This window comes from Pseudophryne corroboree, chromosome 1 (assembly GCF_028390025.1).
Source record: "Pseudophryne corroboree isolate aPseCor3 chromosome 1, aPseCor3.hap2, whole genome shotgun sequence".
Classification (NCBI taxonomy): Eukaryota; Metazoa; Chordata; class Amphibia; order Anura; family Myobatrachidae; genus Pseudophryne; species Pseudophryne corroboree.
The window spans coordinates 1,009,906,637-1,010,050,815 of record NC_086444.1 but is presented as its reverse complement, the minus strand read 5'-3'; positions in this window follow the sequence as shown (position 1 = coordinate 1,010,050,815).

Below are 144,179 nucleotides of genomic sequence, written 5' to 3'. Positions count from 1 at the left end.
GTGCAAAACATGGGACGTGCTGGAATTTGCCCAGATGTAATGCACGCACAATATTGCTGGCGTTGTCCGATGTCACAAATCCCCAGGAGAGTCCAATTGGGGTAAGCCATTCTGCGATGATCTTCCTCAGTTGCCGTAAGAGGTTTTCAGCTGTGTGCGTATTCTGGAAAGCGGTGATACAAAGCGTAGCCTGCCTAGGAACGAGTTGGCGTTTGCGAGATGCTGCTACTGGTGCCGCCGCTGCTGTTCTTGCAGCGGGAGGCAATACATCTACCCAGTGGACTGTCACAGTCATGTAGTCCTGAGTCTGCCCTGCTCCACTTGTCCACATGTCCGTGGTTAAGTGGACATTGGGTACAACTGCATTTTTTAGGACACTGGTGAGTCTTTTTCTGACGTCCGTGTACATTCTCGGTATCGCCTGCCTAGAGAAGTGGAACCTATATGGTTTTTGGTAACGGGGGCACACTACCTCAAGAAATTGTCTGTTTCCCTGTGAACTAACGGCGAATACCGGATGCACGTCTAACACCAACATAGTTGTCAAGGCCTCAGTTATCCGCTTTGCAACAGGATGACTGCTGTGATATTTCATCTTCCTCGCAAAGGACTGTTGGACAGTCAATTGCTTACTGGAAGTAGTACAAGTTGTCTTCCGACTTCCCCTCTGGGATGACGATCGACTCCCAGCAGCAACAACAGCAGCGCCAGCAGCAGTAGGCATTACACTCAAGGATGCATCGGAGGAATCCCAGGCAGGAGAGGACTCATCAGACTTGCCAGTGACATGGCCTGCAGGACTATTGGCTTTCCTGGGTAAGGAGGAAATTGACACTGAGGGAGTTGGTGGTGTGGTTTGCGCGAGTTTGGTTACAAGAGGAAGGGATTTACTGGTCAGTGGACTGCTTCCGCTGTCGCCCAAAGTTTTTGAACTTGTCACTGACTTATTATGAATGCGCTGCAGGTGACGTATAAGGGAGGATGTTCCGAGGTGGTTAACGTCGTTACCCCTACTTATTACAGCTTGACAAAGGCAACACACGGCTTGACACCTGTTGTCCGCATTTCTGTTGAAATACTTCCACACTGAAGAGCTGATTTTTTTTGGTATTTTCACTAGGCATGTCAATGGCCATATTCCTCCCACGGACAACAGGTGTCTCCCCGGGTGCCTGACTTAAACAAACCACCTCACCATCAGAATCCTCCTTGTCAATTTCCTCCCCAGCGCCAGCAACACCCATATCCTCATCCTGGTGTACTTCAACACTGACATCTTCAATTTGACTATCAGGAACTGGACTGCGGGTGCTCCTTCCTGCACTTGCAGGGGGCGTGCAAATGGTGGAAGGCGCAAGCTCTTCCCGTCCAGTGTTGGGAAGGTCAGGCATCGCAACCGACACAATTGGACTCTCCTTTGGGATTTGTGATTTCGAAGAACGCACAGTTCTTTGCTGTGCTTTTGCCGCAAGTCTTTTCTTTTTTCTAGCGAGAGGATGAGTGCTTCCATCCTCATGTGAAGCTGAACCACTAGCCATGAACATAGGCCAGGCCTCAGCCGTTTCTTGCCACTCCGTGTCGTAAATGGCATATTGGCAAGTTTAAGCTTCTCCTCAGACGCTTTTAATTTTGATTTTTGGGTCATTTATTTACTGATCTTTTGTGTTTTGGATTTTACATGCTCTGTACTATGACATTGGACATCGGCCTTGGCAGACGACGTTGATGGCATTTCATTGTCTCGGCCATGACTAGTGGCAGCTGCTTCAGCACGAGGTGGAAGTGGATCTTGATCTTTCCCTATTTTTTTAACCTCCACATTTTTGTTCTCCATATTTTGCGCACAACTAAAAGCCACCACAGGTATACAATGTAGATGGGTGGATAGTATAGTATTATATTACTTACGGACGACGAGTGATGACACAGAGGTAGGTACAGCCGTGGCCTACCGTACTGCTGCTTATATATATAATATACTGTATAACGGACCTGGTGGACACTGTCAGCAGACTGCTAAACTAGTATGAAGAAAAAAAAAATACCACAGGTATACAATGTAGATGGATGGATAGTATAGTATTATATTACTTATGGACGACGAGTGACGACACAGAGGTAGGTACAGCCGTGGCCTACCGTACTGCTGCTTATATATATAATATACTGTATAACGGACCTGGTGGACACTGTCAGCAGACTGCTAAACTAGTATGAAGAAAAAAACAACAACACAGGTATACAATGTAGATGGATGGATAGTATAGTATTATACTACTTATGGACGACGAGTGCACTGACGACACAGAGGTAGGTACAGCCGTGGCCTACCGTACTGCTGCTTATATATATAATATACTGTATAACGGACCTGGTGGACACTGTCAGCAGACTGCTAAACTAGTATGAAGAAAAAAACAACAACACAGGTATACAATGTAGATGGATGGATAGTATAGTATTATATTACTTATGGACGACGAGTGACGACACAGAGGTAGGTACAGCCGTGGCCTACCATACTGCTGCTTATATATATAATATACTGTATAACGGACCTGGTGGACACTGTCAGCAGACTGCTAAACTAGTATGAAGAAAAAAAAAACACCACAGGTATACAATGTAGATGGATGGATAGTATAGTATTATATTACTTATGGACGACGAGTGACGACACAGAGGTAGGTACAGCCGTGGCCTACCGTACTGCTGCTTATATATATAATATACTGTATAACGGACCTGGTGGACACTGTCAGCAGACTGCTAAACTAGGATGAAGAAAAAAAAAACACCACAGGTATACAATGTAGATGGATGGATAGTATAGTATTATATTACTTATGGACGACGAGTGACGACACAGAGGTAGGTACAGCCGTGGCCTACCGTACTGCTGCTTATATATATAATATACTGTATAACGGACCTGGTGGACACTGTCAGCAGACTGCTAAACTAGTATGAAGAAAAAAACAACAACACAGGTATACAATGTAGATGGATGGATAGTATAGTATTATACTACTTATGGACGACGAGTGCACTGACGACACAGAGGTAGGTACAGCCGTGGCCTACCGTACTGCTGCTTATATATATAATATACTGTATAACGGACCTGGTGGACACTGTCAGCAGACTGCTAAACTAGTATGAAGAAAAAAACAACAACACAGGTATACAATGTAGATGGATGGATAGTATAGTATTATATTACTTATGGACGACGAGTGACGACACAGAGGTAGGTACAGCCGTGGCCTACCATACTGCTGCTTATATATATAATATACTGTATAACGGACCTGGTGGACACTGTCAGCAGACTGCTAAACTAGTATGAAGAAAAAAAAAACACCACAGGTATACAATGTAGATGGATGGATAGTATAGTATTATATTACTTATGGACGACGAGTGACGACACAGAGGTAGGTACAGCCGTGGCCTACCGTACTGCTGCTTATATATATAATATACTGTATAACGGACCTGGTGGACACTGTCAGCAGACTGCTAAACTAGGATGAAGAAAAAAAAAACACCACAGGTATACAATGTAGATGGATGGATAGTATAGTATTATATTACTTATGGACGACGAGTGACAACACAGAGGTAGGTACAGCCATGGCCTACCGTACTGCTGCTTATATATATAATATACTGTATAACGGACCTGGTGGACACTGTCAGCAGACTGCTAAACTAGTATGAAGAAAAAAACAACAACACAGGTATACAATGCAGATGGATGGATAGTATAGTATTATATTACTTATGGACGACGAGTGCACTGACGACACAGAGGTAGGTACAGCCGTGGCCTACCGTACTGCTGCTTATATATATAATATACTGTATAACGGACCTGGTGGACACTGTCAGCAGACTGCTAAACTAGTATGAAGAAAAAAACAACAACACAGGTATACAATGTAGATGGATGGATAGTATAGTATTATATTACTTATGGACGACGAGTGCACTGACGACACAGAGGTAGGTACAGCCGTGGCCTACCGTACTGCTGCTTATATATATAATATACTGTATAACAGACCTGGTGGACACTGTCAGCAGACTGCTAAACTAGTATGAAAAAAAAAAACACCACAGGTATACAATGTAGATGGATGGATAGTATAGTATTATATTACTTATGGACGAGGAGTGCACTGATGACACAGAGGTAGGTACAGCCGTGGCCTACCGTACTGCTGCTTATATATATAATATACTGTATAACGGACCTGGTGGACACTGTCAGCAGACTGCTAAACTAGTATGAAGAAAAAAAAAAAACCACAGGAGTGTTTTTCAGGCAGACAGACGTATACTGGACTGGTGGTCACTGTCAGCAAAACTGTGCACTGTACTCCTGCTTTAACTGCTCCCCAGTCCCCACAATTAGGCAGTGTGAGCAGAGCAGTGCACTCAGCACAGATATATCATGCAGCAGTGCAGCACACTGAGTGAGCACAGATATGGTGGTCGGAGCGTTTTTTTCAGGCAGAGAAACAAAGGATTAAACTCACTGGTGGTATAATCAAAACCCTGCACTGTACTCCCTAACAGCTGCTCCCCGTCCCCAATCCTCCCCACAATTATAACTAACTAAGTCACTCTGTGTTCTACTATAACGGAGAGGACGCCAGCCACGTCCTCTCCCTATCAATCTCAATGCACGTGTGAAAATGGCGGCGACGCGCGGCTCCTTATATAGAATCCGAGTCTCGCGAGAATCCGACAGCGGGATGATGACGTTCGGGCGCGCTCGGGTTAACCGAGCAAGGCGGGAGGATCCGAGTCGCTCGGACCCGTGTAAAAAAAAAGGTGAAGTTCGGGCGGGTCGGATTCCGAGGATCCGAACCCGCTCATCACTAGTTACCACCCACCAACGGCTTCCTCCTGTCAATCACCTTGCGAACGCCCGCTCAATCGGATTTTTTGCACCATCCCATTGCTGACCGGCGATGCCCTTTGTTGCTGTCCGACGCGTTTGCGCATTGCGGTGCATACGCATGCGCAGTTAGTACCTGTTTGCCCGCTGTGTGAAAACGCACAGCAGTGATCAGGCCTGAATCAACCCCAATGTGTGTTTCATTATCTCAGGGTCTGTTCCATTTTGTGAGTCTTTCTAATACTTCTTATACTTGGCATTCTGCATAAAGGGAAAATTTCCTTTCTTGAAATTTTAATGGATTTAAAATGTACTACAGTACTTTAAGTATGTGGTTTCAAACTATTCCTTTTGATTCTTTGGATCTAATTCTCTGCTGGAAACATTAGATTAAAACTCTATAAAAAAAATTCTATGACTAATTTTCCCTTTTTAAATAATTGAGCAAGTGTATCCTGTTTCTGTCTAACCAACAAAATCCATATCATTGCAGAAACTCAGTTTTTTTTTCTCTTGATGCTGCAGGAGATGTTTCAAATATTCTTTTCACACAAGACATTGACTTTTGTAACTTCAACCAGAGTAAACTAACTAAATCCATGGGAACCTCCTGAAAGTCTGTCAGACAAAATGGCTTACTGTATAGTGGGGGTCATTCCGAGATGATCGTAGCTGTGCTAAATTTAGCACAGCTATGATCAGGCACTCAGATATGCGGGGGGGACGCCCAGCACAGGGTTAGTCCGCCCCACATGTCAGTGCCGCCCCCCCCCCCCTGCAGAAATGCAAAAGCATTGTACAGTGGCGATGCTTTTGCATTTCAGGAGTAACTCCTAGCCAGCGCAGCTCCTGTGGCTAGCCGGGTGAACCTCTTCGCTGCCCGGGTCGCTGCGGCTGCGTGTGTTATCTCGCAACTACCGCAGCCCGCCCCCAATGGTCCGTCCGCGCCTGCGTTGACCGGACCGCGCCCCCTAAATGTCGGCTTAACGCCGCCCTCCAGCCCCCTCTCGCCCAGCGACCACCTCTGCCTGTCAATCAGGCAGAGGCGATCGCTACAGTACAACGGCCTTTGGTGCCGGCGCATGCGTAGATCCGACCCAATCGCTGCGCTGCGATAAACTGCAGCGATCGATCGGGTCGTAATGACCCTCATTGTCTCCAGCAACCTTGACTTCTGCATGGTATTGCAAAGGAGAGAAAGGCCCATGAGTCCATGAAGCATTATGCAGTATGTCTTGACTCCGTCCTTCTCTTCTCATGATTTGCCCAGTGGATCTGCACAGTAGTGGAGTCCCCACTAGACATGTGAGGCTGGCCACGCGCTACATAAGAGCAGCTGGGCTGGCCCTTTTTTTACACAGAGATGAGAGGGAGGGTGACATGTGAGCAGGTGGGCAGAGCTATACAGGACCCAGCAGAACTGCTGTCAGAGGGAGAAGTGGAGCTGCTGTAGATCTGCCTGCTGCTTGTGACGTAGGCTTGTGTGTGTTGGTAGTGTGTTTGTGGATTAGGGGGCAGTGTGTGGAGGGATAGGGAGGCAGGGGAGAGCAGAGAGGCGTGATGAGGCAGTGAGCTGTGATGGGAGTAATGTGAGCAGTAGGGGGCAGTGAGTGGTAGGGCTGGGATAGAAGGGAAGTGTGACGTGGGCAATGAGGTGTGAGGGTGTAGTGAGCTGGGGGGGCAGTAAGGTAAGGGGGAAGTTAGAGCTCTGGGTGGCAGTGAGTGTGGAGGTGCAGTGTGAGTTATGGAAGAGAGGAGGGCAGTGAGATATGGAGGGATCTGACATTGAGAGCTATGAAAGGGGTAATGAGAGCTATAGAGGGGCCATTCGGGGGGGGGGGGCATGACCCCTACTTCTGCCTCTGCATATGCAATAATAATTACCTCACACATGAAAAACCTACTCTGTGCCATAGAGCCCAAAGCATACTATTCTTGTAGAGGACACTTACTGAAGGACCACATTAATAACAACTCCTAGGTCCTATTGGCACCTGAGGTCTGTTGACTGCAATGAGCTATATTGCCTTTATTTGATACATTTTACATTTTTTTACCCATACTGGGTCTTAACTAGTGATGTGCACCGGACATTTTTCGGGTTTTGTGTTTTGGTTTTGGATTCGGTTCCGCGGCCGTGTTTTGGATTCGGACGCGTTTTGGCAAAACCTCACCGGAAATTTTTTGTCGGATTCGGGTGTTTTTTTCAAAAAAAACCTAAAAAACAGCTTAAATCATAGAATTTGGGGGTCATTTTGATCCCATAGTATTATTAACCTCAATTACCATAATTTCCACTCATTTCCAGTCTATTCTGAACACCTCACACCTCACAATATTATTTTTAGTCCTACAATTTGCACCGAGGTCGCTGGATGGCTAAGCTAAGCAACACAAGTGGCCGACACAAACACCTTGCCCATCTAGGAGTGGCACTGCAGTGTCAGGCAGGATGGCACTTCAAAAAAATTGTCCCCAAACAGCACATGATGCAAAGAAAAAAAGAGGTGCACCAAGGTCGCTGTGTGACTAAGCTAAGCGACACAAGTGGCCGACACAAACACCTGGCCCATTTAGGAGTGGCACTGCAGTGTCAGGCAGGATGGCACTTCAAAAAAATAGTCCCCAAACAGCACATGATGCAAAGAAAAAAAGAGGCGCATCAAGGTCGCTGGATGGCTAAGCTAAGCGACACAAGTGGCCGACACAAACACCTGGCCCATCTAGGAGTGGCACTGCAGTGTCAGGCAGGATGGCCCTTCAAAAAAATTGTCCCCAAACAGCACATGATGCAGAGAAAAAAAGAGGCGCACCAAGGTCGCTGTGTGACTAAGCTAAGCGACACAAGTGGCCGACACAAACACCTGGCCCATCTAGGAGTGGCACTGCAGTGTCAGACAGGATGGCACTTCAAAAAAATTGTCCGCAAACAGCACATGATGCAAAGAAAAATGAAAGAAAAAAGAGGTGCAAGATGGAATTGTCCTTGGGCCCTCCCACCCACCCTTATGTTGTATAAACAGGACATGCACACTTTAACGAACCCATCATTTTAGTGACAGGGTCTGCCACACGACTGTGACTGAAATGACTGGTTGGTTTGGGCCCCCACCAAAAAAGAAGCAATCAATCTCTCCTTGCACAAACTGGCTCTACAGAGGCAAGATGTCCACCTCATCATCATCTTCCGATTCCTCACCCCTTTCACTGTGTACATCCCCCTCCTCACAGATTATTAATTCGTCCCCACTGGAATCCACCATCTCAGGTCCCCGTGTACTTTCTGGAGGCAATTGCTGCTGGTGAATGTCTCCACGGAGGAATTGATTATAATTCATTTTGATGAACATCATCTTCTCCACATTTTCTGGAAGTAACCTCGAGGGTACGCCGATTGCTGACAAGGTGAGCGGCTGCACTAAACACTCTTTCGGAGTACACACTGGAGGGAGGGCAACTTAGGTAGAATAAAGCCAGTTTGTGCAAGGGCCTCCAAATTGCCTCTTTTTCCTGCCAGTATACGTACGGACTGTCTGACGTGCCTACTTGGATGCGGTCACTCATATAATCCTCCACCATTCTTTCAATGGTGAGAGAATCATATGCAGTGACAGTAGACGACATGTCAGTAATCGTTGGCAGGTCCTTCAGTCCGGATCAGATGTCAACACTCGCTCCAGACTGCCCTGCATCACCGCCAGCGGGTGGGCTCGGAATTCTTAGCCTTTTCCTCGCACCCCCAGTTGCGGGAGAATGTGAAGGAGGAGATGTTGACGGGTCACGTTCCGCTTGACTTGACAATTTTCTCACCAGCAGGTCTTTGAACCTCTGCAGACTTGTGTCTGCCGGAAAGAGAGATACAACGTAGGTTTTAAATCTAGGATCGAGCACGGTGGCCAAAATTTAGTGCTCTGATTTCAACAGATTGACCACCCGTGTATCCTGGTTAAGCGAATTAAGGGCTCCATCCACAAGTCCCACATGCCTAGCGGAATCGCTCTGTTTTAGCTCCTCCTTCAATGTCTCCAGCTTCTTCTGCAAAAGCCTGATGAGGGGAATGACCTGACTCAGGCTGGCAATGTCTGAACTGACTTCACGTGTGGCAAGTTCAAAGGGTTGCAGAACCTTGCACAACGTTGAAATCATTCTCCACTGCGCTTGAGTCAGGTGCATTCCCCCTCCTTTGCCTATATCGTGGGCAGATGTATAGGCTTGAATGGCCTTTTGCTGCTCCTCCATCCTCTGAAGCATATAGAGGGTTGAATTCCACCTCGTTACCACCTCTTGCTTCAGATGATGGCAGGGCAGGTTCAGGAATGTTTGGTGGTGCTCCAGTCTTCTGTACACGGTGCCTGAATGCCGAAAGTGGCCCGCAATTCTTCTGGCCACCGACAGCATCTCTTGCATGCCCCTGTCGTTTTTTAAATAATTCTGCACCACCAAATTCAATGTATGTGCAAAACATGGGACGTGCTGGAATTTGCCCAGATGTAATGCACGCACAATATTGTTGGCGTTGTCCGATGTCACAAATCCCCAGGAGAGTCCAATTGGGGTAAGCCATTCTGCGATGATCTTCCTCAGTTCCCGTAAGAGGTTGTCAGCTGTGTGCCTCTTATGGAAAGCGGTGATACAAAGCGTAGCCTGCCTAGGAACGAGTTTGCGTTTGCGAGATGCTGCTACTGGTGCCGCCGCTGCTGTTCTTGCTGCGGGAGGCAATACATCTACCCAGTGGGCTGTCACAGTCATATAGTCCTGAGTCTGCCCTGCTCCACTTGTCCACATGTCCGTGGTTAAGTGGACATTGGGTACAACTGCATTTTTTAGGACACTGGTGACTCTTTTTCTGAGGTCTGTGTACATTTTCGGTATCGCCTGCCTAGAGAAATGGAACCTAGATGGTATTTGGTACCGGGGACACAGTACCTCAATCAAGTCTATAGTTGCCTCTGAATTAACGATGGATACCGGAACCACGTTTCTCACCACCCAGGCTGCCAAGGCCTGAGTTATCTGCTTTGTAGCAGGATGACTGCTGTGATATTTCATCTTCCTCGCAAAGGACTGTTGGACAGTCAATTGCTTACTAGAAGTAGTACAAGTGGTCTTCCGACTTCCCCTCTGGGATGACGATCGACTCCCAGCAGCAACAACAGCAGCGCCAGCAGCAGTAGGCGCTACACTCAAGGATGCATCGGAGGAATCCCATGCAGGAGAGGACTCGTCAGACTTGACAGTGACATGGACTGCAGGACTATTGGCTTTCCTGGGTAAGGAGGAAATTGACACTGAGGGAGTTGGTGGTGTGGTTTACAGGAGCTTGGTTACAAGAGGAAGGGATTTAGTGGTCAGTGGACTGCTTCCGCTGTCATCCAAAGTTTTTGAACTTGTCACTGACTTATGATGAATACGCTGCAGGTGACGTATAAGGGAGGATGTTCCGAGGTGGTTAACATCCTTACCCCTACTTATTACAGCTTGACAAAGGCAACACACTGCTTGACACCTGTTGTCCGCATTTGTGTTGAAATAATTCCACACCGAAGAGGTGATTTTTTTTTGTATTTTGACCAGGCATGTCAATGGCCATATTCGTCCCACGGACAACAGGTGTCTCCCCGGGTGCCTGACTTAAACAAACCACCTCACCATCAGAATCCTCCTTGTCAATTTCCTCCCCAGCGCCAGCAACACCCATATCCTCATCCTGGTGTACTTCAACACTGACATCTTCAATTTGACTATCAGGAACTGGACTGCGGGTGCTCCTTCCTGCACTTGCAGGGGGCGTGCAAATGGTGGAAGGCGCAAGCTCTTCCCGTCCAGTGTTGGGAAGGTCAGGCATCGCAACCGACACAATTGGACCCTCCTTGGGGATTTGGGATTTAGAAGAACGCACAGTTCTTTGCTGTGCTTTTGCCAGCTTAAGTCTTTTCATTTTTCTAGCGAGAGGATGAGTGCTTCCATCCTCATGTGAAGCTGAACCACTAGCCATGAACATAGGCCAGGGCCTCAGCCGTTCCTTGCCACTCCGTGTCGTAAATGGCATATTGGCAAGTTTACGCTTCTCCTCAGACGCTTTCAATTTAGATTTTTGGGTCATTTTACTGAACTTTTGTTTTTTGGATTTTGCATGCTCTCTACTATGACATTGGGCATCGGCCTTGGCAGACGACGTTGATGGCATTTCATCGTCTCGGCCATGACTAGTGGCAGCAGCTTCAGCACGAGGTGGAAGTGGATCTTGATCTTTCCCTATTTTACCCTCCACATTTTTGTTCTCCATTTTTTAATGTGTGGAATTATATGCCAGTATCAATAGCAATGGCCTACTACTATATATACTGCGCACAACTAAAATGCACCACAGGTATAGAATGTAGATGGATAGTATACTTAATGACGACACAGAGGTAGGCACAGCAGTGGCCTTCCGTATCGTACTGCTATATATAGTATACTGGTGGTCACTGTGTCAGCAAACTGCAAAACTAAAATGCACCACAGGTATAGAATGTAGATGGATAGTATACTTAATGACGACACAGAGGTAGGCACAGCAGTGGCCTTCCGTATCGTACTGCTATATATAGTATACTGGTGGTCACTGTGTCAGCAAACTGCAAAACTAAAATGCACCACAGGTATAGAATGTAGATGGATAGTATACTTAATGACGACACAGAGGTAGGCACAGCAGTGGCCTTCCGTATCGTACTGCTATATATAGTATACTGGTGGTCACTGTGTCAGCAAACTGCAAAACTAAAATGCACCACAGGTATAGAATGTAGATGGATAGTATACTTAATGATGACACAGAGGTAGGCACAGCAGTGGCCTTCCGTATCGTACTGCTATATATAGTATACTGGTGGTCACTGTGTCAGCAAACTTGAAAACTAAAATGCACCACAGGTATAGAATGTAGATGGATAGTATACTTAATGACGACACAGAGGTAGGCACAGCAGTGGCCTTCCGTATCGTACTGCTATATATAGTATACTGGTGGTCACTGTGTCAGCAAACTGCAAAACTAAAATGCACCACAGGTATAGAATGTAGATGGATAGTATACTTAATGACGACACAGAGGTAGGCACAGCAGTGGCCTTCCGTATCGTACTGCTATATATAGTATACTGGTGGTCACTGTGTCAGCAAACTGCAAAACTAAAATGCACCACAGGTGTAGAATGTAGATGGATAGTATACTTAATGATGACACAGAGGTAGGCACAGCAGTGGCCTTCCGTATCGTACTGCTATATATAGTATACTGGTGGTCACTGTGTCAGCAAACTGCAAAACTAAAATGCACCACAGGTATAGAATGTAGATGGATAGTATACTTAATGACGACACAGAGGTAGGCACAGCAATGGCCTTCCGTATCGTACTGCTATATATAGTATACTGGTGGTCACTGTGTCAGCAAACTGCAAAACTAAAATGCATCACAGGTATAGAATGTAGATGGATAGTATACTTAATGATGACACAGAGGTAGGCACCGCAGTGGCCTTCCGTATCGTACTGCTATATATAGTATACTGGTGGTCACTGTGTCAGCAAACTGCAAAACTAAAATGCATCACAGGTATAGAATGTAGATGGATAGTATACTTAATGATGACACAGAGGTAGGCACAGCAGTGGCCTTCCGTATCGTACTGCTATATATAGTATACTGGTGGTCACTGTGTCAGCAAACTGCAAAACTAAAATGCACCACAGGTATAGAATGTAGATGGATAGTATACTTAATGACGACACAGAGGTAGGCCCAGCAGTGGCCTTCCGTATCGTACTGCTATATATAGTGGTATCCGGACTCCAGGTCGACAGCACAAAGGTCGACACTCCTTAGGTCGACGCCAATTGGTCGACACACCTTAGGTCGACATGGACAAAAGGTCGACATGGACAAAAGGTCGACAGGAACAGGGTCGACATGGAAAAAGGTCAACATGAGTTTTTCACTATTTTTTTCTTTTTTTGAACCTTTTCATACTTAACGATCCACGTGGCTACGATTGGAATGGTAAAGTGTGCCGAGCGAAGCGGTAGCGGAGTGAAGGCACCATGCCCAAAGCATGGCGAGCGAAGCAAGCCATGCGAGGGGACGCAGTGCACTAATTGGGGTTCCCGGTCACTCTACGAATAAAACGACACAAAAAAAACATAAAAAACTCACGTCGACCTTTTTCCACGTCGACCTTGTTCCTGTCGACCTTTTGTCCACGTCGACCTTTTGTCCATGTCGACCTAAGGTGTGTCGACCAATTGGTGTCGACATAAGGTGTGTCGACCTTTGTGCTGTCGACCCTGAGTCCCATACCCATATATAGTATACTGGTGGTTACTGTGTCAGCAAACTGCAAAACTAAAATGCACCACAGGTATAGAATGTAGATGGATAGTATACTTAATGACGACACAGAGGTAGGCACAGCAGTGGCCTTCCGTATCGTACTGCTATATATAGTATACTGGTGGTCACTGTGTCAGCAAACTGCAAAACTAAAATGCACCACAGGTATAGAATGTAGATGGATAGTATACTTAATGACGACACAGAGGTAGGCACAGCAGTGGCCTTCAGTATCGTACTGCTATATATAGTATACTGGTAGTCACTGGTTAGCAAAACTCTGCACTGTACTCCTCCTATATAATATTAATTATACTGGTGGTCCCGACTCCCCAGTCCCCACAATAAAGCAGCACACTGAGCACAGATATGGAGTGTTTTTCAGGCAGACAACGTATACTGGTGGTCACTGTCAGCAAAACTCTGCACTGTACTCCTGCTATATAATACAGCTGCTCCCCAGTCCCCACAATTAAGCAGTGTGATCACAGATATATTATGCAGCACACTGAGCACAGATATGGAGCGTTTTTTTCAGGTAGAGAACGGATAAAACTGGTGGTCACTGATCAGCAAAACTCTGCACTGTACTCCTCCTAACAGCTGCTCCCCAGTCCTCCCCACAATTAAGCAATAAAGCAATCAAGTTCAACAATAAACGGAGAGGACGCCAGCCACGTCCTCTCCCTATCATCTCCAATGCACGAGTGAAAATGGCGGTGACGCGCGGCTGCTTATATAGAATCCGAATCTCGCGAGAATCCGACAGCGGGATGATGACGTTCGGGCGCGCTCGGGTTAGCCGAGCAAGGCGGGAAGGTTCGAACCTGCCTCGGACCCGTGTAAAATGGGTGAAGTTCGGGGGGGGTTCGGTTTCCGAGAAACCGAACCCGCTCATCACTAGTCTTAACACTGCTAACAGTGCTCTGACCATGCTCTGAAGCTGCTCTGTATTGACAATAGCAGACCTTTAATTGAACATATGTATTTCCTTATTTTTAACCCTTTGGATTGCAAGTCTACTACAGTAGCAATGAGCACCAGATTTAGATCAGAAGCAAAGTAGAGAATGAGGGTGTGTTGTCAAGTTTTTATTATTATTGTTTTATAGTTTTCCTGCAGGTGCAAGCATGCTCTATCAGTCATAGGTATACTCAGGGCCAGACTGGCCATCTGGCACTTCTGGCAATGCCTGAAGGGCCAATGGCCAGATGGGCCAATCCAGCAACACAGAGAGTAGGCCTGGTCGAGCAGCGCAGCCTTCTGGCTCTATGCTTGGCTGGCCGCCCTTCCTCCATCCCACTCACAGTACAGTGCGCACTGTGAGGCCAGGCCCCCTGACTCGTGGCACTCCCCAGTGAGCCATATCATGCACACAATGATGTGCCAGGGCTCCTTCACAGCCCCAGTCCATCCCTAGGTTTGCTGGTATTTGTAGTTCTACAGGTGCCAGCATACAGTTGTAACAGGGCTTGAAGGGGCTTTCACCTATTTCTCCTCAATGAACAAAACAAAGTGAGAACACATTTGGCCCTACCCTAAAATAATCTCTTACATGAACAAAGGAATGCTTACACATGGACACCGATGGCTATACGATAAAACCCTTCTGAACAATGGGTTTATGTCCCATATAGTTCTAAAAACTGAAGCAGATAAAAATAGTGCAACACCAAATGATAAATGGCCTTTATAGATCCTTATATTGGTTCCACTCACATAGATGCATATATAATGCCCATCAGTGGTGCAACTAGAAATTTTTCTCCCCCAAGGCAAAACATTCTCTACCCCCCCTCCCAAAATTGCCACTAGCAAAGTGATGTATCTGCACACGCCAAAGGTGCGCGCTGCAAAAAGAGGTGTAACCTTTATTAAATGGGTGTGGCTTTGCTTAAAGGGGCGTGACATTGCAGGAAAAGATTACATTATACCCCAGTTTTGCAACCTGCACGCCCAGACGTTGGCCTCCACAGAAAAAAAAGTAATTCTGATTCATGCCCCATACATTATTTGTCATTTTTCCTCCTTATAGTAATGCCCAGTATACATTATGTCACATACTGCAATGGCCTTTAGACATTATGCCACAAACAATAATGTCATTACACAATATGCCACACACCGCAATGCCCCTGACACATTATGACACACACCGCAATGCCCGTTATACATTATGCCACATACATTATGCCCGTTATACATTATGCCCTGAGACAATTAACCACATATCACAATGCCTGTGATATAGTATACCACACACTGTAATGCAGGCATGTACAAACTGCGGCCCTCTGACTGTTGAGAAACTACACATCCCAGCATGCCCTGACATAGCTTTAGCATTCTCTGACAGCAAAACTGTGTCAGGGCATGCTTGGATATATAGTTTCACAACAGCTGGAGGGCCGCAGTTTGGACATGCCTGCTGTAATGCTTGTGACACATACTACAATGCCCGTTTTACCTTATGCCACACACTGCAAGGCCCCTGAGACATTATACCACATACCAAATTGCCCATAATATAGTATAACACACACCATAATGCCTGTGACACATTATGCCACACACCGCAATGTCCGTGATACATTATGCTACACACTGCAATGTCCGTGATACATTATGCCACACACCGCAATGCCCATTACACATTAAGCCCTACAGTAAGGCTTCTAATTACTTTTAAATTATCTGCTCATTGCCAGGGGTTTCATGCTCTTTGTTCCATGCACGGTGCCAAGGGTTTTCATGCTCAGGGTGTCATGCTCATTGCCAGGGGTTCCATGCACTAGGTGTTATGCTTGTTGCCAGGGGTTTCATGCACTGGGTGTCATGCTCGTTGCTAGGGGGTAATGCTTGTTGCCAGGGATTTCATGAGCTTGGGATTTCATGAGTGCTTGTTACCAGGGGGTAATGCTTGTTGCTAGTGCTGTGCTCCCAGTGATCCATATGCCCCCCCAGTGCCAGCTACACATATTCCCCCAGTGCCAAACATGCCCCCCAGTGCCAGGTACACACCCTCCCCCGCTGCTGTGAGTACGGGAAGGAGCCTGAGGGCACAGCGCGCGCCTCTCCTGGCTATGTCCATCCTGTGTCTCCAGCGGCATGTCTGTCAAATGAAGTGCCGGTTCGTGAGCCAATCAGAGCTCGTGGACCGGCAACTGTGGCTCCTGATTGGCTGCTGGTCCGCAAGCTCTGATTGGCTCACAAACCGGCACTTCATGTAACAGACAGGCCGCCGCCGCCACCAGAGACCAAGGAGGGACACACAGGAGAGGCGCGCGCTGTGCCCTCCAGCTCCTTCCCGAACACACATAGCAATCAGTGGCGGCACCCCCGCAGCCCTGTGCCTCCAAGCCTCCGCAGTGGCTGTGGGGGCGGGAGTTACGCCACTGACTGCACATATCATCCTCATAGATCGTGGTTCCACACTTCAACAATACTTCAATGGAGAACTGGAGGCTCAGAAGAACAAATATATAGTGCAATACTGCTTTATATAAAACAGAAATTTTATAGAAAATTGCACTCACATTAAAAACAATTGATAAAAGTATATATCACCAAATGTCTGGTACTGCCAGCTAGATAGCCCAGAGTCCCAGTTGCCTGCTGTTGCTTGGAGTGCCTCAGTCCTAGGTACTGTAGGTTAGATTCCCCCCAGCGGCTGATGGTCCACGGCACCCTGGATACCTAATCCAGCAGTTAAAGTCCCTTTGCTCAAATGCGTTTTCAGTCATACTGACCTTCGTCAGAAGCATGGGACCTGTTTGCTAGCTTCCTCTTAAATACTGTGGCAGGAGAGGTACTTTGCCACCTGTAAGCTACACACAGGGTCCTGGGGGTGGATAAGAAGTGTGGATGGACTGGGTTCCCATCCATTTGGCCCAGACCAGGTCTTATAGGCTTCTTAGCCCAAGAAGCTGCTTCATCAGCCAGCACCTGGGTGCTGGGTTTAAAGCAGAATCTCTGCCATGAGTCAGGGCTCCTGAAGGCAGTTAGTGTCCAGGTGATAGGCCTGCTAGGGACAGTGGGATCTGGAAGACTGGGGCACTAGTGTCAGGATGCCGGGACCTGAAGGGTACCATATTAAGTTAGAGGGAGTGAGCAGGGCCTAACCTCCCTGGTTATTTATACTAAAGACAGTCATCTTTGTTTTATGTGTATCTTTGTTTTTGAGCAACCTGAATAAAAGGTATTTGTTGTTTTTGCACAAGTCTGGAGTCGGTCGCTGGTGGAATTTTTGTAGCAGAGCACATTCTAGCAAGACTCCTGTTACAAATGTAACCTGAATAGGAACCCTTCTACCCTTCTGCTAGTCATGTCACACGTGGAAGAGGACCCAACAGCCGTAAAATAGCAGCACACACACCAGCGAACTCCAGACCACGCTGAACTCATGGGCATCAGTACCAGACCAAGGGTATTGTGAGTAGTGGTTAAAACCAACCCCACGGGGCAGCAAAGAGGTTAAACAGTTTGCCTGGACTGTTCTGTTTTTCCTGCTTTGCACCATTCATTGAAAGTAGCTATGTTGATTTGCTCTAAGGGGTTGCAAGCATCTGATAATTTATGACTGAATTTCTTTTCCAAGCTTATTTTTACCTGTGCCTTCAAAATCTAGTAGAGGGAGTCTGGTGTCCTTGTTAATTAGCTCATTAAGACCAATCAAGCAAAGTTGAAACCTTTTATAAATCTGGTTCTATTTAAATAGAGACATTTTGTGGCACTATGTGTCCCAGCAATCCCTGAGTTCTAGTTTTAAGAGCCTGAAGGGAGAAGTTGTTTATTTGCACTACCAGTGTAAGGTATTTGTGACCACTATGTACATGCTACCTTTCAGTGCTTTGCTAAAAGCTTAATCTGTGCTAAAAAAAACAACAACTAAAAAAAAGGAATTTTTATTTTCCCTTTAGACTTACAGTTTTCAAAGGTAACAGGGTGAATAAAGATTTTCAGATATTCAGCCTACTCTAAAGTGTCTCTTCAAATGGGTAACTAAAAGAGAATTCATGCTAAAAAAACAAAAGGGGTGACAGCTCTAACACCTCAGGTCAGGAACTTATGTGACTCTATTAAAGCTCCACAGTTGGAGAGTGAAGTGGAGAGTTTACTGAGGAGTAATCCAGATCTTGGGGAAGATTTTAGCATGGAACCTTTTTTTTGGTGTCACACGATAAGTGACCTTGAAAGCAAAGTCCAATTAAAGGACCAGGAGCTAGAAGAGCTTAAGGAAAAATGTGATTTCCTTCAAGAGCAGGTGAACACCTTAACGCAAAAGCTGGAGGAGAAGGAATCTCTTTTGTCTGACTCTGACCAAATTGGGAATGAGTAAAGAAGAGATTGCCAAGCTCTCAGGCCAGGTGTCAGAGTTGCAGAAAACCTTGGCAAAGGCTAAACCCAGATCTGAAAACTTTGTAGTACATAGCCATGGACTATTAGAGAAAATCTCCTGTGACCAGACATGAGATGGAAGTCTGTTGCTGGCCAATGAGGCTCTGTCGCAAGACTGGGTGGAGCTTAAGGAGGAGGTTTCTAAGCTAAAACCGTTGGCTATGCCTAGTTTCAGTTCAGAGACAGGTGTAGCTACACCAATTGCTGAAGACGTTATGCCGAATGTTGGGTCAAAGATATTATCAGCCGAAATGGAGATGACATCTTCGGGGGAATTGACGCCGATGGTGGTGCAGGCTGTGGAGGAATGGTACCATACTGTAGTGGAACCCGGCTATACTGGATTCCCTGTTCCATCCAGAAGGAACAGGAAAGTGGAGCCAGAGCTGCCAGTGCCTAAGGCCCGGAAGGCTCCCTGCTATGCCACTAGTAAAGCCATCTGCCTGGAAAGTGGAAATGAGGGCCCTTCCTTAGAGGTAGAGCATTTACAGGCACTAATGTCCATTCAGTTGGTATTGCCATTCCAGAGCATGGAGGAAGCTGCAGCCAGAATTGTTCAAGCAGGAAGAGAGAGCCACATCAGATGGCAGTGTTTTGTTGTTAACCCGTAGGACGGCAGTGAGAAGTTCCCCCGAAGCAGGACCACCTCATTCTCCGGAAAAAGAATGTTGTAGTAGCTTGGGTGAAAAGTGGAACAAAGCCCTGAGTTCAGTGGAACCTGTTCAAGATGGAGCATGGCAGCCACCAGGTCTCACAGAAGATATGTTTATGGAGACACGAGATGAGAATGTGGAATTCCTGGCTGCTCCTCAGTTGACAGGGAGTGAGGAGGAAGTGGTAATGGAGCTGGGAGAGGTTTACTTGATGTCAAGTGATTATCCACCTCCAAAACAAGAATCCTCTAATCTGTTGGATCTGTGGCAGAATGATGAACCCCAGGAATCTACCTTGACAGATGCCAATTTGATGGCTACTCAAGAGCCCATCCTAGAACAGGAAGTCTTATCTGAGCTGGAGATTGCTTCTGTTGAGGTCTTGGAAACCCAGGATCCTTCTCCTGTTGATGCGATGTATGTTCAGAAGTTAATCCCTGATGAGACATCACAGGTTCAGAAGCCCCGGTTCTGGATATCCAGTGCACATGTGAGACTTTCTCTGATGAATGACAGACAAAGACTGTACCTTTGGAGGTGTCTCGCCTACGTGAGCTAATCATGGCTAAGCTAGTTGCAATACAGGAGTCCACTTTCAAAGTCATCCAGGAACCTGCTTCTGAAGGGGTTTCCCTTGTGTATGAGGAGGATAAGGTGCAAGATTTCGGTCTTGGGGTTGTTGCACCCCGGCATGATCCATCACGAGAGGCTCAAGATCCAAGTGCTGAACTGGGACAGTTCATAAAGGAATAGAAGGAGCTTAAATGCACAGCGTATGCCTCTCCTGGCTGTGTCCGTCCTGTGTCTCCAGCGGCATGTCTGTCAAATATAGTGCCGGTTCGTAAGCCAATCAGAGCTCGCGGACCAGCAGCTGCAGCTCCTGATTGGCTGCTGGTCCGCAATCTCTGATTGGCTAATGAACCGGCACTTTATGTAACAGACATGCTGCCGGAGACCCAGGAGTGACACACAGGAGAGGCACGCGCTGTGCCCTCCGGCTCCTTCCCGAACACACATAGCAATCAGTAGCGGCGCCTCCACAGTGGCTGCGGGGGCGGGAGTTACGCCACTGACTGCGCATATCATCCTCATAGATTGTGGTTCCACACTTCAACAATACTTTAATAGAGAACTGGAGGCTCAGAAGAACAAATATATAGTGCAATACTGCTTTATATAAAACAGAAATATAATAGAAAATTGCACTCACATTAAAAACAATTGCTAAAAGCATATATCACCAAATGTCTGGTACTGCCAGCTAGATAGCTAGACATAAAAAACCTAAATACAATGATATATATTAACAAAGCAGCATTATTACATTCGTAATACAAATAATTTAATAATAGAATTTATATATAATATAGAGAGCACAAAAGAACCACCAGAAAGGAATAGAATGAGCTTAAATGTATATCATCAAGACTGTAAAAACCACTTCAGCTCAAAATCGCTGTTTAGGCCTTGAGGTATTAGAGTCCCAAGTGTATCACATCTTGGATTTCGCTAATCTTACATTGATATCTTTGTTGTGCCAATTTGAGGATACCTGTTGAATTCACCAGAAGGCTTTAATACCACTAGGACTACATCCATGTATTTGTTTGAAATGAGCTGATAAAGAGTGGGTTTCAACACCTTTCTTAATATTATAAAGGTGTTCTGATAACCTTGTTTTGAGGCACCGTGTGTTCTTACCGTTATATACTAGTCCACAGTGACATTCAATTGCATATATCACATTCTTTGAATTGCATGTAATGAACTCTTTAATGTTGTATTTGGTGTCCTTTACCTCAAATTCTTTTATTTTACTATTGCCCGTGGTTGCTCTACACGTGTTACACATTGCACATCGATGGAAACCTTGTGTGCGTACACTGCTCCTTTTTGGTGCTTCTATAGAGCTATGTATGAGCCTATCTTTCAAGTTACCTTTTATTTTAGGGTAGCGCCAAGTGTTTTCAATTTGTTTTGTTCATTTATCAAGTTTGTAGAGTCGTGGTGAAGGCTTTTCTGATTACACAGGCAGCTGCTATATTGGTTGAGCGCGGTTTGGGATACTTCTTTGTCTGTCTTTATTTCTCCTCAATGTTATTGCCTCGCAATCACAGCACCAGGGGTGTAGGACGCACAATATGGCAGGAGGACCGCATTTTTTTTGGCAATATGGCAAGAGGACCGCATGCTGCAGGTTTCCCTTCTACAGTGTTGCCAGACCAGCAATTATGCACTTGTCCGTCTGTTAAGTTGAGTTTCTTTGGCACCTGCTCCATGCTGATGATAAAGATTGTCATAAACTAAGTACATATGCTGCCTATAAGGAGGCATATGTATCTCGATTATGCATATGCTCTACTGTATGTGAGTAAATATGCAATGATTTTCATTCACTTTTTTATTTCTTTTAAGTAATTTACCCCCATTTTAATACCAACTCTGCATTGTTCCCTATGTGATTACCTTTTATCATGTCTTATACAGACAGCAAAACATTAGTACAGTATACTGTATGTACAAGAATAATTCACTGCAATTCCTTCCATTACCCGTTTTTATTTAATTTCATACATTTGTTTTCCAGAAGCTTTGCTTATCACAGCAGTCTGAATAACACTAGAAACATTTTTGGCTGTGCTCAATGCTAACAGTTTCGCTGTAACTATCTCACAGGAAAATATGTGGGAACTTTAAAAGGGATATTTCAAAGATGATAATAGATTATATTATGACACAGTATTTATTCTTTTCACATTAAGCAACATATAGCCAGGCAGGTTATTAAGGCAATCTTTCAGGTTCCATAGAAAACCTGCTTTGTTTGGCATTAATTGAGTTATTGCGGCTTTCAGAGAACCAGCAGTGCTAAAAGACTACTTGGTAGTAATAATCGTGTGAAAGTTGCAATCACAATCTACAGGAGTGTCTCTTAACCAGCTTTGCCATAGTCCACCCATTAAACTATGAAACACAACACAAAGCACATTTGCCATTATCTTTTGTACTTTAATGTAATCAAGAGATACATTATATGTTTTTAATAATCTATTTTTTTCCAGCTGAATATTTGAAAGAACAGCTTGCATTTATAATCGGTACAATTTATCACCTATCCCCAAAGTACTCTGCCGTTGAAATGCCTGACATATATATTAGGTGTTGTGGATTTAGCAAAAATTGAATTATAAATTGCCTTGCCAGCTTTTGCCTCTGGAAATAATGAAAAAGTGAGTCTAAAGAACATTGCCTTGAAGGATTTATTTTTAAGTGGCTTTTGAGAAAAACACAACTAACACGGATTGATCAGACTGAATCTCAATAAGTTAATGTATACTTGGCCTCAACAACATAAAACGTTCTAAGATTTGTAGATGAAAGGCCAAACTGGTTGCATGGGAATTTCCATAAAAATAAGCCTATTGAATAAAGGATCAACAGACCCAGCAGTGTGCTTGTATTCCAGGGAACGGATCCCAGTAACATGTGCAATAGTGTTGCTGGGGATTTTTTTTTCTTTTTTGAAAACTTAAAATAAATGTCATCCTAATGTTCTTTTTTCCTACCTCCATGAAATATCAAGTCCCAATAAATAATAAAAAAAAGAGTTTCCTCTGACTTTTTACAGTTACAGATCCTAATGGCACGTCATAAAAGGACTTTTATTAACAATGGTAATGGCTTGGTAAAAGATTATTTTGCTCAAGCATAAAAAAGGTCAAAATACAGCTTGGTGGGTAACACTCAATCATTAGCCAAGACCCTAACCAAGAAAAGGCTAAAGCATTATGTTCTTAATGGCTAGTTTAAACAAAATGCATCTATACATAATAACAAAATATAGAGAAACAACGTCTTTTTTTTGCACAAAATAATTTGGCCAAGATGTTAGGGAAGTGTGTTGTGTGCCATGTGCTCAGTCAGACAAAGAATATTGTTATACTGTATATGTGAAAACAACCTACAGTATTTATTAACATTGATTTATATTGGAATTTGAACTGGAAACTAATGTAAGAACATTTGTCTAAAATGAAGCCAGTATTTATATTTACTATAGTACCATCTTGTAATATTTCAGAAAGTCTTAAGAAGCATACTGTAGGATATAATTATTAGGTTTGTGATACAGTAATCTCACATTTTCTACATTTATGTCAGTGAAATTATAAACTATAAAGCACTTTAGTAGTGCAAATTCTAAGGATTGTAGTACAGTGCAGTAAGTAAGTATAAAGTCATTCGTAGGCAGGAGGCATTATGCATCACATATTGCATGCTAAACATCCCACGATTTATCGTATGCATAGTGGCATTTTGAACAGAAAACTTTTAAAAGTGCTTACTAGTCATTCGATTCTTATTGGAACATGTGTATCTAATTGCTGGACACATCATTACAAGATTTTTCTATATACCTGTAATAACAGTGCCAAATGTGTTACATTGTGTATTATTCTTATTCTTATTCTTATTATATACACCAGTTACCAGCCCTTCAAAATGACAGAACAACATATTAGTAATGTCAAAACACTTGAATTCCCCCTATAGAGGTGAGGTGCGGTATTATCATTTTATTATATAGGAATTTAAACAGCTATATTTATACTGTATATATTTAAAATTTTCTTGCTATCAACTAGATAAACAGAACACTCACTGGGGTAAATTTACTAAGGTCCCGATTTTGAGCGAGATGCCGTTTTTTCATCAAAGTGTCATCTCGGTAATTTACTAAACGCAAATCACGGCAGTGATGAGGGCATTCGTATTTTTTTGGAAGTCCAAGAAAAAAATTACGAATGAATACACCATCGGTCAAAACGCGGCTGTTTAAGTATGAATCTCGGTCATTTACTAAGAAGTGCAAAGCAAAAAAAATAAAACACTGCCGTGAAAAATTACAACTCGTAAAAAAGTGCAATAAAAAAACAGACCTGCTTTTTTTTACCGTGATTGGATAGGCATGCACGGATCCATGAGATCCGTGCATGTATATCAGTGGGAAGGGGTGGGAAAGTGGTTATTTTCCAAAAAAAAATGCGTGGGGTCCCCCCTCCTAGCCATAACCAGCCTCGGGCTCTTTGAGCCGACCCTGGTTGCAGAAATATGGGGAAAAAAATTACAGGGGTTCCCCCATATTTAAGCAACCAGCATCGGGCTCTGCGCCTGGTCCTGGTTCCAAAAATACGGGGGACAAAAAGAGTAGGGGTCCCCCGTATTTTTAAAACCAGCACCGGGCTCCACTAGCTGGACAGATAATGCCACAGCCGGGGGTCACTTTTATATAGTGCCCTGCGGCCGTGGCATCAAAAATCCAACTAGTCACCCCTGGCCGGGGTACCCTGGGGGAGTGGGGACCCCTTCAATCAAGGGGTACCCCCCCCCCAGCCACCCAAGGGCCAGGGGTGAAGCCCGAGGCTGTCCCCCCATCCAATTGGCTGCGGATGGGGGGCTGATAGCCTATTGTGAAAATGAAAAGATATTGTTTTTAGTAGCAGTACTACAAGGCCCAGCAAGCCTCCCCCGCATGCTGGTACTTGGAGAACCACAAGTACCAGCATGCGACGGAAAAACGGGCCCGCTGGTACCTGTAGTACTACTACTAAAAAAATACCCAAAAAAAGACAAGACACACACACCTTGAAAGTAAAGTTTTATTACATACATCCACACAAACATACATACATACTTACCTTATGTTCACACGAGGGTCGGTCCTCTTCTCCAGTAGAATCCATGGGGTACCTGTTGAATAAATTCTACTCACCAGACCCAGGGTCCCAGGCTCCTCGTAGCATCCATTTGTAATCCACGTACTTGAATAAAATTAAAAAATGGAGAGCCGAGCCACGCACTGAAAGGGGACCCATGTTTGCACATGGGCCCCCTTTCCCCGAATGCCAGAAACCCACTCTGACTGATGTCTAAGTGGGTTTCTTCAGCCAATCAGGGAGCGCCACGTTGTAGCACCCTCCTGATCGGCTGTGTGCTCCTGTACTGTCTGACAGGCGGCACACGGCAGTGTTACAATGTAGCGCCTATGCGCTCCATTGTAACCAATGGTGGGAACTTTCTGCTCAGCGGTGAGGTCACTTTCGGTCAACCGCAGGGCAGAAAGTTCCCACCATTGGTTACAATGGAGCGCATAGGCGCTACATTGTAACACTGCCGTGTGCCGCTTGTCAGACAGTACAGGAGCACACAGCCGATCAGGAGGGTGCTACAACGTGGCGCTCCCTGATTGGCTAAGGAAACCCACTTAGACATCAGTCAGAGTGGGTTTCTGGCATTCGGGGAAAGGGGGCCCATGTGCAAACATGGGTCCCCTTTCAGTGCGTGGCTCGGCTCTCCGTTTTTTTATTTTATTCAAGTACGTGGATTACAAATGGATGCTACGAGGAGCCTGGGACCCTGGATCTGGTGAGTAGAATTTATTCAACAGGTACCCCATGGATTCTACTGGAGAAGAGGACCGACCCTCGTGTGAACATAAGGTAAGTATGTATGTATGTTTGTGTGGATGTATGTAATAAAACTTTACTTTCAAGGTGTGTGTGTCTTGTCTTTTTTTTGGTATTTTTTTAGTAGTAGTACTACAGGTACCAGCGGGCCCGTTTTTCCGTCGCATGCTGGTACTTGTGGTTCTCCAAGTACCAGCATGCGGGGGAGGCTTGCTGGGCCTTGTAGTACTGCTACTAAAAACAATATCTTTTCATTTTCACAAAAGGCTATCAGCCCCCCATCCGCAGCCAATTGGATGGGGGGGACAGCCTCGGGCTTCACCCCTGGCCCTTGGGTGGCTGGGGGGGGGGGTACCCCTTGATTGAAGGGGTCCCCACTCCCCCAGGGTACCCCGGCCAGGGGTGACTAGTTGGATTTTTGATGCCACGGCCGCAGGGCACTATATAAAAGTGACCCCCGGCTGTGGCATTATCTGTCCAGCTAGTGGAGCCCGGTGCTGGTTGTAAAAATACGGGGGACCCCTACTCTTTTTGTCCCCCGTATTTTTGGAACCAGGCGCAGAGCCCGATGCTGGTTGCTTAAATATGGGGGAACCCCTGTCATTTTTTCCCCCATATTTCTGCAACCAGGGTCGGCTCAAAGAGCCCGAGGCTGGTTATGGTTAGGAGGGGGGACCCCACGCATTTTTTTTCTCCGTTTTACCGTGTTTATTTAAAAAAAAAAAAATGAACCCCAGCACGGATCACACAGATCCGGCCGAGATTCATTGTGATAAAGTCGGCAGTGTTTTGCTAATCACTGCCGTAAAAAAAGGGAAAAAAACACGAATGACATCGACATCGGAACAAATGAAAAATCCGAATACGACAGCTTAGTAAATTAGGCGTAATAAATTCAAAAAGTTGCAGTTTTACACTTTCGATGTCATTCGTGATTGAACTTTGACCTTTTTCCGAAAATTCCAAATGTTAGTAAATTTACCCCACTGTCTTTGTTCCCATGTTTAATTACCACTTTTTAAGTAACTGGGCTGTTCATAGTTTGAGTCATATGCTGGTATGTGCTTATATAACAACCAGAGGCATTTTTTACGTATGGACTGAAGGACTGCAGTGGGGACAAGGCGGCGGAGACCCAGGAGCATCACCAGCAGCAGCCCTCCTCCACCAAGGTAGGAACCACTGCTGATAACAACACCTGTGCACAGGGCCACCGAAAGGAGAGGAGAGGGGAGCTTACACAGTACTAATTTTTAGAGTCAGCCCTATGCATAGGAAAATGCCCATGGACATTTAGAATGCCTAGGGGCATTCCAAGCCTAGGGCAGCTCAGCATGCAGAGGAGAGCAAACAGTGGGCAGCAGCAGGTCGGCCCTAGGATTGACGGGTGGTTTGGGGCAACTGGACAGTGGCTCTGGCTATTCCGATCAGGCAACTCAGCATGCAGTCTTGAGCAGAGAGCTACTGGAGGGCTGTAGTACATGCCCAGCAGCAGCAGCTCCTCCTACCATGGGACTTTGCACAGTCCAGCAGGCTGTACTGAATGCCTGCAGCCTGCCAGCCACCAGGGGCAGCAGAACAGCAGCTCACCTTCACAGGCAGGCAGGCAGCCAGCTTTAAAAAGTAAGTTTAGTAAAAATATTTTGAATAATGTCAGCACAGCATGTATGAGTGAGTGATGCTGAGGTGACTGCTGTGAGGGATGCTGGTGCTGCGTTGCTGGTCGGGTTAGGGGTGATGGGTATTGCTGGCTGCTGCACCTGCTATGATCTGTGCTGCTGGGTGAGAGGTGCTGTACTAGTAGAGGGCAGAGACAGGGGTTTCTGTATGAGGGGTGCTGTGCTTTGTGATGGATGCTGTGCTTATCTATCATCTTCTATAAGCCTACCCCTTGACTCCCATTGGCTCACAGGAGCCAGGGGACGAGCTTATAGAAAATGGTAGACAAGCAGAGTGATGTCTCCTGTGTAGCAGCGCAGCTTAGTGATACACACAGTGGCAGCTGCTGATCCCTGTGTGATGCAAGCCAGCACATGTATTGCATACAACATAACATGTATGTTTATATGGGCCGACCTGCTCCCCCCTTGCAATGTGTGGTCGGAGCTGCAGCCCCGGAACAGCAGCCGCCACTGGCGTTATCCCATACAATCCAGGATATGTTCCCAGAACTATGTATTAACATTGTTGCAGAGACCGAAAACAAGCTATTTATCAGGGATTTATTTTCGGGTCTGAACAGATATCCCTGTTAAGTACAACCTGTGGGCTACCTTCAGGGACTAACTGATAAGCCCCTGTGGATCATGGTAACTTACCACAGCTTTTTGAATTCCTCCCTCAGAAGCGCATTGATTTGTACTTTATCTCCCTCTACTTTATCTCTCTTCAGGATTTGATACATTTCTCCCACATAATATTGAAAGGATAAGGTACAACGCTGCTATTTTAGGAGAATTGGGTCTAGAGTAGAGATGAGCGGGTTCGGTTCCTCGGAATCCGAACCCGCCCAAACTTCAGCTTTTTTCTCACGGGTCCGAGCGACTGGGATCCTCCCGCCTTGCTCGGTTAACCCGAGCGCGCCCGAACGTCATCATCCCGCTGTCGGATTCTCGCGAGACTCGGATTCTATATAAGGAGCCACGCGTCGCCGCCATTTTCACACGTGCATTGAAATTGATAGGGAGAGGACGTGGCTGGCGTCCTCTCCGTTTATAGAGAAGAGACTAGAGTAGAGAGAGACACAGTATTTAGTAATTTTGGGGAGCATTAGGAGTACTACTACTTGCTGAAGTGATAGTGTGACTGTGTATATCTGACTTGTGGGGGAGACAGTGGGGAGCAGTTAGAGTCTGAGAGCAGGAGTACATATTTTAACGTACAGTGCACACTTTTGCTGCCAGAGTGCCACACTGCCATTGTGACCACACTGACCACCAGTATATTGTGATTGTCTGCTTAGGAGTACTACTTGCAAGTTGCTGATAGTGTGACCAGTGACCTGACCACCAGTTTAATTAATCACCACCAGTTTAATATATATATATAATTGTATACTTCCTCATGAACAAACAGCGGCACTCTGGAGACTTCTTTAAAGATGGTAAAGTGTAAAATTTAATCCATTTCAAACATCAGGTGACCAACGTTTCGGGGCCGTACACGCCCCTTCGTCAAGGTGATATAAGTGTAAAACAAAAAGTGACATACCTTATATAGTGAGGGAAGACCCGCGAACGGGACACACGCCGCGGGAGGGAGAAAGGAACTGCATCCGTCCCTCATCCATCGCGCTGTGCACACAGTCCGCGTCACTGAGCCGCCGCATTCGTCACTTCCTGGAAGCCGGAGTTTACTTGGTAACCTTGGTGACAAGCGCTCCTTAGCAACCAGGACTCGGCTCGGTGTCAGGGCTGCGGTGAAAAAAAAATGAAAAATAAAAATAAACTAAGCAGTGCTGTGCCGTTCCAAAGTACAAGGAATTGGTGTGCAGATTAATGCAAGGGACATAACAAGCAATCACAATAAAAAATTATGGTTAGTAGAAACACAGCCGTCTAGCAATCAGAGACATTTGTAGTTTAAAATCCGGACTGTACAGCATTATGTGTACATAGCGCCGTCATGCACCTAGGTGCCCGTCATATAATTGTATATATATATAATTGTAATATACCACCTACCCGTGTTTTTTTTTTTTCTTTCTTCTTGATACATACTATAGTAGCTTACTGTAGCAGTCTGCGGTGCTGAGCTGACAGTGTCCAGCAGGTCCGTCATCAGTCATTACATAATAAATATATATACCTGTCTGGCTGCAGTACTAGTGATATTATATATATATATATTAATTTCATCTCATTATCATCCAGTCTATATTAGCAGCAGACACAGTACGGTAGTCCACGGCTGTAGCTACCTCTGTGTCGGCAGTCGCTCGTCCATCCATAATTGTATACCACCTACCCGTGGTTTTTTTTTTCTTTCTTCTTGATACATACTACTATAGTAGCTTACTGTAGCAGTCTGCGGTGCTGAGCTGACAGTGTCTAGCAGGTCCGTCATCAGTCATTACATAATAAATATATATACCTGTCCGGCTGCAGTACTAGTGATATTATATATATATATATATATATATATATATATTAATTTCATCTCATTATCATCCAGTCTATATTAGCAGCAGACACAGTACGGTAGTCCACGGCTGTAGCTACCTCTGTGTCGGCAGTCGCTCGTCCATCCATAATTGTATACCACCTACCCGTGGTTTTTTTTTTCTTTCTTCTTGATACATACTACTATAGTAGCTTACTGTAGCAGTCTGCGGTGCTGAGCTGACAGTGTCCAGCAGGTCCGTCATCAGTCATTACATAATAAATATATATACCTGTCCGGCTGCAGTACTAGTGATATTATATATATATATATATATATATTAATTTCATCTCATTATCATCCAGTCTATATTAGCAGCAGACACAGTACGGTAGTCCACGGCTGTAGCTACCTCTGTGTCGGCAGTCGCTCGTCCATCCATAATTGTATACCACCTACCCGTGGTTTTTTTTTTTTCTTTCTTCTTGATACATACTACTATAGTAGCTTACTGTAGCAGTCTGCGGTGCTGAGCTGACAGTGTCCAGCAGGTCCGTCATCAGTCATTACATAATAAATATATATACCTGTCCGGCTGCAGTACTAGTGATATTATATATATATATATATTAATTTCATCTCATTATCATCCAGTCTATATTAACAGCAGACACAGTACGGTAGTCCACGGCTGTAGCTACCTCTGTGTCGGCAGTCGCTCGTCCATTCATAAGTATACTAGTATCCATCCATCTCCATTGTTTACCTGAGGTGCCTTTTAGTTGTGCCTATTAAAATATGGAGAACAAAAATGTTGAGGTTCCAAAAATAGGGAAAGATCAAGATCCACTTCCACCTCGTGCTGAACCTGCTGCCACTAGTCATGGCCGAGACGATGAAATGCCATCAACGTCGTCTGCCAAGGCCGATGCCCAATGTCTTAGTACAGAGCATGTAAAATCCAAAACACCAAATATCAGTAAAAAAAGGACTCCAAAATCTAAAATAAAATTGTCGGAGGAGAAGCGTAAACTTGCCAATATGCCATTTACCACACGGAGTGGCAAGGAACGGCTGAGGCCCTGGCCTATGTTCATGGCTAGTGGTTCAGCTTCACATGAGGATGGAAGCACTCAGCCTCTCGCTAGAAAAATGAAACGACTCAAGCTGGCAAAAGCACAGCAAAGAACTGTGCGTTCTTCGAAATCCCAAATCCACAAGGAGAGTCCAATTGTGTCGTTTGCGATGCCTGACCTTCCCAACACTGGACGTGAAGAGCATGCGCCTTCCACCATTTGCACGCCCCCTGCAAGTGCTGGAAGGAGCACCCGCAGTCCAGTTCCTGATAGTCAGATTGAAGATGTCAGTGTTGAAGTACACCAGGATGAGGAGGATATGGGTGTTGCTGGCGCTGGGGAGGAAATTGACCAGGAGGATTCTGATGGTGAGGTGGTTTGTTTAAGTCATGCACCCGGGGAGACACCTGTTGTCCGTGGGAGGAATATGGCCATTGACATGCCTGGTGAAAATACCAAAAAAATCAGCTCTTCGGTGTGGAAGTATTTCAACAGAAATGCGGACAACAGGTAGCCGTGTGTTGCCTTTGTCAAGCTGTAATAAGTAGGGGTAAGGACGTTAACCACCTCGGAACATCCTCCCTTATACGTCACCTGCAGCGCATTCATCATAAGTCAGTGACAAGTTCAAAAACTTTGGGCGACAGCGGAAGCAGTCCACTGACCAGTAAATCCCTTCCTCTTGTAACCAAGCTCACGCAAACCACCCCACCAACTCCCTCAGTGTCAATTTCCTCCTTCCCCAGGAATGCCAATAGTCCTGCAGGCCATGTCACTGGCAATTCTGACGAGTCCTCTCCTGCCTGGGATTCCTCCGATGCATCCTTGCGTGTAACGCCTACTGCTGCTGGCGCTGCTGTTGTTGCTGCTGGGAGTCGATGGTCATCCCAGAGGGGAAGTCGTAAGCCCACTTTTACTACTTCCACCAAGCAATTGACTGTCCAACAGTCCTTTGCGAGGAAGATGAAATATCACAGCAGTCATCCTGTTGCAAAGCGGATAACTGAGGCCTTGACAACTATGTTGGTGTTAGACGTGCGTCCGGTATCCGCCGTTAGTTCACAGGGAACTAGACAATTTCTTGAGGTAGTGTGCCCCCGTTACCAAATACCATCTAGGTTCCACTTCTCTAGGCAGGCGATACCGAGAATGTACACGGACGTCAGAAAAAGACTCACCAGTGTCCTAAAAAATGCAGTTGTACCCAATGTCCACTTAACCACGGACATGTGGACAAGTGGAGCAGGGCAGGGTCAGCCCACTGGGTAGATGTATGGCTACGCTTTGTATCACCGGTTTCCAGAATACGCACACAGCTGAAAACCTCTTACGGCAACTGAGGAAGATCATCGCGGAATGGCTTACCCCAATTGGACTCTCCTGTGGATTTGTGGCATCGGACAACGCCAGCAATATTGTGTGTGCATTAAATATGGGCAAATTCCAGCACGTCCCATGTTTTGCACATACCTTGAATTTGGTGGTGCAGAATTTTTTAAAAAACGACAGGGGCGTGCAAGAGATGCTGTCGGTGGCCAGAAGAATTGCGGGACACTTTCGGCGTACAGGCACCACGTACAGAAGACTGGAGCAACACCAAAAACTCCTGAACCTGCCCTGCCATCATCTGAAGCAAGAAGTGGTAACGAGGTGGAATTCAACCCTATATATGCTTCAGAGGTTGGAGGAGCAGCAAAAGGCCATTCAAGCCTATACAATTCAGCACGATATAGGAGGTGGAATGCACCTGTCTCAAGCGCAGTGGAGAATGATTTCAACGTTGTGCAAGGTTCTGCTGCCCTTTGAACTTGCCACACGTGAAGTCAGTTCAGACACTGCCAGCCTGAGTCAGGTCATTCCCCTCATCAGGCTTTTGCAGAAGAAGCTGGAGACATTGAAGGAGGAGCTAACACGGAGCGATTCCGCTAGGCATGTGGGACTTGTGGATGGAGCCCTTAATTCGCTTAACAAGGATTCACGGGTGGTCAATCTGTTGAAATCAGAGCACTACATTTTGGCCACCGTGCTCGATCCTAGATTTAAAACCTACCTTGGATCTCTCTTTCCGGCACACACAAGTCTGCTGGGGTTCAAAGACCTGCTGGGGAGAAAATTGTCAAGTCAAGCGGAACGCGACCTGTCAACATCTCCTCCTTCACATTCTCCCGCAACTGGGGGTGCGAGGAAAAGGCTCAGAATTCCGAGCCCACCCGCTGGCGGTGATGCAGGGCAGTCTGGAGCGACTGCTGATGCTGACATCTGGTCCGGACTGAAGGACCTGACAACGATTACGGATACGGACATGTCGTCTACTGGCACTGCATATGATTCTCTCCCCATTGAAAGAATGGTGGAGGATTATATGAGTGACCGCATCCAAGTAGGCACGTCAGACAGTCCGTACTTATACTGGCAGGAAAAAGAGGCAATTTGGAGGCCCTTGCACAAACTGGCTTTATTCTACCTAAGTTGCCCTCCCACAAGTGTGTACTCCGAAAGAGTGTTTAGAGCCGCCGCTCACCTTGTCAGCAATCGGCGTACGAGGTTACTTCCAGAAAATGTGGAGAAGATGATGTTCATTAAAATGAATTATAATCAATTCCTCCGTGGAGACATTGACCAGCAGCAATTGCCTCCACAAAGTACACAGGGAGCTGAGATGGTGGATTCCAGTGGGGACGAATTGATAATCTGTGAGGAGGGGGATGTACACGGTGATATATCGGAGGATGATGATGAGGTGGACATCTTGCCTCTGTAGAGCCAGTTTGTGCAAGGAGAGATTAATTGCTTCTTTTTTGGTGGGGGTCCAAACCAACCCGTCATTTCAGTCACAGTCGTGTGGCAGACCCTGTCACTGAAATGATGGGTTGGTTAAAGTGTGCATGTCCTGTTTATACAACATAAGGGTGGGTGGGAGGGCCCAAGGACAATTCCATCTTGCACCTCTTTTTTCTTTAATTTTTCTTTGCGTCATGTGCTGTTTGGGGAGTATTTTTTGGAAGGGCCATCCTGCGTGACACTGCAGTGCCACTCCTAGATGGGCCAGGTGTTTGTGTCGGCCACTAGGGTCGCTTATCTTACTCACACAACTACCTCATTGCGCCTCTTTTTTTTTTTGCGTCATGTGCTGTTTGGGGAGTGTTTTTTGGAAGGGCCATCCTGCGTGACACTGCAGTGCCACTCCTAGATGGGCCAGGTGTTTGTGTCGGCCACTAGGGTCGCTTATCTTACTCACACAGCTACCTCATTGCGCCTCTTTTTTTCTTTGCGTCATGTGCTGTTTGGGGAGTGTTTTTTGGAAGGGCCATCCTGCGTGACACTGCAGTGCCACTCCTAGATGGGCCAGGTGTTTGTGTCGGCCACTAGGGTCGCTTATCTTACTCACACAGCTACCTCATTGCGCCTCTTTTTTTCTTTGCGTCATGTGCTGTTTGGGGAGTGTTTTTTGGAAGGGCCATCCTGCGTGACACTGCAGTGCCACTCCTAGATGGGCCAGGTGTTTGTGTCGGCCACTAGGGTCGCTTATCTTACTCACACAGCTACCTCATTGCGCCTCTTTTTTTCTTTGCGTCATGTGCTGTTTGGGGAGTGTTTTTTGGAAGGGCCATCCTGCGTGACACTGCAGTGCCACTCCTAGATGGGCCAGGTGTTTGTGTCGGCCACTAGGGTCGCTTAGCTTACTCACACAGCTACCTCATTGCGCCTCTTTTTTTCTTTGCGTCATGTGCTGTTTGGGGAGTGTTTTTTGGAAGGGCCATCCTGCGTGACACTGCAGTGCCACTCCTAGATGGGCCAGGTGTTTGTGTCGGCCACTAGGGTCGCTTATCTTACTCACACAGCTACCTCATTGCGCCTCTTTTTTTCTTTGCGTCATGTGCTGTTTGGGGAGTGTTTTTTGGAAGGGCCATCCTGCGTGACACTGCAGTGCCACTCCTAGATGGGCCAGGTGTTTGTGTCGGCCACTAGGGTCGCTTATCTTACTCACACAGCTACCTCATTGCGCCTCTTTTTTTCTTTGCGTCATGTGCTGTTTGGGGAGTGTTTTTTGGAAGGGCCATCCTGCGTGACACTGCAGTGCCACTCCTAGATGGGCCAGGTGTTTGTGTCGGCCACTAGGGTCGCTTAGCTTACTCACACAGCTACCTCATTGCGCCTCTCTTTTTTCTTTGCGTCATGTGCTGTTTGGGGAGTGTTTTTTGGAAGGGCCATCCTGCGTGACACTGCAGTGCCACTCCTAGATGGGCCAGGTGTTTGTGTCGGCCACTAGGGTCGCTTATCTTACTCACACAGCTACCTCATTGCGCCTCTTTTTTTCTTTGCGTCATGTGCTGTTTGGGGAGTGTTTTTTGGAAGGGCCATCCTGCGTTACACTGCAGTGCCACTCCTAGATGGGCCAGGTGTTTGTGTCGGCCACTAGGGTCGCTTATCTTACTCACACAGCTACCTCATTGCGCCTCTTTTTTTCTTTGCGTCATGTGCTGTTTGGGGAGTGTTTTTTGGAAGGGCCATCCTGCGTGACACTGCAGTGCCACTCCTAGATGGGCCAGGTGTTTGTGTCGGCCACTAGGGTCGCTTAGCTTACTCACACAGCTACCTCATTGCGCCTCTTTTTTTCTTTGCGTCATGTGCTGTTTGGGGAGTGTTTTTTGGAAGGGCCATCCTGCGTGACACTGCAGTGCCACTCCTAGATGGGCCAGGTGTTTGTGTCGGCCACTAGGGTCGCTTAGCTTACTCACACAGCTACCTCATTGCGCCTCTTTTTTTCTTTGCGTCATGTGCTGTTTGGGGAGTGTTTTTTGGAAGGGCCATCCTGCGTGACACTGCAGTGCCACTCCTAGATGGGCCAGGTGTTTGTGTCGGCCACTAGGGTCGCTTAGCTTACTCACACAGCTACCTCATTGCGCCTCTTTTTTTCTTTGCGTCATGTGCTGTTTGGGGAGTGTTTTTTGGAAGGGCCATCCTGCGTGACACTGCAGTGCCACTCCTAGATGGGCCAGGTGTTTGTGTCGGCCACTAGGGTCGCTTATCTTACTCACACAGCTACCTCATTGCGCCTCTTTTTTTCTTTGTGTCATGTGCTGTTTGGGGAGTGTTTTTTGGAAGGGCCATCCTGCGTGACACTGCAGTGCCACTCCTAGATGGGCCAGGTGTTTGTGTCGGCCACTAGGGTCGCTTAGCTTACTCACACAGCTACCTCATTGCGCCTCTTTTTTTCTTTGCGTCATGTGCTGTTTGGGGAGTGTTTTTTGGAAGGGCCATCCTGCGTGACACTGCAGTGCCACTCCTAGATGGGCCAGGTGTTTGTGTTGGCCACTAGGGTCGCTTAGCTTACTCACACAGCTACCTCATTGCGCCTCTTTTTTTCTTTGCGTCATGTGCTGTTTGGGGAGTGTTTTTTGGAAGGGCCATCCTGCGTGACACTGCTGTGCCACTCCTAGATGGGCCAGGTGTTTGTGTCGGCCACTAGGGTCGCTTATCTTACTCACACAGCTACCTCATTGCGCCTCTTTTTTTCTTTGCGTCATGTGCTGTTTGGGGAGTGTTTTTTGGAAGGGCCATCCTGCGTGACACTGCAGTGCCACTCCTAGATGGGCCAGGTGTTTGTGTCGGCCACTAGGGTCGCTTAGCTTAGTCATCCAGCGACCTCGGTGCAAATTTTAGGACTAAAAATAATATTGTGAGGTGTGAGGTATTCAGAATAGACTGAAAATGAGTGGAAATTATGGTTTTTGAGGTTAATAATACTTTGGGATCAAAATGACCCCCAAATTCTATGATTTAAGCTGTTTTTTAGTGTTTTTTTAAAAAAACACCCGAATCCAAAACACACCCGAATACGACAAAAAAAATTCGGTGAGGTTTTGCCAAAACGCGGTCGAACCCAAAACACGGCCGCTGAACCGAACCCAAAACCAAAACACAAAACCCGAAAAATTTCAAGTGCACATCTCTAGTCTAGAGTGATCATAGACCAGGGACTCTCACCTGATATAAAGTAATCTCCTTAATATGGCCCCTGCTTTAGTATCATGCTCGCTGTTGGCAACAGAGCTAGGATTTAAGTACCCCTTGAGTGATGGCAGCCACTATCACCAAGAAAACAGCAGAGATTATCAGATGAGAAAATTATCATTGACAGGAATGACAGAGCTGAACAGAGGTGTAATTCAGAGCCAGCCCTAACAATTTCATGCCTTAGGCAAGATTTTGGCTGGTGCCCCCTAGCACCACTGCTAGTTCTGCCTCCATATCACTCCTAAGGGACATTACACCATACCGTACCACTCACACTGTATCGCTCCTTATTCACATTACACCACTCAGTAGTGCCCTGTATACAAGTTCCACCACACAGTAAAAGCACCCTTTATACACATAGCACCTTATTCAGAGATGGACGCAGATCACTGCATACACAGCTAGATCTGCGCCCACCTCCTCACATGCTGGGGTCCACCCTGCACAGAGCAAGGCTGCCCAGCATGTGTGATGGGCCACCTTCTGATGCGGATTCATCAAATTAAGGTTGACCCGTGGCAGTGCAGCCTGGCTGTGCTGTCAGGCAGCCCGCCCCCATTTTTTTAATCATGACATCACATGCAGCCGCCCTGAAAATGCTTCTGGGCCACGCCTCCCCAACGCCACTTCACCGCCCCGCAAACACCTGCCGTTGTCAATCACACTGCTGTAGCATCCTTCCATGATGTGGCTGCAATGTGTAAGGTCACGCACACGCACTGCGGCCAATTCAAGTGCATAGACCACTCGAATGCAGTCGCTGCATAGAGACGTGTGGCTGCAGGCTGCATTCGGTTCTGAATGACCACCACAATGCCACACATTAATGTTCCTTACACATTATGCCCCTCATTAGTAATGCCGTTATGCACATAATGCCCCACATTAGTAATGCCCTCAAACACATGTCACACAGTACTGCCCCCAAAACATTTTGCCACACCTTAGTAATGCCCTCATACACATAATTCCAAACAGTATTGCCCCTTACACATATGCTCCACATTAGTAATGCCCTCATATACATAATGTCACACAATAATGCTCCTTACACATTATGCCACACATTAGTAATGCCCTCATACACAAAATGCCACACAGTAATGCTCCTTACACTTTATGACACAAATTAGTACTGTATACGGCTGGATAGCCATCGGCTGGATGTGCTTCCATAGAAGTGCTGATATAAAAGTGTTATTATAAAAATAGCGTTATACCTGCGTTAAGTTATATCATCAGCTGTTGTCGATTGTGAACTTGTGAACCAACTCCTCATCACTCTTTGTGCTCAACAGGTATGATTCGTGGAACTACACATCCCAGCAAGTTGTACTGCATTTGCTGATTATGTCAAATTAATTTCATGATTGAATAGCCTAGGTATGATTCGTGGAACTACACTTTCCAGCAAGTTGTACTGCATTTGCTGATTATGTCAAATGAATTTCATGATTGAATAGCCTAGGTATGATTCGTGGAACTACACATCCCAGCAAGTTGTACTGCATTTGCTGATTATGTCAAATGAATTTCATGATTGAATAGCCTAGGTATGATTCGTGGAACTACACATCCCAGCAAGTTGTACTGCATTTGCTGATTATGTCAAATGAATTTCATGATTGAACAGCCTAGGTATGATTTGTGGAACTACACATCCCAGCAAGTTGTACTGCATTTGCTGATTATGTCAAATGAATTTCATGATTGAATAGCCTAGGTATGATTCGTGGAACTACACATCCCAGCAAGTTGTACTGCATTTGCTGATTATGTCAAATGAATTTCATGATTGAATAGCCTAGGTATGATTCATGGAACTACACATCCCAGCTAGTTGTACTGCATTTGCTGATTATGGTCAAATGAATTTCATGATTGAATAGTCTAGGTATGATTCGTGGAACTACACATCCCAGCAAGTTGTACTGCATTTGCTGATTATGTCAAATTAAATTCATGATTGAATAGCCTAGGTATGATTCGTGGAACTACACATCCCAGCAAGTTGTACTGCATTTGCTGATTATGTCAAATGAATTTCATGATTGAATAGCCTAGGTATGATTCGTGGAACTACACATCCCACCAAGTTGTACTGCATTTGCTGATTATGTCAAATGAATTTCATGATTGAATAGCCTAGGTATATTGAAAAAGGGTGTTTTTTTTTTTGTATGTTTTTCTCTTTGTAGAGATATAGTTGGCTGCCTTATTGGTATGTAATGTCTGTTTTTCTAAGCTAATTTATGGCCTTAGTTTAAAGGGGGATGGTTTTGGGTGGAGTTTGCAATCATTGCATTCACATGGATATTGTTCCTATTTGAAGTCTAGTATACGGCTGGATAGCCATCGGCTGGATGTGCTTCCATAGAAGTGCTGATATAAAAGTGTTATTATAAAAATAGCATTATACCTGCGTTAAACCGAAGGAAACCAGAAGAAAAACATCAACACACCAACACTACCACAAAAGGACTGCCTTAATGCCTCAAAAGTATGTAATTCATCTTATGCATATCATCTGTTTTTAAAAAACCTATGAAAAGGCATCCCCAATCTGCTCACTACAGTTCTCTCTTATGCAAACTTATGTATGTTTCTTTATGTAATGATTTCTTGTAAATGTCATTGCATGTGTGGGGAAGTAGCTCAGTGAAACAGTTTATTATTGCATACTGACTGGTGATTACCTCCTTTGAACATTTACCCATTGTGGTCAGGTGTACTATGTCTTTATATTTAGTAAGGTATAGTCATGGTGTAAAGGACAGAGTATGATTACTGATCAGTAAAAGAAAACAAATACTGAGCAACATCCCCAAACAGGTAATTTCAACTTTAAACTTGTCATTTATTTTGTACGCTCTGGACATGGCTACTACTAACAAATGCACAGAAAAAATTCTTAAAGCTATGTCTGCAAATGCTAGGAGCTTAGGAGACAAAATTCCAGAGCTAATTGCGATAATGACAAGGGATAACCTGGATTTTGTGGCAATTACAGAGTCTTGGTGCAATGAGAATCATGACTGGGACTTAGCTATACCAGGATACAATTTATTTAGGAAAGATAGAATAGGAAGAATAGGAGGAGGGGTAGCAATGTATGTGAAAAAAAGCATAAATGCTACTTTAATACAAAATATTGAAGCCAAAACTGAGGCCCTTTGGGTCACCATAGAAACTGGGAAGAAGGACATTATTCGCATTGGGGTGATCTATAGACCACCAGGCCAGGGGCAGGATTTGGACAGGAACCTATTGTTGGACATCTCTAAAATGGCTTTTAAGGGAGAAGTCATAATCATGGGAGACTTTAATTTACCTGATGTAAATTGGGAGAGGTCTTTTGCAAGTTCAGCTACAAGTGGCAAATTTCTACATTCCTTACAGGGAGCATCTCTCAAGCAATTGGTGAGGGAGCCCACTCGCAAAGACTCAATATTAGATCTAATTCTTACAAATGGTGATAGGATATCTGATATATATGTGGGTGAGCACCTGGGATCCAGTGATCATCAAGCAGTATGGTTTAGTATAAAGACAGGATCCACCTCCTCTCACACAAAAACAAAGGTGTTGGATTTTAGAAATGCAGACTTTGCAAAAATGGGGAGATGTTTAAGTGATTCATTGGCAGACTGGAGGAACTTGGAAGGAGTGCAGGAGGGGTGGAAAAAAATGAAAAGTGCATTACTAAGTGCAACAGACCTTTGTATCAAAATGGTTAGGAAAAGCACCAGGAAAAGGAAGCCAGTGTGGTTCACAAAAGTAGTATCAACTACTGTGAAAGCAAAAAAGATGGCTTTTAGGAAATACAAACAGACTCAAAATAATAACGACAAAGAGGTGTATCTGGACAGACGGAAGGATGCTAAGAAAGTGATCAGACGTGCAAAGGCAGAAGCTGAGGAGAAAATGGCCCAGTCAGTAGATAAAGGGGGCAAAACTTTTTTTAAGTATATAAGTGAAAGGAGAAAATCAAATGGAGGAATAATAAGACTTAAGACAGAGAGTGGGCATTTGGTGGAGGGAGACAAGGCAATAGCAGATCACCTAAATAATTATTTTTGCTCAGTATTTACTACAGAAGAAGGGATGGGGCCACAGTTAAATTGCAAGGACATTCATCAAAATAAGGTAGATGAAAATACATTTACAGAGGAGAAGGTCCTAACAGAACTTTCAAAACTAAAAGTGGATAAATCAATGGGACCAGATGGGATACACCCAAGGATACTCAAAGAGCTAAAAGATGTGCTGGTTACACCTTTAACAGATTTATTTAACCAGTCACTAAATACAGGTGCTATTCCAGAGGACTGGAAAAGAGCAAATGTAGTTCCACTGCACAAAAGTGGAAGCAAGGAAGAAGCAAGTAACTACAGACCAGTAAGCCTTACATCAGTAGTAGGGAAAGTAATGGAAAAACTATTAAAAGAAAGAGTAGTGGAATATCTTAAATCAAACAACTTACAGGATCCAAAACAGCATGGATTTACTGGTGGGAGATCATGCCAAACAAATCTTATTGACTTTTTTGACTCTGTGATGAAAATAATAGATCAAGGGGGAGCTGTAGATGTAGCATATCTAGACTTTAGTAAGGCATTTGACACTGTCCCACATCGCAGACTGCTAAATAAACTTGAAAGCCTGGGGGTGGATTATAAATCAGTTAAATGGATAAGAACCTGGTTGCAGGATAGGAAACAGACAGTCGTAGTTAATGGAGTGCAATCTATGGAGGGAAATGTTACCAGTGGAGTACCCCAGGGATCTGTACTTGGTCCAGTTCTCTTTAATATCTTTGTTTGTGACATTGCAGATGGTATTGAAGGGAAGATATGCCTTTTTGCAGATGATACAAAGATATGCAACAGGGTAGACACACCGGGAGGGGTCAAACAAATGATTAATGACCTAGGTAGGCTTGAGAAATGGTCAAGAACGTGGCAACTACAGTTTAATGCTAAAAAATGCAAAATCATGCACTTGGGTCTCAAAAACCCAAAGGCTAAGTATAGTATCAAGGGTACTATAATGGAAACTACTGAGGAGGAAAGAGATTTAGGAGTCACTATTTCAAGTGACTTGAAGGCAGGAAAGCAATGCAACAAAGCAATGAGAAAGGCAAGTCAGATGCTTGGTTGCATAGGAAGAGGAATCAGTAGCAGGAAAAAAGAAGTGATAATGCCACTGTATAGGTCATTGGTACGGCCCCATCTGGAATACTGTGTCCAGTTCTGGAGACCCTATCTCCAGAAGGATATAAATACATTAGAGAGTGTACAAAGAAGGGCAACTAAAATGGTGCATGGCCTACATCACAAAACTTACCCGGAAAGGCTAAAAGATCTTAACATGTATAGTTTGGAGGAGAGAAGGGAAAGGGGAGACATGATAGAAACTTTCAAATATATAAAGGGTCTTAACAAAGTTCAGGAGGGAAACATTATTCAAAGGAAAAGAAGTATTAGAACTCGAGGGCATACATTGAGACTGGAGGGGGGGAGGTTCAGGGGAAATTTAAGGAAAAATTACTTCACATAAAGGGTAGTGGATAAGTGGAATAGCCTCCCATCAGAGGTGGTAGAGGCTAAGACTGTAGGGCAATTTAAACATGCTTGGGACAAGCATATGAATATCCTTACAAAGAATCAAGGTTAAAAAAGGGTTGAGATTGCCTAAAGGATAAAATAAAAAAGGGGCAGACTAGATGGGCCAAGTGGTTCTTATCTGCCGTCAAATTCTATGTTTCTATGTTTCTATGTTACTTTGGCAATGTCCAAATGTAAGTGAGTTTTCATATGATGTAATTTGTTTTATTTTCAAGAATGTTGTCCCTTCTACTCTCACAGGATTGCTATATTTGGTCTGTCTGTAAAGAAAATCATGGATAAATGGATATGGCAATATGTGCTTCACTTAATGCTCTTTAGCTAAAGTATGTATTGCAAGGTCATGGATAGCTAAGGAAAGTCTATGTTTTTAAATGGATTGAACTTGTTAATAAAACCACAAGTCATAAATTACATATATACCTTTCTAGAGACTTGCACTTAAATAAAATCAGATTTGATCCAGGTGGACTGAATCTAACTACATGAAGTTGTCTTCTCTCCCTAAATTCTCTAGGGGAAAGGGGGCAGATGTAAAAATATTTTTTATAAAATATCTTCTTATGTCATAAACAAAAATTTCATAACTGTGTTTTTTACAGTTAGGTGCTCTTAGATTCAATTATTCGACACATTATTGTAATATCATTTACATGTATTTTTTTTATAGATTGTTTTACTGTGAAATGGTAATTGTATAATAGTCCATTTGTATTTCTTTGTTAAAAGAAAATTAATAAATATACTCGAATAAAAAAAGCAGAGGTCCTGGGCCTTCAACCACCTTGCATTCTTTCTGGATAGATAATGCAACATGTCCCTTGCAGGACTCTAGCGAGAGGTCACTCGCAGACACTCTCCATAAGAATGATAAGGGACATGCTGATTGGTCAAAGCATGGAAACTAGTGTGCTCTGACCAATCACTTTAGCTCTGTCCAGTGGTGGCTCCAGAAGAGGGGCTGTAGTTCAGTTTAAATTTCAAATAGGGGAGCCACACCAACTTCCACCAACTGCCATTTCAAACTGACTCACTGGCAGTTGGTGCAGTTCCTGTATTTGAAATTTGAACTGACCTGCAGCCCCACCTCTGGAGACACCCCGGGCTCTATCCCATTCTGGTGCAATTTCACTGAGTTTAGAACTAGCAGACTAAAACATCAGGAGAGTTGTATATTTAACAATAGAAACATCTGAATGGCATGTTCTGTTGCACCAAAAACGGTTGATGGAAGATTCTTGCTAGTTTGCATGTATTCACAGTCTATTACATACAGTATGACAACTGAAAACTCACTGGAAATATGCCCAATTCACACTACTTTCAAAAAAATCACAACCTATCACAACTGACCCCTTGTATCAACTGTGGACACATGCTGCATCATTTACTTTTTTTGTTTTAAGAGTATTGGATATTAAATTAGGGGAATATTCATCGAGCACCTTTTTTATAAAACTATGTAGCACTTACAGTTTCTGCATATTTTTTATGTATCCACCGCTATGTACCAATAGCCTCATGAAGGAGATATCACAGAAATGTCATGCAAAAGGCTCATTAGTGCTTCAGACTGCAGTCCCAATTATTCTCATTAGGGACTGTAGTCTGACCTCTATATCCTCAGATGGCAGTAGCTGCTTTACGTCTATGGAGGCATTTTTGGCTGAGAGGGATCTTGTGAGCCATCTCCTGCAACCTCAATTCTCCCAAGTTTTTCTGAAACGGACACTACACACATGAACCATGTCAGTCATACTTCTCTAATTTGTGAAGAATAAATTAAATTCAAAATAAGTGTTGTCACGCAACAATTAGTAATTCGTTGGCCCTTTAGATCATAGTAAATGTTCCCTTTCACTTATGACCTGTAAGCAAAATCCTACAGAGGTTTTGCCTACTAAACCCTCTTGGGTAATAACAGATGACATTTGTTTCATTTTTTTTATGTGCTCTGTAATATCTGTTCCTCTGAGCATATATGGTATTACTGGTTATGGATCAAAGGGTCGACAGTCAGAAGGTCAAAATGTATTGGTCGAATGTGTTCAAAAGGTCGACATGACAATGGTCGATGCATGAAAAGGTCGACATGAGTTGTTAATGTTAAAATTTCCCTTGCAGCACGTGGACCACCAATCAGTGCACCCCGTACCCTTGCATGGCTCATTTTGATCGCCATGCTTTGGGCAAGGTTGCTATTCCCAATCGCAGTCCACATGGATGGTAAAGTATGAAAAAGTCCTGGAAAAAACACACCTCATGTTGACATTTTTATGTGTCGACCATTGACACGTCAACCCTCAGGCCAAGTTGACCTTTTGACCATGTCGACCATATGCACATTGACCATTCAGTGTCAACCTATTGATTGCTGACTTTATCACTGTCGACCTATCATCCAGATGCTGGTATTACTGTATGTACATTTTAAGTTAAACTTGCATTCACATTTGCTCAGACATCCATTTAACACTGTGTAATCTACCCTTTCCCCTCTGGGTTGGAGATTTGTCCATCAATAATAATCATATGTTGCCCTCATCTTCTCCCCTCTGATTGAATAGCTGTTAGTACAGAGGTGTCCATGAACCCATATTTTGGCACTGTCTTTTCACAAAATTGTTCCCAAGAACTTTCCTGTTGCTGTCGTAGATCTACTCTAGAAAACCTGCCCCAGTTTAAGGGCAGGATAAACAGGTTATTGGCCATGTATTTTTAGCAATAAAACCAAGTTTACACAGGTATGGATGCGCGGCATACTGAAGACCACCCGGTATGGATACCACCTAATCTTTCCTCATTTGAAAAAATTATAGTTAAAGTCCATTTCTGCAACAACATGAAAACTCTTTTGCCACTGTCGGTGAAGCCATAAAGATCTTATGGCTGGAGCACTTTATTTATTTATTTATTAACAGTTTCTTATATAGTGCAGCAAATTTTGTTGCGCTTTACAAGTGGACAGTGATAAGACAAACCTGGGTAATAACAATTAGTCATAGAGGGAGGAGGGCCCTGCCCGCAAGCTTACAATCTATAGGGAAATAGGCATTGATACACAAGGATAGGTGCTATCTATTGCAGAGTTGTCCACCAGATTACAAAGGTTCTTGGTGGGCTGTATGATATCACATCACAGCAGTGATGAACCAGGGTCAGGAGGAAGGGAGAGTGAAGAAAGAAAATATGTGGTGGATATGGGTGGACTGTACTGTGGGAATATATTTGGATAGGAAAGCTTATGAAGGTAATGTGAGCGGTTCTGGAATTTGATAAGCTTGTCTGAATAGCTCTTTCTGGAGGTCCATTCTGTATAGCTGTTCAATATGGTTTGTAAGTGACTATCTGTTTCTAGATTTCTGTAAATAATATGTTTCTGTTAATTTCATTTGGTTATCCTATAGGCAATGTGCAAAACCACATTCTTTATGCTTTTTTTTTAAACCATACCATGATATTAACACAAAAGAAAGAAAAAAAAACTAGTACAGTACTTGCGGAGTTCAAAAAATATTTGTTCAATGCAACAACTATATAATTATAAAGCTTATAAATGGTGTTTTTATGGAAAGAAAAGTATGTAAGTTAAAATGCTTACACTTAAAACTATGTATGTTTTGAGCTACCATTTTAAACCATGTGAATAACATTTGTTATGGTCACAATTGATGAAATACAGAACTAGCTATATAAGCAAAATGTCTTGTTAGATTTGGTAAACAATATTATTTCTGGTCAAACCTGTCATTTGTGTATTGATTATTTAGGAGTTAATGCTTTTCCACACATTCTGTGTATCACCATATGGGATACAGTTGTTAGGTCAACACCACTTAGGTCGACAGTCATTAGGTCGACCACTATAGGTCGACATGCATTAGGTCAACAGGGTCACTAGGTCGACGTGATCATTAGGTCAACATGTACAAGGTGGACAGGTCAAAAGGTCAAAAAGATTTTTCCACATTTTTTCCAATTTTTTGACTTTTTCATACTTTACGATCCATGTGGACTACAATTGGGAATGGTGACCTGCCTGAAGCATGGAAAGTGAAGCGAGCCATGCGAGAGGACACAGTGCACTAATTGGGGTTCCCTGTCACTTTACAAATAAAACGACACCTAAAAAAGTGCAAAAACTCATGTCGACCTTTTGACCTGTCGACCTTGTACATGTCAACCTAATGACCATGTCAACCTAGTGACCCTGCCGACCTAATGCATGTCAACCAATAGTGGTCAACCTAATGACTGTCGACCTAACTTGTGTCGACCCAAAGACCCATACCCCACCATTTGACATATTAATAATGCCTCCCTAATTTGTTGTGTTTTTATTTTGATCTTGTAAGCATTTAGACAGGACCATCTTAACAGCATAGTAGGCCCTGGGCAAAGCAATGCACTGGGGCCCCAACACAACCATTCACAGGAAACAATTAAAAAAAAATCATGTTATGCAGGGGAGTCGTGTTATATAGGGCGGGCATGTTGTTGCGCAGTGGAGAATATGTGAAGGAGGCATGTTGGTAAGCATGTGTTGCATGTTTGTGTGCATGGGGGGCATGCTGAATATGTTTGAGAAAGGTTGTTAACACTAATGTTGCATACACTTGCTCTGGGCACCATGGCCCCACATTAGACCTCTGTATACAATATTTAAATGGTGATTTATTTATTTTAACATTTGCAAAACATTTTTCAGAATTTTCAGCATCTTAGAATACCAAGATATTTTTACAAAAACAGGATTTTGGTACTTACCAGTAAATCCCTTTCTCTGATTCCACACTGGAGTGCTCTTTACAGTGGGGATAGAGTGTGTGCTAACCGGGAGATGGCACTTTAAGAATTTAGAATTGTGACTAGCTCCTCCCCCTCTATACCCCCCCTACAAGCCAGTCTTAATAAACAATGCCCGAGGAGAGCCGGAGGAATAAACTTCAGAGGAGTAAAACAAGTACACACAACAAACACAACACACAACAGGTGTTTAACATAAGGATACAATCAAAAAAGAAACTGAAAATAGTTAAACACATAATGACAATAACCACGGCAGGAAGGAACAGCACGGGGTGGGTGTCTAATGTCCCCTATGAAATTGGAGAAAAGGATTTACCAGTAAGTACCAAAATCCTGTTTTCTCCATCATCCACTAGGGGACACCGAAGTTCTTTTTACAATGGGGATGTCTCAGAGCTCCCATCACGGATGCGGGAGTGCTGACAACCCTGCAAAACAGCACAACCATATTGTGAAACAGAGGCCGCTAACCTGTCGAACCGGTAAAACCGGACAAAATGTATGCTGGCCAGACCCAGTGGCTGCTCAGTAAACTTGATCCATGGAAACCCCACTGGAAGCCACCCATGAGGCACCCACCAAGAGTGTAGAATGCACTGTAATGGGAGCCAGAGGCTCCCTGGATAAAGCCACATAGGCCTGTCTGATGGCCAGATGTATCCATTGTGCAAGCGTCTGCTATGATACCAGTCAATCAGGCCGGGCGGCATTATACAGGACAAACAATGGGGGAGATTCAAATGTTTGAAAAGTTGGTTGGGTGTCTTCTTTTCCTGTCTATTAGATAGGAAAAAACAGACTCCCAACTGACTTTTCAAACATTTGAATCTCCCACAATGAGTCTGATTTCCTCAGAGAAGTGGTCCTGACCATACAGAGCCTGAGAGCCCTGACAATGTCCAGAGATCTGGAAGTAGGAGAGTCTTGTGGAAGAACCGGTACCAAAAGAGGTTGTTAATGTGGAAATCTGAGACCGCTCTTGAAAGGAATGACATAAATGCACCGACACTCGTCTATGTTGTAGGACCAACCGAACCCTATCCTGAATGGTTTTCACCTTGTCCTGAGGGATGAAGATCCGCTGTCTCCCCATGGACCAGATCGTACCCAGAAATTGAAGTCGCTGCGTCAGTTATAGATGGGACTTTGGAAAAGTCAGGATCCACCCATGTCATATGAGAAGCCTGTGAGTCACTCCTATGTTCTGCAATAATTGGTTTCTGGAAGAAGCCTTCCAGGTAGGGAATGATCGTGATCGCCCTTGTCCTTAGGAGTGCCATCATTATTGCCATGACCTTCGTGAACTGTGGCAAAGGGCTGTGGCAAAGGGTAAGGCCTGGAACTGATGATGTGAGTCCTGAATGGCGAGTCGCAGATACATCTCGTGAGGTGGCCATATGGGTTTGTGCAGGTAAGCATCCTTGATGTCCAAGGACACTAAGAACACTTTTTTCACTAATCCTGCAATGACTAAATGAAAGGGTTCTATCCTGAACTTCAGAAAACTCTCAGAAAAAGGATAGAGAACCTTTAAGTTCAGAATAGGTCTGATCGAGCCGTCCGACTTCAAAACTATGAATTAACTGGAGTAGAACCCCTGTTTTAGCTGTTGTGTAGGTACTGGTACCAACATTGTCAAGAGTTTGTCTATAGCCTCCTGTAAAATGACACGCCTGTTGTCTGAAGCTGGCACACCGGTGGCAAAAAACCGAGGAGGCAGCTGGAACCGGAAATCAAACTTGTACCCCTGAGTGATGAGGTCCTGTACCCAGGCATCCAGGATGGATTCTGCCCAGACATCCCGAAGCCCCGCAGATGAGCTCCCACCCTGGGTTCACCCCAAGTGAGAGAGAAACCCGTCATGCACTGGGTTTCATGGTGGACTTTGTGTCCTGGATGGGAGGAGGTGCCGTGGCTCTGCCATGTTCTCTGGAACCCACGGGAAAGCGCTGATCCTCCTCTGGAATCACCTCTGACCCGAAAGGACAGTCCGGAAAAGGAGTATGAGTGACAGCCACAGCTGAGGGGAGAAAAGTAGACTTAACCCCTGTCGCCAGGGAAATCCACTTGTCCAGGTTGGGCCCGAACAGGACGTCACCAGTAAACGGTAACACTTCCAGCTCCTTATTTGATTCTGCATCTGCTTGCAATTGTTGCAGCCATTGAACTCTGCAGCTGACACCACTAAGGCGAAGGACCTAGAAGCGAGATTACATACCAACTTAGATGCCTCAACTAGATAAGCGGCTGACTACTCACTGTGCTCTGCCAAGGGGATAAGATCCTCCTCTGGGGATCCTACTCGCACACCCTCAGCTAGTTGTTTCGCCCATGCTTCACAGGCCCTTTTGACCTGGCTGCTTACCAGTGCAGGACGCAGTGTTAATAGACATTCATTTTCTAATATCCTGTCTGAAGCCTCCTTTTATGGAGGGACTTGCAGCACCGTCTTTTGGACATATGAAACACTGAGGAAGCTTTCAGCAGGGATGTAGTATGGTTTGCCTGCGGTCGGGGTCCCGGCGACCAGCATACCGGTGCCAGAATCCCGACCGCCAGCATATCGACAGCTGGGCGAGCGCAACTGAGCCACTTGCAGGCTAGCTGCGCTCGCCACACTATCTATTCTCCTTCCAGGGGGGTCGTGAACACCCAAGAGGGAGAAAAGATGTCAGTATGCCGGCGGTCAGGATTCCGGCGCCGGTATGGTGGTCGCCGGGAGGCCGGCAACCTGAAGACCATCCTTTCAGGAACTATCTGATTGCCCTTTGTGTGAATTTTTCCTGCACACCTTGTGTAGGTGAATGTCTTCCGTGAAGCCTTATAGCCCTTTTCTGTAAAACACACTGATACACAACACAGTAGCATAGTGATTCAGGTCTGATCGTAGATGTGCTACATTTAGTTACTCACATATGCAGGGGGAAAGTCCAGCACAGGGTTAGTCCACCCCGCATGCCAGGCCCTGCTTTTGTATCCGCCAAGTAGCTCCCTGCCTGCTAAGTACCTGCCTGACTAATCCAGTCTGAATTAGGCCCAGTATGAGAGGAGAGACTGAAAGTTAAGACAGGCAGGAGAGAAGTGTGGAGGAGGATAATCACACTAACCCCAATCAACGCTGTTAGCAATGCTAAAACACTAGGCACAATATATGCAGTGCCTAAAGTGAAAGTGAAACTTAGTTACATGTGCTCAATTACTCTCCAGACAAAATCTCTACACCACTGATAACTTATGATCTTGTTTAAGGTCTCTAAGTCTCAGCACTACCTTAGAGGTTCCGCGCAGTCCTCAGCAGCAATAGCTCTTAATTGGTGTTGTAGGGACCATTGGAGAGAGCATCCTCTGCCTTTAATAATGGCCCAGGCTTCTGCTATGCTGTGATAGCGCCGAGGCAGCTGAGAGCAAGGAGCTGAACTCTGGGAGTTAGCTCCGCCCCTGCTATGGTGCTCCTTTGCACGGATCGCTACTGGGACTTCCTAAATCACAAAGATTTGTTTGTGCCTGGCATCCAGCTAATCAGGAGCCAAGCGTTATACTCACAGTACTGCCGTTTGCTCTCCGGTGGCAGTTGTGGCTAGGAGGACCGAAACAGGGGCCGCATGCAGCGACATCCTGTGCTACCCTATAGATGGTGGTCTATGAGCCGGGGACCCCAGCGTAAACTGCGAGCAGTTGCCGAGGGGCCCTCCTGGCAGATTCATCATCGCAGACAGGCAGGAGCAGTCACTGCCTCTCATCTCCTTTTGCTTGGCTGCAGAATCTCTGGATAACATTAAAACCACTTTTTGCTTTTCAGGTGAAGCCCAGGATATGACCACCTCCATCCGGCACTAAACTAAGACTGGCTTGTAGGAGGGGTATAGAGGCGGAGGAGCTAGTCACACTTCTAAATTCTTAAAGTGCCAGCTCCTTTACCCATTGTAAAGAGCACTCCAGTGCCCCCTAGTGGATGAAGGAGGCAAACATAAAAGAATTCATAGGATCTCCAATCCAAATATATATATAAAAATAACATAGGGAGGCAGAGTCAGAGCTTACTGGATTTTCAGGTCAAGATCCCTCGGTCCAAAAGGTCTTAATGGATCAGTAGATGTCATTTTTTTACTAAACAACCTCATCCTTCTACATGCAATTTAAATAAGGTTTCCTGGGCATAAAACCGCATTGTGGCCAATTAAGCCAGAAATATGCTCCTGTGTGTCAAAATATTTTAACTACAGATCTTTTATATTAAACATCATTTATATTATAGCTCTTTTGCAGAATGTAAATAATGTTTTCTTGTTATTATTCCTACCTTAGTATACAGTACGTGCACTCTAATTACTTAATATTCAGAAGTCAACTTTGACAGTTCTTGTACGGAAAATGATGACTTTAAATCCTCAGACATCAATCACACATATCCCTTCAGGTACACACTGTTTAGCATAGCCAGTAGAGGTAATCCTACAGTGACCACAATTCTCAGTTTTGTGAGTTTATTTTCACTGCAGTAAAAAGTTGGCAGCTCAGAATGTTCTACAGCTGTTTCTCCTGAACTGTGGTTCACCATGGATGTGTCTATTTAGTTAAAAAAATGTTCACCAATAAATCAAAATGTTTCCTGCGACTGAAAAAGCATTGTACTACAGTATAATATAAACTTACTTTCACCTCATTTGTGGAACAATATGACAAAAAACCTAAATTAGGTCAGCAGACAGCTTCTCACTTCTTGCTTAAAATATACAACATCTTAAGGGATTCTGTGTTTTTCTCCTCACCTGTAATGACAATTTGTGCTGTAGTTCCGTCACACCTGCCATGGTAAGAACAAAACATCAATATATCTAAGCTTGCCATTTGTTAGATGACTAGTATATGTCCATGGAACTTTCCCACTTAACATCTGCACTCTCTCTATTCCCCCTTTCCTGCTACTTTTGAAAACATTTGAGGAAAGCCATGTGTATTTTAAGTTATGTACTAAGTATTACAGCAAACAATATGTGTCACATTAAAGAATTTTCAAAGTTTGTGGCAGGAACTGAACAACTTGCATTGTCTCTTTTGTTCCAACGTCTAGGTCCAAAGGGTTTTTCTGTCAGCATTTGAATTTGTAACATCGTCAAAGGATTTTATTCTACTGAAAGATAAAACTTTGTCATAAATAGAATAATAACAATAATAATATTATTATTATTATTATTATTATTATTATTAGGTTTTAGGTACATTGAATTGTTTACTCTCCAAGTGAATTAACAATGGGGGTAATTCTGAGTTGATCGCAGCATCAGCATCAAGTTTGTTAGCAATTGGGCAAAACCATGTGCACTGCGGGGGGGGGCAGATATAACATTTGCAGAGAGAGTTAGATTTGGGTGGGTTATATTGTTTCTGTGCAGGGTAAATACTGGCTGCTTTATTTTTACACTGCAATTTAGATTTCAGTTTGAACACACCCCACCCAAATCTGACTCTCTCTGCCCTTGTTACATCTGTCCCCCTGCAGTGCACATGGTTTTGCCCAATTGCTAACAAACTTGCTGCTGCGATCAACTCAGAATTAGGCCCTATGTTGTTAGTTTAAACTAAACATAAAGCAAAGGGTTCAGCTGCAGTGTATTGATTTGTTTTGGACATTATTGGTCTGGTTCAGAGTTGGCTGCAATTGCACTACTAATCACAAGAGCAATTTGCATTAATTAAAACAGCTGCAATTGAGACCATATCCAAGTTGGCACATACAGATGTAGCTGTGCTCATCTTACTGTGATGCATGATGCAACTATTCGCAGCCGGCGATCACTTCGATAATTCCTTTATGATCGCCGGCTGCAAATAGTCACAGCCTTGCATGCAATGCAGCAAGCCATGTTGCAGCATGCTGCATTGCAGTAAGATAAGCATGGCTACATCTGTATGTGCCGTGGAAATCACTAACATCTGTCAGAAAAATATCAGAAAACAGCCATCATCTAAATACCATCTTTATCAGGCCTTAAATTAAGGATTGTTTAGAATGACACAAATAATGCTGAGCAGCTCATCATCCCACTCTCACCAAATATTACCATGCTTGGAATTTAAGTGTGTTTTTATACTGAAACTTAGAATTGAGCTAGGTTGAAGTGGGACATGTCCATCAGTTCTTCCACTATTTAAATCTGTATTCTCACTAGAAATGTGCATTCCTCTGCAGTTCAACATAGTTTGCCAAGTGGCAAATTTGATCTTTTTTGCTAAACTCCCAACTCTGCATAATGCATAACATATCATAGTGTACATACTAGACTAGTAACATACGACTCTTGTTTATTTACATGAATGCTACCATTGTATTAGTTTAACTCTAATATTGTGTAAAAAGAATGATCATAATGTGTTTGGGTGCAGGGAGAAAAAAAAAAGGATGATCAGAAAATTCTGAAGCCTCAACTGTAGTAAGGGAAACAATAATGCGGTAATGAAAACAACATTAATCCCATTTATATGCATCTGTGGTACTCGGGCTAAGTTAGAACAGCCTTTCCTTCCTCAATTACACCTCAGTAGGCACAGCCTGGCACCCGTGACAGAACCACACATCTGTGCAGGGAGCGGTGCATATATGTTTGCCCACTTTTCAGGGTATTTGCAGACCAAATTGAAATTTTATGGAGTATAATATAGTTTGAAATAAATTATTTTAACTAGACATTTGCTGAATGATTCCAATAGTCACAGTGATGACATAAATAAAAGATGTATTCTTGACACTGGTGGAAAACCGTACAAGAGACAGCTTTACTGAAGCTGAAACCACATGAGCCTTTTCCTGTCATAAAGTAAATATATACTTACCATAGTCACTAAATGTACAGGGGCAAATGGCAAAGTAACAATTTCGATTTGTGCGTGTTACAATGCCCGTTCATATAAGTATCACAGCATTACATTACATTACACTTCCTCAATATTTCAATATTCAGTACATCATGCACATAGTGTACTGTTGCTATGTCAGACAGTAACTCTGACTGTAAGTAGTAATAACTGGAATATTCTGCAATTATTATCTCAGTCAATAAGCACTTGAATGTACAGTTTATAGTAATAAGCAAAACTGAATCTTTCTTCATGAATTGACTTTGTTCTTTAAGGACCAAACTCTGAACAAATGTATACAAGAAAGAACCAATGGCCTTTCCAAGAGTGCTTCATTTAATTTAACTATTCTAGATAAAACTGGTCCAGCTGCTGTAATGCCGATTATCAGTATGACCACAATTAGCTGCTTTAGTTATCTATACTCCGTTCTCTTCACCATTCTATTTTTGGATGTTACATTTACAGTAAATATGGGTAGTGACCCCGTGAAGAACAACTGGAGTGTTATGCTGATTTTTCCCTCCTGTGTATCTCTTACAGATAAGAGGACTTAGTCAACAATTAGGAGCACCCTGCCTCTATTTGTCTTTAAATCCCAGCAGTGGGAAGCTTACATCCCAATGGTAAGGCAATGGAGAACCACAGTGCAACATATTTGCAGTTCTCTTTCCTTTGTATTCAGTTTAATCAATAAGTAACATGGAAGAAAGTCATTTCACATTGGCTAACATGTTGGGTGTTTATACATTACATGACTGACATGAATATTTGAGTTCTCAAATGAAGCTGTTGATTTAGATGTTTAAATTTATATGAAATGCCAGTAAATGCCAATCGGCAGTCCATAACTATAACCCGTATGTCTATCATCAGGCTTTTATAGCTTTTAATTTATCAAAGGAAATAATTAGCACACATTGTGGCAGCTAGTGATGGAATTTATTCATTTGGAAGCCATGAGTTTCCTGTCATTAAAACTACATCATGTCCTTCCTTCTCTATTAAACTTCAAGTCAGGGCAGTAAGAAGTCACTAAAAGGAAATGAAGAGGTTTTTTGGCATGGTGCCCCACAGATGATTTAATGCTACAGAAGATAGCAGGCTTAGAGTGCATGCCAATAAGTCATCTGTTCCACCATCTTCTGGATTCCAGATTGTATTTTCTATCTAAGCGGGTTCTTAAATGGTGGAAGTTATTCTACATGATCTGTCATTTGGGTTCCTGCGAAAATATTGTTATGAACATATAGTTTAGATAAAACAATGCTCCTTGCTGATCAATAACAATACTTGAGCTCTTGAAGATCACCGCGCAATGTTCTTTGTACATAGGCATTGCACTTTACAATTAAGAAAAACATTCTGGAAATAAGTTAAGAAAACATCCTGGTTATCGTTTTATACTCTCATTAAGCTGTGTGTACAGAAGTGATAATATATATGAAGCTAAAGTGAAATCAGTCATGCATAAATATAATATTGACATACAGTAAAGCCAACGCAATTTTCTGAATTACAAAAAGGAGAAGAAACAACAACGCTATTTATGGACTGCATGACACAGATCTTTTTTTTAAATCAATAGACTTGACTTACAAAAATATGTAATTTCCTTCTTTATGCAATATTTTTAAATGGTACAAGTAACTAGGGTATATTAGACTCACATGTTAATTAAAGGGGCTCACTGTAGAGATGAGAATCATTATTTCATTGGATACTGACACAACCACACAATGTTTGTCCACTAAAGATGTTGCATTGTTTGTTTCCGTTAAAGTTTTTTTTGTCTCCAAACGTCACCTGTGTCTTTTCTGTTAGGACTTGTACTGATGGCAGTATAATGTTACTATACCTGTGCTGGAGTGGTGAGGAAGCGCTCAGTGGTTCAGAATTGGTAAATTCACAAAAAGCATTGAGGGAAAAAAAAGAGTCTAAAACAAAGTTGATTAGACAATGTTTAAATAGTAAAAAAGTCCACTGAGGTCATGGCATTCTTGCGAATTTCACCAGTACACAGAAAGGCCAGCCTGATAGTAATAAAAAATATGCAAAATCAGGATGAACAACCTTTTTTGGCACCTTGGGAGACTGTGCTGTACTCAACTGAGGAGCAGCAATCAAATTTAACTTTCTTAAAAATGTAAAGTATGTAGAATGTACTATAGAAAAATAGTCATGACATTACTATGTACCTTGGTAAAAGGCCCCTCTGAGACAGGGTTGGACTATCCCACAGGTGTACAGGGGAAACCCCTGGGCGTCCCCATCTCCTCATCCTGTAAGAATCAGGTTCCAGACTGTGCACTTGAATACATTATACATATATTACCTTATGCCGCACAGGACTATGGTGTATTTTCTGCAGTGCATTGCTGTTATTAACCTAATATATTATCATGCATGCACTAGAAGTATTTACTGTATATATTTGTTAAAAGGGCCCCAGTCTTTGCACTCTCAAATGGTTAGGCAAACCAATGTGGTGGCTGGGCACACCCACTCTGGCAACAGGCCACACACCTAAACATGGGTCCATACCACTGAATTCCCCTGGTGGGCCCTTCATGCCCCAGTCTGACACTGCTCTGAGGATAGAATTGTGTGTACCACTGCTTAATCGCTCTATCAGAGGAGGAATGGCCATACTATTTAGGGGTCAAGGTCACAAAGTTTCATGCCCCTCCTCTGTGACACATTTGGCACCCTGTTTGTTATTTCTCTCTCTCTCCTTGTGTTTCACTGAACTACATTGTAGCAATGTAACTCATTGTGATTAGGGTACAGATACTATGATGGATCTCAACACTACTAACTAAGACAGAATGTCTTTCCCATGCTCTGACCAATCAGTGTGAAGAAGCTGCTCTATATTTGTAGGTTCTTATCATTTATGTTGTGGTTCGTCATAGAAGTACTTATGCCCTTATTTATCAACGAGTGATAAATTTCACTGTGAGTGATAAAATGCACCAGCCAATCAGCTCGTACCTGCCATGTTATAGACTGTCTTTGAAAAATGACAGGAGCGGATAAGCTGGTGCAATATATCACTCACAGTGAAATTTATCACTCGTTGATAAATAAGAGCATTGTTTATTTTCTTAATTTGATTTTAAAGATATAAAAATGAAGAGAATCCATCCCAAGAATTTACGTGAGCAATAAATGAAAAAAAAAAAACCATTGGTGTCATAGTGTGTGTATGGTTGTTATACTGTATTTTCTAAATTGCAATGCAGGCAGTGCTGGCACTTGTTGTTCTATAGCTTATGGCAGTTTAAGGCTGCCAGGATTTACTAGGACCAGTAGCACACTAGCAAAAAAAAAAAAAAAAAAATATCAGTTAAATATCAGTTAACCCTTTATTGCCTCACTCCTACATATTTCAGCACAGGGCTGTTTTCTTCTAGTGGGTGGAGCATTTTTATTTGTATGAGCTTGAACCTCTTAGTGATTTCAGACATGCTATAATGCCACCAAGCCAGTTTCTCCTAGCATAGTACTGGCAGAGGAAAGTTTTGGGAGACTTTGCACAGTTTGACACCCTGATTCTGCAGCTACTGTCCTAGACATTGGAGGTAATTCAGAATTGATCGCAGCAGCAAATTTGTTAGCAGTTGGGCAAAACCATGTGCACTGCAGGGGAGGCAGATATAACATTTGCAGAGAGAGTTAGATTTGGGTGGATTATTTTGTTTCTGTGCAGGGTAAATAATGGCTGCTTTATTTTTACACTGCAATTTAGATTTCAGTTGCAGTGCACATTGTTTTGCCCAACTGCTAACAAATTTGCTGCTGCGATCAACTCTGAATTAGGCCCAAAGAGAGCTAGTGCTGGTAGTAATTTGGAAGGCTGCTGAGTCTTTTTCACCATTGCACCCACAACGGGATCCATTCTGGATACCAGAGTTCAGCATCCCAGCAGTTGGAATGCTGACACCAGAATCCCAACACTGCTCAGAATGCCAGCATTCCTACATGGATCGAAATACCGGCGCCAGGATCCAGAGCGCCAGAATCATGATGGAGGTCTGCTGGGGCTCATCATTGGTAAGTTGCTGTGGGGGGGAGGTTAGGTTTAAGCTGTGGGGGGTGAGTTGGAGTTCAGATGCGGGGGCAGGAGGTTTAGGTTTAGGCTGCAGGAAGGGGGTTTGGGGTTAGGCACCCCTGGGAATGGTTAGGCTGCAGGGGGGGGGGGTGTTTAGGGTTAGGCTGAGGGACTGGTGGGTTAGGGTTAGGGGGGTAGGGTATACATACCTACCCGACCCCTTTCAGGATTCTGTGCATCGGGATGACGGTGTCAGTCATATGACCACCGGAATCCCATACGCCGGGATATCGTGTGTGCCCCCCGCTAAAGGATATGAATCCCAACACGTGTATCTTTGGCTGTCTGGAATTCTTCATGGCTGGCAATACATCCTTAAAGTACTTGACCTAAATTGCAAATGTGCCTTCCCTCTTCCATATAAGCTTTGTATGCGTATAGAGTAGTAGCCGTCAGACATATCTGAATCTGCTTAGGGACTTACAAAGCATTTTTCATGCACATACTGTATACAGTTGTGCTCATAAGTTTTCATACCCTAGCAGAATTTGGGATTTTCTGGCCATTTGTCAGAGAATATGAATGATAACTCACAAACTTTTCTTTCACTCATGGTTAGTGGTTGGGTGAAGCCGTTTATTGTCAAACAACTGTGTTTATTCTTTTTAAATCATAATGACAACAGAAACTACCCAAATGACCCTGATCAAAAGTTGACATACCCTGGAGATTTTGGCCTGATAACATGTACACAAGTTGACACAAACGGGTTTGAATGGCTACTAAAGGTAACCATCCTCACCTGTGATCTGTTTGCTTGTAATCAGTGTGTGTCTATAAACGTCAGTGAATTTCTGGACTCCTGAAAGGCCCTTGCATCTTTCATCCAGTGCTGCACTGACGTGTCTGGATTCTGAGTCATGGGGAAAGCAAAAGAATGGTCAAAGGATCTGCGGGAAAAGGTAATTGAACTGTATAAAACAGGAAAGGGATATAAAAAGATATCCAAGCAATTGAGAATGCCAATCAGCAGTGTTCAAACTCTAATTAAGAAGTGGAAAATGAGGGATTCTGTGGAAACCAAATCACGGTCAGGTAGACCAACAAACATTTCAGCCACAACTGCCAGGAAAATTGTTCGGGATGCAAAGAAAAATACACAAATAACTTCAGCTGAAATACAGGGCTCTCTGAAAAAAAGTGATGTGGTTGTTTCAAGATGCACAATAAGGAGGCATTTGAAGAAAAATGGGCTGCATGGTCGAGTCACCAGAAGAAAGCCATTACTACGCAAATGCCACAAAGCATCCCACTTACAATACTCCAAACAGCACAGAGACAAGACTCAAAACTTCTGGAACAAAGTAATTTGTGATGAGACCAAAATTTAACTTTTTGGCCACAACAATAAACGTTACATTTGGGAGGAGTCAACAAGGCCTGTGATGAAAGGTACACCATTCCTACTGTGAAACACGAAGGTGGATCGCTGATGTTTTGGGGATATGTAAGCTACAAAGGCACTGGAAACTTTGCCAAAATTGATGGCAAGATGAATGCGGCATGTTATCAGAAAATACTGGAGGAAAATTTGCACTCATCAGCCCGGAAGCTGCGCATGGGACGTACTTGGACGTTCCAACATGACAATGATCCAAAACACAAGGCCAAGTCGACCTGTCATTTGCTACAGTAGAATAAAGTGAAGGTTCTGGAGTGGCCATCTCAGTCTCCTGACCTCAATATCATTGAGCCACTCTGGGGCGATCTCAAACATGCAGTTCATGCAAGACAGCCCAAGAATTTACAGGAACTGGGGGCTTTTTGCCAAGAAGATTTGGCAGCTTTACCATCTGATAAAATAAAGAGCCTCATCCACAACTACCACAAAAGACTTCAAGCTGTCATTGATGTTAAAGGGGGCAATACACGGTATTAAGAACTGGGGTATGTAAACTTTTGATCAGGGTCATTTGGGTAGTTTCTGTTGTCATTATGATTTAAAAAGAGCAAACACAGTTGTTTGACAATAAATGGCTTCACCCAACCACTAACCGTGAGTGAAAGAAAAGTTTGTGAGTTATCATTCATATTCTCTGACAAATGGCCAGAAAATCACAAATTTTGCTAGGGTATGTAAACTTATGAGCACAACTGTATATGGCGCTAATTTAGCAACGTGTTTTAGAACTCGTTGCATATGATAAATGGTGCTCCAGCCAATAAGCGCCCAACTGTAATTTTTCAACACATGACAAGAGTTGATTGGCAGGAGTACCATTTACCAAACACAATGAGTTTTAAAATGTATTGCGTATGATAAAACTCATTGAATAATCAGCCCCATAGTACTTTATACATATTTTAGGCAAACAAATGAACTTGCATTTAACTCTCCATGAGGCCTGTATTATAATGTGTGTATAATACTTTGCAATTTTTATATTGATAAAATTCAGTTTATTATACTCTATTGCAGAAATACAAAATAATTATAATTAGGAAAATACTATACAGCCTATAAGGTTAACCGTACAAATATTGGGAGTGATTCAGAGCTTATCATAAATGTGCTAAATTAAGCACATCTACGATCAGACTCTCTGACATGCGGGGGTACGCCCAGCACAAGGCTAGTCCGCTCCGCATGTCTGGCCCTGCCCCCTCCCACATGGCTGTGAAAGCATTGCACGGCAGCAATGCTTTTGCACCCGCCAAGTAGCTAGCTAGCTGCGTTGGCAGGCGCTATCCTCTGCATTCCGGGTCACAGTGGCTGCGTGTGATGTCACACAGCTGCCTCGGCCCGCCACAGCAACGGTCCGGACACACCTGCATTGTCCGTACCGTGCCCCACCAATGGCGTTGTAATGCCATTGGCACATCCCCCTCCGTCCACTTCCTGTCAATCAGGCAGAGGTGATCGCAGGAATACCATACAACAAACAAGATTAGCAGTGCTAAACAATCAATAAGCTTTCAGGCAATAATAAATATAATAAGTAAAATTAATTGATATACATGGAGATGCGTGGACTGAAGGTGGGAAAAAAGGGTTATTTATTAAAAAATATATATAATAATATATTCAATCAACTACACTGGTTAAAAAATGAATAAAATTTCACAGCATTCAAAACACCAAAGGGCTAATAAAGTGGTTTGTCCGTTCCTTATTTCATGTGGACTATAGATGAATAGGTGCAAAAGAGAATTAGGGCTGATGGCACAGTCCTGATGGTGATAATTACCACAGTGATTACCACTGGAGGAGAGGGAACCTCTGGATAGCATCCCTTTTTTGGGGGGAGAGTTAAACTCTGGGATCCTGAGTCCTCACCAGGTTGCGGGGTCCTCAATGCTGAGTAGAAGAGTGGAGTCACCAGTGGGCAGATGCTGTTTGCCCAATCATCTGTAGATGTGTTTCAAAGTCCACTAAAGGTCCAGATAGCCCGTGCAATTTCCGATCGGTGGTGGTGAGCTGGTGGTGAGCTGGAGTAGAAATCTGACGCGTTTCGCTGCAGTACCTGCAGCTTTTTCAAAGGTGATCGCAGCCCTGAGATGCTTTCATATCTCACTGGGATTCACGGGGTGCACCCCAAAGGGCTTCAGACTGAATTAGGCCCATTGTTTATAGGTACATACAGGAAAATAAAATGTAAAATAATGGAGATGGGCTTGGCCCATTGAAATACTTTACAGAATGATGTGATCATGAAAAATAAAGTGTAAAACATGAGGAAAACAAACAAAAAACTACAATGAGGGTTTGACTATACTTATAGCACACATCATATTAAGTCTGTTTTTGTGCTAATTAATTACAATAATTAATGCACCACTACTTGGGATTGCTGTTTATGATGGTTAATTAATAAAACAGAGTTAGTATAGTTAATATTTAACACCTGTTCTGCCTTACCGAAATCATCAGTCACAAACAGGTGAAGCGTATCATCTATCTAGCAAACATATTGAGATATTAAATGTTCCAAATCTGGACTAGTTGCAGCTTTAGCTGACTATGCTAGAAAAAGGAAATCCAGAGATTTATGTCAATTGTTATCTCAATTTCATGTAGCAAACTTTTGCAAAAATAGATCTATGAAGTATTTGTCCTACAGTAAATGCCTGGACATGTGTTTAGTTAGTGATACTCTCCACCATATGATATGAGTCATGTTTGTAATTTTCTTGTTATTTATTTATAGGTACTTCAGGACTGAGTTCATTTTCCAGAATAATGCATTTAGAAAATTGTCAGCAAACTTCAGGCAAACCCATCAACAATTTCAGTTACTAGTGTTTGTGCAATTAAATTGTCTTACTTGCATTCCATTCCTGCTTAGGTCAACCAGCATTCCTTGTGTGCTTATCAGTTTTTATGCACTGCAGGTCAGAAATATGTGATAAATGAGATATTAAATTAAATCTAAAGGAAAAACCCGAGGGACCCTAGTTTTCTGCTAGTGAAATGTATAGCTGCATCTTTACTGCATATATCATATGTTTGCTAAGTGAATTTGGACTACAGTAAAAACAAATCTTGAATCCAATTTGTAACCATTTTGAATTATATTCCTATTTCTCCTGGACTTTTCTGCAATAATGGATGTCTCCTTGCAGGAATGCTGAATAACCCAATATACTATAGAGCAGGTATACTTTCATCCATACTACAGTATTACTACACTTTACTCAAAACGAGCAATTGGGTTAGAAGAGGTTTAATGTCACAATTGGTTTCACACCAGTTGCACCTTCTAATTAGTATTTCACACGTAGGAGCACAAATACTATAGGTGTCATGAGATCTTAAATTGAAAGTCCCCTGCTAATCTTATTGGGAGACTGAATAACAGTGTATGTAGTTTCTTACAAATGGTGGAGTTCTGTACTGGTAGGATACCATGTTAATCTTCTCACCCTGTCAGCTGCTTGTCTGTCTGTAAGTCAGCCTTATGCAGCAAGTTCAGGCAGTTAACCACACTGTAAATGACACTCTCCACACAGCAGTATGTTTGTCCCAAGCTCTTCTACATGTAATCTCCTAAATCCTCCACTTACCTCCACTAACAATATAAAGTATATTTACTTTCCAAAACCACATCTTGTCCTTGCCACAGGATTTAAATGGGCAATAGCATTAGATACAAAACACTCCTGTATTCAGAATGTAATTGCCCATTTATATCATCATTCAGAACCTTGAAAAGCTGCCTTTGAAAAGCTAATCCATAGCACAATATCTTCCCATAAAATAGAAAAGTCTTTACAGGCTGCACTATACACTTGTTTTTGAACCTTTACCACAATGCAACCATTCCAACCAGGGCTTTAACCAAGGGTGTAGCTACCATAGGTGCAGGCGGTGCAGCTGCTATGGGGCCCAGAGCTTAGAGGGGCCCACCTTCCCTATCAAAGTTACATGTGTTATATACATTTTTTTACCACTGGGTGGTACGTAGGGGTCCATTCAAACTTTTTCCATGGGGCCTGTATTATAACTAGTTATGCCCCTGGACCTGCACATTGTAGTGTGATATAAAATGAACTGGAGGGCATTTTAATGTTATATAATATGAAATGGTTCACTGTAATGTGGCACAATATGAATGGGTAGCACTCTATACCATAATGTGAATTGGGGGTACTGTGCGACATAATGTGTACTGGCAGCTCTGAAATGGGACATAGGGTGTACTTAAGCACTACTGTGATTCATAAAAGAAACTAGGGCACTACTATGGGACATAACAATAAATAAGGCTCTACTATGGTTCAGAAAATGGACTAGGGCACTATTATAGGGCATAAAATGAACAACTGCTACAGAAAAGTGTATCTCTAGAAGCATTGGCACGGGGGCCCCTTCAAAATGTTGTTAATGGGCCCACAAAGTTCTGGCTACGCCCCTGGCTTTAAGCCCACGTCAGCACTGTCCAGAAGAGACACCCCTTATGCCCTGTGATAGAGTCAAATATCTACCCTTTAACATAAGCTATATACTAATACAGTGTAGACGTAATGGCCGCTAAACCACGTGCACGTGCTGCGTACTTTATACGCAGTTTGCGTATAAAGAACCGTACGTGGTACGCACGTTGCGTACGCACGTTGCGTACACACGCTGCGCTGAGTGTATGGAATACACGCAGCGAGCGTACACACAGTTGTTAACCTTTAAACCTTTTTCAATGAACACTGTAAGGGTATGCTTATACTGTAAACCTTAGTACTGTAATATTACCACAATGTAACGATGATTAACCTTTGTTATATGAAAGCTGTTTGAGCGATTGAGACGCTCAGAAACCCTCTATAATGACTGGTGAAACACACACTGCTTGCTAAGGTTCCAACAACTTTATAGATGATATTTCGTACGTAAAAAGGGGAAAACAGTTACAGCTCATACACTACAGACCTAACATTAATACCTAAAAACAGAATAACTAAACAGAAATATAAACAATAGCGAACGATTGCAAATACACATAAACAGAAAGAGAATAAATGGCAAACACTTAAAGGATAACAAAAAGAGAACAATTGCATACACACAGAGTAACGAAATGGCCACAGAGAAACTTCCACACATGGGAATGACTCGCAGGCGCTATCTGGAAACCAGCCCTCAGCTTTTCACCATGAAAACCTTTGTAGAGAGAAGTGAGTGCTGGTCTAGCTATGGTGGTCTTTATATACACATCCTACAGTACAATACAATGGTCCCTACAATCTCATTGTTTATTGGACACAGGAATGTGTCTCTGCATTATAACAAAAGGTCATAGGTGGATTTGAACAGGTGGGCTGTGACTATTTCAAACTGCTCAGGTGGGAGGTATCCACAGGATTCCCGCCGCATGGATAAAGAACTGCAAATACAGTAAATGTCCATAAACTTCTTATAGACATAACTATACGCAGGAGCGATTAATCTCTTCCTAACCAACACCGGAATGTTTCTAATAAAATACTCTTCAGTTAGATACTAGACACCACCGTTCAACCTTTGCCTGACCCTTCGTATCATGCAAAGAGGAATCCCTGAGTCCACGAACAATTTACACTAATTATACTCGCAGACATTATTTAGGGGACCATTATCTACAAACCGCACTATATTAGTTAACTATGCTATAAACGAGTCGCCCGCTACAAGCTCATAAACTCTACCGTAAATACGCATATACCGCGTGTTATCGCCGGAGCGAGTGTACGCAATTTGCGGACATGTACACGTACGGCAGACTGAATGCACGAGCAGTGGGCATGTGCATTGGGGTTAGTATAAGGCATTGTGGATTACGATATTTTTCGACTTTGACAGTCCACCCTTTGGCAGTCAACAATAACTGCCACTTTCTAAACAATTCAAATAGAAAAATATATATGTCATCGTGGAATACCTTATTATGATTGGGTAGAGGGAGGAGAGGAGAAGGTGGGAAAGATATGACCTAGTGAGATAGTAAAAGCATGTGTGTATGAAATCCGTGTCTGAGGGGTCATGTATCATCGTGCCGTACGTGTTCTAAATCAAGCTTCGAGGTATTGCGAAGTATACATTTGAATCCTTCTTATCCCATATTAAGGGTCTGTGGATGGGCTGTCAAACTCTACCGAGCTCTTTTCGGCTTTTGGTTACAACAAATGGGGTGCACATTAGTTGATGATACATGAAAGGGGAGAATATGTGAGTGCTAATATGTGAAAATCACCTGTCGACTATGTGGGGTACTACCTGGAGGTTGTAGAGATGAAGATAAGAAACATGCGTTATAAATGCAGTCATGTGATTATGTATGTGTTCGCCGATTGGGGTCTTGTTGATGTCTTGTCTGATGTCTTGTCTGGATCGTCGTATCTTTACTGTAGCTTTGAGGTTTATTGGCAAACAAAAAGCTTCTTCAAGTGTCCATAAAAAGAATTACAGTCTCTAAAAGTTCGTTTCATCAGTGGTCTTGTATAAAAGGTCTTCAAATTCTTCTTCCAGGCGGATCTCTTGGTACCTCGGAGAAAATCAAAGGAGAAACGGGTGACAGAAACGGACCGTGGAATCACATTTTATCACAACATTGTCTCGATTGACGGGTCATAAATTAAATTAGTTGTTGTTACAATGCCCTCACTCCTCAGACTCATCAATTTGGTACTACGCTTGCAATTTGTTAGAATCCGAACACATCTGAATACCAGACCAATCAGTACGATAACTCCCAGAATACATAGGAGGAACTTCCCTACAGTAACGATAACATTTTGAGCCCATTCTCCTAAACCTGAGAACCAATTTCGTGGGTTCAACCATGATACCCAGCCGGTTAGTTCATTACCCACAGAAGCAAGGGTTAGGTTGTGCCTCCTTCGGAACTCCCACTTTAATTGCAAGATATCGTCCATCTTTTGATCTATGACCTCTGTTGGGTCCTCAGTGCTGTTTGTGATATATGTACAACATTTCACACCATACTGAGTTGCTAGGGTGACACAATACCCTCCTGTCACTGCTGTGAGGTAATTTAGAACCATCCTGTGCTGTACCAGTTCCGTTTTGTAAGCTTACAATTCTCTCCCGGTATACCTGAAGGTGTCATCATACATCTCGGTGATATTATCTAACAGGTTCGCTAGCGCAGTTATATACCTATAATTTATAACTCCTCTGGCGGTACGGGTGATATCTAACGCGAGTAGGAATTGAATCCCGGTGGATTCGTGAATCAAATCAGAGGCCGCATGCTCTGTCCTATCTACAAGGTGTCTCTTTACAATGTGTTCATAATGAGTGTGAGTGTAAGGAGCTTGGGCACTGCGGTGAATGTCTTTCATTTTGTTATGGGTAATGGTCATTATTTCTGGCAACACTTTTCCAACGTAACAAAATCCCTCTGAGTTTGGGGCAAGCCACTTATACGCCTTTCTCCCACATATGAAATATAAATCATCGGGGAGAACATATGGGATAGAAAATGACATAACCATATTACAAACCTTCCATGAAAACAGTCCTATCCCTAAATCTCTCATTTGTCTAGTACACGTATCAGGCTGTATGACATGTGCACAGTATCCTGGTGATACTTCTCCAACTCGCATGATCCTACTTCCTAGAGTGTACCTATACCGGAAATATTTTCCACTGTCTGCTATTTGGCGTATAAGCTCTGAATCTATGGGCATTCTGTCGGCTCTGTGTGAAAATGTCATGGTTTGGTTGTTCCATGACACCTCCCAATTTCCCGGCTTTCGGGGATTGGAAATGTTAAAACATATTAGGGACCTATCTACATGGTATTGTTGGAGCTTCAAACTAGGAGGACTAGAAATATTAAATCTCTTGTCCACCAGTTTCCCACCCTTTAACTCAAGTACCTCATCTATCGTTAAAGGATATGGCATTAGTCCTGACTTTCTATGACCTTGAGGTACTTGTGAGCATACCCAACAGTCTGTCTGATTTAACACTTTACCCACCAATGAGTGATAGTCACTCAATGGATGCCGGTCCATGTTGATATTAAAACGGGACTGACATTCCTTGATGCAACCGTCCTCAACTATGTTGTCACAATTTCTACAAATACAATTCTCTTCAGCTAACAATCCTTCACAATGTCTATTAATAACATGGCTACCAGATCGTTTTCTGATACTCGCCTTTGCTCGGTGATTGTGTTGCTCTTGGAATTCTACGCCTCCATCCTGATCATCAGAACCCATTCCAGATCCCTCTTTGGCCTCTCTGGTACTCTCGCCGAAACAGACTGCTCTGGTCAATAACAGGGTCAACAGGAAAATCCGGAACACAGTCTCCTGGGGCAAGTCCATCTTAGAGGAGGGAAAGGAGAAGAATAAGAAGGGGGGAGCAGAATAGGAGGGAGATGGGAACTGGAAAAATAACAAAAGGGAAAAAGAAATCTGGCTCTACAACCGCCTCCGATCTTATTGTTTTCAGCGCTCAGGTGCCGTTTCAACCTTCCTGGAACAGACACTTTAGTGATACAATTTCCTCTACCGTTTGTTCTTTGTCACGGGACCTCTCTGGATCAGCGACCTTCTTACAGTGAGACGAATGAACCCAAGTCTCTCTCTCGGCAACCTTTAACGCTGTCATGCTGGTCAATAAGACTTGATATGGTCCTTCCCATCTGTCAATAAGGCAACCTGAGCGTAAAAAGTTTCGAATCATTACATAATCCCCAGGTTCAATGTCATGACAATTACTGTCTGGCAGATCAGGAATCACTAGCTTTAGATTGTCATTTTGATTCCTTAACTGCTAACTCATCTTAACCAGATATTTTACAGTTACTTCATTGTTACATTTCAAATCATCCTGGGGGTCAATCATTACATGAGGTTGTCGACCAAACAGAATCTCAAAGGGAGACAGATTAAGAGGGGACCTGGGAGTGGTTCTGATGCTATACAATACAAGTGGCAAAGCTTCCGGCCACAACAATCCTGTTTCAGCCATCACTTTGCTCAATTTGTTCTTAATAGTGCTGTTTACTCTTTCCACTTTCGCACTCGCCTGGGGGCGGTACGGAGTATGCAGCTTACTATTAATTCCCATCAATTTACACATTACCTGAAAGACTTCACCTGTAAAATGGGTACCCCTGTCGCTTTCAATTATCCTAGGGATAACATACCTGCACACAAATTCCTGCAAAATTTTCTTTGCAGTAAACGTAGCGGTATTTGTGGCTGCGGGGAATGCTTCAACCCAATTTGAGAACACATCAATACAAACCAATACATACTTTAAATTTCTACAAGGTGGTAATTGTATGAAATCAATTTGTATTACCTGGAAAGGACCATCTGTAGGAGGGATATGGGATGGCTCTGTTGGCATTGCCTTTCCTATATTTTTCCTTAAGCAGGTGAGGCATGTCATCGCTCTTTTACCCGCATGGGAAGAAAATCCTGGTGCGCACCAATATGCTCTTACCAACTTACACATTCTTTCTTTGCCTAGATGAGTCAGCCCATGTGCCGCTTCCGCTAGACTTTGAAGGTATGCTCTGGGTGCCACTGGCTTACCTTGTCCATCTGTCCAGAGTCCTGAGGACTCCTGGCCATATCCTTTTGACCTCCAAACTGCCCTTTCTTGTGGTGAACACAAATTTTGCATTTCATACAATTTCTGTGTGTTTACAGTATTAAATACCATCAGTTGAGTGCTGTCTGTCTGTATGGGGGTACTGGCTGCTGATTTAGCAGCTTCGTCTGCTCGGCTGTTACCAAGTGACACTGGGTCTTGGCTGTATGTGTGGGCTTTACACTTGATAACAGCCACTCTGTCAGGTTCTTGTATTGCTGCTAAAAGTCTTTTGATATGGGTTGCATGTGCCACGGGTGTGCCAGCTGCCGTCATGAAATTTCTGAGGCGCCATAGGGCCCCGAAATCATGAACTACTCCAAAGGCGTACCTAAAATCTGTGTAGATATTGGCTGACTTACCTTTAGCCAATTCACACGCTCTGGTTAGGGCGACCAGTTCAGCAACTTGTGCTGAGTGAGGTGGGCCCAGGGGTTCCACTTCTATGGTACCTTTGTCATCTACGACTGCGTATCCAGTACACAAATCTCCCGAGTCCGTCTGTCTGTGACAACTACCGTCAGTGTAGAAAGTAAAATCTACACCTTCTAGTGGATTGTCACTGATGTCAGGCCTTGCCGTGAAATTTTGGGTCAAATATTCCATACAATCATGTGAGTCAGTGTCTGTACTAAATCCTCCTTCGCCATCATTCTCATCCCCCACTCTTTGTGCCTGTCCAGGCACACCTGGGAGATACGTTGCCGGATTTAGTGCACTGCATCTCTTTATGGTGATGTTTACAGGGGCCATTAGTGCTAAGTCCCACCTTGTAAACCGTGCGGATGAGACATGTCTGGTTTGGGCAGAATTTAATAAGGCTGACACTGCATGAGGTATATGAATTGTGAGGTTGTGTCCTAGCACTACATCTTCGCTTTTATTTACTAGCAATGCTATCGCTGCAACACTTCGCAAGCATGTGGGGAGGGATCGCGCTACTGTGTCTAGCTGAGCGCTGTAGTAGGCTACTGGCCTGCTGGCATCACCGTGCTTCTGGGTTAAGACACCTGCCGCACATCCAGCATTTTCCGTACCGTACAGTTCAAAGGGTTTTCCATAATCTGGCATACCTAATGCTGGTACCTGCGTTAGGCACTGCTTGAGTCTCTCAAATGACAGTTCAGACTCATCTGTGTGCGAGATCCGATCTGGTTTGTTTGATGAGACCATCTCCTGCAAAGGTAGGGCCAGTATGGAAAATCCTGGGATCCAGTTCCGACAGTACCCACACATTCCTAGGAATGTGCGAATCTGTTGCTGAGTCTGTGGCAGGGTCATGTCGTGAATTGCCTGTACTCTATCAGTAGTGAGGTGTCTCAGTCCTTGTGTCAAACAATGCCCCAAATATTTTACCTTGGTTTGGCATAACTGCAACTTGTCCTTTGAAACCTTGTGTCCTGTATCAGAAAGATGAAACAGAAGCTGTTTCGTGTCTCTCAAGGACGATTCGAGTGAATCAGATCACAGCAGTAAGTCGTCTACATACTATATTAATATTGATCCGCTCTCAGGTTGAAAGGATTGTAAACAATCATGCAAAGCCTGCGAGAAAATACTTGGGCTGTCGATGAAACCTTGTGGTAAACGAGTCCAGGTGTACTGTACTCCTCTATATGTAAATGCAAACAAATATTGACTGTCAGGGTGCAGAGGTGCCGAAAAGAAGGCGGAGCAGAGGTCAATTACAGTGAAAAATTTGGCAGTGGGAGGGATTTGCATAAGGATGACAGCTGGATTTGGCACTACGGGGAATTGGCTCTCAACTATTTTGTTGATCCCCCTTAGATCCTGCACTAACCTGTAACCCCTCCCCCCACTCTTTTTCACAGGGAAGATGGGACTATTGGCAGTGCTGGACGTTCTAACCAGAATGCCCTGTTGTAGCAATCGCTCTATTACTGGGTAAACTCCTAACTCCACCTCTGGCTTCAGAGGATACTGTGGTATTTTTGGAGCTATCCTACCATCTTTTACTTGAACTACTACAGGAGCTACATTTGCCATTAATCCAGTGTCTTGTCCATCCTTGGTCCAAAGTGATTCCGGTATCTGGGAAATCATTTCCTCTACCTTGGACGGGCACCTATCTGTAACAGCAGTATGCATCATTAACCTTTGTGGGGAATCTAGCATATCTTGTACTTCCTGAGCATGATTCTCGGGAATATCTAAGAACACACCTCCAGGAGTACAATATATGACACACCCCATCTTGCACAGGAAATCTCTCCCAAGTAGATTAGTCGGAGCCGATGCAGCTAGCAAAAAGGAATGCTTGGTCTGCAAAGGCCCTATCGTAATCTCTGCTGGTTTGCTTAAAGGGTAGTGTTGTACTACTCCTGTTACTCCCATGGCTGGAATTGTCTTACCAGTGGTCTTCATACCCACTGTTGAATTTATCACTGACTTGGCCGCCCCCGTATCTACAAGGAAAGGTAGAGATCTACCAGCTACATCAATTGTGACCTCGGGTTCACTGCCAAGGCTCGCAATTAATTTCACTGGCTGCAGACTACAGGTGTGGCCCCACCCCTATTGTATGTGGTGACCTCCCCGGAGTGCGTTGGCAGCTACAACATGTGAAGGGGGTACCTGGGAATTATCAGAGACTTGCCAGTCTCTTTTTGGTGGGTACCTTTTTGTTTCCCCTGCATGTGGCTCATAACTCCGTCTCTGCGGTCCCTGATCCCAATTGCGTGTGTCTTGTCGTTGTCTAGGGGGTTGATATACCTTGTGTGTGTCTTTAAACATGCAATTCCGTGCAATATGTCCCTCTTTTTGACAGTTGTAACATTTTATTACATTTGACTTACCCACAGGGGTCTGAGGCCTATACTGAGGTGGCTTTGTTGTAAGGGCTTGTATACTCACTGCCATCAGCTTATCGCCCTGTGACTCCCTGTGTCTCATGATGTTCCGATCATGGTCAATAGCGGCCTCTCTCAAAGTAGCCACCGACAAACCTCGCCAACATGGTTGGGTGGTCTGTACCCTTGTCCTCAATACTTCCTTTAAACCATCCATTAACACAGAAACTGCTACTTCTCTATGATACACATTTGTCTTAATGTCTTCTATTCCTGTATACTTAGCCATTTCCTGCAATGCCCGATGGAAGTAATCAGTAGCCATTTCACCCTCTTTTTGTCTTATGGAGAAGATTTTGTTCCACTTGACAACAGCTGGGAAATACACTCCTAATTGCATGTTGATCTGCTTAACATTTTCCTGATTGTATGCATCAGTGAGAGGCATCTCTTCATCTAACCTACAATCAGTGATAAATTTCGCAGAGTCGATATTGGGGGGCAAACATGCCCTCAGTTCTGTCCGCCAATCTTTGTTATTGGGTTCTGCGGAATTACCCAGTTCTCTAACAAACCTTTGGCATGCAACTAGATCTTTTCTAGGATCAGGGAATTCAGACATAATTGCTCTTAATTCTGTCCGGGAAAAGGGGCAATGCATTGCAATGTTCCTGACGGGAGTGACTCCCGAAGTGTCAGTTTTCCCATTTGGGACTGCAATTACCCTGACAGGATTAAGTTCAATAACATCACTCTGGGTTGATTCTACAATATGTGGTGTAATTTTTTCTGCGTAGTGTACAGTGCCGTACTTACCTGCCGACACGACCTCACCTGTCCCTCCACTAGGGGCCTTTGCTACTCCTCTTACTGGTTGGGCCGTGCCCACTGTAGTCTCCGCTATGGTGGCTGCTAGAGAGAGTGCCGATATTGTGGTAGGCTCATCTTCCTGCTCGCAATCCTGGGGGAAGTTTAAGATGGGATACAACTTGCACGGGTTAACGGTATTATCAATACACTTATCCACTTTACTCTTATCACTAACACATTTATTAAGTACATTTTTATCATATACCAGTGTGTTATTATTTGCAGCCATTTTCTCTCCTGTTATGTATGGTGGTGGTGGTGCGGTAGCTATCAGTTTCCTGATAGGATTGGAACCAGCTGCTTGAGCTAATCCTCTTTGAATTTCACCTTCCTGTTGCCATAACTGTAAATAATCATAATGTCTAATTCTTTGCTTCCCGGACTTTATTAGACATATCCTTCTTCTTAAATTGTGCAACACCTCAGGATTAAAACTGCCCACCCTGGGGAACTTTTCCCCATCGTTCACAGTCATTCGTTCCCATTCATTGCATAAAACCTCGGCGTGTGAATCATATTTCTCACACATTATGTACCTGGCCGACCCAGCTGGTCGTGGTACTGAATCAACCTGAACCTTGGTTGATCACCCCTTACTTGAGCAACTGGCCCCCATTATTTTGCAGGTATTTGCTTTTTTTCAGCGAATTTCCTACAAAAACAACCAAGTTCCCAGAGGTAAGGCGACGGTGAAAGTTCAAAGAGTACCTTCACTCACTACTCGTCCACGTCGACCAATACGCCCACACACTGCCTTAGCGCTGGCGTACTCAACCCAGGGCCCCTGCAACCTGAACCTCTATTTACTGGGGCGTGTGGGAGTATGCTACCCTCCCCAGTAAATATCAGTTGCTGGAGAATTCCTGTGTGATCAGCGAACCTCCCTTAAAATAAAAAAAACCTACGCAAATCACGTTAGAATGTACAAATAGCGTTTATGATCCCACAAAACTGAATGGGTATCAAAGTAACCAACTAATGCACACAATTACGTGCGGTACAGTCGCACTGCAGTTAAGTAACTATTACTTATTCGCCTTACGACCAGCGGAATCGGTTGTTTAGGCTGCGAAACCTTCAGCCGGAGCGTATTCTCAACACGGGCCTATATGGGTTTTCTGTCAACCTCTCTGTGGGTTGCGCCCACTGCCTCTGACCTTTCTTAAGTCAGGGTCTTCAACCTTAGCGACCTTCTGGTCTGCTGTAACACTAATTGCTCCTTTTACCTTAAATCACTGTTAACGTGAGATGGCCTTCTCCCACGCCACCACGTGTTCACTTCACGGGTGTACTTCTACGAGATCTCGAATTCTCTCAAGGTTCACCCAATAAAAAAAGAAAAATTCACTTGCATACACACGCTTCTTTTACTTTGATTTTTCTGTACAGAAAATTTCTTTCATTCAGGTAACACAGATTAATCCCAGAGGAGCTGCAGCAAGAGAAGGATCTTTTTTTTTTTTTTAAACTAGTTTTGGGAACTGAAAGAACTTGTGCTATTATGACGTGGCTACTATACCGCCCACACTAAAATAATGCTATTGTGTGATTTGTATCTAGTGGGCGTATCTGTACACACGTTGCGTAAACACGCTACGTGTGTACGCCTTTGCGTCGCATACGCTTGACTCGCACTCGGTGAGAGACACGTGTACACAGGCTGGATACGTCTACAGTAACACAAATAACACGCTTCTATAAATGTAAGCGATATTTCACTATAATCACTTACCGTACACCACACAGTATCTTCTATGCTGTGTGCATGTTTTTACAATTACTCCCTTAAGTATTACTGTTTACTTTTAACTAAAATAGCAGCAAATTTTCTCAGTACGTTATCAAATGCAAATGGCAAACAAGATGGTGAGATATGCGAAAAATACACAAAATGAGAATACAGGTGTGTGCGTGTGTTGCGTATGCAATTTGCACCAATACAGAAATTTAAACCAGAATTTAAAACAATAGCTGTATGTTCTTACCTTTCGGTTCCGGATCCCACCAGCATTCCTGCAAACCGAGCGGAGCAGACACTTATCTAATCAGCACTACTGTATCCCCAACCACAAACACGGATACAAGGGATACTACCTTTCCGCCCTTTGCTGATAGATAAAGTCTGCCTGGTTCCGCCAAGCTGTGGATATGAGGACGGACGAGGCCCCAATTGATAGAGTCAAATATCTACCCTTTAACATAAGCTATATACTAATACAGTGTAGCCGTAATGGCCGCTAAACCACGTGCATGTGCTGCGTACTTTATACGCAGTTTGCGTATAAAGAACCGTACGTGGTACGCACGTTGCGTACACATGCTGCGCTGAGTGTATGGAATACACGCAGCGAGCGTACACACAGTTGTTAACCTTTAAACCTTTTTCAATTGACACTGTAAGGGTATGCTTATACTGTAAACCTTAGTACTGTAATATTACCACAATGTAACGATGATTAACCTTTGTTATATGAAAGCTGTTTGAGCGATTGAGATGCTCAGAAACCCTCTATAATGACTGGTGAAACACACACTGCTTGCTAAGGTTCCAACACCTTTATAGATGATATTTCGTACGTAAAAAGGGGAAAACAGTTACAGCTCATACACTACAGACCTAACATTAATACCTAAAAACAGAATAACTAAACAGAAATATAAACAATAGCGAACAATTGCAAATACACATAAACAGAAAGAGAATAAATGGCAAACACTTAAAGGATAACAAAAAGAGAACAATTGCATACACACAGAGTAACGAAATGGCCACAGAGAAACTTCCACACGTGGGAATGACTCGCAGGCGCTATCTGGAAACCAGCCCTCAGCTTTTCACCATGAAAACCTTTGTAGAGAGAAGTGAGTGCTGGTCTAGCTATGGTGGTCTTTATATACACATCCTACAGTACAATACAATGGTCCCTACAATCTCATTGTTTATTGGACACAGGAATGTGTCTCTGCATTATAACAAAAGGTCATAGGTGGATTTGAACAGGTGGGCTGTGACTATTTCAAACTGCTCAGGTGGGAGGTATCCACAGGATTCCCGCCGCATGGATAATGAACTGCAAATACAGTAAATGTCCATAAACTTCTTATAGACATAACTATACGCAGGAGCGATTAATCTCTTCCTAACCAACACCGGAATGTTTCTAATAAAATACTCTTCAGTTAGATACTAGACACCACCGTTCAACCTTTGCCTGACCCTTCATATCATGCAAAGAGGAATCCCTGAGTCCACGAACAATTTACACTAATTATACTCGCAGACATTATTTAGGGGACCATTATCTACAAAACGCACTATATTAGTTAACTATGCTATAAACGAGTCGCCCGCTACAAGCTCATAAACTCTACCGTAAATACGCATATACCGCGCGTTATCGCCGGAGCGAGTGTACGCAATTTGCGGACACGTGCACGTACGGCAGACTGAATGCACGAGCAGCGGGCATGTGCTTTGCGGTTAGTATAAGGCATTGTGGATTACGATATTTTTCGACTTTGACACCTGCATCTGCATTCCTTTAAACCTATCTCACCTTTTCATTTACCAGGGACTACCCATTGGTGTCATACAGTTTTCATCTCACTTGTAATTACCCTGTGACATGTGGCAACAGCATGTCTGCTAACGGAGGATGCAACTCAGTGTGATGCCTGTTCAGGTCCGGATTAAAGTCCACATGAGCCTGGGGATAAAAATTATCAAGGGCCTATTGTGAAAAGTTGAGGAGGTGTGACTAATGTTGTGTGGGTGTTGCCAATGACATATGGGCATGTACACCCCCTACACTATAAGCCCAAGTGTCTCTAAAATACATAAAGGTACCCATGTGACATGGCAACCATGTGACCAGCTGGGCAGTTAATCATCATCATTCTGTCATTGTGATGGGCCTATTTTTATCTTGTGCCTGGAGCTGGAGCTCTACCCACCCTACAATGACCCTGAGGAACATTAGAGAACACAAATAAAAGTTATGTTTAAGTTCTAGTAAAAGTATGTAACATCACCCCTCTGGAAACATTAAAGAATTATACAATGGACATATACACAAGTAACGATAAGAACACTTTGCATGAGAAAAAGAGTGTCCCACAGGTTAAAACCAAATCTTCAAGGTCCTGGCAGCCCCATATCATCACACTTAGTTCTGAGCATATGAATGAAAGGTTATTCAGTACTCAGAACATTCGTGTGAGCACTTTTTATGGAAAGCATGCTGGGATGTAATATGCTTATGTTTTTAATGTGAAATTAGAGTAGAAATAAATTATTTATTTCCAATAAGTAGCAAGAAACGTAAAGCACGATTTAGACCTGATCGCACAGCGGGGGATTATCGATAGACTGCACATGCGTATGCACCACAATGCGCACGCGCGCCAGCAAACAACAACAGGCATCGCCGAACAGTGAAATGCTGGTGCAAAAATTTTGATCGCACGGGCTTTCGCAGGGTGATTGACAGGAAGAGGCTGTTTGTGGGTGGTAACTGACCATTTTCTGGGAGTGCCGGGGAAAACTCAGGTGTTCCCAAGCGTTTTCAGGGATGGTGTGTGACGTCTGCTCTGGACCCTATCAGCCTGATGTGATCGCACTGGAGGAGTAAGTCCTGGGCTGCGCACAGACTGCACACACTGGAAAAATCATTTAATGGTGAGTGAATTTTTGCAGCTCGGGTACACATGTGATCGCACACTTGCATGGCGAATATACACACCCCTTGGGCGGCGACTATATGAATGCAGTACAACACATTTAGCTGCCCAGCGATCAGGTCTAATTTACCCCCATAGTGTGGTGTGATTGTTACTGAAGCTACTGTTGCATCGAAAAAACTCAAGTAGCAAATTATTCATCTACACTTATACAATGGGTATACACTTATACATAGGGTATATAATGGGGGGATTTCCTGATGCCCAGAACCCCTTTCCCCAGACCTCAGTTAGTGCCTGCATAAAACAAGTAGAATAACTTTTCTGCTGTAAGGGGCTAATTCTGAGTCACATGCTGCTGTAACCACTTTAGTGCCTTTTGCCTTAGTCGCATCTGCGGCTTTATGCTGATGCAAGGAAAAGCCCTACACCTGGTGTACAAATGTGCAAAGGACTGAGATGCCCACTTCTACATCTACAGACACAACCATCGGTCACACCCTCGAAAACTTTCACCAGCCCCATGCCAGGTGCACATTCTATGTCGAAGTATGGCTTCCAATGTAATAAGTTAAGTGTTTGAGTTTGCAACCAGATATGAGACACACCTGCAACACTCCCATCTCTAAGCATCTGAATAGCCACCTCCCAGGAATTGACCAGGTACACCCAATACATTTCAGACACCATGCGTCTGTCTCTATTGGTACTGCGGCTCTATGCATACACACTATAGAACACATGCACTGTGTGAGTTTTCTGGGATTTTCACCCAGACAAACCTACTAACCCCTACAAATCAGGATGAACATCATGATAGCAAAGCGGTTGTATAGACATCTAAAATCAGAACTGTCCCTCCAAACGTGAGACGTGGAGAGCTATGGCTTACACAGAGATAAGCAGAGGTACAACAGAGTGGAAAACCAGCTTTGGACCTGCATACATTTACAGTGTAAGCTGGCAGTGAAGGGAAAGATTAGTGTGACGTGGGGGTAGCGTATTAATAGCAAAACAAAGTATGGAGAAGGCACAGTAGGGGGTGTAAGTTTATGTAGCAGTGCAGAGACAAGGGTAAAGTAAGGGCTTCAATGTGTGTGAATTTTGTGGTTAAAATTATGTGGTACAGTTTTTCGCTCATCTCTACATCCCACTGACAACTTGAATGTCACATCCATATCACACTTTCATATAATTGTTGATATATCTCTGTGTGCCTTTCTATATAGATGAAAATATGCAGACTCTGGACATTATAACCAAATGCAGTTACAGTAAATTAATGCATACTTTCAGTACTAATCTGCATTATTCTCCTCCAAGCATATTTAGTAGTTTATTATCACTTTGATAGTAACTAATATGCCACCAGCATTTAACACAACCAACCTTTTTACTCCGCGGCATCCTCCATTAAGTCACGGGCAGCCTACTGCTACTAAGTAATGAGACATATTCCTTATTATCACCAGGGTGTGTGTGTTCATGCTTCTTGAAAATAAACAATATTAAAAAACATTGCACGCTCCACAGGGGGCACCATTCAAATCCAGGGGGGGAGGCGCAGGGGAGGCAGCCGCTTACTACCTTGCTTGCTCTGGGAAACTGGTCCCCCCTCCTCGGATGGCCCCATCTTCCCAGTCATATTTGGGAAGATGATGCATGTGCACGCTCTCCACAGTCTTTGCTCTCAATGTGCTGTGCCATCTTCCCAAAGAGGTCACTGGGCCCAGGTAATTACTTACCACTTCCCCCTCTCAGCACCAGTGACTATCACAATGATACAAAACCAAATATGCCCCCTTTAACTAGAATCATTAATAGATGGGACCCAGAGAATTTCATCTGGGAAGCGTTCTGCAGCTGTACAAGCTTCTGCTCAGAAACATATGGCCGTAATCCACTATATGCCCTTGATTGGCTGCTTGGCAGAGATGACTTCCCTGATTCCAAACTGGTTAGGGCAATACTACATCCCTTCTCACCAGGTGCATTTTTTTACGTACTGTACTAAACCATCTGATATTCCTTCCCATATCTAACAGAATCCTCTATTTAGTGATGTCTATAGAGCTATAGAGTTTGGCTTGCTTTGAACAAAAAATCCAGGAGGAATCCCTTATCGACATCTCATATTGTCCTATGGGGTAACCCTGCATTTCGCCTGTCTCGTGAAAATTGTAACTTTTACCTTTGGATAGATAAAGGGCTAACTGACACTTCCAAGGATTTTGACCCTGGAAGGAAAATCTACCAATTCTCTGATCTAGAAGAGAGATACAACCTTCCCCAAATGCACTTTTATATGTTCTTACAAATGAGACACTACCTTTCCTCTCTCCAAACATCAATAACCTCCCCAGCTAATGCTGACTTTGATCTCATACAGTCTGTAAACACACGTTGTGTTAGATCAACATATCGCATTAAATATATCTATCAACCTCTTATCGAGATTTCCTCAACACCTAGTGGCGATACGAAAGTCCACAATGGAAGACTGATCTTCCAGCTGTTACTGATCCTGCCACTTGTTTTGGCGTTACACTTCTACCAGAAAACTTCTTAGCTCATGTCTCCAAGAAGTACACATGCGCACTGTATAAAGAGCATACATCTCACCAGCCCAGCATATTCAATTCAACCCTAATGTCACTGGAGAATGTCTTCTACTGTTTCTGGAAGTGTATAAAAATTAAACATTTCTGGAATAAAGTAGTGGCTTATATTAATTCTATCTTCTCAACAAAAGGTTCCCTGAACCCCTGGCCTGCTTGTGTACTAACTTTGAAAGTGGTTAGTGATACCTTCTATAGTTCCGTAATCCCAATTCTTACTATGCTTGTCACAGTATTGGAGAAGATAATATTTACACATAGGATCTCTAGATCCTCCCCATCACTGGCAGAAGTCCAAAGGAAAATGCTTCAGTTCCTTCTCTTCGGCAGGAAATCTACGCTACCGAATATAGAAAAGGGGGTGGTCAATTTTTACAAGAAGTGGGGTTTCTATATAGAGCGATTAGATTGAGATACTCAAACCCACATTTTTAAGATATTAGATACCACAGATTGGTTCTTACACAGGCAGTTATTATCAGAATGCTAATCTATAATCTAACTGGTTTAGATCTTTATGTATTCCTGATAAGCAATCACACAAATTTGCCCATAGAAAGCGGTTGTGTTTAACCCTTTGTTCCTCTGTCCTTACATTTATTATTCAAGTCTAGATTTAGGTATGTGTTTCTGCTGTTTACATGTTTCGGACTAGATTATAGTATAATCTCCTTTGTTTGAGCCTTAATACTCTAACATACTTTGTTCTTTTATATTTTCTAATATTGTTTTAGCCACTAAACAAATATTACATTCAAACTCTTTGCTCTTCAGTGACTACCTTTAGCTCATTGATCCAGATATCTTGTCTACATTGTAATACTTCTGCTGATGTTATTATATGTGATACTATGATGTTTCAATATATGTTTTATATTGAAAAATCTAATAAACAGATTAAAAAAAGAAGTTGATGGTTACATTGAAAGATCTATCATTTTCAGAATCTAAACAAATTCAGAGCAGGAGCGGGACAGAGGGTTAATTATCAAATAGGGACTGATATTGTATCTGATAACCACATCCAGTATTTGGTGGTTTGTAAACCATATACTAAACCCCACTTTAGTATACCTACCCTATAGATCAGGGGTAGGAAATAAGCACCCCTTTAGCTGGAGGGCCACATATAGCCATCCACTGCTTTAGATGTTAAGTAACCATTGGCATATCTATAATGGGTTCAGTGCATACAGTGCGTGCAGTTACCTGGACCCAGGGGGGCACACACCCTTCCATGTTTAATTACTTGCCTCTCCTGACTCCTGTGTCAGCAATTTTCCTGGAGATGTATGCATGCACAGTAGAGATTAGTCACTGTGAACATGGTGGGCATCATGTGTTCGGAGACCTGCACATGTGTAGTAGCATGGCTATTTTTGTGGTGGATCGGTCTGGAATGCCGTTCCTGAAGCTCTTTTGAAAAATGTTGTCATAGGAAACCTCCTGCCAGTGTATTCCTAGCCCCCGCTTCCCCCGCATTGTCTTCATAGTGCCATGGGCTGCAGGGGATCCTGCCTACCCCTGTGTAAAAGGCAATCCAAAAATGGCCGCTGTGTAGTAGGAGGCAGATGCTAGAGGTCATACTTGACCTTTCGCATTTGTCAGTGATGCGGAAGTAACGGGAATGCTGCCACTGGGAAAAGATGCAGAAATGTATCTTCTCCCATGAAACCCCTAGCAACAAGCATGAAACCATTGGCAATGAGCAGAAGACCCCTGGCAATGAGCAGGAAATCCCTGACAACAAGCATGAAACCCTTGGTAATGAGCAGGAGACCCCTGGCAATGAGCAGGAGACCCTTGACAATGAGCATGAAATTGCTGGCACTGTGCATGACATGAGACCCCTGACAATAAACTTGGACCCAGAGCATGAAACCCCTGGCAATGAGTCTAAAACCTTTGACAACAAGCATGAAGCCCCTGACAAAGAACATTGGACCCTTGAAAACAAGCAGGTAATTAAAAAATAATTAGAAGCCTTATTGTGGGGCATAATTTGCAAGGGGCATTATTGTATGTGGGGCATAAAATGGTATCAGGGGAATAATTGTGTGTGGCATAATGTGTAATTGGCATTATGGTGTGTGTCATAATGTGAAATGGGCATTACATTGTGTGGCATATTGTGTAAAGGCCATTACGGTGTGTGGCATAATGTGTAATGGGCATTACGGTGTGCGGCATATTGTGTAAGGTGCGTGAATCAGGATTTTTATTTTCCCTGTGGTGGCCAATGTCTGGGTGTGCAGGTTGAAAAACTGGGTTAAAAGTTAGTCTTTACCTTCAAAGCCACAACCCTTGCATCAAGGCCACACCCCTTTTTTGCATGTACAAACTCTTTATTCTTGCCAAGAATTTTTTTTATTCTCACAAAGGTGCCCTGCCCATTGTAGCTCCTCCCACATTGCACACCGCTCCACCCACCGCTGTCCACCACCGGGAATTCTTGTACCTATGTTTCTACAAAGACAGCACCATGTAGTATACTTTAGCACAATGACAGAGTCTACTGCGCTGCAGAGAGGAGTTTGTTCACAGGCCTCCTCCTCTGTTAAACCTCCCCTGTATGTAATGTTAAGATATTTTCAGTCTGTCCCCCATAGGTTTAAAATCAAAATAGTGATGTCTTAAGTTGACCATATTTCATTTTCAGAATTCTTTTTTTTTTACATTTATTTTGTGGTTTAGAAAAAGTTAGAATGATGATGTATATAGTACATGTGTAATTATCCTTAGCAAATGCTACATAGTGATTTCAGTGGAATTTCGTTAAATTAACTTTTCCTCTCATATAATTAACAACAACTAATCATTTACATCATATATTTTAACTGCTAAAAGTCCAATATTTATTTGAATAGGATACAGTATTTCTTCATCCAATTGTAAAACATCATTTTTAAACAATTAAACCTTAAAATACTAAAAGAAATCAAGTAGGTGTCAGTCTGGTGTAATAAAGGGGAACAAACATGTTTTATTTTTCCTATGCAGGGCCGGCTCCAGGCATGTTCGACTGGAGCGGCCGCGCGGGGCGCCACTCTTTTAGGGCGCCGCACGCTGCGGTCGCCATATTCCTGCCTGGAGCCAGCCTTCAAACTGTGTGTGTGTGCGCGCAGCGCGCTGTGCGGCGCCGGCGTCTGACGTTAGACGCCGGCGCCGCGCAGCGCAGACGGAATCGTTCATCCGTCCAGCCGCCCGCCCGCCTGCCTGCCTGCCTGGGCCCACAGCAGTACTCCCCCTCCCGGCTCCCAGCACCGCAGTCCGCAGTGACAATGCCATGTAAGTTAAAATCTGCACTGTGGGGGCATTATATATCTGGCACTGTGGGGGCATTATGTTTATTCATGTGGGGGCATATCTGCACTGTGGGGGCATTATATATCTGGCACTGTGGGGGCATATCTGCACTGTGGGGGCATTATATATCTGGCACTGTGGGGGCATATCTGCACTGTGGGGGCATTATATATCTGGCACTGTGGGGGCATAGCTGCACTGTGGGGGCATTGATTCTTGCACTGTGGGGGCATATCTGCACTGTGGGGGCATTATATATCTGGCACTGTGGGGGCATATCTGCACTGTGGGGGCATTATATATCTGGCACTGTGGGGGCATAGCTGCACTGTGGGGGCATTGTTTCTTGCACTGTGGGGGCATATCTGCACTGTGGGGGCATTATATATCTGGCACTGTGGGGGCATATCTGCACTGTGGGGGCATTATATATCTGGCACTGTGGGGGCATATCTGCACTGTGGGGGCATTATATATCTGGCACTGTGGGGGCATAGCTGCACTGTGGGGGCATTATGTTTCTTGCACTGTGGGGGCATATCTGCACTGTGGGGGCATTATGTATCTGGCACTGTGGGGGCATATCTGCACTGTGGGGGCATTATATATCTGGCACTGTGGGGGCATAGCTGCACTGTGGGGGCATTATGTTTCTGGCACTGTGGGGGCATATCTGCACTGTGGGGGCATTATGTATCTGGCACTGTGGGGGCATATCTGCACTGTGGGGGCATTATATATCTGGCACTGTGGGGGCATATCTGCACTGTGGGGGCATTATATATCTGGCACTGTGGGGGCATAGCTGCACTGTGGGGGCATTATGTTTCTGGCACTGTGGGGGCATATCTGCACTGTGGGGGCATTATGTATATGGCACTGTGGGGGCATATCTGGCACCGGGGGCATTAATGTATCTGACACTGTGGGGGGCAATAATGCATCTGGCACTGTGTGGGCACTTATGCATCTGGCAATATGTGGGCATTTATGTATCTGGCACTGGGGGGATTTATGTATCTGGCCCTGTGGTGGCATATCTGGCACTGTGCGGGCATTTTTATATATGGCACAGTGGGGACATATCTGGCACTGTGTGGGCATTTTTATATCTGGCACTGTGTGGGCACTTATGTATCTGGCACTGCGGGGGCATCATGTATCTGGCACTGTGGGGGGCATATCTGCACTGTGGAGGCACTTATGTATCTGGCACTTTGGGGGCATTTATGTATCTGAACTGTGGGTGCATATCTGGCACTGTGTGGCCATTTATGTAGCTGGCACTGCTGGGGGGCATGTCACGTGTAGCTGGCACTGCTGGGGGGCATGTCATGTAGTGTTCCCGCTAGGCGTCTGTGGCTAGGCAATGTGTCTCAGTGCTGTGCCTGGCGCAAAGTGTATAGGAGGTTCTACCTGGTGCAGTGTGTATTAGCTGCACTACTGTGTGGTGTAATGCAAATTGCCACTATTATGTGGCCACGTACCTTCCCCACGAAGTAACTCCCATTAATTTTTGCTGCGCGCCTTCGGCGCGCACTGTCCATGCTTTGACATATAGGTGTGGGAACAACAAGCAGTATGTACATCATTTTGCCCTCCTAACTTAAAAATGTGCCCTCCCTGTGATCAGCACCATGCCCTAAAAAGTGAACACTATCCTGTGTAGCTGGCACTACTGGGGGGCATGTCATGTGTAGCTGGCACTGCTGCGGGGCATGTCATGTGTAGCTGGCACTGCTGCGGGGCATGTCATGTGTAGCTGGCACTGCTGGGAGGCATGTCATGTCTATCTGGCACTACTGGGAGGCATGTCATGTCTATCTGGCACTGCACATTATGTGTATCTGGCACTATACTGGAGACATTGTGTGTAAGGAACACTACTGTGGCTATGTGTAAGGCTGCTAATTGTGTGAAAATATTTTTACAGTTTGATGATATGAAGTTACGAGTCCACGCCCACTTTTCCAGAGGCCACACCCACTTTTCCGGGAGCGCGCGCGCCTTCGGCGCGCGCATGGGGGGGGGCGCTTTTACATTTTCTCGCTCAGGGTGCTAGTAGGCCTGGAGCCGGCCCTGTTCCTATGTAATGTAATTTGTTACTAAATTGTTGTTCCAACTGCAGCAACAAGGAAACTTTTGCTAAGGGGGCACATGTTACCACTGAATGATGTTTTTAACATACCTCCCAACATGACCCTCTCCAGGAGGGACAGAGTACTCTGCTCCTGGACTTCCCTCTTAATTTAGGATTGACAGCACCTGTGGTGAAACACCTTTCTTATCCAGTAACCTGTTCAAAACAAGTGCCGGCAATCATACATTAAGAGAAAAGTCCAGAAGCAGAACATTCTGTCCCTCCTAGAGAGGGTCATGTTGGGAGATATTTTTTAATATGGTCATACAATAGATGCAAACCAGAGAGGAAGAAACAAGAGTGTCACATAGAAAATAGAGAAAATGTAGCTGCACACTCTAAGTACTAAGAACACTGCTAATCAGAACAATTATAATAAACTCTGCAATTTAACATGGAGTAAAATTGAGGTTCTTAGCATAAATTTGGCCAAAAACATGGACCCAGCTATCACAATGTTCTTAGTACTACTTAGAGTGTGCACCTGCATTTTCTCTATTTCTTGTGTGAACTACAAGTCACAGCATGGTAGCGCCTCATGTTAAGAATTAGGGTGTGCAATTCAACCCCCCCTCTCCCCCCAAACACCTGAAGAAACAAGAGTGTGCCTGAGATAATTATCCTTTTAATGAATTGTAGCGAATTTTTGCACCTGAATGTTCATACATACAGTATCTTTAACATGTTTAACATGTTCTGATTATTTCTATTTATTAGTACATGATCAGGTATAGAGAAAAACTTTACAACCTAGTGGTTAATTTATGACAGTCATGCAGCACTTTAATTACTGTTTAAACTACTCAAAACATACTCAGTAAAATGTAAAACTGAAATGAAGGTGTGAGCAGAGAGAGAAGTTTGGAAGATAAGAACTGTGATCTGGCAGTAAGCTTTTCAGGGGGGTAATACAGGTGATATGATTAAACACAAGATAATTGCAGAATTGTTCAGCACCTGTTCCTCTCTTGGTTTACCAGGGACTAGCTGCTGGGGTCAGGACAGAAATCCTACAACCTACAGGAGTGATAACAAGCAGCAGCTGAATCATACTTTCAAGCAATGTTTTTTTTTATGCTCAATGGTATGCAGCACCGGTATAATTTTTATATCTAGTTCTGATAAGAGAAATAAATCAGTGAAATCATTTCTAATCATTTCTGTAATGAATAAAATAAAATAAGTGTCTTAAGACTTGTTCAGAGTATAGAGGCTACAATATATATTGTATCAGCTTGTAACTTTAGGTGAGTACCTCACCTTTTTTCTCAGTACACACGCCTTTCATGATAGAAAAAAAGACCTTCTGGCAAGTATCAGGATGTAATTATAATATTTTCCCTCTTGTACTTTAAGGTTTACCTCTGACCTGTGCCTCTGGTAACCACCTCTCAATCTCACCTGTAGGACTTCTCCCGTGTTGCTACTCGCTTATGGAAAGCCTAACCATCCAGATCACACTCTCTCACACACACACACACATGTTAAATCTTTTTACAATCTATTAGAGCTTACACTTCTTCCATCTATACTACCCACACTAATGTACTCTCACAAATGTCCAAAACTCTATTTTGAGGCACACTTGCTCCTTTTTATTTCATCTATGACCTCTCTTGTTTAGACGGTAAGATCTCATGCACAGAAACGTCCCTCACCTTTTCATGTTGGTATTTATTAAGTCTAACTTTGATGTCTCTGTTTCATGTATATTCCCACTGTTCAGCACTGATGAGCTCTATGACACCTTACCAATTTATGATAATAAGTCCTAACCCTGGAGTCCTCCAGTCCCACACCCACACTGGCATAGTGTTAAGCAGTAGCCTTTAAGACTTCATGGCTCCATGTTTAGCATGGGTAATCTGTTCCTCAACACTTATTCTCTGTAATATCCTGGAGAGAGAAGGGAGCAGGTAGAAAGAGCTTATACACTGAAGATCAAGTAATTTGGGTATTAGTTTAGTGAGCCTTTTACTTGGACAACAATAATTAATACTGAATAATAAACTATTATTTGTTAAATTAAGAAACATCTATTATAGTACTTTTATAGCTTTTCAGCAACAAAATACGTATTAAAGAAAATGTCTTACTTTCTATAAATACTTTTATTTAGTACAAAATAGTAAGAATTAAAATTTGTATAACCTAGTTTATGTAACCCTTAGATTGCAAATATTGTATGAAGCACAAATATCTCCAATGTGTCTGTTGGCGCTTGTCTTTAGATAAAGTTGTTCACCATTAATGATCCTACTGTTGTGGTTCTTCAGTAGTGAGGTTCCCTTGTTGATCTTAAAAACTCAAAAAGAGGGTGTTGCCCTCTCCTGTGGATGTGCCATTGTCTATTTTAATTTGTGGACCATTCTCTCTGGTAAGAGACTCTACGTTACATGTGTGTTTTTCCTCATACTATTGCTGGTATACACTATGAGGTCCTTTTTGTTTTTCAGTTAAGGGAACCTCCCTATTGAAGAACCACAACAGGAGGATCATTAATGGTGGACAATTTTATCTAAAGACATACGCCAACAGACTCATTGGTAATATTTGTGATTGTTGTTTATATTAGAGTGTGTGGTGACACTGCTGCACCAGTGTGTTTAATATACTGCTTTTGTGTGTAAAGATGTCTAGTTCACATTTTATTTTTGTTGTGCAAATATGAAGTGCCTATAATTCAGAAATACAACAGTTACATTCCTAATAAAACTGTATTATTCTGGCATATAATATTGTAATTTTTAGAACTTATTTGTAATTGATATGGAAAATGTGAAACAGATTACAATATGAAAAAAATATTAATACACTAAATTTCCAACCTCATTACTGTTCACATTCTCTCCTGCCCTCTCCACTCACCCACTGATCACTGTCTCATCTCAAATATAGGGGCAGATGTACTAAGTCTATGAGAGAGATAAAGTGGAGTGAGATAAACTACCAACCAATCAGCTCCTGACATTTTTCAGTTTCTGGGATTGAAAAAATGGCCTGGGATTGGCCACCGAAGTTATTATGTAGTAGCAGTAACTAGTAGTTAAATATAAAATATCATTTGGGTGTTATTTTCTATATTCCATGATTATATGGATGGACCTGAAAAATCAAAACATTGTTTACCCAATAAAATACTTTGAAATGAAAACCAACATGACACTAAATAGTAGAAAAGCATCCTATTAGGAAGCACTCTCAAAACACAAAACAGATAGGGACATCCATTTATTTTCTAAAGACGATTTTATGAAGAATTAATCCAAACACAGAGTGCACATTGAGCCTCCGGCCTCCAAAAGATAAAAGATACACAGATACATAAATACTAGTTGACAGCAGATTTGGACCATCTGGTCCATCTAATCAGCTTAATTTCCTATATAATGTAATGAAAGAGCCTTACTTAATTTCAGGCTCTACTCACCCTTTTTTTCTCATATATTTTGCAGTTAAACCTCATTTTTTCATGTATTTGTTCTATAAGCAGAACATTGTTATTGATATATGTCACAAAAAATTTTTCAGACCATAAGACTCACTTTTTTACCCCCCAAAATTTGCAAAAATGGGCAAGACTTAGGGAGTTACAGTAAGTAATAGATTCAGAGATTACAGAAACTGCATGATTTTGGCATGTTTGCCGCTAAATATAAAGTGGCAATTAGTTATTAGGCAAAACCAACTTTATAACTGATTGCTTGAAATGAAATGGTGCACTCTCCGAAATCACACTGTTTCTGTAATCTTGGCACCTATTACATAGCCCCTTAGTTATAGATAGAAACTGTAAATCGATACATTAATGGCATCCACAGAATATGTAATCCAACAGGAATAATATTATCTGCTGAATTGTAAATTGTGACAGTAAAAGGACAAGGAAAGGAAAGTGCTTGAAAAATGCATCAAAATGTTTCATGGTTTTAATACATTGTCCCCATGGGTATGTGTGAACAAACCCTTAGGAGCAGATTTAATTATCTGCAAAATGTCACAGAGGGCTGATTCTACTGTACTATCAGCCTTTAATGGTGCAGGCCGAATCAGCTTACCGTAACTGGTTACACAGTTAGTAGGGGCAATGAGAAGGGTGCTCAGAAACCCCCACTGTGTGCGCCACTGATAAGCTTTTGGCATCAGTTTGCAAGCATTTGCTACTCTCTTCATAGAGAAAAAGGCCTCTCAGACTGTGAGAGGCAGCAAACTCCAAATAGTAGGAACCACAAATCTAAAAGTACAGTAAGTTTTGGGTATCAAAAGCTGCGACAAGTATTAAGGACCTTGATTCACCATATTACAGACAACCAAAAGAAGATATGTATGAAAATTCTCTCATGTCCAGGAATATTTATTTTACATGGTGCATAACACTCCCTATAATTTACAGAATTCAGGGATATTTTTTGGCTAATAAAATTGCCCCCATGTGATGCAATCTAGCTGTCCTTTTCTCACTGGATTTCTGAGCAACTTGGTGAAATTTATTTCCAGTTGCACTGATCAATATGTGCAGGTACCCCATTTGAACATTCAGGTGACAATGCTTTTTACACATGTTGCAGTGACATTTCAACATACATTTTTAATATACCCAGTACATTTTTGGAACCCACCCTTAATAAAAATGTATATTTTATTGCCAAACCAAATTTAATGTATGATTAGAATTGTGCCAAAATAGATTATTTTACATAAACAATACCTATAAAAAGACTTATTTTGCATTTCTGAAAGTATACAAAATACAGACAAACCGAAAATCTGTATTCACAAATTTCTATCAATATGCAGCAATAACAAATATTTTATGAGATTCCATTTCCAAATTGTCATATAAAAGGGTAACCACCCCCACCCCCAATTATTTATAATAAAAAAATGAAATAAAATATTTCTCTATATGAAAGTATTTGTTAGAAAACTAGTGAATGTGAATTGTTTGTAAATAGGGAGAAACTTTTATTTTGACAAAAAAATGAAATGGCTTATCTTTCTTGAAGTGCCATAGCAGGGCCTATCTCCACCCTGAGCCAGCACCCCTCTTTGGTTCATGTGTCATCATGAAGTCACACAACAACAACCTGGGGAGCACCTGGGGCAGATAAATAGGTGCCAGGTATGTCCTTCCTGAGAGTAGACCAACACATCCCACTGAACCAAGCTCTTTCCCAAATAGGAATTTCAGGCTAAAGTGAAGGTCATCATTGGCACTTATGACCTCAGAACCCTAATTTCACCTATAGGTACTCAAACACCAAATGAAGATTCAATCTTGCACCAGAGTGCAAGGTCCACTGTCCTCCCAGGAAGAAAGATAAGATGGTTCTCACCATGACTACTCTTGTTCTTCCCCCGTCACTTTCCTACAGATCCCTGTAAGGAGACAACAAACACCACAGCTGTGTAGGGCCTAAACCTAACTTGTGTGTCAAACCACTACACTTACTATAACAACATCGCAATCAACCTGTGTGTGTAGCACAAACAGTTCTAACTTTGCCCTACATGGAAATAACAATCACAGGACATAACACAATAACACAAGATCAAGTTACTGTCCTTTCTCTTTAAACTCCTGCCTATCTAGAGCTGCTCCGTAACCCTAACCTACTTAGAGCTGTCCAGCTCTTTTCTATTCCTGAATATTGTAGCTACTACTGGCAGAGATCAGCTATTTAAGTGCGGGCCTGAAAGCACTCCATGTGAAGAGTCAAGTGTTACAGCTAAGTGTGCAGAGCTGGACCGCTCCTCCATACAAGGAAAGTGATTGGAGGTTGGGTGCCGCACAGCTTGCCCATCTTGCACTATTCCCAATTGGGCCTACTACCCAGATCCACTTTATTAGGAGCTCATGCCCATCATGCATTTAAACCAGTGACTTGGGCCTAGCGCACAGAGTGACTTTATGTAAGGGTCACATGCTATTGCCTGCATGTGGCACTTCCAGTGATCTGGTCCTAATACCCAGATTACCTTATTTAATAGAAGGCTACTTAGAGTGACCTGAGCTTAGTGTCCAGATCACTGTTATTATGAGGCTCAGGCTTAAAGCCTGCTTGCCCAGATCACTTTTATCATTTGAGGTGGGCATTTTAATCAACTGAGCCTAGGGCCCACCTACTGTGTCAGAGGCCTGATGCCTCACAACATCCATGGACCTAGTGCCTGATCCCTGGTTGTTTAGGGAGGGCAAAACATGGTAGAGCCTCATAGAGGGCCTCGCTATACCTTTGGGGGAGGCTGCAGTGGGAAGCTTTGTTAGCTCTTTGCATTCCACCAATGCAACACTCTTTAGTCCACTGCTGTGGCCACTGGACCATTCTGATCAGCAGTGCTATCTCTTGCTTTCCGCATCCAGCCTGAGCAGCCTATGTTCTTTCTAGAGCACGCAATCTTCAAGCCTCTTCTGTGGTTGCTGGAGCTTCTTACGCAATGTCCTTCTTCTTCTTACTGCGCCACCGCACTTCTGGCTATTCCGCCTGGTAATGTCTGATGTCAGATGCTGGAGGTGGGCAAAGCTAGGGCCAAGTTTGAATCAAAGCTTCCGTGTCTCTACCCATCTCCATTATAAGTTTGGCTCTTGGATCAGACAGATCGTCCCAGCGCCAGGACACATTTCTACAAATGGGTGGTGAGCTGCCTCTTTAGAGCACCATTGGAGCAGCTACTGTACCAACTACTTAGCAGAACTGGTCGCACACACTTCGTTATGGCATTCAGTGGCGCACGCAGGGGGGTTTCCGAGTACCTGGAAACCCCCCCCCTGATGAGCCAAATGTTTTTTTGTTGAGACGGAGACAGCACTGTCTCCGTCTCAACAAAAGCCGTGATCGTGACCGCTACTGCGGACCTCCTGCAGCACCAGCAGAGAGCAACAGTACATAGCTCTCTGCATAGTGAAAGTCTGGTGGGAGCTGCTGGTTGTGGAAGCTCAGCCACAGCAGCTCCCTCCGTCCCTCCCTCCCTCTCTCCTCACAGAACTCCTGCTCCCGGTCACTGGTGGTATGTATACCACCATATATTTATACACTGCTCAAAAAAATAAAGGGAACACTAAAATAACACATCCTAGATCTGAATGAATGAAATATTCTTATTAAATACTTTGTTCTTTATATAGTTGAATGTACTGACAACAAAATCACACAAAAATTATCAATGGAAATCAAATTTATTAACCCATGGAGGTCTGGATTTGGAGTCACACTCAAAAGTGGAAAAACACACCACAGGCTGATCCAACTTTGATGTAATGTCCTTAAAACAAGTCAAAATGAGGCTCAGTAGTGTGTGTGGCCTCCACGTGCCTGTATGACCTCTCTACAACGCCTGGGCATGCTCCTGATGAGGTGGCGATGGTCTCCTGAGGGTTCTCCTCCCAGACCAGGACTAAAGCATCCGCCAACTCCTGGACAGTCTGTGGTGCAACGTGGTGTTGGTGGATGGAGCGAGACATGATGTCCCAGATGTGCTCAATTGGATTCAGGTCTGGGGATTGGGCGGGCCAGTCCATAGCATCAATGCCTTCGTCTTGCAGGAACTGCTGACACACTCCGGCCACATAAGGTCTAGCATTATCTTGAATTAGGAGCAACCCAGGGCCAACCGCACCAGCATATGGTCTCACAAGGGGTCTGAGGATCTCATCTCGGTACCTAATGGCAGTCAGGCTACCTCTGGCGATCACATGGAGGGCTGTGCGGCCCCCCAAAGAAATGCCACCACACACCATTACTGACCCACTGCCAAACCGGTCATGCTGGAGGATGTTGCAGGCAGCAGAACGTTCTCCTTGGTATCTCCAGACTCTGTCACGTCTGTCACATGTGCTTAGTGAGAACCTGCTTTCATCTGTGAAGAGCACAGGGCGCCAGTGGTGAATTTGCCAATCTTGATGTTCTGGCAAATGCCAAGCATCCTGCACTGTGTTGGGCTGTAAGCACAACCCCCACCTGTGGACGTAGGGCCCTCGTACCACCCTCATGGAGTCTGTTTCTGATCGTTTGAGTAGACACATGCACATTTGTGGCTTGCTGGAGGTCATTTTACAGGGTTCTGGCAGTGCACCTCCTGTTCTTCCTTGCACAAAGGCGGAGGTAGCGATCCTGCTGCTGGGTTGTTGCCCTCCTACGGCCTTCTCCACGTCTCCTGATGTACTGGCCAGTCTCCTGGTAGTGCCTCCATGCTCTGGACACTACGCTGACAGACACAGCAAACCTTCTTGCCACAGCTCGCATTGATGTGCCATCCTGGATGAGCTGCACTACCTGAGCCACTTTTGTGGGTTGTAGACTCCGTCTCATGCTACCACTAGAGTGAAAGCACTGCCAGCTTTTAAAAGTGACCAAAACATCAGCCAGAAAGCATAGGAGCTGAGAAGTGGTCTGTGGTCACCACCTGCAGAACAACTCCTTTATTAGGGGTGTCTTGCTAATTGCCTATAATTTCCACCTGTTGTCTATTCCATTTGCACAACAGCATGTGAAATTGATTGTCAATCAGTGTTGCTTCCTAAGTGGACAGTTTAATTTCACAGAAGTGTGATTGACTTGGAGTTACATTGTGTTGTTTAAGTGTTCCCTTTATTTTTTTGAGCAGTGTATTTAAGTGTATTAAGTGATATTAAGTGGTGATGTATGTACTATCTACTGCCTCGGACTGGCTGACTGGGGAACCGATTCCGGTCAACTTATGCCGGGACAATGTTTAGAGACAGCCGGTTCTCTGCACTCGCACCTGCAATTACCTGCGATACAGGTAGCGGGTGTAAAGAGCCGGGTGCTCCTGAACACTGTCCTGGCATAAATGGACGGAAGCACTTTCCTCGGTCAGCCAATCCGACGCTGACTACGTATGTGCATGATATATACATCTCTCTCTCTCTCTCTCTCTCTCTCTCTATATATATATATATATATATACATATATGAGTATGTATATACAGTGTGTGAGTATTTATGTATTTATGTATGTGTATTTATTTATATATATATATATATATATATATATATATGTATGTGTATTTATATAGACAACGAAAAAACTGCGGCACTCCCAGACTTGCTTATTAAGAAGTTTTTAAATAGGCGTCTTCCATCCCGAGGTGAAGGAGCCGGGTTCCGCTCCTTTACAGCGGGATGGAAGACGCCTATTTAGGTCAGTTGTCAGTACACACACTGTTTGTCTGTTTTATATGTTATGCTTGAAAACGGTGCTGTAGGGGCACCGAAACGTTTCACCTATGCAAAATGATTTTGCTTTACTAAAAACTTTTTAAAAAGCAAGTCTGGGAGTGCCGCCGTTTTTTCATTGTCAGCATCTGTACCCACACTGAAGGCACGCGAACACAAACATTATCCAGCGCAGAGAGCCAGTTCGATTTTTGTTTTATATATACATACAGTATATTATACACATATACACACCCATGGAAACCCCCCTGCATAAATCCTGTGTTTGCCCCTGGTATTGTTTCCCTTAATAAATCGACCCTTATATGGTTTAAAAAAGTTTAGTAGTAAAATCTCCTACAAGATTAATCACTATATTATACACTTAAACTAAATGATTAATAATGGTTCAATTTTTTATATTGTGATTTTTGCCAGTTTAGGGAAGAGATCTCTTTAAAAAGAACACTAAGTATATGTATAAAAAAATAGTTTCTGGAAAATACCCTAAATAAAGTTATATTAATAGGAACACAGCACATAGCATGCCAACACCCAGAAAGACATAATTTTCCCCATGCAAACAGAAGAAAATATCTTCAAATGTTTTCCTGTGAACTATTCTGAATCACTAAGTGAGCAGTAGCTCAAAATAAACGTAAATATTTCCAACAAGGTAACTACTTCCTGTTATTTCTATGTAGCTATCAACTGATAAGTACATGAATGTGATTAACATATGCTATGTTGGTTTATCAAAGGCCAGTGTGGTAATCTTTTTGTACAGTATTCTGCAAATGATTTCACATTCCTTTCTATTAACTATAAAGTGTCAGAAAAGGCATAAAGCATCTCTCATCTACAAGTTGGCCACAAATTACAGTATTGCTGGTAATAATGGCCTTGAATCAAAATGGGCAGAAAGCTCTGACAATAAATAGATCTATGGGTTATTACCAGCAGAGGCGTAACTCTGGGAGGCAACGGAGTCATTTGCCGCCGGGCTCCTGCACTGACGGGGGGCACCTATCCTCCCATTTTGTGACACCATTGAATTAAGTTAATTGATAGCTGCCGCTATCTCTTCAGTGGCCGATTTCCTCATTGGTCCCTGCACCTTACAAATCACACACTTTTTATTATACTGTAGATACACATTTTACAAGTGTCATACCCAGGATTAGAACCCACACCCTATTACACTGGAAGCAGGCACCTCAGTGATGGAGCTATTTGATACTGTATAGGAAATATGATAATTCTAACTATATGAAGTTACTGCTCTGACAATTACACGTAACTTGATATAGTTAGAATTCTCATGCTTCCTGTACAGGAGCAAATAGCTCCATCAGTATAGTTTCTGCTGTCAGTGTAACAAGTCATGGGTTACACATATATTTATCTAAATATGGGGGGGGCACCAATATTTAGCTTGCCTCCGGGCAACTGGTACGAACTTACGCCACTGATTACCAGTGTACCTACCATCATTTCTGGTGAGAGGATTGGGACAGGATCCATGCCCTTGTCACAGAACGGAGAGTTACCATGATTTGAGGGGGTGCCCAGTACCTAGGTTGTACCTAGGCTGGGATGGAATGGAGCGGGTGCACACAATGAGGTGACCCACATTATCTTGGGTCTATTTTACTAGTCATATATAATTTATTGGAAGCTCTGACTGCAAATTAATGAATTATGAGGCCCATTTACTTTTGCAGGAAACAGCCTTAAAAAAATAATTATTTACTGCCCCAACAAGTGGGCCCATTTATCACAGAGTTTTAGCTGTTTAAAACTCATGGTGTGTTTGAAAAATGACAGTTGGGAGCTGATTGGTGATAGCACCATTTATTATACACAATGAGATTTAAATAGCTAAATCTCTTGTACAGTACATAAACATTCATCTAAAGTTGTATTTTCCCTATTCTGAGTCAAACATAATGTGGTTGCAATTCCGGTTGTTTCCAGAGAATAGAAATCCCATTTGAACATCCACCTGTATTCATATTCATTTGCATCTACTGTATGCAGCCATACTGGCCCAATCTGCCTGTTTGAAAAGATTACTATCATTAGCATTTGCACTAGACCCAATGGTAGTGCGGAGATCCAACTGAAAATGGACAGATCAGTGCATATGCTTACCTCAGAATGGCCTTCAACTTTATCAACACCCCCATAGGATGCTTCTTCTACATGCAAACACCTCATTGCCACACAGTAAGGACCATTCAGCCCTATGTGCGAAAAGCAGCTGAGATGCAGCCAAATCATGATTTCCTCCTGGTGCCCAGGTTTCCTCCTGCGCTCCCAAAACATCCTGGTATGTTTATTAGATTAACTCTAGTGTAGATTGTAAACTCCAGTGGCACAGAGACTGATAGGATTGACATATATTCTCTGTACAGCACTCCATAGGTTCAGGAGCGTAACAACTAGAGGCAATGGAGGCGCCTGACTCCAGGCTCCACGCCCTGAAGAGGCACCTGCATGTACAGCAGCAGCGCCCATGTGGTTCACAGTGGGATCCAAGTGTTCCTGCTGCTCTTCCAATGGAAGATCGCAAGGTGAAGTGAGGTCACCCACGAGAGTGGCCTCAATTAACCTTGCGGTAGACTGCTGGTTCCCACCATAGACATCAATGGGAACCGGCAATGGGGCTGACTAGTTGAGTTGGTAATGGAACAGCCGCAGGGACCTGTATAAATGTGTCCCCTGGCTGTGGCATTGTCTTCTTGGCTAGTGGAGCCCAGTGCTGGTTTCAAAAATACAGGAGACTCCAACATTCTTTTACCCCCATATTTTTGGAACCATGACTGGTCCAAGAGCCTGGTGCTGGTTCTTCAAATACTTAGTACCCCTTCACAATTTCTCCACTGTATTTTAAGAATAAGGACCAGCTCAAAGAGCCCAGGACTGGTTATGCATTTTTTAACTGATTCAGAAACTTTAACATGGAGAAGTATGCTTGGATCTCACTGATCCATGCATTATTCTCCAAATATGCCAGACAGAAGCAGGCCTATTTTAAAGTTAAATTTCAGTATGAATTCCATCCTTTTGTGGCAGTGATTAGGTATTGTCGGCAGAGATTGAGACTATGAATCCTTGGTAAAGCTGTACCTCACTGCATTCGCATCACATAAGCTAGTGTGAGTGGTCATTTAAAAAAAAGTAAATAAATATTATTAAACTATACTTTTTCTTTTTTTTTTTTACAACTTGTGTGTGCTGTACACCACTGCATTCACATCACATAAGCAGTGTGAGTGGTTATTTTGCAAAAAAGTTCAAATAAATAAATAAATAATACTATTATACTATACTTGTTTTTTTGTTACAACCTGGGGTATATTTACTAAGCTCCCGATTTCATTCATTTTCATTCGATGAAGTTGTTTTTTTTTTAAGTGGCAATCCGCCCATTTACAAAAGGAGAAAAAACGGCAGTGTTTGTAGCATTCATATTTTTTTGCACTGTCGCACACAGAAATACGAATGAATACACCATCGGTCAAATGTGCCAGTCAATTAATAGAACTCTGTGATTTACCAATGTTTTGTATTTGTAGTTTCGGCTGTAAAAAGCTTAAGTGCGTCCGCTAAATGAAACAAACAGTATTTTTTGGCACTTTTCAAATAGAACTGCTTTTTCCTGGCGTGTTTCACACTTCACTAGTCTACAATGTGTATTTTTGCCCTCAACTAACGTATAGCTTGTTTGTAATGTCTTTGGTGTGTATATGTGAATACCTGAAATGTTTTTAAAGACACTCACCATATTTTTTCAGATTTGCAAAAATGTGGGAAACACCCAAAAAATTAAAAACATGAAACTTACCTAGCAATTAAGCTTCACTCATGGTCAAATGCAAATGAGTCCTAAAGGTAAAACATCTAAGGTAGTAATAAGGCACAAACATCATTTCTGAAAAACTAGTCATTTTTTTGGTGTTCAAAAACTCACCTGTGCTGGATCAGTAATGATTTTAACATACTTACCACCATGCATATTGTAATACTTAACTGTTATTATTATGTTCACCTACCAAATATACACAATCCACGTTTTGTTATTGACTGCTTTACTTGTGCTTTTGGCTGCAAAAGGTATAACTGTGAATTTTTCAAAATATCAACAAAATAAAAACAAATAGACAATATAAACAAAGCACAACTATTTTTCCTTGTGACTCTTTTCACTGGATGTCCCCTTTCCACTGGAGTGTCTCCAAGTTCTGGCAGAACATCTGGGTGGTGACGTGACAGGAGTCACAATGGGGGTTGTTGTTGTGGAGCTCGAGCTTGTGTGGGTCCCTTGATGTGTCAAATACATTGTTAGATTTGTAAGAGTCAAGTTTAAGTCTCTGGTGGCCGACGTTTGACTCTCCAACATTCGGACCATGTGTTGTTTGTGTTGCCGTAAAAAGCTGCAAGTAGGCTTGATGGAGCCTATGATTATCATCCATCACACGTTGATATATGTCGACCAGTCTATTGTTGTCTGCCCTCATGAGTTCCACTGTGTTGGCCACTCTTGTTAGCTCCATCGTTTGCCTTCTGCTGGTTCTGCATAAGCGTGGTATGTGATGGGCTACACTTGCAATGGACTGTGTTTGTTGTTGTAAGCAGTCCAAAGTATTGGTTTGCAGGCTGGCCCAGCTGGCCCAAAAAAAATGTGTTCTTGTGCCTGTGGTGTTTGGGGGATTGGGCTTGTGTGTGGGTCAGTTGTGTGTGGAGTGGGAGGTGTGGCAAAGTGAGTGGAAGTTTGCTCATGCGGTGGTATGGGTGTTAATTGTAAGATGATTGTATCCTTAGTGGTTGTTTGATGGCATTGGGCAGGCTGACTTTTCATCGCAATGTCCTCTGCGGTTGAAATAAATATTGTTTATATAAATATATATTTGTGTTTTATTTATTCATTATAGTGATGTGTACTTTGGCCCACATTTATCATACAATATTAAGCTAGGTTTGAACAACATTAATGTTTGCGGATTTATTTCAGTTTTGTGGTTTGCCAAACTCATTTTCCATTTTTGAATGTACAATTACAATGTAACAATACACTTTATTTAGATAATACAGAGGAACCCATCTTTATCCTTGCTTTTCCAAGGTGTTTATTTGCCACGACAGACAGACTTTATACTCTAATGTAATTACATGCTCCACGGATGTCTTGATGTGTGACAAATGTTATTATGCCATAAACAATACATGATTGCCTTACCAAAAAACACCATGGTGTGTCTATGCACCGCAGACATTACCAGATAAAGATGGCTGTATCTGTATATGTGGTTTTGCACTGCTTGTGTTCTTTCAAATAGTACTCATAATCATTTTTAATGTGTTTACTTATGTTATTTTTTGGTATTGTTTTTATTATAATGTTTTGTCAAAGTCAGAAAAATATCTCTATACACACTGCCATATTTGCACCTCATACACGTCCGCGCTGCGCATGCGTACGCTCTCCCGTGCGTGCGCATACTCACAGTCGCGGGCACCCGCAGGCGCACGGTATGCGTATTTCCGGTAGAGTTTATGTGATTGTAGCGTGCGACTCAATCGTTACATATTTCCACTATATAATGTATTTTGTAGATCATGGTCCCTTTGATAGATTCTGAAAGTTTGGTTAATGTAGAATGTTCATGAACAGAGAAATCCCTCTTTGTTTGATACGAAGGGTCAGACAGGAGTAATACAGTGGTGTTTAGTACCCATCGGAAGAGTATTTAATTAGCAATATTCCGGTGTTGGTTTGAAGCGGATTAATCGCTCGTGCGAATAGTTATGGACATAAGAAGTTTATGAACATTTACTGTATTTGCACTTACTTATCCATGCGGCGGGAAACCCAGTTTCCCTCCCACCTGAGCTGTTGGAAATAGTCACGGCCCACCTGTATGAATCAACCTATGACCTTTTGTTATAATGCGAGGAGGAATTCCTGTGTCCAATGAACAATGAGATTGTAGGGACCATTGAATTGTATTGTGTGTGGGGCATAAATAGACAAGCCGATCACATCCAGCTCTCACTCTTCAACGGTTATCATTGCTGAAAATCGGGAGCTGGATGTCCAGAGGCGCATGCGATCGTTTCCCCTTGTGCGTAAGTGTTTCCCCGCAACCATATTGTTCTTACTGTTAGTGTGGGCCATTTCTCTCTCTCTCTCTTCTCCTCTTTCTCTCTTATTTTCCCTTAAAACATAAATTGTATTGTATTGTATTTCCTGTGTAGTTATCTGGTTAGGTAGTCTATGTTATATTGTAGTGTATGACTTGTATTGTGTTAATTCTTTTGCAAGTATATCATTCATAATATATATATTAGGCGTTGGACCCTAAGCCCAGGTATCTGTGTATTTCTTATAGTGTTTAGTATTCTCAGAGCATCAGTGACGCTCGAACAGCATTTGAGTTAATAAGGTTACACTAGGTTGCATCTACACCCTATTTCTACACTAAGGTTTTACTGCATAATATACTGTTTATGGTTTAGATATAAAGGTTTAACATTGTGAGCGTCAGCGCCGCTGGTGATCTCCTCGTGGTCCCGAGCGTCCGCTACGCTATAGCGAATCATTACGTTAGTCGGCAGCCAATAGCGTGCCTGCCTGTGATCCCTCGGCCGTGAGCGAACGTGACGCTTGAGCGTCTCGACCACGGCTAAGCGATCGTTACGCAACGAGCGTACCCTTACGGTACTCCATACGTAAATAGCGTACAGTGTTCTTAGACCTCATAAAGGGTTTTATATAAGATAAATATTTAGCTTTATCAATTGGCGGCTCGCCCGTCCTTCACATATCTGCACTAGGTAATTTCAGCAGACATTATCCAGCAGCAAAGGGCGGGAGGTCATATTCCTCGTAGTGCTGTTTGGATAAGCGTCTGCTTCGCTTAGTAAAGGGTGCTGAAGGAATCCGGGACCGGAGGTAAGAACAAAACGATAGTGTCTTTTTAAAACTGTTTATTTCTGTCTTGCGTACACACGCACGCATATCTGCATTTCTTTTCATTCGTGTATTTTCATATATCACTCTCCTGTTTGCCATTGTATAATTGATAAACGTACTAAAAGAGATTTGCCGCTATTTCATAGTTAAAGAGTAAAGGTAATACAGTTAAGGTATAGAAATACACACAGCTCTACTTAAAGGTAAAAGGAGAGATTGGTGTGGTGTGCGGTAGATGATCAAGGATCATCTACATTGATAAAAGTGTTAGTTGTGTTACGGTGGACATTGGTTTTGTGTACACGTGTCTCTAACAAAGGGCTGAGACTCGCGTACGCCAAGGCCGACGCACGCAGCGTAAATTACGCAACGGAGCGTCTGGGTACGCCCACGTAACTCAAGTCACACGACAGTGTTGATTTTTAAGTAGCGCAACAGGCGATAAATAGCGCAACAGGCGATAAGTAGCGCATCAGGCGATAAATAGCGCAAATCTATTTTAAATCCGAAATTTAGATTAACAGATCCTTCTCCAAATTCACAACACATCTGGTCTAAAGAAAATTTCTGCGCAGAAATAGAAATAGAAGCAAAAGTGTGCGTGTGGTGAGTGAGTGTTTTGTATATATAAGTTTATACAATTTTACAGGTTGAACCACAAGAAGTCGAGTTCTCGCAGAGGTACATACATGTAAGTGACGTGCATGGTGGCTAGGGAGGCATCTCTGGTTAAACATAAAATTTGAGCAGTAGAGAATAGTAGACCAGGAGGTCATACTACAGACCGGGAGGTCCAGGTACAGCAGACTAAGAAGTCTGCCATAAAAGAGAAAAGGGCACAACCCAGGGGGTTGGTGCAAAACCCATATAGGCCAATAAAGCTCTGGCTGAAGAAATTCGCAGCCGAAATTTTCGATTCCACTGGTCGCTCAGCACATAAGATTAGTTGCTTATGTGCTGAACGATTGTACCGCACGTAATTGTGTACATTAGTTAATCTGACCAGTACCATTTGTGTACGATCCCGGTCGTAAAAACTATTTGTACACTCTGATGTGATTTGTGTAATTTTTTATTTTCTGAAGGGAAGTTCGCTGGTCACTCAGGAATTGTCCAACAACCAATAGTTACTGGAAAGAGTAAGTGTTCTGCGGATATCCCTCGCATGTTCCAGTAAATAGAGGTTCATAGGGGCCCTGGGTCGAGTACGCCAGCACTAAGGCAGTGTGTGGGTCGTATTGGTCGGCGTGGGCGAGTGAGTGGGGTACTCGGTAAACCGCCACCGTCAGCCTATCGTGAACATTTTGGTTTTTGTAAGGGTTCGCTGAAGACCCTGAAATAAGGTCAGAGGTGGTGAAAGCAACGCCTGCAAGTTATGGGGGCCAATTGTTCAAGAAGGGGGCGATCAACCTCGGTTCGGGTTGATTCAGTAAACCGACCAGTCGGGTCGGCAAGGTACGTAATGTGTGAAAAATATGGCTCACATACAGAGGTTTTATGTGATGAATGGGAGAGAATGACAGTGCATGACGGGGAGAAATTCCCAAGAGTAGGTAGCTTTAGATCAGAAGTGTTGCAAAATTTAAGGAGGAGGATATGTCTCATTAAATCAACAAAGAGACAAATCCAACATTATGATTATTTGCAGTTATGGCAACAGGAGGGTGAAATACAGAGAGGATTGGCTCTGGCGGCGGGATCTAATCCTATCAAGAAACTGATAGCGACAGCCCCGCCGCCACCATACATATCGGGAGAGAAATTGGTTGCGGAGAATGACGCATTAGGGTGTAACAAACAAACACTTAGCAACTGTGTAAATGTTAATAAGTTAACTAATGCAAGTATTAACCCGTGCAAGTTGTACCCTGTTTTGAACTTTCCCCAGGAGTGTGATCAAGAGGACGAATCGGCAACAATATCGGCGCTCTCTCTAGCAGCCACCATAGCAGAGACAACAGTAGGCACGGCTCCACCCACGAGATTAGTAACAAAAGCCCCTAGCGGAGGGATAGGTGAGGTCGTATCTACAGGTAAGTACGGCACCATACACTATGCTGAAACCTTTTCACCACAGGCTGTAGAACCTACACAGAGTGATGTTAGTAAACTTAATCCTGTTAGGGTAATAGCAGTGCCAAATGGGAAAACTGACACAACAGGAATCACTCCTGTTAGGAACATTGCCATGTACAGCCCATTTTCCCGAATGGAATTAAGAACCATAGTGTCTGAGTTCCCTGACCCTAGGAAAGACTTAGTTGCCAGCTAGAAATACATCAGAGACCTAGGGAACACTTTAGAGCCCAATAACAAAGATTGGCAGGTATTGCTGAGGGCATGTTTACCCTCAAATGTCGACGCAGCTCAATTTTTGGCTGACTGTGGATTAGATCAGGATGTACCTCTTACAGATGTGTACAACAAAGATAACGTAAAAAGAATAAGTTTACAGTTAAAAGAGTATTTCCCAGCGGTAGTTAAGTGGAACAAGATTTTCTCCATTAGACAGAAAGAGTCAGAAACTGCTGCAGAATATTTTCACAGGGCATTACTAGAGATGGCAAAGTACACAGGTATAGAGGACATTAAAACAAACATAAACCATCGAGAAGTAGCAGTATCTGTACTAATGGATGGTTTAAAAGAGACATTAAAGACAAGAGTACAGACCACGCAACCATGTTGGCGAGGTCTGTCGGTGGCTACTTTGAGAGAGGCTGCTATTGATCACGACCGGAATATCACCCGACACAGGGAGTCCCAAGGTGATAAGTTAATGGCCGTAAGTATACAGGCCCTGACCACAAGGCAGCCTTTGTATAAATCACCAAACCCTGTGGGTAAGTCAAATGTGGTAACTTGTTTTTCATGTCATAGACAGGGACACATGGCACGAGACTGTAGAGTGAAAAATTCACAAAACTCATATCAACCCCCTAGACAACGACACGACACACGACATTGGGAGCAAGGTCCGCAGAGACGGAGTTATGAGCCACATACAGGGGAAACAAAAAGATACCCCCCGAACAGAGACTGGCAAGCCACTGGTAGTTCCCATTTAACCCCTTCACAAGCAGTTGCTGCCAGCGGGATTCAGGGAGGTCACCATACCCAATAGGGGTGTGGCCATACCTGTAATCTGCAGCCAGTAAAATTGATTGCAAGTCTTGGGAGTGAACCAGAAATTGCAATCAATGTAGCTGGTAAATCATTAAACTTTCTTGTAGATACAGGGGCGGCCAAATCAGTGATAAATTCGACAGTGGGCATGAGAACCACTGGTAAGACAATTCCAGCCATAGGGGTAACGGGAGTAGTCCAGCACTACCCTGTTAGCAAACCAGCCGAGATTACAGTAGGGCCGTTACATACCAAGCATTCCTTTTTGCTAGCTGCATCGGCACCGACTAATCTCCTGGGAAGAGACTTATTGTGCAAAATGGGGTGCGTCATTTATTGTACTCCTGAAGGTGTATTCTTGGACATACCTGAGAATCACGCTCAGGAAGTGCGAGACATGCTAGACTCCCCGTCAAAATTAATGTCACATACCATTATGACAAATAGGACTCCATCCCAAGTAGAAGAAATGACATCCCAGATACCAGAGTCACTTTGGACTAAAGATGGACAGGACACTGGATTAATGGCAAACGTAGCTCTGGTAGTTGTACAAGTAAAAGATGGTAGGATAGCTCCAAAAATCCCACAGTACCCTCTGAAGCCAGAGGTGGAGTTAGGAGTGTATCCCGTAATAGAGCGCTTGCTACAACAGGGCATTCTGGTAAGAACGTCCAGCACTGCCAATAGTCCCATCTTCCCTGTTAAAAAGAGTGGGGGGAGGGGTTACCGGCTAGTGCAGGATCTAAGGGGGATTAACAAAATAGTTGAGAGTCAGTTCCCCGTAGTGCCAAATCCAGCTGTCATCCTTATGCAAATCCCTCCCACTGCGAAATTTTTCACTGTTATTGACCTCTGCTCCGCTTTCTTTTCGGTACCTCTGCACCCTGACAGTCAATATTTGTTTGCATTCACAAACAGAGGAGTCCAATACACATGGACTCGATTACCACAAGGTTTCATAGACAGTCCAAGTATCTTTTCCCAGGCTTTGCATGATTGTTTACAGTCTTTCCAACCAGAGAGTGGATCAGTATTAATACAGTACGTGGATGATCTACTACTGTGTTCTGATTCATTGGAAGCATCCCTGAAGGATACGAAACAGCTCCTGTTTCATCTTTCAGACACAGGACACAAGGTTTCCAAAGACAAGTTGCAATTATGCCAAACTAAGGTAAAATATTTGGGACACTGTCTAACACAAGGACTGAGACACCTGACCGCTGATAGAATTCAAGCTATTAGAGACATGACTCTGCCACAAACCCTGCAACAGATCAGAACATTTTTAGGAATGTGTGGGTATTGCCGTAATTGGATCCCAGGGTTTTCCATTCTAGCGTTACCCTTGCAGGAGATGGTCTCCTCAAACAAACCTGATCGGATTTCGCATACAGACGAGTCTGAGACGGCATTTGAGAGACTTAAACAGTGCCTAACGCAGGCACCAGCATTAGGTATGCCAGACTATGGGAAACCCTTTGAGCTATACGGAACAGAAAGTGCTGGTTGCGCGGCAGGCGTACTAACCCAAAAGCACGGTGATGCCAGCAGGCCAGTAGCATATTACAGCGCTCAGCTAGACACGGTAGCGCGATCCCTCCCCACATGCTTGCGAAGCGTTGCTGCGATAGCATTGCTAGTAACGAAAAGCGAAGATGTCGTGCTAGGTCACAACCTCACAATTCATACACCACATGCAGTGTCAGCCTTGTTAAATTCTGCCCAAACCAGGCACGTCTCATCAGCGCGGTTTACAAGATGGGAATTGGCACTAATGGCCCCCGTAAACATCACCATAAGGAGATGCAGTGCATTAAATCCTGCAACATATCTCCCAGGTGTGCCTGGACAGGCACAAAGGGTGGAGGATGAGAGTGGTGGGGAAGGAGGATTTAATACAAAGGAAGACACACATGATTGTATGGAATATTTGACCCAAAATTTTACCGCAAGGCCTGACATCAGTGACAACCCACTGGAAGATGTAGAACTTACGTTCTACACGGACGGTAGTTGTCATAGACAGTCAGACTCTGGAGACTTGTGTACTGGATACGCAGTCGTAGATGACCAAGGCACCATAGAAGCGGAACCGCTAGGCCCACCTCACTCAGCCCAGGTTGTTGAACTGGTCGCCCTAACCAGAGCATGTGAATTGGCTAAGGGCAAATCAGCCAATATCTACACCGATTCTAGATACGCATTCGGGGTAGTCCATGATTTCGGAGCCCTATGGCGCCTCAGAAACTTCATGACAGCAGCTGGTACACCGATAGCGCATGCAGCTCACATAAATAGGCTTCTAACAGCGATACAGGAACCCGACAGAGTGGCTGTTATCAAATGTAAAGCACACACATATAGCCAGGACCCAGTATCACTTGGTAACAGCCGAGCAGACGAAGCTGCTAAGTTAGCAGCTGGTACCCCCAGACAGACAGACACCACACAACTGATGGTATTTAATACCATCAACACACAGAAGTTGTGTGAGATGCAAAATTTGTGTTCCACACAGGAAAAGGCAGTCTGGAAGGCAAAAGGATATGGCCAGGAGTCCTCAGGACTCTGGACGGATGGACACGGTAAACCAGTGGCCCCCAGAGCATACCTTCCATGTTTAGCTGAGGCAGCTCACGGGCTGACTCATCTGGGCAAGGAAGGGATGTGCAAGTTGGTAAGAGCATATTGGTGTGCCCCAGGATTTTCATCTCATGCGAGTAAAAGAGCAATGTCATGCCTTACCTGTTTGAGAAAGAACATCGGAAAGGCAATACCTACAGAACCATCTCATATCCCACCTGCCCGGCGGCCCTTTCCAGGTAATACAGATTGACTTTATTCAATTACCCCCTTGTCGAAATTTGAAATATGTACTTGTTTGTATAGATGTTTTCTCAAATTGGGTCGAAGCATTTCCGGCGGCCACAAATACCGAAACTGTAATTCCAATGGATTTGATTTATGACCCAAATGTAGAAACAATGATGTGATGAAAATGCGATTTCTACGGTCCGTTTCTTTCACCTGTTTTTCCGTTTCCTCCAAGGTAAAAAGACCCACTTGGACGAGGAATTTGATGAGCCGATATACAGACAACAGATGGATTAAAGAAGTTTTGACAACCCGATACACAGATTTTTGATGAACTTTGCCATAGATCCCCAGTTTCCCTAGAAATTTTAAAATTACGCTAGCCCAACACTTTTGTAAATCTATGGACATTGACAAAGCTTTTGCTCGCACCTTATGGGCAAAAGCACAAAGAAGACTGCATTCAACAGACACCGAACAAGACTTCAACCGACAAATGTTCATTTACCTGACATAGAATACCACTGCATTTACCGTAATTATGTCTTTTCTTCATCTCTACAACCTTCAGGTAATTACACACATAGTATAGGGAATACAGGCACAGATATCAGCAATCACATATTCCCCCATTCATGTATCATCAACTAAAATGTGCTCCCCATTTTTGTTACAACCAAAATCCGAAAAGAGCTCGGTAAAGTTTGACAGCCCATCCACAGACCCGTACCACGGGATAAGAAGGAATTCAAATGTATACTTCGCAATACCTCGAAGCTTGATTTAAAACATGTACGGCACGATGATACATGACCCCCAAACATGGATTCATACACACATGCTTCTGCTATCTCACTAGGTCATACCCTCTTCACACCTTCTCCTCTCTCCTCCCTTACCCAACCATGGAAATGTATTAACCCCTGACATATATTTTTCTCTTTTTTGAAATGTTTTAGAAAGTGGCAGTTATTGTTGTCTGCCAAAGGGTGGACTGTCAAAGTCAGAAAAATATCTCTATACACACTGCCATATTTGCACCTCATACACGTCCGCGCTGCGCATGCGTACGCTCTCCCGTGCGTGCGCATACTCACAGTCGCGGGCACCCGCAGGCGCACGGTATGCGTATTTACGGTAGAGTTTATGTGATCGTAGCGTGCGACTCAATCGTTACATATTTCCACTATATAATGTATTTTGTAGATCATGGTCCCTTTGATAGATTCTGAAAGTTTGGTTAATGTAGAATGTTCATGAACAGAGAAATCCCTCTTTGTTTGATACGAAGGGTCAGACAGGAGTAATACAGTAGTGTTTAGTACCCATCGGAAGAGTATTTAATTAGCAATATTCCGGTGTTGGTTTGAAGCGGATTAATCGCTCGTGCGAATAGTTATGGACATAAGAAGTTTATGAACATTTACTGTATTTGCACTTACTTATCCATGCGGCGGGAAACCCAGTTTCCCTCCCACCTGAGCTGTTGGAAATAGTCACGGCCCACCTGTATGAATCAACCTATGACCTTTTGTTATAATGCGAGGAGGAATTCCTGTGTCCAATGAACAATGAGATTGTAGGGACCATTGAATTGTATTGTGTGTGGGGCATAAATAGACAAGCCGATCACATCCAGCTCTCACTCTTCAACGGTTATCATTGCTGAAAATCGGGAGCTGGATGTCCAGAGGCGCATGCGATCGTTTCCCCTTGTGCGTAAGTGTTTCCCCGCAACCATATTGTTCTTACTGTTAGTGTGGGCCATTTCTCTCTCTCTCTCTTCTCCTCTTTCTCTCTTATTTTCCCTTAAAACATAAATTGTATTGTATTGTATTTCCTGTGTAGTTATCTGGTTAGGTAGTCTATGTTATATTGTAGTGTATGACTTGTATTGTGTTAATTCTTTTGCAAGTATATCATTCATAATATATATATTAGGCGTTGGACCCTAAGCCCAGGTATCTGTGTATTTCTTATAGTGTTTAGTATTCTCAGAGCGTCAGTGACGCTCGAACAGCATTTGAGTTAATAAGGTTACACTAGGTTGCATCTACACCCTATTTCTACACTAAGGTTTTACTGCATAATATACTGTTTATGGTTTAGATATAAAGGTTTAACATTGTGAGCGTCAGCGCCGCTGGTGATCTCCTCGTGGTCCCGAGCGTCCGCTACGCTATAGCGAATCATTACGTTCGTCGGCAGCCAATAGCGTGCCTGCCTGTGATCCCTCGGCCGTGAGCGAACGTGACGCTTGAGCGTCTCGACCACGGCTAAGCGATCGTTACGCAACGAGCGTACCCTTACGGTACTCCATACGTAAATAGCGTACAGTGTTCTTAGACCTCATAAAGGGTTTTATATAAGATAAATATTTAGCTTAATCAGTTTAAAGTACCTTTATGCTAAAGTGTCTGCTAAAAATGTGTTTGTGATTTGTTCAACAATATGGAGGCTGCATTGTGACCCTGTAAAGGGAGTATAATTATCTGAAATTTGACGTGTGTTTTTGCAATAAAACTCACCAGGCAACTGTGGAGAATGTGGAGATATGTGTGGCGGACTCTTGAGCAGTTGCTGTGGTGGTAAGTCTGCGACTTTGGAGATGCGTCAGCTTTATCACATGTGACACTAGTTGGGTAGTTTATGTCCTAATCTGCGGGTGCAATGCATTATACGTAGATCGGACTACAAGATCGTTAAACACGCGCTTTACTGAACACAGAAGGAACATCCTCAATAAGACAACTAATCACAGCATACTAAGACACTTTGCCAAATATCATCAGGGAAATCCTGAAACTTTGAGAATCATTGGCCTTGAACATATCCCTCTTACAAAAAGAGGAGGAGACAGATTTGGAAGACTCTGTAAACAAGAGATTTATTGGACTTTCCAATTAAATTCCTTACATCCTGAAGGCCTAAATGAAGCCTTGGAACTTAACACCATATTATAAGTTGCTTTTTAAAGTCTTACATGCCCCGGTTCTTGTTAAATTGGGATAAGGATTAATTTCCAGGTTGTGTCAGTTCATTATATCGAGTTAGTAAGGAGTAATATTAGAAACTAGACACAATGTTAAAATACTTAACACCTTTAACATAACTACATAACACCCTTATTACAATGACAGCTAAGTACTACAACTAATAATGTATGTCTCATCATGAATTTTATGTTTTATAATAATAACTTACTTTGGGCATACATATACAGGTTGAGTATCCCATATCCAAATATTCCGAAATACGGAATATTCCGAAATACGGACTTTTTTGAGTGACAGTGAGATAGTGAAACCTTTGCTTTTTGATGGCTCAATGTACACAAACTTTGTTTAATACACAAAGTTATTAAAAATATTGTATTAAATGACCTTCAGGCTGTGTGTATAAGGTGTATATGAAACATAAATGAATTGTGTATATGTACACAAACTTTGTTAAATGCAGAAAGTTATTAAAATTATTTTCTAAAATGAACTTCAGGCAGTGTGTATAAGGTGTATATGTAACATAAGTGTATTCAGTGCTTAGATTTAGGTCCAATCGCCATGATATCTCATTATGGTATGCAATTATTCCAAAATACGGAAAAATCCCATATCCAAAATAGGTCTGGTCCCAAGCATTTTGGATAAGGGATACTCAACCTGTATATATATATATATATGTATATATATATAATTATACAAGAAACAAATGAAGTTGGTGATTGATGATTATAACAAATTAATGGATTAATAAATAAATAAATAAATAAATAACATAAAAACATATATTTCAGGTACTAATGTATCCATTAGTTTGCTGTTTGAATAAATTCATACTTTCCTAATGGTTATTCTGTTCGGTTTCTCTCAGTCATAAGTGACTTTGGGCAACCTAATAACTATATCTTACATAGATGCTGGTTTTTTTGTAGGTCACATGATCGGGAGCTAACCCGGTCACCTGACCTAGCTTTGTTTAGTCACAATTTAGGTTCAGCTTATTCAGTTCGTAACCTAAGAAGTATTCTTCATAGAACATCATTGGTTAGTCATGGACACGTAGCCAGGATCTTACCCGGTCACGTGATCTAATTATTATTATTATTATTATTATTATTATTTAAGTAATAATTTATTTATTTATTTGTTTATTTTTTCTGTCCATTACATTATTAAACTTACAATAGTACTCTCCATGTCATACAAGCACTATATATGACAACCATTAGTATCATGTTTTTATTTATGGGTTTCATTAATTCTTTTTATACTCAGTTTTTCAGTCGTACTATTCTTATTGTTTTCTAATTAACCATATGAATTGCACAATATCGATGAGATGGCCCGGACTGTTGGCTTTGGGGGAGCCGCGCCGTCTGCTGTGGAGTGCTGGGTTCTTTGTATGGGATTGTGGGTTGCTTAGCAACTTGACAACTAAGCAACATGATTAGCGACCATGTATATAAGATTACAGTCACGTGACCGGTTATTGTCCGATCACGTGCTCTGACGTCATACACAATAATTTTGAATTAAATTCCTTTTCAAGGTATTAAAGCTCTATTCCCTATGAGAGGTTATGTGAATAAGGTAGCCCGGACCTGTATTCTACGGGGGGAATTATACTATCTGCTATAAAATATAGTGCTTATACATAAGATCACGGGTTGCCTAGCAACCGCATCAAACCCTCTATATCTAATAACTAAGCATCACGATTGGTGACTATATACATGTGACTACAGACACGTGACCGGAAACCTGTACGATCATGTGTTCTGATGCCACATATTATGACCCTGAACGGAACTCCTCTGAGGGCACTAAAGCTTTACTTCCTAATGAGAGGATCATGTGACTTACTCACGTGACTCACAGGATCTTTTTTATTGGTTCCTTCCCTCACATGGGACTTATCCAAAGATAACATGATCGGAAACACTGTAGGAATCTTAAACATAAATAAAAACATTGAGTTTATAATCCCGTCTCCAGCTTCATTTTAAGGTAATACTTAATTAGATAGTTCCCTATCATAAATACAAAGAGTGTTGTTTTATTTTGGAATTGTTTTTCTTAAGTAAATGATTTATTGTATGCATTAATTATCAGCTGTCTCCACTGATGAGATCACTTCCCCTATAAAAAGGGTACTAGTCTCAATACCACACTACCTTTGATAAAGCTGCCTGGTGCAACAAAACGCATCAGGTTTAGACCCTGGGTGGACCCTTTGCTGACCTGCACCACCATTGCACAAAAACGCTTACAGTCAGGACCCTGTACTTTGCCTTTCCGTGGACCAGGACTCCATTGGCGACATTGCCATTACCCACCATCCTGTTTTGAGATCCTCCACATTGGAACACGGAACATTCATCCACTGTGAACCAGGACTCCATCATCTGCTGTCGTTGCCATACGAACTTGCATCTATGGGAGCCTTTTAATTGGAACACAGACTTGGTAATCACATCCATTTGGATGAAGCACTCTTCAATTGGTCCTCTTTCATGACTGTACATATGCTTTGCATGCCTATATCAATTGGTGCCAGTATCAAAAGGGTCTCAAAGTCCACCAGGTTTCATTTGTGAGACATAGAATCTATGCCTATTTTTCTTCATTTTAAATATTGACATGTTTTTATATGTATAAGTTTTTTACACAAATATTAAATATTTCTATTGTGATCATTATCCTGTGTCAATTAGCGCTGTATATATATATATATTTTTCTTTTCTGCCTTGGTTTTCAAAAGGGCTTGACTACCCCTTATCTATACAGCTGCTAGGACAGGCCACTTATCACAGTGCCTGTTTATATACTTGGTATAATATCTTGTCGTCTTGGTGATGTCTGTGAAGCTGGTCTGGAGGCCCCAGTCGGACTTAACCTCCATGTGAGTTCAACCTGTGCAGATGTTCCTGTGTGTGTGGTGTATAAAATTAAATTTCTAACCACATTGTTTACTAAGGCATTAAAAAAATGTACCTGTAGTAGCAGCATCCGGCTTTGCAGATTGTGCAATGGGACTGAGGTCACTTTAGACTTTTTATGTCCTAAAATAATTAAGGACACTATTTTATGTGCCTACATTTACAATTAAGTAGTTTTTCATTTTCAAAAAAATAAAAAATATCAACCCAAACATCCAAAAAGCACACAAGAATCACTTTAATAACAATAATAAAACACTCTCGCAATAATTGATTAAAAAAAACACAATTCAAATTACATCATACACAATGTCAAATGCAACATAAAATACATTACAATACCAAAAAATAAAACTCACCAGCCTTTTTTGGTCGATCGGAGTCCTTCACATAAGTCCCCCTCACTACCTCGGTAGGAATGAGGGTCTACAGGGGCAATCCATAATCCAAATACATCGCCACAAATGGGGCACCGCCACCAGTTTGGCGTGCAGACTTGGCCTCCCTTGCCATTTTGGCTTTTACACAATGCTTTATGTCATAAAACCTTTTCCTGCAGGTTACCTCGGTTCGCCTCACTATGCCCTAACAATTGACTGCTGCATCCACCTTATGCCACATTTGTGCCTTCTTCCTGGAGGACACCTTAGCTGCTTCTTCGCCAAAAAGCTGGCGATGATATCGCATTATATCGTGAACTAGGGCAACATTCTCATCATAAGTAAATTTTATATTGCGCACTGATTTGGTTGTAGTACGTGGCTGCGGAGCCACATCACTCTCACTAGAGGACTCAGGTGCCTCCTCTGCAACCTCCTCCTCCTCCTCACCCCCCTCACTAACCTCCTCCACCTCACTAACCTCCTGCACCTCCCCAGCATTACTAACCTCCTGCACCTCCCCAACCTAACTAACCTCAGAATCCGACATGTTTGAAACAAACAACACTGAACAAATAGAAATAAAAAAAACAAAAAAATACACCTCCTCTACCTCTAAACCTAACATAACACACACACACACTAACACAATTACAGTGACAAGACACGCTTAAAAAAAAACAAGTACTGAAAATATGACACACTTATAATAAGACAACAAACAACACAAGACACCTTCACAGCACAGCACTCAACAATCGAAATTCAACAAATCCACTCAATTACCAAACTCCTCACTACGCTACCTCTCTCCTTTCCACTGACTAAACCCATGAGGTTCGGTCATTTGGGGGCATATTTATATGGTTACGCATTGCCACTCCCACGTATTCCTCTTAACCAATCACGACTCACACTAGAAATCGAAAGAAAAAAAAAAAACGGCCGCATTGATGACATATCACGGCCGAACCCAAATATTATGAATGATGCGTAGAAAACCCCATCATCGGACGAAAACAAACACATTCGGCTGCAAAAATATACGAAAAAATACAAATGAGCCCGACATCGACCACTACGCATAGGACAAATACGAAAGGTTAGTAAATTACCGAATACAAATTCAAAAAGTTGCAAATGCACACCACCGATGTCATACGTGTTTAATCTCCCACCAAATCCCGACAAATACGAATCTTAGTAAATATACCTCCTATGTGCGCTGTATCCCATTGCATTCATGTCACATAAGCAGTGTGAGTGGTAATTAAAAAAAATTTTCATCTCAAAAACATTTCTAGAATCAGACCTTTTCTCACCCAGGATGCCACTAAGATCATTATTCACTCACTGATTATTTCCAGACTGGACTACTGTAATCTCAACCTAACTGGCCTCCCTGACAATTACCTCTCTCCACTCCAATCTATCCTCAATGCTGCTGCCCGGCTCATCTTCCTCACCAAACGCACTACGTCTACCTCCCCTCTCCTACAGGCCCTCCACTGGCTTCCCTTCCCTTTCAGAATCCAATTCAAACTTCTCACACTCACTTACAAAGCTCTCACCCACTCCTCTCCCATCTACATCTCTGACCTTATCTCCCTTTACTCTCCCACCCGTCCTCTTCGCTCTGCTAATGCACGCCGACTCTCCTGTCTTCTGATTACTTCCTCCCACTCCTATCTCCAAGATTTTTCACGTGCTGCTCCCTTTCTCTGGAATTCTTTACCTCTCCCCCTCAGACTCTCCACCTCTCTACAAAACTTCAAACGGGCTCTTAAGACCCATTTCTTTACCAAACCTAGCCAAATCTCAACCTAACCCTCTGTTCCATGCTCTCTATGTACCCCATCTGTGTCACCCCTGTCTGTCTACCCCTCCCCTTAGAATGTAAGCTCTCACGAGTAGGGCCCTCTTCCCTCATGTGCTTATACTTTTCTTACTTTAATAATCCTCAACTGCCCAGATCCCGCAGTTTTTTGGCCACCTGGAACTTATCTCTATGTTTACTGGTGTAGTTATGCTTAGTTGCCCTGTACTTGTCCTATATTGTCTTCAACTGTAAGTCACTGTTTTCCTGTTTTGATTATGTGCATATGTACTCTGTAATTGGGCGCTGCGGAACCCTTGTGGCGCCATATAAATAAAGGATAATAATAATAATAATAATAATAATAAGTAAGTAACTAGTACTATAATACTATATTTGTTTTTTGTTTGTACAACATGTGTGTGCTCTACCCCACTACGTTCATGTCACATAAGCAGTGAGAGTGATAATTTTGAAAACAAAGTTAAAGTAAGCAAATAAATAATACTGTTATACTATACCTGTTTTTTTTATAGAACTTGTGTGTGCTATACCTCACTGTGTTCACATCACATAAGCGTTTTGGTCATTTAAAAAAAAAAGTAAATAAATGGTACTATAGTTGTTTTTTGTACAACTTGTGTGTGTTCATCTATTATAATAATCATTCAAGAGATGATCAGGAGCCTCAACCAAATACTAGCACTGCAGCTGCTTCCACCAGTCATGATGATACTAGTCCTTCAAAGTCATCTACTAAAGTCGATGCTCAAGAACATAAAGGGTTTCAGTCAGTGCATCTGAAGTAAAAAAATATATATATTTTACTATGGTAAAGAAGAAACACCTCTAATAAAGGGGAAGTTTACTGCATAAGAAACATACAATTGGCAACATTCTATTTACCATATGCAGTGGCAAGGAAAGGTTCAGGCCTTGGCATTTATTTATGAGTGGTGGTTCTGCAACTTTCAGTAAAGTATCTTCTTCTACCTCTCATGATGATGTTAGACCTCCTCACTCAGAGTATAGATAACAGTAAAATCACTGCTGAAAAGAACTATGTTTAGAAATGTCACAAACTCCTGAGGAGAGTCTAAGTGTGCCACTGTACATGAGTGCTACAGTATGTGTAAGTCTTACCTTTTTGATACTATACTTATAGAGATGCCTCCTTCCACCATTTCTGTGCCCTCTGCAAATGTGGGGATGAGCAGCACAAGTCAACATGCTGACATGAAAATTGAGGGTGCTACCATGGAAGGGCAAAGTATGAAGGGATATTTGTGTAGCTGATGCAAGTGCTAATGAGAATGTTGAATATGAGGATGTTGATGTTGTTTGTGTAAGTTAGGCACCAGTAGAAGCAGTTTTTACCCGTGATATGAAGAAGGTCTTTGTCATGCCTAGGTATAAGACCAAAAAATCATCTCTTAAGTGTGGAATTATTTTTACCCAAATCCCGACAAGAATTGTCTAGCTATCTGTAGTGTTTGTAAAGCCACAGTAATAAAGGTAGGGACCGTAACCATCTTTGAACGTCCTTCCTGTCATTTGCAGTGATGGAAAGTTTTGGGGAAAATTAGAAACTTATGCTAAAAAAAACAACAAGCAGTCCATCATCAGCTACCTCCCTTCTCTCAGTTAAATCCCAGCACCTGCAATCTCCACCCCCAACACCTTCATCATTAACATCCTCATTAAGGATTGGAGGTAGTCCTGCATCCAATTTGATAAAGCTAGGTGACTCCAAAAATTTCAGGACATTTTTGGCATTAAGCAACAGCATGCAAGAGATTGTAATGGCTGCAAGAACAGTTTAATTTGCCCTGCTACCAATGAAGCAATAAAAAAGGTGCAAATTATGTGATTTTAGCAGTTTTTCTAATAAAAAAAAATAGATCCAAAACCAAAACACATGAGGGCAGTTTTGGCAAAACCAAACCAAGAGAAAGACAGAACCAAAACCAACAGATCCAAAATATGGGTCTTCACACATCTCTATTATGGAACAACCACTAGCCTGTATGGTGGTTGTTAACAACTGGGGTCTATGGCCTCATGGGATCTGCACCACTCCCGAACCATACCTTCAGACCAAAACAACTGGAATCGTGACTCATCGAACCATGCCACATGTTGCCAGTCTTCCAGGGTCCAACTAGCAACATCACTATCCCAGATGAGGCTTTGTGTCTGGTGTTGCAGCATTAACAGGGGCACTCTGGTGGGTCTTCTGCTCCCATATCCCATGGAAATTTAAAAAACAGTCTGGTATCTGTTCCCTAGAGGAGGGGATGTGCCCTCAGGAAGTGGAGACCACTGGGGCTTCTCTTGTACCGCTGTGGACCAGTCCAACCCTGCCACAGATCGAGGGATGTTGAATGCACAACTTCTGAAAAGGGATGTCCCACTATTATGCCCTATTTGAACTCCAATAATTCATGTTATGTGCCATAAGCAGCCTAGCCGGTATTCAAAGTGACTCACAAGATGTGGATTACATTTGATGCAGGTCTGGACATTTCCAATATGTCACAGTACGGTGGTGCCACCTACCATCACCTTTACTTACTGCTTACTTACTTACTTTTGGCACTTCACTGTGCGATTGGTAAACATATAAATAATGCCTAATATATTGAGAGACTGCAGTGTGTCACCAGCATGTACACACTTAGACACAGAGATTTTGTGGTCTAAATCAATATACAGGTTAATTCAGAAGTGATGAATGCATTGCACCTCATGCCTCAGGGATGACAGTGGTTTCAAAATAATTAGTGTTCACAAGATGGCCTTCTAGTATGTATAGGTAAAAGGCATACTTTAATAAAAAAAAAAAACAACAACAACAAATGAATTTAAAAATGTTTATTTTTCTATACTGCAAAAATGCCTTTTTCAAATGATAAAAACTATTTCATCATGCTGTACCTTTTGTCATAATGCATTGTAATGCATCTAAGCCATTGTCTCTCTGAAACAATTATCTATGTAGTGTGTTCAATACACATGCAAGTGATCATTAATCTGTGCTCCTTGAAAGAGACAAATGAATTTGGGAAATGCTACTTTAAGAATTTTCTCAGCCTTTGTAATTTAGCCAATTTGATTTTTTTAACCTGTTAGTTTGAAATGCTTCTCTAAGTACTTCCAGGTGACACATATGCTTTCCGTCTGTAGAAAGCTATACACCAGTCCAAGCTGTTGGTGTAGATTTATCTTATGATGGTTGGATTTAACACTTTCTAATTCCTATTAGCAGAAAAGGACATAACAAATTAATATGATGTAAGTAACTAATGTGAAAATTTGTTGTTTCAGAGTACAATTAAATATATTTAAAAATATTTCACTAATATATAGGGTAGCACTTTTTATTCCAAAGCAAATTTTACTAATTGAAACAAAAGATTCATTGACTACAATATCCCCATTATAATGAAATAGAGGAAATTTTAACAATAACAACAAAAAAATAAAACTATATATACGTTATAAAAAATGCAATTAATAAATGTACAGAAATGGAAAACTCAAGTTAGCAAACCTACAGTAGTCTAGATGCCATGAATCATTTATAGGGAGCATTAAATAAAAGTACAAACATAAAAAAATTAATACAGCTATTTGTTTTTAACATTTGAAACAAATGCAATAAAAGTGATAAAAAATTATCTAATTTTAAATACTTTAATATGGTATAGAAAAACTCGAGAGCATTTTCAATGGCTGTAATCATTTAAAATTTGTCAAATATAAATTTGAGAGAAGTTCCATTCAAAGAAATGACTACAACGGTATCCATGTTGTGTTAATGAGAAACTTCTCCAAACATTTTGTCAATAAACAATTGGACAATCCAACTTATACTGTTGTAAGATATGCATGTTAGCAGGACCATAACTAGGGTAATGCATCGTCTTCACCGCCCCCTGATTGGCAGACTCTGTCTGCATTGCTGGTGATAGCTACAGCACTGTCCGCTGTGACTATTACAGCAAGCAGCACTGGGCTGTCCGAGTGTTATCCCGTGTGTGGTCCACAGTGCAGAGTGGGAAGTGGACCGATGGGTTCCAGAGAGAGTCAGAGAGCACTGAAGCACTGCTGTCTACAATGCTGTAGGTTACACACACAAACACACATACACACTCTCTTGCTTACATTTCACTATAGAGGGAGAGGAATGATGAAGAGGAATGAGGTGTAGGTACTCTACCTGGTTTAATGTGAATATGGGGCTCTACCTGGCATAATGTGTATAAGGGGCTCTACCTGTACATTATGTGTATAAGGGGATCTACCTGGCATAATGTGTATAAGGGGCACTATGGTGGTTTAATGTGTATATGGTTTTAGAATTGGCATAATGTGTATAAGAGGTTCCACCTGGTGTAATGTGTATAAGGGGATCTACCTGGCATAATGTGTATAAGGGGCTCTGCCTGGCATAATGTGAATAAGAGGCTCTACTGTGGTGTAATGAATGTAAGGGGCTCTAAATGGAGTAATGTGTATAAGGGGTTCCACCTGGCATAATGTGTATAAGGGCTCTACATAGTGTAATGTGTAAAAGGGGCTCTACCTGGCATAATGTGTATAAGGGCTCTACCTGGCATAATGTGTATAAGGGGCTTTACTGTGGTGTAATGTATATAAGGGGTGCTACTGTGCAGTATAATGTGACTGATGGATAGTACTGTGCAATGTAATGTGACAAATGGACACTACTGTGCAGTGTAATGTGAAGTGGTACTATTCTGTGGCCATGCCCCTTCCCTATGAAGCCACGGGTGTGGTATAATAGATAGTGTTTAGTTAGACAATGAATAGACACCTCATGTTAGGTAGACATTAGGTCGACAGGTACAAAAGGTCAACAGGGTCAAAAGGTCAACACACAAAAGGTAGACACATGTTTTTTTCCTAACCCTAATCTTCACACTCATACTAACCCTCCCCTTTGTGGCTAACACTAACCATCCTCCTTGGTTCCTAACCCTAACCGTTGGGGTAAGTGCCTAACCCTAACCATTACCCCTAGTGCCTAACTCTAACCATTGGGGTAAGTGCCTAACCTTAACCATTGGATTAAGAGCCTAACCCTAACCATCCCCCCAAGTGCCTAAACCTAACCATGGGGTAAGTGCCTAACCATAACTGTCCCTCTAAGTGCCTAGCCATCACCATCCAGTAAGTTCCTAACCCTACCCCACACCCTAATTCTAAGAAAATAAAAAATAAAAAAGTCAACCTTTTGATCCTGTCAGCCTCTTGAACCTGTGGACCTAAATACGTCGACCTTTTGGGTGTCGACCTTTTGATCCTGTCAACCTTTTGTACTGACCTAATGTCTGTCTAACATGTGGGACCAAATATAATGCTGCCCGAATTCAGTGGCCGAGCAGGATGCCGGACGAACTCAGATGTTTTTTTAAATGAGCAATCACTTACAAGGCAAAACCATGCCTTGTACATGATTGAACCTTTAAAAAATGTGCGAATTCAGCTAGCATCCCACACGGCCACCGAATTAGGGCATCATTACATCTAGCCCCTAGTGTCTATCTATTGAGTAACTAAAACATTGTCTTTCTATCAACCGGATACCTGAAGCCATGGCCATATATTTTTGGTGCGCACTGTGCCTATTTTAAATATGGGGGGGAGTGGTACCAATTCCCTTTCTGACACAGGGCACCAAAATGTCTACTGTAGTTACAGATGTTAGAACTCTATTAATCCAGTTTCTGACCACAGGCTATCCAAGTCTAAAAAGACAAGTATACTTACTTTTTGATCAAGGCAATAAGGGTGATAGCTACAGCTTCAGGATTCAGTTTAAAGGTATTTAGTCAGCAACTATGTGTGTGTTAAAGTCTGTCAGAGAAACTAATCTACAGTAACACTTTAGAAAATAAATGCATTTTACTGTAGTGAAAAAACTAGCACCATTATGATCATGGCACCTGTGAAAAAAAGGGTTGTTAATTAACATAAAAGCAACAGTGTGTTTACAGATCTTTTTTTGTGAGCAATTGAGTGGTCTTAGATGCAGGCTTCTCCGGGGGTTGTTTACCTAACTGTCCCTACCTTCCAGATGCCGCGGGATTCCTCAGCCAAGATATAGAGTAGGGCTGTCTGCAGCTCCGGGGAGAGGGGAAGCGGAAGGACGACATCACTCAGCAACCCCCGGTTCCGCTGGACGGCTGTTTGTAATTGTCCCCTGTAAACCACTTATCCACCAACACATTTCGTGCATTTGTTGTACTTTTTTGAGGTTGGATTATGTTTAAAAAGTAGCTGTATTTATTCATAAAACTTTATTGTCCAGTTTAGGAAAAAACGGAACATCCGGTCCAGAAGTGAGATAAAATTGCGGGAACCGCATGCAGTTCAATTAACAAATGTTCTAATTGACTTTAATAGTAGAAAAAAATTCTGTAGACGATACTTCCAATAAATATCGATAAGAATAAAAAAAGTTTTATAAAAAACTACAGGTGCCACTTATGTTTATTTTAATTGTGTGTGTATAACTTATAAAAAAAAGTGTTAAGTTTTATGTCAATATTGTGTCCTAAGGGTTGTAATGTCTTTAATTCAAATATCCATTTGCTTTCAGTTTTCTTCAATTCCGTTATGAAATCTCCTCCTCTCCAATTCTTTAAAAAAATTTGTATGGGTAGAAATGTGAGTCCTGTTGGGTCTTTAGTATGTTTTTCCAAAAAATGGTTAGATAAACTATGCAGGGGTGTCAGAATGGGGGGGGGGGCAAGGAAACAGCTTGCTCCCCCCAAACATGAGGGAGGCGCCATCCACCCGGATCAATCCCCTGCCTTCACAGCTGCGTAGAGTGCTGGCCTGATGAGGGTGCACTGCACTCAGTGATAGTGACTGAGTCACCGTCACTCATGTGCAGAGCTGAACTAGGCAATTGCCCATGCCAGTTGTGGTCCGTGGGTCACCTGATGGTCGGCGCCGCTGGCGGCTCTGCTCTTGCACATCTGAGCTGAGCCGCTAGTGGTAGCGCCGGAGCATGTACAGGTAGAACTGCCAGTGGGACATTGTGAGTATGGACTGCACTCTGTTGGGCTGGCTTCAGCGAAGGGAGCTATGATCAGCACTCGGCAGCAGTTAGAGTCTCCTCCCCCTCCTAGCTATAAGCAGCAATAATGCCCCTCCCCTCCTCATGTCCCACCCCAGCAACAGCCAGCATGCCTATATCAAGTACCACCATCGGCTTCCCAAAAGCTGATGAGCGGCATATTATTCCAGCAGCCACTATTCACAGAGGTTCCCACTGGCAACGCTGTATAAGGATGATGGGAGGCTCCTGGCCATGTCCGGACTATGCGGAACATATGATTCCCGCATTGCCACACCTCTCAACCAGGCCACGCGCCTCTGGACCTGGGCCTGTCCCTTCCTTTGATGTCTCTGGTCACTCCTCACAGCTCGCCTCTAGTAGCCAGCGACAGAAGAGAAGACAGTAAGGGACACAGGACCAAGAAGGACACAGGCAGTAGAAGTAGGGTTAAGTGACAGTGCCTAGAAATATTGGGCGTGCATTATAGCCAACCCTTGCAATACCCTTATTATTGTAGTGTATGCATGGGGTGGAGACACTGCAGTTGGATCTGTGTTCACGCCATCTGACGGTGCCACTGTATATAGAACTTTGAGGTTCCCTTCCCATTTTCAGTGTCTCTTCTGTGGTATAACGTGTATAAGCAGCTCTACTGTGGTGTAACGTATATAAGCGGCTCTATTGTGGTGTAATGTGTATAAGCAGCTCTACTGTCGTGTAAAGTGTATAAGTGGCTTTACTGTAATGTGTAATGTATATAAGTGGCTCTAATGTGGTGTAAAGTTTATAAGCGGTTGGGAATATTGAACACCTGCTGAATGTTTTCACACAAGACCACCAGGGAAATGAGAGTTATTGTAAAATCTAATTTAACTGTCCTTATTTTAAAAGCAATTTAATAGGAATGAATAACAACACACAAATAACATTATATATATATATATATATATATTGTAACAGGAGTCTTGCTAGAATGTGCTCTGCTACAAAAATTCCACCAGCGGACGACTCCAGGCTTGTGCAAAAACAACAAATACCTTTATTCAGGTAGCTCAAAAACAAAGGTATACATAAACAAAGATCACTGTCTTTAGTATAAACTACCAGGGAGGTTAGGCCCTGCCTCACTCCCTCTTACTTAATAAGGAACCCTTCAGGTCCCGGCATCCTGACACTAGTGGCCCAGCCCTCCGGATCCCACTGTCCCTAGCAGGCCTATCACCTGGACACTAACTGCCTTCAGGAGCCCTGACTCATAGAAGAGACTCTGTTTTAAACCCAGCACCCAGGTGCTGGCTGATGAAGCATCTTCTTGGGTTAAGAAGCCTATAAAACCTGGTCTGGGCCAAATGGATGGGAACCTGGTCCATCCACACTTCCTATCCACCCCCAGGACCCTGTGTGTAGCTTACAGGTGGCAAAGTACCTCTCCTGTCAGTTTATATATATATATATATATATATATATATATATTCAGCATAAATGTGAATAAGTATTTAATGAATGATGGTTGGGGTGGGTTTGGGTGGCAGGTAGGAGGTGTTTGGGCTGTACCTGGCATAATGTGTTTAAGCATCTCTACCTGGCATTACATGTGTAAGGTGCTCTACTGTAGCGTAACGTGTATAAGGGTATTTGTTGTGGTGTAATGTGTATAAATGCCTCTTCTGTGTGGTGTGATGTGTATAAGGGGCTCTACTGTGTGATGTACTGTGTATAAGGGTACTACTGTGTTTTGTAATGTGACTAACGGATGCTACTGTGCACTGTAATGTGAGTAAAAGACACTACTGTGCACTGGAAAGTGATTAACGGACGCTACTGTGCACTGTAATGTGACTAACGGATGCTACTGTGCTGTGTAATGTATGTAATGGATGCCACTGTGTGCTGTAATGTGAGTAACAGATGATACTGTGCGGTGTAATGTGACCAACAGACGCTACTGTGCTGTGTAATATGAGTAACGGATGCTGCTGTCTGGCGTATTGTGTTTAAAGAATGCTTCTGTGTGGTGTAATGTGACTAACGGACACTACTGTTCGGTGTAACGTGACTAACGGATGCTGCTATGTGGTGTAGTGTGTTTAAAGGACGCTACCGTGCGGTGTAATGTGAATAACAGATGCTACTGTGCTCTGTAATGTGACTAAAGGATGCTACTGTGCAGTGTAATGTGACTAGTGGATGCTACTGTGCACTGTAATGTGACTAACGGACGCTACTGTGCAGTGCAATGTGACTAACGGAAGCTACTGTGCACTGTAATGTGACTAATGGACGCTACTGTGCAGAGTAATGTGACTAATGGATGCTACTCTGCAGTGTAATGTGACTAACATACACTACTGTGCAGTGTAATGTGACTAACGGATCCTATTGTGTGATGAAATGTGACTAATGGACGCTACTGTGCTGTGTAATGTATGTAATGGATGCCACTGTGTGCTGTAATGTGAGTAACGGATGCTACTGTGCTATGTAATGTGAGTAATGGATGCTGCTGTGTGGTGTAGTGTGACTAACGGGCACTACTGTGCGGTGTAATGTAACGGACATTGCTGTGCGGTGTAATGTAAGTAAAGACATAGCGTTCCATACAAGTACAAGTGACCTGTCTAAGGTGGCCAGTTAGGGGCTCCAAACTCAGATTTTTTCTTGCCCTCCCAACCAAAACTACGTTCTGACACCCCTGAAACTATGTGTAGTTAGTCCTCTTTTCACATAGTAAATATGTTCAGTAAATCTAATTTTTGCCTTCCTTTTCATCTGTCCGACATATTGATGTCCACACGGGCATGCGGCTAGATATATTACTCCCTGTGTTTCGCATGTGAGGTGATCATGGATTTCATAGTTTTTTCCATTTGTATAAACTGGAATGTAGTTATTGGTTTGGTAGATATTTCTTTTTGTACTTGCATGCTTTGCAATTCAAACATTTATGGTATCCGATGGTGTTTTTCGTGTACTGGTGTTGATCTTTTTTTAGGAAGCTTGACACAAAAACTTGTTTCACATTCTTCACTTTCCGGTAAATTATCTGAGGTTTTTCGGTAATGAATGGTTGCAATGTTTCATCCAGTAGCAAAATGTGCCAATGTTTTCTTATCATATTTTCGATTGTCTTAATATTACTATTGAATTGAGTGATGAATGAAAGGGAGAAAGCTGTGTTTTTGTTCTTTTCTTCGTATCGCAGTATATCTTTTTTCTCCATATTCTCTATTGTCGTGATTTGTGTTTTCAGTTTGTCTTTTTGATATCCTTTTTCTATAAAATTTGTCATCATCTCTTTGCTTTGTTCTCTAAATATTTCCGGATCTGTACAGTTACGTTTGATTCTCTGAAATTGAACTTGTGGGATATTGGAGATCCAATTCCCATGATGGTTGCTGGTGGTTGGAAGCATGCTATTTCAATTAACAGATTTGATGTATGTTTTTTATTGCATTGATTTGTTTTGAATGTAGATTTCTAAATCTAAAAATATGATCAGATCTTTACTTGATATAGTCTTAAATTCCAGATTCATTGTGTTATTGTTGATATATGTCTAAAAGTCTTCCAGTTCTTCTGTACCACTCCATACAAAGAATACATCATCAATGTAACGATACCAGCATCTTATATATTCAATATATTCATTGTTTGACCAAATATTGTCATCTTCCCATTTGGCGAGAAACAGATTGGCATAGCTGGGTGCCAGAGGAGTGCCCATGGCAGTTCCGCACTTTTGTAGATAAAATTTATCTTCATGCCAAAAGTAATTGTGTGTAACCACAAACTTAATATTCGCCAAGATTAAATTGATTTGCTGGTTTGGCAATTGTGTATTATTTGAAAGATGATGTCTCATATGAGCACATTCTATGTCATGTGCTATGCACGTATATAATGATTTTACATCAGTGGTGCAAAGTATATAATCTTCTTGCCATTCTATTGTTTCCAACTTCTGTAATATACTTGTGGTGCCTTGAATATACCTTTCTGTTGAATCACTATTGTTTGGAGAAAGAACTCTGTATATTTAGACAGGTTAGATGTTACTGAACTATTCCTGACACAATAGGTTGACCAGGAGGGTTATTGAGATATTTATGGATTTTTGGCAAGAAGTAGAATGTTGGTATTCTTGGATGTTTCTCGATAATGAATTAATATTCTTTTTTATTTAGGATTCCTTTTTCGAGACCTTCTTCCAGATGTTGTTTCAACTCATGCAAAAATTCCTTAATCGGGTCCTGTGATAGAACTTCATAGGCTGTAGTATCTGAAAGGAGATGTTTAGCCTCTTTCTTGTATGCCTCCCGTCCCATGATGACGATACTGCCCCCTTTATCTGCCAGCTTTATTAAAATTTGGTTGTCTTCCTTTAGTTCTTTTAGGACTTCTTTCTCTGCTTTTGATAAATTCTGTTTTATTTCTTGACAATCAGGAATTTTGTCTGTTTCTTTCTCCAATAGTTTTTTTTTAAAGTGTCAATATGAGATCCCTTACAGTGTGATGGGTTGAATGTAGATATAGGTTTCAAAGTGGTGTGTGAAAACTGGCCTTCTTGCTTGTTAACATTGTTCATTTCATGTTGTTTTGCAAAATGTTTTTTATGCATAGCTTTCAAATACATTTTTGGACATCAATGTAGAGGTCAAATATATTTATTTTTGACTGTGGAGCAAATTTCAAACCTTTCTGAAGTATTGACATCTGTTGTACTGTTATTATTTTATCACTTAAGTTGAATACTGTAGGTTTCTGTGTTACTTGTACATTTTTCTTCTTGCTCCTGGTTCCTCCTCTTGTTCCCCTTCTCCTTTTTACTGTGTAAACGTATCCAAGTGGCCAGCAAAATAAGTACTGTCTTTAATTTATCTTCCATTTTGGGTAAGACCTACAGTATATGTATTAAACCAGAGAGCATATGCTCCTGCCTTCATGAGTAATACCCCTTTCAGACTTAAAACCTCTGCTTTAACCCTGCTCAGACTCAGGACACTGTGCACAGGTTGAACATGGATTTTATGTACTTACCGCATTCACACATGGATGACCACATGGGTTATTCTCAGGTCATCTCCCTTCACACCGGTCTTACAGGGACCCAGTTCTTCCAGATTACAGTGGATGCTTGGAGATAGTGTCATCTTCAAATGCAACTGTCCCCTGCCAATTAATTTCTTTAGGCGTGACCCAGGTCATCAAGACCCAAGTCATACCTTTCACACACTAACCAGGATACTGACCAAGGTTGGAAGTCCTGGTAATAACCCTGGTTGGTTGCAGAGTCTCAGACCTGGGACTGTCAACCCGGGTCAGACCTTACAGATATAAGCCGGACCTGGATCGATGTGCGCGCATGGCAAAAAACCTGGGGTTTTGGCTTATGTCTGTAAGGGGTATAAGTGAAAATAAAGATGGCCTATGCCAATAAGCACTTGCACTGCATACACTTGAACACACTACATGTTCCCATACTTGCTAGTCATTACAAGGCATCATATTTTTATTGTCAATTAACCATAATAAAACTGTTTAACTTTATTATAATAAATAAATACATGGGCACAATAGCTTAGCATAAAATATCACAGCTTTATTAATTAACTGACCAAATTATACACTGCATCTATACAGGTGGCCAAGAATGTCCCTACAAACTTTCTTCTCTAGCCCAATAGCTCTACACAAAATGGTGGATGACTTACACATCCCCTCTAGACACAACTTGTATTGTGGAAATCTCACCTTCCTTTACCATGGTACAGTTCAACTGTTTCTGAGAAAAAGCGCCCAGATCCATCTGAATAGTCAGGACATACTCGCTGCATGCATCTCAAAGGACAAGTGCTAAATGATGAATTCTTGTGCCACATGTGGGCAATGGCACTGAGAGGAAGGGGGGGAGCAGGTACTCTTTTCCAGGGTCTGTTGGAGGGGCCTGGATCCTGCTGCATCCCCATTCCCCAATGTAGACAGAGCCAGCATGGTGCTGGTAGAGAGGGGATACTGATGCAGCAGCAGCCTCTCTCCTCTGTCGCAGCAAACATGGTCAACATGGAAAAGGTCAACTTGGTCAAAAGGTTGACAGGGTCTTCAGGCTGACATGTAAAAGGTAGACATTGGAAAGGTACAACAGGTACAAAAGGTCAACACATGAAAAGGTCCACATGGAAGATGGTCGACACAAAAAAGTTAATAATATAAATAAAAGCGCTTAAATGCTTAATTTGCAGACAGATGTATAGAATATATAAAATTCACAATTTATTTAAAAAAATAATTATACTAATGCATGTATTTATCTTACATGAAAAACTTCATAGCATCAAGACAGCACTACATAGTATGAGTAAAAGATCTTTATTTATCAGTCTCATGTAATTGATATTATACTTGTCACTTGGACATGAGGTGTTCCTAAGTCCCAGATAATAGTGGGCACTTTGCACAAAAATTGCCAACTTTAAGAAGGGGAGGACTATTATCCCATGTTAAGTAAACAGTTACCAGTCCTGTGGGGTTAGTTTGGGTCTTTCCTAATTAGTGATGGTCCAGGATGGCAATGGAGTCCAACACACAAAGTAGAATCCCCTTCAATTATCCTCCAAAGTCGTTTTTTAGCTTGTGGTCCCAAATGGCTTGCAAAGTCCACAAGTAGATGTCTGGGTGCAGCTTTAGGCAATGTCCATAGTCCAGAGGCTAGTTTTCTGAGGTGTTTCACTGTCTGATAGCAGCTTTTCATGCTTTAGGTTCCCTTTTTATTTGTATAGGACACTTAATTATGGAAACATACTGTATTACACCTGTCTACATTTACAACATAATTTACTATGTGTATAGTTAAAACACTTAACTGATATATAAAAAAACAAACCCATCTTACATTCATAATACTTTATTATAAAAATGAGTATTCACTTTGCAGAAATCATTTGATAAAGCTGCCATATGACAGCAAAATATGTCAGCAAAACCAGCCTCTGGACCTTAGGATTAATGTGACATGCAAAATTAAATAAGCCTCACAAAGATTGAAACCTACAAAGTTGAACCTTGTCCAACTCCAAACATTACTGAATTTGAATTAGAAACTTTTTCGAATGGGAGATGGCAACATCCTGCCAATGTGTCTATTTTAATACCTAAATAAAACAAGCAAGAGGTTGGACGTTCTGTCTTTTTCTGCACAATAGGTACCCTGAGTACACTAAAGAAGAACTGTGCATAGAAAAAACCATCCACTTAAATGTTACTACCTCCCGGGTACTATAAAGAGAAAGCCAGTCAAGTAATGGGCTATTTATTTATTTTTTAACAGTTTCTTATATAGCGCAGCATATTAAATTGCGCTTTACAATTAGAACAGCAGTAATAGAACAAAACTGGGTTAAAATAGACAGACATAGAGGTAGGAAGGCCCTGCTTGCAAGCTTACAATCTATAGGGAAATGGGCATTGATTCACAAGGATTGATGCTACTTATTGCATAATGGCCCACCAGATTGCTAGGTTCTTAATGGGTTGTATGATATGATCACCCAGCAATGTTGTACAAAGGTCAGGAGGGTGTGAGAGTAAAAAAAGACAAAATATGTGATGTTATGTGTACTGTACAGAGAGGATGTAATTAGATAGGGAAGCATTGAAGGTTATCTGGGTGGGTCTGGAATTTGATCAACTTGTCTGAAGAGGTGAGTTTTCAGGGAATGTTTAAAGGTTTGGAGGCTAGAGGTGAGTCTTATTGTGCATGGGAGGGCATTCCACAGAGTGGATTAAGGCAGAAAATTTCTCAAAACAAGCACGAGAGATTACTCAAGCCACAGCCAGTTTTTTAGCTACATAAAATTGCCAATTCAACTTAAACCCCATGTACCTCATAAATCCATGGTGAATTGGAAGTAATTGGAAAGCCAAGTTAGCCATAATTGCCTTGATACCATAACTGCAAATGAGAGCAAGAGAGTCATCAAAGGATAGATAGACAACTCCACAACAAGCTTCCAGAATTACATCATTAATAGATTCCCTTAGTGATCAGGTGCTGAATGAGTCTGTATTTAATGGATAGCTTCTTAGGTACCACCCCAAAGGGAGAAATGCACAAATCAGGAAGTAGAACTGATGCAGAAGGGCTGTATATGCATACCAAATGAATTTCTGCATTTACCTTGTGTTGGACAGTCAACGCTAACTACTTTCTGAGTGCATATTCCTAGGCGATGTTACATGCTGTAAACCTGAACAAGTAATGTAAAACCCAACCAAAAACACAAAAAAAAGCTGGACATCATCCCACAAACAATAACAGCCCACCTACTTCTTTAATTCATCAAGCTTAATAGGTATTATCTAGGTTTGTCAGAACCATGGATCTCTCCCACATGCTCTGTTCCTGAGCTGATCTGTACTCTCTAACTGGGTGACCACCATAACAGACTCAGCCTACCTGAGGCAACACAAATTGGTAAAAGCAAAACTTTTGACTAATGCTGCAGATGAGAAGGTGGGTCTACTCAGAACTGCTCTCCTCTTCAACATTGTATTTTCCATCAAACCTTTTCAGCGCTGTGTGACTTCTATTCACACTTCCACATCCATTGCCCAAATGGTAAAAACAATTTCTCATCCTGCTTTTTACGGAAATGTTCATCAAAATCCCCTTAGATAATGCACTTTTATTTCATGAACATCCCATGGTAGTAAATGCATGTGTTTGATAACATTATAATGCCCTTTGCAGATGAGATTCAGAGTAGCACTCCATAAACACCAGAATGCCCCCCCAATCCAATAATGATAACTTGTATAAGTCTCCAATGATTTCAGGCTTTTTATCATGTTTCAAACCCTTTTTCAAGTAAGAGTAAACAAAACTACAAATTCCCCTTATGAATCCGATCCCTGGCGCATTTGCTCAAGTCCTTAATGCAGTAAAGCACAGTGCACTATGTCAGTGCAACGCAGCTGCATCTGGTTCAGCCAACTCTACCTTTTAAATACTCTGCCCTGCTCTTTTAGCCAACTGCCTCACAATTAAGTTAGCCAGTTTTCAAGGCTGCTCATGGAACCAGATTAATGGCTACTATCACTAGAGCTAGAAGATAGAACAGTATCAAACATTTTCAAAGGCATATACTCCAACTCCCGATGGAGAGGGTATCATCCAGCTTTGAACAATTCTGGAGCTTACAACGTGCTTCTTGAACTAGATCTATGGAGCAGCAATACACTTCCAAATAACCTGAGGGCAAACTGAGATCTGCAACCTAAGCAGGAACAATATGAACATCCACTGATGATGCAACAAAGGCAGGAGGAGCATGAGCAGGAACCATGACCGGCAGGTTGCCTGCAAAAGAGGTGATCATGGGGGTAGGCGATGGCTGCACATGGCATGTTGCCACCCAGATATAGGCATAGAGCGCTGTACCACAAAAAACAGAGAAGTCAGAAAAGCAGAAGGCCAATATGGGAACTGGTAACTAGGAGGAACCTTTAAAGAAGTAAAAGGTTGGTGAAAAGGAAAAAAGAAATTAAGTTACAGGTGCAGGACATGATAAACTTGGTAAAAATTCAGGAGATCAAGTTGGCTAAACAGAGGTAATAGAAGCAGATATGACAATGGTTGGAAATGAAATACCTGGGGCATAAACATGCAATAATTAACATCTACCTGGGGCAGATAAAATACTACCTACATGAGCTGCAGCCACAGCACTAGAACACATCTATGCCACTGATGCAGCAGCACTGACAGGAGTCACATGCTGCAAAACCATAGTAGAAACATGAAGGAGGGGAGGTGGCCAATGTAGGCTGTGCCCGCATATTAGAGCTACATTGATAGAAGCTGCTTTCAATAACCTGATCAGCTAACATGGCACTGCCATAATACTGAGTTCCTTACTTGATAGGGACAGTGAGCTGGAACTTGGTCCTGCCTCCAGCATGCTACCCAGAGCCAGTATTACTGGGGGAGAGGAGCACACAATGGGGCTGATGTATCAAGTAGCGAAAAGAGTGGAAAAGTGGAGTGTACTTGATAAATGCTCCCTCAAAGCTGATACAGTAAGTTGGAAGCTGGAGGGTCAATCACAAGCCGCAAAGATTTTTTATCGCCAGGGCTGAGTGAAGAACCATAAGATTGGGGATGCGTAATGTAATTTACATTGTAAACTTTAAAGCAATCAAGTTATCATAAATTTCCCTTATTCAAAGCTAAAATTAATAATATCTAACTAACATACTTTTTTCTTTTCATCTCTGCCATCTACTTCTGGATTAATAAATGTGGCGACAGGATCTAACCATCAATTATACCTGTAAATTATTCTTATCAGCGGTGCAGAAGCAAAACTTGAGTTATTTGAGTTATTTGATTTTGTCGCTTAATTCTGGCAGTTATATATTGTTAACTTTACTATTTGGTACCTACGTTATATAGTAATATTGTATTTGCCTATAAAAACTTTTGTAACAGTTTAATTTAAGACCTATATAAACTCCTGCTCAATTCAATTAAATTACTAAAATGTATTAAAATTATCTAACTCATAACTTTGATTTATTGAGTGATGACCTATAAATCAGTGTTATTGGTTTTGCTTGTGTTATTAGCAGTTTATTATTCAAACCATAACAAATCAATTTATGAGTAAGCCAGTGTAAGGTCACAAAGCCTTTCCTGGACTCACATTGCAGAAAAATATAGAACGCTCTAAAGCAGGAATATTTTGACAAGCTAGAAACCAAATTTTGATATATGCTGATTACTTTCTTAGGTTAACATGCACTCACCACAATGCTGCTAAATGACAAATTTTAGAAATATCAGACCAGAACTGTAGTTTTTCCCACATATATTTCAGTGAAATGCCTCATACACTTTAGGAATAAGTTGGGCATGCCAGAGAGAAAAGATGAAATAATTGATTATCAGCAAAATAAAGTTAGGCACAGCAGTAATGGGGCCGATGCAGTGAGCTAGGCAAGTTCTCATAGTGGGGCAGATGTATTAAGCCTGGAGAAGGGATAAAGAAGTGATAAGTGGAAGGTGATAACGCACCAGCCAACCATTACGTGTTTGAAAAATGACAGTTAGGAGCTGATTGGCTGTTGCGTTATATCACCTTCCACTTATCACTGCTTTATCACTTTCCCAGGCTTAATACATCTGTTCCAGTGTGTCTTGTGTGAAATTGCTATGCGCATGCACATGAAAGTTGGCTACACAGACTTGTGTGACTCTGGCACTTGTACCAGCCAGCAATGGGGTAGGAATGGGCATTGTATTGTGGTCTAAGTACAGTAAGGGTGCATTTATGTGATGGGTACAAAATTTCAACAGTCATAAAGTCGGTATTCATCATTCCGACATTGAGCATGTTGATATTTATCATGTTGACAGTGATAAAATGTTGATGTTAGAATGACGATATTTCTTCCTGGTGGCACAACGTTGTTGGCTGCAACTCCAGTGAATCTTCTGGGTAATGTCGCCGTCACTTCCAGGTCAGGGATCCGATCCTGCAGTGTTCCAAAAAGAATATTTCCCTTATCCCTAGCCCTAATCTCTGCCACTAATCCTAAGCCTCCCTCTAGTACCTAACTAAAAACCTTCCTCCCCTGCAGCCTAACCCTAACCTTCCCCCTCAGCCTATCCCTAACCTTTCTGCCCGTAGCCTAACCCTAATGTCAACATTTTGACAATGTTTACATGTCTCCTGTTGACATTTTAACAATGTCGATATCATAACATTGTGGTGTTCACATTGTTATTGTGGATCTTTTGACTACAAACTTCATGCATTTGAGAACACATGTTGACTGGGAGACATGTGCTTATTCCTAAGAAAGCCGTATTATTTGAGGGGTGATTACAGACAGAAGCAAGTAGTGGATGACAATGATGGCACCAACACTAGCCTATAACCTATGATTGTCTGTTTGTGAATGCTTCCTTTATTTCTAAGACATATAAAATGCTTTTGTGTGTGTTGTTAAACCAATGTTTGCATTTTATGTTCTTGTACATGAGACCGGGAATTGTTTGTGATGTATTAGCAAAGTATTTCAAGTTTTATTGATGCGTAATTTCAAAAGCGTATTTTGCAGGTAATTATATGCAGCAAATACCTGTTGTAAAGCTGGAACATATGCTATGGGTGCTGCTCTGTGCATCTCTATGATAATGGCAGTATTGCATATCTATATAAATCTATCTATCTATCTATCTATCTATCTATCTATCTATCTATCTATCTATCTATCTATCTATCTATTCATCTATCTCTATTTATCTCTATCTATGTATGTATGTATGTATGTATCTCTCTCTATCTCTCTCTCTCTCTCTTTGGAATTTCCAAACATATAATGAAGGCAAAATGCAGGCATAATTGCGGCCAACTCTGCATCAACCCCAAAATGCATAATATTATGACTAAAAAGTTCTGTAACATATATAAAATCAATCTATTAAAGGGTTAAAAATAGACATAAAGTAGCTAATGCAGAGTTGAATGTAAGTCTGCTTTCAGCATATTTGTATTTTTTTCCTATGCGTATGTTCCGGAACATGAATATGCAACTGCGGATGATGCAGAATCATACCCAATTCAGTCATATCTCCACTTACGAATGAAGGGGCATAACTGGGTTCTAACTGGGGTGTAAAATGAAATTCTTATGCAAGAAATGTTCACTGATGGCATATCAATGGTTGTTTGGAAGTATAAATACTGTAGCAATACTCTACACCTGTTTTCCACCATTTTTATTGCACCAGTGATGTAAGGTAATGAAAATACACTCTGCTTATCCTTTCTAAATCTTCAGCACGCCAGCCATACTGAGTCATATAGGTATCTTCCAACCTCTATGCCACATAACTTCCAAATTACTTTAGGCATAACAGTCCTGATTCTAGGGGATTATCATACCATCCTGATAAGCAGAACCTATGTCGTGACTGTTGGAAGGTATGTCCTTCCATCTGTACCATCCACTGCTGTAAGTGGCATTTCCAGCAGTATTTCAGGGAAGGTGAGGCAAGTTAGAGTGACCTAGCTACACCTCAGGAGGACATGTAAAGTTCCACCATATTGCAGCCATATCCCTATCATGGCACATTGCTGCTCTGCTCTAGAGTGTACAGTACCCTGTTTCAGAGATCCAAATGTTTGGAGGTTTGCCATGCCATCTGAAATCCTGCAAATCCTAAAAAAAAGTATCACAATCTGGGTCAGTCCACCAAAGATTCAAAAAGCTTGAGAAATAGGGCCACTAGTGTATGAGGTAAATAGAGAAGGATTAAAGAAAGAGCATGTCCTTTATATGCAAAATGGATCATTGGAGCCTATTTTACACATTTATCATCAAAAAATAAAATAAAATCCACAAAAGTAAACTAATTCTACTTCAAGTGACAGGTCAGAAAAAATTCCTGGTGTAGAGCAAGGGCATCTGCTTCTAATTTCAACCCTAGCACAAACAGAGATTGCAGACTGGCCACTCTATATATTCTACATAGAGCCAGTGTAAAATCTAACCAGAGAGAGACAATTCATTCACGTGAGGCCAAAGTTCAGGTTCATGAGTGAATAAGGCAAATCAAATCTAAAAGAAGACTACGTATTACTGTCATCTCAAAGCTCTGAGCCACTTCTTCAGTGTACAACTATTATTTTTTAATCCTAAACAGAAAAAAATGAAATGCCTTCATATTTCAAAGCTAAAATATCATGTCTGCAGTAACAGAATAAAGCATTTATCTATTCTAAACAAACTATCTTCAGACATGGCCCTCTACATATCATGTTTATTTGGGCTACAGATTCAGATTCATCTATGATGTAATTTCAGGGATAATTATTTCCATAATAAAAGATTTGCCATATCAACAAGCAGCAGTCTTAAAAATGTTTTAGCAGTGGTTTGTCATGGAAAAATGTTTTAATTTTAATTACTTTACTCTTAAACACAATTTATTTATTGATATACAGTAGCAGCATTATGACAATAATACACAGATTGTTAATTTATGACTAATAAATAGTTTATAAACTGATGTGTACTGGTTAGAAAAAAGAAACTAATAAAGGATTACTTTAAATGACATGTGGATTTATTTAAATCAAATATATTTTGTCAGAAAAACAAAAAAATAAAAAAATATTATATATTTTTTCTGAGTTATGTTGAAAAGATATGCGACCCTTTTATGGTTGTACTTCATTTGATATGAACCATATAAAATGTGTGTCTAAAATTGCAAATTCAAAACATCTACACCATGTGTATCACAAAAATTACAACTGTTATTGTTATATATCTTTAAATAATTATTTTCCTTTACTGTAATGTCCTTTGTAGAACAATGCAGGACAATGTTATATGCAATTTTTTTTGTTTTTAATACTGCAACTTAAAGTCAATAACTATTTTTAATTTTAGAGACATTGTTCATTAAATCCAATAAAATGATCTCAAAGACCAAATTAAAACAATGTAATCAACATATCTCAGTCTAATTAATGGCTGGATATTGTAACATATATAAATCCTTCATTTTCTAATAGTTCTTAACATTGGATGCACCTACATTAAATAAGTAACTTTTTATTATCTGTCATTAGTACCTGACTAAAAACTGTTAAATATATTTCTTCCAAAAATGCATATTGCCTATCACTCATTATAATGAAGTCACCATTTTTCTTTTTAGAAACTCAACTAGGTTCTAACTGTTTCAGTGAAAACAAACTTCAAGCGCACAAATTTCCCTGGTAATTTATTTGTTTGTAATTAAGGGATAATTTAAGGCAAGCTGATTGCTCTCAAGCATATTTAACATACAATAATTGCAAAGCTGGAGCCATGAGCAGACACCGCCAGGTTTTTCAATCCTTACTTAAAAAGAGATCCATCAAAATGAGTTGACATCCATCTGCTGCTCATTGAATACTGTGCTACAGTGCCAACGAATCCGTGCTTTTCAAGCAATGGTGCGAAGACCTAGACTAAGTGTTTAGTGAGTGCCTTAGGTAGTGAGACACTAGTTTATTTGTTTTGGAAATAATTGTCTTCATTGCCTTGAGGGGAGGGTGGCTGAAATAGCTACTATGTTTAGTAACAAGATTGCCCTGTGCAGACTGCCTGTCACAAAGGTTCAAATTTGTTATATCTTTGTTTATTCCGAGTATACCATTTTTCCAAATTTAGCTCACCAGCTCTTTGTGGAATTGACTAATGTGCCCAGGCTGGCAATTAATGTCAGTACACCATGATCTTCTATGAAGACTGTGAGGAAGGAGTCATTGTAAAAACCTTTACAACTACTTAAAATGGATAAATGAACCTCTCTTGTGTTATTGTATACATAAGTTATACACTCTATAACCTATACTCTGTGTTGCCTGAAGACAGAACAAGTAAAACATGAAAACCCTTTAGGTTAAGGGTTGTGAATACTTTTGTCAACCCTTGCATCTTCTGGCTCTATGGTTAATAAATTGGCAATGTATATCAATATACAGTATATGTCATATGGAGTGTAAATATATTAATCTAAGATAGATATATATATATATATATATATATAGGAGATCTTCAGTTTGCGGGCTGTTGGGATCCCAGCGCACAGCATACCGGCACCGGAATCCTGACACCCAGCATACTGACGTCTTTTCTCCCTCTTGGTGGTCCACGAGCCCCCTGGAGGGAGAATAAATAGCGTGGCGTGCATAGTGCATTAGCACGAACAGCTAATTAGTACCCTAATAGAACATACTGTACAGAGATACTCAGTATGGTGATTTGGCATCCAGGAACTTAGGGAGGAGCTTTTATCTCTCTCCATTATACATAGAAAGATTAAACTTGCCGCTGTACGTTACAAGCTGTTCGTGCTAATTAGTACCCTAATAGAACATACTGTACAGAGATACTAAGTACGGTGATTTGGCATCCAGTTAAAAAGCTGTTCGTGGTAATTAGTACACTAGTAGAACATACTGTACAGAGATACTAAGGACGGTGATTTGGCATCTAGGAACTTCCAGAGGAGCTTTTATCTCTCTCCATTATTCATAGAATGATTAAACTCACCACTGTACGTTACAAGCTGTTCGTGCTAATTAGTACACTAGTAGAACATACTGTACAGAGATACTAAGGACGGTGATTTGGCATCTAGGAACTTACAGAGGAGCTTTTATCTCTATCCATTTTACATCAAAAGATTAAACTTGCCGCTGTACATTACAAGCTGTTCGTGCTAATTAGTACCCTAATAGAACTTCCTGTACAGAGATACTAAATGCGGTGATGTGGCATTCAGTTAAAAGCTGTTCGTGCTAATTAGTACACTAGCAGAACATACTGTACAGAGATACTTAGGACGGTGATTTGGCATCTAGGAACTTACAGAGGAGCTTTTATCTCTCTCCATTATACATAGAAAGATTAAACTTGCCACTGTACGTTACAAGCTGTTCATGCTAATTAGTACACTAGTAGAACATAGAGTACAGAGATACTAAGGACGGTAATTTGGCACCCAGGAACTTAGGGAGGAGCTTTTATCTCTCTCCATTATACTTAGAAAGATTACAATGGAGAGAGATTAAAGCGCCTTCCTAAGTTTGTGGATGCCAAATCACTGTACTTAGTATCTCTGTACAGTATGTTCTACTAGTGTACTAATTAGCACGAACAGCTTGTAACGTACAGTGGCAAGTGTAATTTTTCTAAGTATAATGGTGAGAGATAAAAACTCCTCCCTATGTTCCTGGATGTCAAATTACCATGCTTAGCATTTCTGTACAGTATTTCCTATCTAGCCAGAAACCCTGCATCCTGTGCAAGCTAGGTGGACAACTGGAGGGGACCCAAAACACGGTTGCTTCCCGTTTCCCTTTCCAGTGTCACATAAACTAGTGATTGGTCTGCTCCGAAAGCCAAGAGTATCCTCTTTTGTATGGTACCAGTCCTGAGTCTCTGGGACACCCAGAACCAGAGATATCAGTACGCAAAGTGGACCCATTTTCCCATAGACTATAATGGGCCCTTTAATTCAGACCCACCATGGGTTCCGACGCTTGCCATGAGCCTTGTGGGGGTCACAGAAACTTGGGGTTGGTACCCTCCGGTAGCTAATTGTCTCCCCTTCCATACTAACCTAGCGATGAAGGCTCCCACCTCCCATGCCGAGAGTCCCAAAGTGCCAACTTTTTTTTTTATATGTTCCAGTGACATTCACTTTATTATTTTTTTTTTCTTTGTTATACATTCAATGAAAGGGTGCACACAGGTTTCACATAAATCAAAGTAAATCTGCAGCAGCGATTAATTCCATTATATACAAATACACAGCGGTAATGAGTATAAATTAGTATATTCCGACGCAACTAACTGAGCAACACAGTACTGTAGATCGTCGGCATTTGTGTATTGTACCTGACCTGAACTCCCTCCCTATCCACAGCATGACCTGTGCAGGCTCCCAGGGGGGAAGGGCGATGGGGGTAGGGAGAGGCAGTGGAAAATACCGTGCTCTTGAAATACAAGTATTAGCGTCCGAGTCCCCTAAGGCATAAACCAACACCAATGGGAAGTAAGTGCCAACCTTTTTTTTATGTGTTCCTGTAACATTCACTTTATTATTATTTTTTTTTCTTTGTAATACATTCAATGGAAAGGTGCACACAGGTTTCACATAAATCAGAGTGGGCGGGGGATTTTCCTACATACAGTAGCATACTGTTGCACATGTCTTGTATCTGATCGGAACTCTCTCCCTGTCTACTGCATGTACTTTGCAGGCTCCCAGGGGGAAGGGGAAAGTGGGATGGGGGTAGGGCGAGGCAGTGGAAAATACCGTGTTCAAAGAAAAGGCATCAAGAACCTTAACAGTAGAACCGCTCCTGCAGCTTTGCCCTGGTTTATGTGAATAAAAAAATAATAAAGTGTCTGGAAAAAACTAACATGCATTCGTACTTTAGGAATCGAACCCGGAACTCTGAGTATAGGAAGCGGAACACTTCATCACTTCGCCGCAGACAGATGAATAAATCCATTGGTTTTGATTATGCTGTAATGGCTACGGGATTAGGACGCTAACATACTGTACAAAATTCCTAATCTCAAGAGGCAATAGTGAACTTCATACACGTCCATTTGCGACAGTGTAAACTACTGGTTTTATATTGTTTTGTCTGCGGGATTTGGACGCTCACATATTCATAAAGTACTGTAGATGGATCATATACTGTATGCTGTACTATTTGCGTCTGTACCGTATATACTGTATTAAATAATGCAGCGTAATGAGTATTTACTGTATTAAATAATGCAGCGTAATGAGTATTTACTGTATGCAGCGTAATGAGACGCCTTAGTAAAGTAGTCCTAATTAAATATTTCAGTATTGTATTTTATGGGAGACCACACGCATGCGCAGTGGTGATTGTAAAAAGTGACATCTGGTGGATGATCACAGGTATTACACGTAAAGGTAACGCCAAACGCTCTGTCTGCCTCTGTGCGATTAGGTACGCCTCTCTGTGACTAGGCGCGCCTCCCTATGCCCCGGTACGCTGCGTATGCTTGATCGGGACAAATGCCTCAGCCAGTCAAGATAAAGGTGGCTACATCTGTACATACATGTACGGAAACCCCCCATGAAAATCCTGCTTTTGCCCCTGTACAGGACCACTGCCCCTCCTTTGTCGGCATTCCTGACTACTAAATTGTTGTTGTTTCTAATGGGAGACAGTTACCAAGCAGTGATAAGAGCGGAGAAGTAAGCCAGTGGAGATATTGCCCCATCAACCAATCAGCAGCTCTGTATCATTTTATAGTATGCAAATTATAGATGTTACTTCATCGCTGATTGGTTGCGGGCAACTTCTCCACTGGCTCACTTCTCCGCTCTTATCACTGCTTAGTAACTGTCTCCCTTAATCCTTTAAGGGTGCTCCACTTGCTACCAAAGAGATTAGAATAATAATAATCCACATGGCTATCATTTTTCACCTCTATGTCTACTACCCTCAAAAAAGTTTTCAAGCTTGCATTGCTACTTGTGGGGTCAAACTGGCTAGAATATTTAAACCTACTTAGAGGGTTAGACACAGGGGTTGTCATAGTGTGTAGAGGTGTAGGTGGGGGCTTATAAAAACCAATGAATAGGTCAATAAATAGGTCAATATAAATAGAATACTTGAGATTATTCCTTGGAGATGTAACAAATATTGACCTATTTATTGGTTTTTATGATACAATTTACGTTTAGGCCATTAAATGGCATCATCCACATAGTAATATGTTTTTAAATATTTTGTTTTGTCTTTAGTAGTTTCACTTTCTAAGTACTGTACTATACTGCAGACTAATGTACTTTAAGGTTTTCTTTGCCTGCGGGTGCGCTCTGTTATAATCTTATATGTTACCAGGGGCGGATCCAGAAGAAAATGAAAGGGGGGGCACCATAATAGGGGAACGGTAATAGTTATATTTGCATGCACCTAAGGCACGCGTACTCCCAGATAAGGAGAGTGGTATCACAGGGGGCGTGGCCTCACAGAATACACCATCATGTAATGATTGCTGTTAGAGCGCATCCTGGTTTATTGCCAATGTTTCACCCTGATGAAAAGGCTGATTGGGCCTTGAAATGTTGGTCACCTGTTCCATTAGTTATGGGAGCCTGGAAGGCATCCCAGCCCAATATAATTATTATAGTTTTTAGCTGGTAGTGACAGGTGCAGCATACCTTGTTTTGGGCACTGTAGTGAGACTCAGACTGCAGGACACAAACTGCCTATCTTTGATTAGCAGAAGCAGCCAGCTGGATCTCCAACAAGCAGCATAAGACATCTGCAGGACAGCCCTGTCACAATCACACGGGCCACCTTCTCAAAGCTGAGCTGAGTTTGACTGCACCTAGCATGGTGGTAAAGGAAGTGGAGGAGGAAGTGCTGGGAAACTGTGCGGTGCAGTGAGGGCTAATGAAGCCTTCTGCACCGTCATAAGTAACAGTCTTACTCGATTCTGGCATTTGAACCCCGCGCCTGGGCTGGACTCTGGCTGGCTGGCTGGCAGTGGGTGAGGTAGGTTGCAGTGTGAGCAGGGGGAGGTTGGAGCTGCAGCTCCAGCATCCCCATTGGTTACCACATGGACTGACTGTTAGAGCAGCGGCTGGTCCTAGTGCCTGCCGGCTCTTTTATCAAATCTGACTGACGGAAATAGCAGTAGTGCTGCTGCTGTTCTCCTTTTGAAAAAAAAAAGAAGTCAGAAATGACAGGAGGGGGGGGGGGGGGGCACGGGCCCGAGTGACCCCCTTCCCTGGATCTGCCTATGTATGTTACATAAAAATCACAGTATGTTGCACTGATGTGTTTAATAATATGTATTTGTTTTTAGGGGGCAGGATCTCAGTGTGTTTTTCCGATTATTGTAGTTTTACATTGCTGCTCTAACATCACTGTTTGTTGACAGTATGTTGCCATGGCCCCCAGAGCTGGATGTGTGATGTCACTTCCGGCGCGACGGAAGCACTGCGACCAGAAGTGCTCAGTGCAGGAAGCCGGCCAGCGGGATCACGGAGCACATTGGTATGCTTATTTATACTCACTGTTTGGTACTATATTTTGTCTGAAGTAAAGGGCATGTCCCCGAAACGTCACCTGAACAAAAAGCACACCCTTAGGGGTTTTATGCACATTTCCTGAGTGTCCAGAGTCCGAGTGCCGCCCGTTCTGCTGCTTGTTTTTATATATATATATATATATATATATATATATAATCAGGGCCGGCTCTACACTTTGTGTTGCCCAGGACGAAAGTTTCCATTGGTTCATTGGCACACCCCACCCTACCTGGCAAAATAGTGCGTGCCAAATGCGCACAGCAAATAAAAAGGGCCGTGGCTTCATATGGAAGGGGCATGGCCACAGTTAT